We start from the raw sequence: 105,018 nt of genomic DNA on the forward strand, positions 1-105,018 counted from the left end.
TACATTTCATTTTTTTTGTAGTACAACTCAACTATTCCTTCAAACTATATTCGAACGTCTCCATTTTCCAGAACAGATGTAAGTCACAGGTGGCTTCTTTTTCTGTGACCTGGGTCCCTCTGTAACTCTCTCTCTAGCCTTAAGTTGGCTGTCTCCTCTCTCTCTTTCTCTCTCTCTTTCTCCCTCTCTATATACTCACACACACACACGCACACACACACATATACACACACATACTCTTTCTCTCTACAACATAGACAAATTAAAAACAATCAAAACATGAAAATTACTCTTAAGCCCAAACATAATAACATAAAATAAAAAGTCATAAGAAGTCCCTCATAGATCCTTTCTACTTCTTAGCTCAGTCTAATATTCTGTCTTCAGTTGTTCATAGTGTGAATCTGTACTCTCTTCTTTCTCATTAGGAAAACTTTATTTCCTAATCACAGGGACTGGGGACAACCCAATACCCACTCTTCCCCCTTTCCCTAAAGCAATCTACAGGACAAAGTGAAATAGCAACACATTCCCTAAAATTCAAATTATTTCATTTAAGATAATACCACCTGGGCTTTAGCAAAACATACAATAATGTGTCTTCCAGAATAGCAGCAAAAGAGCCAGGAAGTCAGTTTTGCAGTCTAAGCTAAGCTGAGGTAAAGCTCAGCTTTTGCATTTACCTGAGACCTTTGATCTGTCTTAGGAGGAAGACAAGCATCACAAACGTCTCCAAAGTACAGGCAAAATTCTCAGAAACATTCTATTTCAAATTTATATAGAGGAAAGGAAATTAGCAAAAGACAGCACAATCTGCCATTTTCTCTATCCACATCCACACAGAAGGAAGTGTTTTACTCAGTTTTGCATTTTCATCTTTCTAATTACTTTTCAGTACATAAAAAATAAAGACCATTGGAAAGACTAGCAACCTAACCCTTCATCTTCACCCTTAGTTCTGAAAAGCAGCATCCAAGCCTTGAGATTAGTTTGCTTGCTTTATTAGTCTTGGGTTAAGATCGAATTCTTATGGGTATTTCAAGGAACACTATTCAGAAATTGATCAATAGACATTTATTTTTGTTACATCCAAAAAAAGCTACAGAAACTTTGAGGAATGGGTTTTATTTTTAATTCTTAGCAAAGAAATTGGAAATGGTTCTTTTAAGTATGCATCATATTTTCTATAGAAATAAACACCACTTGCATTTCATTCTAGCCAACAAATCAATTTATAAAGCTCTGGGTGAGTTTTGTGGTTCTTTCTTCAGAAAATACCACTAGTTTCTCCGGGAAGATTGGTGCTTCAATGGACAAAAATATAACACAAAAATATTATTTTACTGCCATCAAATTCATTCACATTTAGGCTAGAAATTATAAGGAAGTTTAATTTCCTCATCTCAAAAATAAGCTCCATTGAAAGAATTTTAATTATTAACTTATTTACTTTAAACATTAAGTTTAGATGTACTAATTTCCTCATAGTTCCAAATATGTGCCAATATATTAAAAATGCATTAGATATATAATATATATTTGCATATATATAATATATATATATGCAAATATATATTAGAAGAGGAAATGCAATGGTTTGGCAGTCATGAAAAAGTGCTTGACATCATGACTAATCAAATAATTCAAACTATACCTATAATTTTTTGCTTATAAAAATAGGATATTTAAAATAATCCTTGCTAGGATATTTATTGTCACATTCATTATCAGTAAGAATGTACACTCGTACTCTGCTTTTGTGACTCAAATTAGCTTTATGTAATAAGAACCATTAAATCACTTATGTTTTGACCTAGAACTTCTACTTGTGGAACTTTACTTCAACATGTAGTCCTGAATTCAGGAAAAAGTTTATGTATCAAGATGATCACAATAATAAAAAATTGGGAAGAACTTACATGCTCAGTATTGGGAAGTGGTTAAATTATCGTGATGTATTTATTTGAAGGAATTTATTACAGTCACTAACATGGTATCTATATGGGGCTTGTTATCACATAGGACAAATACATGACATAGGACAGATTTCATATTATTACAGGGAAAAAGCATGCTACAAAATTACACTCATAGTGCAAGATAACAATGTAAAAATTCTATATGCAAAAACTAAACTGGAATGATATATACTGAAAATTACCTTTAGATCATGGGTGAATGTTTTTTCTTAATTTTTTTATCTTAACAAAGTTTAGGTAGTGTGTATATATTCTCATTTTTAAAAATCAACATTTATACCAGTTTACTCCAAGAGAAAAAAATAAAATAAAATAAAAATCAACATTTAATAATGTGATTTTTAATATATAAGATGAATATCCGACAGTAAGATTCCATCCACATTAAAAAAACACAAAAATGCTTTGCAAATATTTCACTCTGAAAGTCACCAAAGGAAATAATAATTGAAGGAAATAGCAGAAAACAAATAAAAAAAATCTAAAATATTTATTGCATTCTTTTCACCAGAATTTTTAATTCTGAGCATCACAGAAACTGTATTAGCTGATTTTCAAAACATATAGCAGATAGTAAGCTCCATGAGGGCAGAGTTCTTGTCCTTTTCAGCATGGATGGTACTTAGCATATAGAAAGTGTTAATAAGTAATTGATGGATAACTGGTATTATTAAAATGACAATAAAGAAAAGTCAGTTTAGTGGACATCTGTTGATTTTCCTGTCTAGTTATTATTCCTCCTTTTTCTGTCTGTAGCTAAGAGTTATCCTCGGGCAGTGACTTCTCTACCATGTTTTGCCCATGTGGTCTGGTCCACCCCTTGACTTTAGACTTACATATACTTACCTATAAGATTCAGGCCAGAGGGATTGTGTTTTGCTAAAATTATTGGGAACAAGACATGCTCTTTCAACAGTGAATTGCTGAACCAAGAGAATGCAATCTTCAAGTCTCTGGTGGCCATCTTTGCCTCCACACTGGGAAAACTGAACAATAGTGAAAACAAGACAAAGAAAAGTAGAGCTAAGAGATGGAAAGGATTTATGCCTGAATCTAGGATTATCCCTGGACTTCCCAGTTACATAAGCCAACAGATCCCTTTACCCCGAACAATTTCGTTTTGTTTTGTTACTCTTAAGCCACTTTGTGTTAGATGTGTGTGCTGAGTAGAGAGAGTTCTAAATTACTCAGAGATGTATGCTGACGTTTCTAGTCATAGGTCTGCAAATAGTTTTGATAATAACGGGGAGTGGTCATTTTATGTAAAGTTAATCATTATTCTATGCAAACAGCCTTAAGAAATTATTGGTAATGATTATTAGTGCACATGAGTTACTCCTAATTTTTAATAACACTTTACCCAGATACAAGTGTATGAGTGAAGTGAAATTGACTGCAGTACATTGAAGTTGTGGGACCCAATATGTTGGTATTTTATAGCTAATACTTCTTTTTCCTTTGTTCATGTACTTCTCCCATACCAAAATCACATGCCCTGTTTTTACTCCTATGGTTTCTGTTAACTTCATTCATATTTAACACAAAGTGCCTTGTTATGGCTTCATCAACACGTACAGTATTCTTATCAGTTTAGAGTATGAATGTATTGAGTCACCTGACAGAGATAATAGTTTTATCTGTAAATTGCTGTTCTGAGGCCTTGAATGTATTCATAATGAGCCCTTTTTTAAAGTTGGGCATGCATAAACATGACTTATGAAATTTGTTACTGTATTTCCATAAAATACACTCTTTAAATTCATTAGAAAAACATATATTCTTGATGTACCTTGAGCTAAAAAATAAAAAAAATGCAAGAGGCACGTGGATCTTTATATTTAAATCTTTCCCTGTATGATGATAAATCTGTGGTGGAAAACCGGTTATATAATATTTATATATTTAAAATAAATCCTTTTCTTTTATAGGAATCTTTCCACTAAGACTTTTATCACTGTCTGTTCTTAATTTATCTCTAAATTTCTAAGATATTTAATATTTGCTACAGTGCCTCCTTTTATTCTGTCTTTTGAACTGGAAAGAGAACCAGGTTTGTGTTCTCTACCATAAAGTGTGTCTTTTATTTAAACATCATAAAATTTCTGTCTTCTTTTTTCTTCCTATATGGTCCTCTTCTAGAAGAGGCCAGAGCCCAGTATATGGACTCTTAACTATTTGTTCAATGAATAAACCCGTTTATATATCTTTAGGTAGCTTCTACATAAGAGATCCTAGGTTTGTAGTAATTTTGTGTTTATTTTATTGGAAGTTCAGTCTCTAACTTTTTATTGTATCCCTAGGCAATTATATGGTGTAAAACATCAGTGCTTGCTCTGACCAGACACTGTTGGAAGTGTTTTCTTTGTAATAGCACATTTAATCTTCATAATAACCTATCAATTAGCAGCTATTATTGTCTCCATTTTATAGATAAAGAGACTCAGGCGGAGAAGAGTTAAGTAACTTGCCTATGGTTATATTGCTAATAAGTAATAAAGTTAGGATTTGAACCCAGGCAGTCTAGCTCCTAAGTCCAATTTCTTAACCACTGTACTACACTATGAATCTTTTAATTAAACCTATTAATTTAGACACAGGGTAAAATAAACAAACATACAGATAAAAGAAAAACAGAGCTTGCAACAGTTTGAATGTCCTCACCAAATTAAATTAAAAAAATAGAGCTGGCAATAGTTTGAATGTCGTCACCAAAACTCATCTTGAATTTGGTTGCCATTGTAACGGTGTTGAGAGGTGGGAGCTTTAAAAGGTCATTAGGCCATGAGGGCTCCACCCTCATGAATGGATTAATGCTGTTATCCTGGGAGTGGGTTAGTTATCATGGGAGTGGGCTCCTGAAAACATGATAAGCTCCGCCCACTTCCCTGTCTGTCTTATATACTCACTTCTGCCTTCTGCCTTTCACCATGGGATGATCCTCGCCAGATGCTGGCACCATGCTCTTGGGCTTCCCAGCTTCCATAACCATGAGCCAAATAAACTTCTGTTCTTTGTAAATTACTCAGTCTGTCGTATTTTGTTATAGCAACAAAAAATAGACTAGGACAGAGCTCTTACTGAATAATCTGATGGCAGGAAATTGGAAGAAATACCGTTTGTTTTCATTCATCTTAATTTTAAGACAGAACCAATTTTAAGGGAGAGTCATCAATTTATAATTATAATTTCTTTTCCAATAACTGGTTAAAAAACCTAAGTAAACCTTTGTGTGCAAGTAGCAAATATAGGAGAAACATTATTGATGTAACAAATTTTCAAACCAATGATTTGAGGTTAACATGTACAACTTTTTCCATTACTTTTGTGAAAGAAAGATAATAGGAGAAGAGAGCATGCAGAAGGTAGGCTAAAAGAAGTAGAATCAAGGAACCAGGAGCAGTGGCTCAGACCTGTAGTCCTACTTGGGAGGCTGACGCAGGAGGATCCCTTGAGCCCAGGAGTTCAAGGCTGCAGTGAGCCATGATTGCAACAGTGCCGGGGTGACAGTGCAGAGTGGGAGCTTGTCTCTTAGAAAAAAAAAAATAAAGAGAGAGAGAGAGAGAGAAGAAGTAGAATCAAGAATGTCAATTTTCCAGAACCACTGAAAGTATTTTGTATTTACTTGAACTTAGCCAGTGCCTGGCATCTCTTCAAACAGCCAATACAGGTGAATTTTTCCCAGTATCATCAATTTAATTTTTGTCATTCCATTCTTTCCCATTTCAGTGGAGAATATAATATTATAAAGAGAGATAATGATAATTTCATTAGCTGAGAAATGTATCTCCACTCCCCCACTCAGGGTTCGAGAACTTGGGTCTTAAATCCTTTAAGCTATAAGAATATCTATCTCTCTATCTATCCATCTATCTAATTAGATGTATATTTAATATTTATATAATTATGTTTAAATATACACAGAATTATACTTGGATCTACACATACTCATCTAGATTATTTTTCCTATTTCTATATTCCTAATCGTTTTTTTCTCAAAATATCAAATATAAAAACATTTAATTAAAGTGACTGTAATTTCCCAATTGAATCAAATTCCAATGCAGACACAAAATATATTTATTAGTGGGTATACCCTTGCCAGTAAAATACTACAGAATATCTTTTTGTTTTTTTCTTTAGGGTCATTTATTTTCCAAATCCTCCCAGCCTCTAATTCCAAAGAAGCAGTTACATTATTATTTCTACCTCTGCGTACAAGAAGGAATTGGTCCCACTGTCAGATAAGCGGAAGAAAATCTTTCACCCTTCCTTTCTCAGCAGCAGGGCTGTTGGGCTGTATCTTTACTTTTTAGTTGAACATGAGATAGAAACAAAAGTAGCAAGAGCAACAGGAGTAGTTTCATGTATAAAAATTTATAAAGTAAATAGCTTAACCACCATTTTATTTGACTATATAATGACTCTCACAAAAGAGACCGGAAAAGTCACAGTATTGCAGGATGATGGGCTATTATTAACAGTTGTAGGTTATAACTGCTTCTGAATACATTTTATTAGTCTCAAACTGCATTGTTGTTCAGCTATTCAGCATACTCATATAGCTGATCATCATTTTCTTCTCCTCTTCAATATATTGGTATGTATTTGTCATAAAATAGCATGACAGTGAAAAGAGTAGCAGTTAGTGGCAGATGGGGTTCACATGTCCATTTCTTCACTTGTTATGGGTCCACAGGCAAAGGGCAATTACTTACTCTCCTGTGGTTTCATCATCTCTTAAAAGAAGCCTTTGTTGAGCTGTTGGCAGGATTCACTCAAATGCCTGTCGTCGATCCTGATTTATATCAGTGTCTCAGTAAATACAAATTTTAGTTCTCTCTCTATAACCAAAATTGTGCAATGAAAATTTGAAAATATTTACCTTCCTTCCTCTAACTTCCATCACTACCATTGAGTGCTGTTGGTATCACTTAGCTCGCTAAGTTGGCACAGGAAAAATGATGCTAAAAGTTCTCACTGCAAGAGTTATTAGTGTTTAAAAAAACTAAACTTGATGGCATTATTGTACTACCAGGCTAGGATACGCTGCATGTCATGTACAATTAAAATGAATGGAGTGATTTTAAAGGGACTTGTTCTCACAGATCATAGCCGCCCTTGAAAAAAGATAAAGCTAAAAAATAATGGCTTCATGTATAACAAAAAGAAAGCAATAAGAAAATTACATGCCAGCTATTTCTTTATTTTCTTACTTTTACAAGGTCTATACCCTCGGGTAAGCTCCTTGTAACACCTAGAGGACCAAACCACAATGGACAGACGATGATAGGGAGTAGACACAATGCTTCTACGAAGTTGCTGCTTTAAACTGGAATGCCAGATCTCTGGCAGAACTACCACGCTGTGTGTGACAGACTACACCTAAACGCTTAGATGGGGAGATAACTTCGGATGCGTGTGATTACACACACGTATGTCCCCTGATTTGCCAATGGTGGCCGAGGAGGCATCACTTCCTTGCTTGGAGTTTGTGCACAGTTCACGTTTGTGCCCGGGGGCAAGACAGGTTAATAAGGCCAAGAAGGAGGGGAGGCTGTGGGAGTGGGTAATCACCGGGGAGGACTTCACAGCACCAACCCGGGGGGAAAGGGAGGAGGGCTGAGGATGGAGGGTGTTCCCTCCTGCTTCTGCCTATGTGTTAAGTGGCAGGAGAAATTTTGAAAGCTGCTGTGAGGAGGAGCTAGTGACTGGGTTTTGGGGTGTCTTGTACCCCACCCTCCTCACTCGTAGGAAAACCTCTTTGCATTCAGAGGTAATTGAACTGGAAGGAGGATACGGGCCAGGGAATAGGGGGGAAAGCAATTCCCTTGCTGCTCCTCCTCCCGTTTATCACTTGCCTCCTGACTCTCTTCCAAACCAAGCGCAGCTGCACCAAGGTGGCAGCAGCACATCCTGCCCAAGTGCCAGCATCTGCTTAGACGTCCCAGGCTGCCCTATTCTCTGGTCACCGTCCCTGGCCATTGGGACTGCTTCTGATGGCTGTGGCCTCCGCTGCCCCAGGGAGCATCTTCTGTAAGCAGCTCCTTTTCTCTCTCCTGGTGAGTAACAACCAAAGGATTAGGGAATTCAAGCATGTTGCTACCTGCTTCCTCCTTTTAGCTTGGGTCAGAAAGAGACTCAGGGTGGGGATGGGAGGCAGAGGAGACAAGACTGGGAAAATCAAAACAGGTCCAAGGACAGTTCAGGGAAGAGTTGAGAGATTTGGGGTCCGGCATGGGAAGTGTCTGGCTTACTTCTCAAGCACTCACTGCCAGGATGTTAAAGTTTTTCGAGGGAATCCCCTGTTGGATGCTGCTGCGGTGTTTTTCTAAGGAGTGGTGAAATGAATTCATTCCTTAGGCATTCAGCCCAGAGGTTCTGAGGTTTGCTTTTGCTACTAGTCTTTACATAAGCGCATGTGCATGTTATTTAACATAGTTCCACCAAGCTGCAAAACAAGGAAAAAGATTCTTGGTGAGTTTGCAAATTATCCAGGACTTTAAAAATTTTACCAAGAAGGGCCAAGAGAAAGGGCAAAACTCTTAGTTAAGCAAGTGTTTTAACTTAAGAAAAATAATAAAAGTGTGACAGTCACTGAAAATATCATTAACTTGGCTTCCACTTGGGTTTTTAATAGCTTTAGAAGTGTGTATAAGATGTTATATTTTCTTTGGTGGAGAGAGGGAAAGAGGGGAATTATCCCACATCTTCATTTGGCATTTCTGAGCTGTGAATTTTCTTTTTTTTTTTTTAGCAAAATATTTTAACTTCAAATTATATTTTCAGAATTTGAACGTTTTACTGCATGGGGAATGAACATTTTTGCATGTATATGATGCAGGTTGACTTCTTATCCTGTAACTGTTTGAGGAGGGAAGAAGTCAGACCATCTTGAGTTGGTATTAGTTAGGTCAAATGTGGTACCAATTTTGCAAGGGATTCTAGCCAGATTTATTTTGCTTTTGATCCTGGCTGTGTCCAGTATCCCTTGATCCATCATGCCTTACTCATTCATTCTTGCCCCCCATACTGATTAAAAGGGTGTCTGATCCCAGTTTCCTCCAAATCGCTTAGCGGCTGATTTCCTCTCAAGACTGGAATAGTGAGTGCTTAATGAGTGGAAACCTTCAGTGGCTCTGCCTGCACTGGGAGGATCATCCAGGTGGGGTCCAAGACAGAAAGAAAAGATGAGGGTGGGAGTGTGTATATATCCTATGAGAATGTCAAGAATGTCTCGTGTGTGTGTGTGTGTGTGTGTGTGTGTGTGTGTGTGTGTGTGTAGTCATGCACTGCATAACAACTTTTCAGTCGATTATGGACTGTGTATACAATGGTGGTCACATAAGATCATAATGGAGGTACCCTCTACAAGTGTACCATTTTTTATCTTTTATGACTGCATTTTTACTCTACCTTTTTTATGTTTGAATATGTTTAGATACACAAATTATTACTATTTATTCACACTACTAATTGTGTTACAATTGCCTGCAGTATTCAGTAAGTGACATGCTGTGCAGGTTTGTAGCCTAGGAGCAATAGGCTATCCCATATGGCCTAGGTGTGTAGTGGGCTATACCATCTAGGTTTGTGTGATGTTCACACAATGAGAAATTGCCTAACAAGGCGTTTCTCAGAACATATCCCCATTGTTAAGTGACACATGGCTGTATATATACAGCCTATACATATATACCTATATAGGTATATACCTATATACCATACATATATACCTATATAGGTATATATGTATGTATGTGATAAATGTATTCCTAATTACAAAATACTATTTCCACATTATATATTTAGACTATTACTAATGGAATGCTTTATGCTCAAAAAGTTCTTTATATATAATTTAGTGCATTTCCCGGCATTAGGGATGAATACATTTTAAAAAGTCTAATAAATGAGAATGTCTCATGTTTTAAAAGGTGGTTATTAAATTAAAACTGAACACAAGTCTGACTTTTAAAATTCTAGCTTTTCATATTGTCTTCCAGACAGAAATTTATAAAATTACAAACTATTTTAAAAGGCTATTACAATATATCCAATAGACTTGAGTTGGAAAAGAAGTTCATATCCTTCTCTTTCCTGCTAACAAATAATATGGATCCAATAATTCTAGAAATGTCTTCAGAGAGAAATTGATCACAAAACTGGCTGATATGTTTCTGGGAAATCTAGCTCTGCTCTACTTTATATTTAAATAATAAAAAAGCAGTAATTTTGATAAAGGGAATTAAAAGCAAATAAACAGAAAATGCCAGAAAAAGAAGTAAAATATGTTTTTCACTCATAGGTACCTTGGAAATACTAGCTTTTCTTTTATTTTTTAGATAGTATCTTTCTTCTTTGAACTACCTAGCTTTTAAAAACAATAGTTATACCATTAATTAAAAATCTTTACCCATTTGAAAACTACTCTCTATATTTTAAAATATATTTCTTGTTAGACTAGTTATGTAATTTGAGATCATTTCGACTTTGATGTTTTTGCCAAGTCAGTCTAAAAAAGTGATTTGAAAACTATGAATATTTATTGGCATTATTCTTTATGAATTTAAAAAAGAGCCTCAAATATTTTTTAGATTTCATCAACTATACCCTCAAATAGTGAAAATGATGGTTTGAGAATTATTATAGATATGGGATTATTATATTCTAGAGTTAAGTACTTTCTTCATGCTAAAAAATCAGAATGACATTTATTAATGGTCTTAGAGATATATAACCTACATATAAAGCCAATGGCTTGTAACATATTTTCTTACAATGATACAGTATGATTTAGGTCCTAAGAACTACTGTTCACTTAATTTTTTCCTACATACTAAATGGTAGTGATGTCCCTTATGCCATTGTCTTTGCTGGTTCCTTTGAAAATGAACATGAAAAAAATTAAGGGATTAAAAGATTAATTTGTTTTCAAAATTGACAATATTTTTATCAATAAGTCAAAATTGTATTTTGAGAATTTATGATCCAATATAATTCCTGGTATTTTTTTTCCTTTCTTTTGAGGTTCCAATACTATTTTGTGATGCTTGTCAGAAAATTTCTCTTCGAGTTCCTTCTCGTCTTCAGGCTGAAACACTTGTAGGCAGAGGTAAGAAACTACATTAAGAATTTTTAGTTGTAACTTGCTACGTTTAGCTTTAGGCTGCTCTTGTAAAGTTTGGGATAAAAGCCATATAGTAGCTACTTGGCATTAAAATTGGACATACAACAAAAGATAGGCTACTTGTTTTTTGGTAGTGGTTAGAAATAATTAAAATTCCAAAGTTAGTTGCATGCTTTTCTTGCCAGAAAAATTAGCAAACATCAGAGGGCTAAATCATCTTAGTTTAGTTCAAACAAAGCAAGACACCAACACTCGAAGCATATTTTAATTAATATAAACTAATCTGCTGCCAAAATTCCAAAGCCAAGATTGTTTAATTGATCAGACACAAAATGGATGTGTCAAAAGTTAAATGCCCCAAATAAAATTTGTACTTGAAGTTGTACAATGAAAAATTATCCACCAAGAATGGATGTGATATATTTCATAGAATAGCTTGTGAAAGCAAATAAAATTTCAGTGGGTCTTACTACCACAGCCATCCCTGAAGTATAGATTAGTTGTTCTGAGTCCAAAGGTAACATTCTTTTCATTAAAGCTTTTCATTGGCTTTGAATTCACATTTAGAAAAATGTACCTTGAATACAGAAGTAGTATCCTTTCTAAGAAAGACAATATTTTGCCCAGTACTCTAAGGTTTTCAATTAATATAAACAGTCCACATGCTAAAGGCACATAATAAATACACTAAATATGTTAAATCTGAATCTATAAAGGAAATATTTTGACAACAATCACAATGCATGTTAATCATTGGCTTTATTAAACCTCCAAAAGGTATTACAGAAAGATTATTTGCAATATTACTGAAAAATATTACTTAAAAATAGACTAGTTTTATTTGTGGCAAGATCATTTTAACTATCAAAAATCATTGCAAACAAGTTCAAAATCTACCGACATCATATGGTTATACTACTTATACACACACATAAACCCATAACTCAGAGTTAAAAGTAATGAGAATAAATCCAGTGGCACTAGGAAAATATTTTATTTCCTAAATTAATTTATGATAAAAGTAGTGGAAAATGTGATTCCATTAATTTATGTAATTTTCATGGCCCCTAAGTTTTAGAATATCGTGACATTCTGAGTGTAACTTCCCTCTTCTGTTTCTCCTGCACTGACTCCCAGTTGTCATTCCTGTAAAACTTGTTCTATTCTTGTTTCATCTGACAAATTGCTGTGCCATTTCTTCCCTGCAGTGAATCTGGAGGAGTGTCTCAAGTTGGCCAGCCTAATCCTGTCCAGTGACCCTGCCTTCAGAATTCTAGAAGATGGCTCAATTTACACAACACATGACCTCATTTTGTCTTCTGAAAGGAAGAGGTTTTCCATTTTTCTCTCAGACAGGCAGAGACAGGAACAAAAAGCGATAGAAGTTGTACTGTCAGCAAGAGATAACAAGGTATAGTAGGCAAGGACTTGAGTTGCCGAGTATATTAATCTGCTTCCAAAGAGTCTTTCATTTCATATACTTCCTTTCAGGGCAAAATCATTTTTCTTCGATGATCATTTGTTTGTCTTTTCCACTTGGAATTAATGTAAATAAAGACTACACTGTTAAGGAGTGGTAGAGCTATTAACTTAATTGTATAAAATGAACAACTCTGAAGCCAGGGAGCAAAGTAAGAATTTCAAAGGCTTGAAGAGAGTGTTTTTTAGGTGTGGCAATAGGAGCAACCAACCCCAGGAACCAGGACAAGACAGGGGCGGGTCTAAAACTCAGAGAAAAGTGATTGCGACTAGAGAAATGTCGCACCACCCTGTGGGTGGCCCTCTCTCAATGGACTGTAGGTTTGAGTGTCTCTTTAAGAAGGAGAAGAGATCATCTACAGCTTATTCCCATCTTAATCTAAAATCTCACTGAGTCCCTTTCTTCAAAGAGTGGAGGTGTGGCCAGTCCACAGGATTGTTTAAGTTTAGGCTCATTTTCCTGCAGTGAATGGTGGTTATTGGTTCAGGGAGCAGAAGAGAAAAGGTTGCTGAAATTCACATCTCACTTTAATCAAAATTCAGCCCAATGATTTGGTCTTATAAAATAATTTATTAATAAGCGATTCAATTTATAAGACCATTTGCCAGCTAAATTCCTTTCGATTACAAGGACTTCTCTTCACTGAATTTAGAATATGCCGAAGGCTTATAGAATATTTAAAATCCAAATTGTAAAGAGTCTCTACATGATATAAAATAAAGTATACTTGAACAAATGCTGACCTGTGTCTTTATATAGGTATATAAATGGTTGTACTGTAGCAAGTGTTTTAACACATTTTGGTTACACCATTCCTAGTGGAATCAATTCTTAAATATTTATTAATGGGTTATCTATTTTTAGGGGGAGTCCTATATCTTCTGAAGGTGGAATTTTTCCCAATGCCCTATACATTTCTTGTTGGTTAACTAATTAAAGCAGGAAATAGGTGGAATTGGGGGCTATAATGTAGTCTGAGGTTTTAGTGTGTGTGTGTGTGTGTGTGTGTGTGTGTGTGTGTGTGTGTGTGATAAATAGAAATGCTTTGGGGATTATCCATGATATTATGTATAAGCCTTACTTATTGTCTCCTTGTTGATGTATATGTGAAAAATTGCAGTTCCAAGAATGATAAGCTATGCTATGCTGTTTTATTTCTCATCAAATACAGGCTCCTAAGAAGAGACATACCAAAGACACATCCCTCAAGCGTAGCAAGAGGCGATGGGCTCCTATTCCATGTTCACTGATGGAGAACTCCCTAGGGCCATTCCCACAACACATTCAGCAGGTACATTTCATCTTATTTGATTTTGTATGTGTTAGAGATTTTTTGTTGCTAAAACTTCCCATTTGAATTGCACAGTATATTGAATCAGGGCTTTAAACTATTGGTACTTGGGGATCATCTGTTCACCAGAACTAGAGTCACATAGAAGTGATTCAGTATATTTTACCATTTTCTTCAAGAAATCATATTTAGGCATTTAGAAACAAGTTTTATACTTTGAGTTTCTGATGCCCTTAGGTCTACGTCCAAATTCACCTGAATATTATGCTAGACTTTTTAGCACTCATGTACAGAAGATGTGCCTGCAGATTTTGCATAATTCAACTCTCACTTAAATTAACATTTAAAATAAAAATAATAGCAAATATTTCTGTTTACCGAGCAAGATTGCCTTACTGCCACATTGCTGGAATGCAAACATAGGTCAGTTTTAAAATTATGCAATTCTTGAAGAATTAATTGTGGAAGGAAAGTTGTATTACTTCTATTATTTTTAATCACATGATTTTCAATTCCAAATAATTCCAAATCACTGAAACTGTTACTATATTATGTAAAAGTAAGACTAACTAAATAGGAATCGTAAGGTATATTACTCCACAAATTTTATAAATATGCAAATAACAAAAAAGTTGGGATGAAATAAATGACAGAATGTGTGGCTTTTCACATTGCAAAATACAAATAAGTATTTGGAAACATGGGAGATGGAGGATAGATAAGTAGAAGAAAGAATAGCTGAGTGGGAAAGAGAGCAAGTGATAAAAAATAAACTATCACAAGAGGTTAAATTGAAGATATTTATCATGACATATTTGTTCTTTTCCTAAATTGTTGCTATAGATCCAATCTGATGCTGCACAAAACTACACCATCTTTTACTCCTTAAGTGGACCTGGCGTGGACAAAGAGCCCTACAATTTGTTCTTCATAGAGAAAGACACTGGGGATATCTTTTGTACACGCAGCGTTGACCGTGAGCAGTATGATCACTTTTCGGTAGGATTACTGAAATATTAATTCAGAATTCTTTCTTTTTTTTTTTTTATTTCAGCATATTATGGGAGTACAGATTTTAAGGTTTCAATAAATGCCCTTTCCCCCCTTCTCCCCACAAGTCTGAGTCTCCAGCATGACCATCCCCCAGATGGTGCACATCTCACTCATTACAGAATTATTTCTTTATACTGGTTTATTAATATTTTCAATTCTTCTTGTTTGCATATTATAAGAATCAAATATTTGATATAATATTTACAATATTATTAGCATACAATATAAATTTCTAATTTTGATTGGTGCCATCGATAGAGAAAGACAGTATATAAAATAAGGGATGTAAAGGTGGACTGAAAGTGTAGAAAATATTAATATAACATAATTTTAAAGGACAGATTTTGATCTGTAGAATTCTGGGGAAACAACAAAGAATTTTATTGAGCTTTAAGTTCTTTTTTTTTTTTTTTTTTTTTTTTTTTGAGACAGAGTCTCGCTTTGTTGCCCAGGCTAGAGTGAGTGCCGTGGCGTCAGCCTAGCTCACAGCAACCTCAAACTCCTGGGCTCGGGTAGCTGGGACTACAGGCATGCGCCACCATGCCCGGCTAATTTTTTATATATATATCAGTTGGCCAATTAATTTCTTTCTATTTATAGTAGAGACGGGGTCTCGCTCTTGCTCAGGCTGGTTTCGAACTCCTGACCTTGAGCAATCCGCCCGCCTCGGCCTCCCAAGAGCTAGGATTACAGGCGTGAGCCACAGCGCCCGGCCGAGCTTTAAGTTCTTTATAATAAAATAGCTCAATTGTTCTTAACCATGGCTATATATTATAAATCACATGAGAACTTAAAAAAATTACTGATGCTTGGTCCCATGCCCAGAAATTCTAATTTAATTATTCTGGGATGGGGCCTAGTCATCCAAGGTCTAACTACAAGTGATCATATGGTGGGAAGCAGATGATCTTCATTTTCCCTGAAAAGAAAAACTAGCGAAGATGAGTGTAAATTACAGCAGAATGGACTTACGTTAGATAGGGAGACATTTTCATTCCATTGTGTTGAAGTAGAAGAATTTATTACAGGAGGTAAAATAGAATTATCATAATCATTTTTATATAAGGGTTGGATTCATTGCTTTAGACCCTTGCATAGCACTGTGCTGTTCTGTTCTTTTCTTTTCTTTTCTTTTTTCTTTTCTTTTCTTTTCTTTTTCTTTTCTTTTTCTCTTCTCTCCTCTCCTCTCCTCTCCTCTTCTCTTCTCTTCTCTTCTCTTCTTTTCTTCTCTCACTGTTCTTCAGCAACGAGATCCCTGGGTACCATTTTATTTCTTTAGTAATCCAAAACAAATTTACCAATTTATGTTATTCTATCTTATCCTACCCCATAGCAATTTTAACTCTTCTGTATAGCAAGTCCTTTTTTGTTTGTTTGTTTCAAATTTTACACATCTCTTTAGTGTTCTGATGTCTAATCTGATATGCAAAATATATTCACAATGCAAACACCCTTCTTTGAATACTGGGGAGAATCTGTAACTTCGGAAAGAAAAGTCAGTTTCACTCTGGTCCATTCTTATCTATTCAACCAGAACCTTACTATCTTGTAAGGTTCATTTTCTTTTCCAGGCACGCAAATCTATCCATTGTCTTCATATATGTGCTGCTAATTCACATTCTATACTGCTCATCTTTTCATGTTACTGCTTCCTCCTTCCTCTGTCCAGTCTGCATTGAATGCCTCTCACTGCAAGCTGTTTGCATTTTCCCAAAGATGACAACAATTTCAGCAAGATACAATGTGAAAGGGCTAAAAGACATAAGGTTCTACAAGCACAGAATAATTCAAAGGGGAAAGGATATCACAGTAACACACATGTGACATTCAATGACACTTTTCTAAGCCAGCTAAAAATATGACTAAGATTTTATGTTATTTTTAGTATAACATTTAAATATATATTATTATTGATTTTAATATAGAAAAATAGAAACTAGACTACAAAACCATTACTTTTGTTGACTTTTTTGAAACTTGCTTTCATGACTAAATAAGAAAATATTTATAATTAGCCTATTATATGAGCATAAGTAGATTCTTTTAGAGTTAAGTCATGTGTGAATGTTTAGTTATATTCCTAGTTTATATTTTTTTGTTTACAATAATGGTTCCAATTTTGACTCATTTTGGAGATACGTGGCTCATGATAGCAAAAACAAAAACAAAAACACAAAGAACAAAACAAAAATAAAACAAACAAACAAAAAACCCAGAATAGAGCCTGAAACAAAATTACCAAATCTGAATCAGTAGAATGTGAAATAATATTTACTTCTAGTCAAATAGCAAGCAATATTATTATTTCAAACTACAAGTGATCATATGGTGAGAAGCAGATGATCTTCATTTTCCCTGAAAAGAAAAACTAGCGAAGATGAGTGTAAATTACAGCAGAATGGACTTACGTTAGATAGGGAGACATTTTCATTCCATTGTGTTGAAGTAAAAGAATTTATTACAGGAGGTAAAATAGAATTATCATAATCATTTTTACAGAAGGCAAACTTAAGGGGCAGTTTGTCTTCCTAAAAGGGAAAGATGGATGGAATTGAATCCAAAAAACTATTTATTGAAGAGTTATCCAATGTTAGGCACTGTGTTACTGTGTTAGATGCTTCAGAAATATAAATATCAGTAAGTCTCAGGATTCATGCCTGAGGACAATTGTGATCTACTGGAGATATAAAACCATTTTATAGGTTTCTCTAGGCCCAAATCTAAAAATGGCAGCATTTAAAAAAAGAAAAATTGACATAATATATACAGGGAGAAAGGGAGGGATTATTAGGAAGAGTAAACAGTGTGACATCTGCATGTGCTGGTGGTGATGATGATGACAGGGACAGCGGTGGTGATGATAGTGCTGGTGCTGGTGGTGATGGTGGTGGTGGTGGCAGTAATGGTAATGGTGACATTGACAACAAAGGTAGGGGTGATGTTGGTGGTTGTGGTAGTGGTGATGAATGGTAATGATACACCCCTGTATTCCACTCCTGAGTTTGGAATTTATTGATAAATAAGATATAGAAATCAGACTGATGGAAATCAAATTTTGTTTTATTAATTGAAAACCCCACCTCGCAGTTATGAGGGGAAAAGTGAATAAGAGGGCAGAGAGAACATGGATGGCTATTTTAATACTTTCTCTCTCAAATGTTGGAGTGGAAATTCCTTCTTCTCCAGGTTAGCATGAACAGTGAAGACGAAATGTTGCATTTTAATACAATAGTGAGGATTTTGTGATTACTTTAGCAGATAATAAGTAGGTCAATGAACAGTTTGATTGGGAAGTATCAGGATTACAGTTGTGCTTTATGAAAATAAAATATGACTTTTGAGTACAACATAGATTGGAGAAGGGAAGGTCAGTTAGAACAAGTGCAGGAAAGTTGGTAAAACAACATGTAGGATACATTTGGAGTTACATGAGGATGATGGCAATGGGAATAGAAGAGAGAATTGGATGATAGAAACACAAAAATACCAAAGTCTCTAGAACTTGGTAACTGACTAATAAGGCTAAAGAGAGAGGAGGAATTTGATATCTGAGATTTTAATCCTAGTTCATTTTTAGAAATGGTTACAGTTGGAAAAGAAGAAGAGCTAGTTATGGCAAAGAATTGAGCCAATACAGAGTTCACTCTGGGCAGGTTTAATTAGTCCTGTCAGGGAAGAAAATCTGTTCAATGCCTATTTATTGAACATTTACTATGCACAAACCACATAAGGAGATTGCAGAAATAATTTGATGCAGTTTAAAGGGAAAAGACATTAAATCCTGGCAGTTGGGAATAAGAGATGTCATTTTGGAATGGAGCTTGTGAAATGTATATGCTTTTATTAGCATTTTTATTACAAAGAAATACATGCTTATGAAAGAAAAATGAGAAAATTCAGGTAAATAGAGAATAGATCCCATAGTTGAATCACCCAGAAATAATTGTGATGTATATTTATACAGATATAAATCTATAAATAAATAGTATTGTATTTTTTATGAACTATTACAAATGTTTGAGAGGGGACCGAAGCCATATGGCAGTGTAGATTGTGCCTATGTGTTATGTCTCTATTGCATCATTTCTTGGTTACAGATACCTTTCTGGATGATTTTCTAAATGTTACATTTTCCTCCACTTTTGTGCATAATTTGCTATTGGAGAACAAGTTGATTATGTTTTTTTTTTCCTTTCAGCTCTATGGCTATGCAACAACCGCAGATGGCTATGCACCAGAGTACCCACTCCCTTTTTTAATCAAAGTCGAAGACGATAATGATAATGCCCCATATTTTGAAAACAAACTGACCGTTTTTAATGTGCCTGAAAATTGCCGATCCGGTAAGTTCACATTTTATAATGGTACGATAGATAAGATTATTTGACAATAAGTATTATCATTAAGAATGTTTAATTTTATCATTGCATTTCGTGCTTTTCTTTGGTATTTCTGATAACATATATCTTTTTCCCCATTTTATATGACATCACTATGAAGGGTCTTAAATTCCCGAGCAAATTTTCTTAAATTTAAGCATACTCAAAAGATAAAATTTCACACAGTTTACCTTTTATATCATGACTTCATAATTCTGGCAATAGTTATTTGAGGTTGTTGTTGAGGTTTGTGCTTGGTTTACATGTGCATGCTTAGAAAGTCTGTAGCGAAGGGAGAGTTGCTCAGTTTTTTCATTGGGAGAAATTAGTTGTCCAGTATAGAAGGGACTAGCCAGGAATTTGTAGAGAACATAACAGGGAGTTATAAGTGGGCCAAAAACCATTTTATCTTCCAGCAAAATGAGAGATTTTTTTTATTATTCATTTACTCATTGTTTTTAAAATTATTTATCTAAGGATATGAGAAAGGCTACTTTTAGAAAAGCTTCAACCTTCCCTTCTAAGCAAGGAAAATACTCCAGAGAAGAGTGATATAATGAAAAATACCAGAATGTTCATTTTATGATGTCAAGGGATATTTTTCTAACAAACACTTGAAATTCAAAGGGTTTGACTTTTCTAGGCTATATATGTGAAGTACTAGTTTTTATTGACGTCTTATGATATTAGAGTTGCTTTTCTGAATTCTCTTAAATGGCTGTTGGATATTAACTTTCATTTTAGCCTAAGCTTGTGGAAACTCACAGTAGCCATCTAATTGAATTTCCCAAGTAAGGGGGCCTTGGAGAAGTTTAGAAGAACATTTACACGTTCCTCAACGTATCTGTAAAACTACTTAGCATTTTGGGGGGAATTCGCTACAGCAATGCCTTGATTTTATTTTTATTTATAATTAAACTATACATTTAAATGTTTTGACAATATTGGATTTATCTAAACAGGAACTTCAGTTGGACAAGTGACTGCCATAGACCTCGATGAACCTGACACTCTACATACTCGTCTGAAATATAAAATCTTGCAGCAAATCCCAGATCACCCAAAGCATTTCTCCATACATCCAGATACAGGAGTCATCACCACAACTACTCCTTTCCTGGATAGAGAAGTAATAAATTCATTAATTAATTTTCCAGTCTTTAAACTATTTTTAAACTGAAAATGAACTCCCAAGATAAGTTACAATACCGCCAGTGTGGCCTCTTCTGTAAGGATGCTTCTGTGTGCTGTGGTTATGGCTTCTCTGGAGACTTCCTTTGTCCCTACAGAGATGTTGGGGAAGTACAAGGTATTAGACAAGGTCACACTTGAGGTCAATGACCTCATTTGATCTGTGGATGCTGAAATTGCTTTACATTTATTTTATTTTTGTTTTATAAAAAATACATTTATTTGACTCCAATATGTGTAATTTTTTTTAAATTAATAAATTTTGCTAGAGCAGTTTTGGGTTCATGGCGAAATTGAATGGAAAGTACAGACAGTTCCCATATGCCCCCTGTCCCCCCAACACCCACAGCCTCCCTAACTAGCAACATCCTGCACCACAGTGGTACATTTGTTAGAATTGATGAACTTACATTGACACTTCATTATCACCCTGAATCTGTGGTTTGCGTATTTTATGTTAGAGTTCACTCTTGGTGCTATATATTCTATGGCTTTGAATAAATGTATAATGACATGTACCCACCATGATAGTATCATACAGAATAGTTTCACTGCCCTAAAAATCCTCTGTGCTCTACCTAACCATCACTTCCTCCTCCCTAACTCTCGGAAACTACTGATCTTTTTCCTGTCTCCATAGTTTTGCCTTTTCCAGAATGTCATATAGTTGGAATCATACAGTATGTAGCTTTTCCAGATTGGTTTCTTTCACTTAGCAATATGCATTTAAATTCCTTCCATGTCTTTCCATGGCTTGATAGCTCATTTCGTTTTAGCACTGAATAATATTTCGTTGTCTGGATTTACCAGATTATTTATCCATTTGCCTACTGAAGGGCATCTTGGTTGCGTTCAAGTTTGGGCATTTATAAATAAAGCAGTTTTAAATTTTGAAATGTTGTATTAGACATATCAGCTTCTCACTGTACTCATTAGCCAATCTCTTGTTCTGTATTTGTATTTATGGTTTTTAAATATATATATATATAATATGTATATACATATATGAATATTTATAAAATAATCACAGCCTAAACAGTGGCTATGAGAATTGCAAGTTATAGGAAACAGAAGTGTTCCTTAAATATACCTTTCCCTTTTTTTGCAGAAATGTGATACCTACCAGCTAATAATGGAAGTGCGAGACATGGGGGGCCAACCTTTTGGTTTATTTAATACAGGAACAATTACTATTTCACTTGCAGATGAAAACGACAATGCACCATATTTCACAGAGACTTCTGTGAGTATATTTCTGTACTCATTCATGTAGATTAATTTACCTTTTCAAAAACCAAATGTAGAATTTGATAATTTTGTGAGATCACGCATTTTTATTTAAATACAAATAATATGCCATAGGGAGAAAAATATGCCTTCTGTAAAAATAATTGAAGTGCCAGTTATTTCTGGATGCTAGGAAAAGAACCACGCTCTTGGTTACTGAAGGGCTTCTTAGCCCTTGACCCGGTTCATATGTTCAATGGTTTCTTGGTTGGTAAGCTCTATCCCTTGGATTTAAATTCCTTTTATGAGGTGAAGGAGAAGAGGCCTTCCCTCTGGTGCCCTTTACTTCTTAAGAGGAAAAAGGGACTAGCTTAATATCCTCTGCTCAACTCTCCTACTGTGGGATCAGTAGTACAGATTAGCCCTCCACCACCCCATAAGCCCTTCTTATATCATACATGAGAAAACTTTCCCCTAGGCAGTAAACAACATACATATTTATGATGATACCTCCAGGCAATGGTTCTCCTTTCCTGAACTTTTGATGAATAGCCTTCCATTTTTAAAAATCATTTATTTATTTATTTATTATTTAGCGTATTCTGGGGGTACAAGTGTTAAGGTTACATATATTGCCCATCCCCCCTCCCCCCTCGAGTAGGAGCTTCAAGCATGTCCATCCTCCAAATTAACCTTCCAATTTTTTTTTGTTTTAAAGAGATGGGGTCTCCCTCTTTCTCAGGCTGGTTTTGAACTCCTGACCTCGAACAATCTGCCTGCCTCGGCCTCCCAGAGTGGCTAGGATTACAGGCGTGAGCCACCGTGCCCGGCCTTAACCTTCCATTTTTTAATTAATCTACACCAGAGTACAAATCAAAGAAGGAAAACCCTGCAAGTACAGTGATAGGCATATTCGCGTAATTGTCTACATTAATCCTTACAATGTGTGAGGATCTGTTTTATAGCACCTTTCCTACGAGTTAGTGGAAGGTCTGTTAAGTAACTTGCTCAAGATCTCACAAATATAGACCATGTACAAGGAATAACCAGGATTTGAATCTAAATCCATTAGCTTCCAGTGTCTATCATTCTTCTATGAATTCACCTTACATCTCTAGCAAATTCTGATTTACCACTTTTAGTCTTTTAATATCTTATGCTTTTGTAACCATCTTTCTTTTTTGGAGGGGAAGATGTGATTTAATTTCTCAAAAAAGGGACAACCTTTTCCTTAAAGAGTTTGTCCATGAATCAGAAGTAAATTTCCAAACCTTGGTATGAAAGCCAGTCATCTAGAAACAAGAATTCAATGTATGCTATAATTATCTATAAATAATAAGTGTTTAATATATTAATATAAAGCATTTAAGTGCTTACTATGTCTAAAAACTGGAAATGGAGTGTAAATATTGTGCAGGTTCAGAGAAGAGACACATCTAATAGCTAGAATGATGAGGGAAATCACCTCAGAGAAGTACAGAAGTTAAGATATGGGGTAGCCTTTGAAGAATGGAAAAGATATGAAGAAGCAGTTTAGGAAAGAAGAAGCTATGCATTAAATTTGTAAAATCTTTCCCAATGAGTGCATATTTCCACATCACTTTATCTTCTTTAAATACAAGTTTTAAAGTAAAAAAAAACCCACCTTGTTAAAGCTATAAATTTATAATAATAAGAGGCATTTTTTTCCAGTATATTACAGAAGTAGAAGAAAACAGAATTGATGTTGAGATTTTGCGAATGAAGGTCCATGACCAAGACCTGCCAAACACTCCTTACTCAAAGGCTGTGTACAAGATCCTACAGGGAAATGAAAATGGACACTTCAAAATTAGCACAGATCCAAATACAAATGAAGCAGTGTTGTGTGTTGTCAAGGTAAACAAAGCAATCAAGCCATGTTTTAAAGCATTTTAACTTATGCATTGAATTAAAAGAATAATTCCTGTATGTATATGACTAGAATATTGCAATGTAAGGTTGAAATGATTTGATGAGTTTATATAAACTTTCTGTTTCCTATTATTCTATGCTCATTTTTTCTCTTAGAGGAAAGTCATGTCAGATACAAAACTCATTTTTCTCTATATAAGGAAAACTGAGGCAGAGAAATATTGACTATTGAATACTAAATCAGACATTAGCTTTAAACAGAGTCTTAAACAGTCACTTGTCCAAATCCCTATTTTATAAGAACACACAATAGAGAGAAATGGAAGAATCACTATTTGAAATCAAACCTTGACTTTTCAACTCCTTTCATGTTCATATTGTATTTTACTTTTATCTCTCTATAATGTATTTTATAAGGGAGATCTTTGTACTAAGATTCAGCAGCTATTCCTATTAATCCCCAATTATTCCAGGTGGCCAGTACTTTTGGATTTTTAAAATTTAATTGCAATTACTGGTTCCAAGGATGATTACTTTCACTGGACCTTATTCCTTTTGAGTCCTTCTATCCATAGCTATAACTGACTTCTTGCATATCTTCCCTCACTAAATTCTTGGAGACAATATATGATCTTAGAAATTTTATGCAAAAATTGTGTTTTCCTGATAAGATTTTTAGAAAATGTCCTTTATTTATTGTACTACCTTTCCCATCTCTTCCCTTCCCTCTTCCTTTCCCTTTCCTTCCCTTCTCTTCCCTTCCCTTAGCTTCCCTCTTGCCTTCCCTTCCCTTTCTTTTCTTTCCCTCACTTTCCCTTCTTTTCCCTTCCCTTCCCTCTTCCCTTTCCTCTTCTCTTCCTCCTTCCCTCTTCTCTTCCTCCTTCCCTTCCCTTCCCTTCCCTTCCCTTCCCTTCCCTTCCCTTCCCTTCCCTTCCCTTCCCTTCCGGTGGATGGGCCAGTAGTTTTACCACTTATCCAGATCCTTCTTTTTTTCTCTTTAATCTAAACTGTAGGTTCTAATTCAGGCACTACCATTTTTAAACTTCCTTGAACTTCACACAAAGAGACATGCCATAGATACATTTACCAATTGATTCTTGAGCTCCTGTGTTATGGAGCTTCCCTTTCCCCTTCCCTTCCCTTCCCTTCCCTTCCCTTCCCTTCCCTTCCCTTCCCTTCCCTTCCCTTCCCTTCCCTTCCCTTCCCTTCCCTTCCCTTCCCTTCCCTTCCCTTCCCTTCCCTTCCCTTCCCTTCCCTTCCCTTCCCTTCCCTTCCCTTCCCTTCCTTCCTTCCTTCCTTCCTTCCTTCCTTCCTTCCTTCCTTCCTTCCTTCCTTCCTTCCTTCCTCCCTTCCCTTCCCTTCCCTTCCCTTCCCTTCCCTTCCCTTCCCTTCCCTTCCCTTCCCTTCCCTTCCCTTCCCTTCCCTTCCCTTCCCTTCCCTTCCCTTCCCTTCCCTTCCCTTCCCTTCCCTTCCCTTCCCTTCCCTTCCCTTCCCTTGTCTGCTCAGTACCTTGACTATATTTTGAAACACCTCCTGTCAAGGGGTGGTACCTCTGTTCCCTACCTTTGGATCTGGGGGAATCACTTCTACTTTAATTATCTCTGTCCCTGACATTTGGATCTTGGGGGTAGATACTTGTCACTGTAATTCTATTGATCAGAGCAGCATCTGACCAATAGAATACAGTGGAAGTAATGTTGAGTCCATTTCTAAGCCCAGAATGTAAAAGACTGGCAGTCCCTTGGCAGTTGTTTGACACACCTCCTGTCAACAGGTGGGATCTCTCTGTCCCCTACCTACCCCTCCTTCCCTTCCCTTCCTTTCCCTCTTTCTCCCCTCTTCCCCCTCCTTGCTTCCCAGATTTATTTCCCATGATTTTCCTTCAGCATTTAAATGCTGTTTTAGGATTCTTTCTAATTACACAGTTTAGGATTGAGCAGTTTGATCATGTACTAAGCAGATCCTAATCTAACCATGCTTTGAAAAGGTGATGCTAAATAATATCATTATTTATTTTGAATCAGATACTTGGAATAACTGCTCTGTTATAGCCACATCTTTAAGTATTTTATACACTTGGAAGAGCTTTAGTTAGCACTGTTACTACCACTTATGATAACTAATAAAATAATTTGAATTTTTTTCAAACACTTATCCTGTATCTCTACTGATGTTTAAACTTGTAATGAAGAAAATGAAGTCAGGGTCTTCTGAAGGCAAAGTGAGAAGAAAAATTGGTTGAATTTTAAAATCAACAATTTTGCATTTGACAGTATTGTCATTTTAGGAAGCTTATTAATAGTCTTTATATTAGTTCCAAGTTTTGGTTACATTTTTAACATAAAAATGACATTCCCTTTGTATGAAAACTTGAAATCATAATCATAAGTCTTCTGTATGTTATATGTTGACTGATTAAAGTATGTTCATTGAACAGCCATTGAACTATGAAGTCAATCACCAAGTTGTTTTACAAATTGGCGTACTTAATGAAGCACAGTTCTCTAAAGGAGCAAACTCACAAACTCCTACAATGTGCACTACAACTGTCACTGTTAAAGTTAAAGACAGTGACGAGGGCCCTGAATGCAATCCACCAGTAAAAGTTATTCAGAGTAGAGATGGCATCCCGGCTGGCCAACAACTCCTTGGATACAAAGCTCTGGACCCAGAATCACGCAATGGGGAAGGCTTAAGGTAACTTACTTGTCAAAAAGCTTCTTAATTTTAATTGTGATATAAGTTGATTTTAAATTTAGGAAAGTTTCTATGTATTTTCAAATTGACAAATTTTAAGATTATGCTCCCTCTTCGATTTGATCATTTACATTTGATTTCTAAAAATTAGGTATCAGAAGTTCAATGATGTAGATAACTGGTTTGAAATTAACGAACACACTGGTGACTTGAGAACTCTAAAAGTATTGGACAGAGAATCAAAATTTGTAAAAAACAACCAATACAATGTTTCAGTCGTTGCAGTGGATGCAGGTGAGTGCCATTTTCTAGAAATAAAATATAACTATAGGATATGCTTAAGAAAGTTTGGGGTGAAATCTGTTTATTTTCAGATCAATATTTAATTCAAATAATATATGCATTATTATTGCTCATTTTCTTGGACACCACCCAATTTAAGCTTCAGTGCATCAGTAATGCAAAGCTATGAGCTTGGTGAATGGCTAAAGTCTAAGGTTTCGAAGACCTTATATGTTATTTAATTTTTGCTGAGGAAAAGGCGGTGTACTCGGGGATCTCCATGTTTTTCAGAATTACAGATTTAGATTATTATGATTTGAACCTGCTGAAAGAGTTCAACCTACCTAAAAAAGTTGAGTTCAAGATAGATGTGTTCTGAGCTCCTCTTAATGAAGAACAAATCATTTATTCTATTTCTTAAAGAAATGATCAAATAATGACTCAAGTCTTTTGCTGTGGTTTGCAATTTCTCTCCAGGGTTAATACTAGAACTTATTCTGTGAAGAATGTCATCCAAATATAGTAAAGTCATGATCTTGAAACCCTTTTAAACATATACTCCTATCAGTAAACTATTTTAATATATATTTAAATTTTAATGTATATATACATTTTAATATATTAATTTATAATTATAATATATAATTATTAATATATAATTAATACAGGCTAATTAATATAATTATAATTAATTTATAATTTAATATAATTTTTATATACAAATTTTAATATATATTAAAATATGTATTTATAAATATGTTTAAAAACATTTGCTAGTATGTTTATATACATGTACTTCTATGCTAATATATTGTATACATCATAAAAATACACAAAATAGATATTAAAAGAGAGTGATAAAAATGAAATTTACACTGTTTCATTTTATCATATCAATTACATACTTACACATTTGAGACAAATTGCCATAAATAATAATGATAAATGAACTTGGGCTCTTATAATACAATCTATTCTTTTGACTGTCTAATCCAAGAAAGTTTTCACTGTTTTTATCTACATATGCTGAATGTTCAGAACAAACTAGCTAACACAGCAATGCTATAGTTTTCTTCTGTAGAATCATTGAATTTCTTTAGAAGGAATAAGTAATGGTATGAATAAATACAAATCAAATCTTATGGAAATTAACACAAGTTGAAAGTAAGTAGTGATAATTTTCTTTTTCTTTTTTTTTTTTTTTTGAGACAGAGTCTCACTCTGTTGCCCAGGCTAGAGTGCCATGGCATCAGCCTAGGTCACAGCAACCTCAAACTCCTGGGCTCAAGCAATCCTCCTGCCTCAGCCTCCCGAGTAGCTGGGACTACAGGCATGCGCCACCATGCCTGGCTAATTTTTTCTATATATTTTTAGTTGGCCAATTAATTTGTTTCTATTTTTTTTTTTTTTTAGTAGAGACGGGGTCTTGCTCTTGCTCAGGCTAGTTTTTTTTTTTTTGTTTTTTGTTTTTTTTTTTTTTTTTGAGACAGAGTCTCGCTTTGTTGCCCAGGCTAGAGTGAGTGCCGTGGCGTCAGCCTAGCTCACAGCAACCTCAAACTCCTGGGCTCCAGTGATCCTTCTGCCTCAGCCTCCCGGGTAGCTGGGACTACAGGCATGCGCCACCATGCCCGGCTAATTTTTTTTTATATATATATATATCAGTTGGCCAATTAATTTCTTTTCTATTTATAGTAGAGACGGGGTCTCGCTCTTGCTCAGGCTGGTTTTGAACTCCTGACCTTGAGCAATCCGCCCGCCTCGGCCTCCCAAGAGCTAGGATTACAGGCGTGAGCCACAGCGCCCGGCCAGCTCAGGCTAGTTTTGAACTGCTGACCTTGAGCGATCCGCCTGCCTTGGCATCCCAGAGTGCTAGGATTACAGGCGTGAGCCACCACACCTGGCCTGATAATTTTCATGTTTATTCATTTTGTCCCTTGATATTTTGTAATAAAATACAGATGTTTTTCTCAGATATTATATTTCTACATTTTTCTATGTTTTAAAACGGAAGCCACATTTCCTAAAAGAGAGACAATTTATATGGGAAGGGCAAGCTGATTCATGCATGAATCTACCCCATTTAGGTTTTTTTTTTAATCTTCTCTCTCAGCCTTGATCCCTTCCTCTTGCCTTTGGAATGAAAATAATGTGTTGCACATCCTAATTAGTGAGGTGACCAGTTCTAAAAACTGTTCCCATGAGCCCCAAACATTCAGATTTTGAAAATCTGAAACTTCCTCTGTAAGAAAACCTACATGTGAATGTCGCTACTTAATCACCTACATGTGATCTTTCTTTTCTCTTGATAACTCTCACACATACTTTTGATGGAGTTCTTTCAATAGACAGGAAAAAAAAAAAACAACACAAAAAACCCTGCTAAACAACGGGGGAAAACATTAGCTGAGAAATGCAGTTAACTTGCAACTATTCTATAATCGGTGGTGATTTGCTGTTCTTTTATGACTAAAAATGAAATCTAAATGGTTCAAGAACACAATCGTGATGAAAATAATGCAATGCTATTTATATTAGTAGTTTATTCCTCAAATGTTGATTGTCTATTAAGTTCCATGTACTAGGCAAGTTACCATGGAAACCAGGAATCATAAGATAAGGTCAAGTCCTCACATGATATGAATTAAAAGATTATTATATTTTCATAAGAGATTCCATGGTATGAAAACCTTCCTCATACAAGGATGTATGGATATTGTCAGAGGTGGAGATCAGTTCAGAGTTGCTCAGATTAAAGGATGAAGACAGGAGAGTTCACAGGGATGCAGAGACTTGGTGAAAGGAAAATGAAATACTATTTGGAGGGAAGGAAATCACAAAGAACACGACATAAAAAGTTAGCTTTGCCTTGTGGTGCTAAGAGACAATGTCTGTACGCGCAGTGGGCGTGGTACAAGGAAATAAAAAACAAAGTTTGACTGTAGAAATCTATGTCTCAGGGTTATGGATAACCTACATGTACCTCAAGAAAAAATAAAAATAAGGATCTTGCAAATTTTAATGGAAAGCTGTATGGTGATATGAAGGATTTTGTTTCTTTGAACTTTAATCAATTAATATATACATGACCATTTTGTTTTGATGTCCATAAGTATTTTGGAATGATGATCTAGGTATTCTATCTAGCTTTCTTGGAATCCAACTTAACTGTTTTTGTGTTTCTTATGTCCATCCTCTTTGTCAATAAGGCTGTCAGTAAGCACTGCTTTATATACTGTGTTTCCCTGAAAGTAAGACAGGGTCTTATATGTATTTTTCCTCAAGAATTAACTCCCTAGGGCTTATTTTCAGGGGATGTGTTATTTTTCCCTCAAAACCTCAGCTTGTAGCATGCACAGGATGACCAGGAACTGACAGGGGGAGCCGACCTTGTTGGTGGGGCTGCCCACACCTTTCTGGTCACCTCTGGGATAGTAGCTGTCACGATGGGGCAAATGAGAAGGGCTGCTCATCTTCTTTACCACTCCGCAATGAAATGCATGGGTTGTGCAGATACCCTGTGTAGCCACGCCCATCACTAGGTCTTATTTTTGGGGTAGGGCTTATATTTCGCAAATGCTTAGAAATCCTGCTAGGGCTTTTTTCCTGGCTTATTCAATTAAATTTTTTCAAGTATAAAAATAGTAATAGCCGGGCACAGTGGCTCACGCCTGTAATCCTAGCACTCTGGGAGGCTAGGAGGGTGGATCATTTGAGCTCAGCAGTTCAAGACCAGCCTGAGCAAGAGGGAGACCTCGTCTCTACCAAAAATAGAAAAAATTAGCCGGGCATGGTGGCATGTGCCTGTATTCCTAGCTACTCGGGAGGCTGAGGCAAGAAGATCACTTGAGTCCAGGAGTTTGAGATTGCTGTGAGCTAGGCTGATGCCACAGCATGCTAGCCTGGGCAACAGAATAAGACTTTGTCTCAAAAAAACCACAAACAAACCATTAGTAACTATATTATGTTCAATGTGTTAAAATTAATTTATAGTCAGCCAAGAAACACTGGGCAGATAACTAAACTGTCAAGAGCAATACTTACGGTGTTATTATGTTACTATTGTGTTCACAGTTCAGTACGAGCCAAGGTATGGAGTAAAACATTCTGAGGAAACAGTAGAATATGCTACCATTGTCTGTATATGTCACAGTGTTTCATGAGGAGATGGTATATGAGTGCATTCTTGAAGATAATAGGATTTTATCTGACAAAGAAGAGGAGAAAAGTATTCCTGGCAGTGGCAACAGAATATACCAAAGCAGACAGGAAAGAGTGCACCTAGTGGGATTAATGAGAAGTTTTGTAAGGTTTGAGCAAAAAGTACACGAGTAAAAGGAGAAAAAGCTGAGAGGGTGGTTGAGGGCCAGATGTAAGGCTTTGTATTCTAAGGGTGAATATATGCTCTTCATAAAGAAAGATGTAAGAAACCAATTTTATTTTCAACAAGTTATTCTGAAGTGATATTCCTAATAAGCGCACACCTTTTAGTTTTGTGAAGCACCTGAAGAGATCGTCTGATCCTGCCCCCATCTTCAAGGAAGAATGGCATGTCACTGTTTTGTAGTAATGGTGTCTGAGATCCAGGAAGCATGTATGCAAATTCAAGTTCGGACTGCTAGTAGAAAGCAGGTGGCAACTGTGTGTTATATAAATTGTTGAATATAAACACATTTTTAGGTGAAGAAATAACCTATCTGTATTTTATCTTAGTTGGCCGATCTTGCACTGGAACGTTAGTAGTTCATTTGGAAGATAGTAATGATCACCCACCACAAATTGAAAAAGAAGTGACCATTTGTCGGCAAGATAAGGATTTTGCTATTCTGAAACCTATAGATGCAGATGGGCCTGAAAATGGCCCACCTTTTCAATTCCTTCTAGATAATTCTGCCAGGAAACTATGGACTCTGGAAGAAAAGGATGGTATGTAATTATGCTAAATTTTGTAATCAGTAGGGACTCAAGATGGGTGATAATCTTAACTTTCACTTTATCATAATAAATATATATTCATTTTAGGAAATTATTGACCCTAAGAAAAGAATAATCACTTGCTTTTAAAAAAATTAATATTATTATATTAAACTTAGACTCTTGTTCCGAATGTCTTTTAAGAAAACATATGTCCATTTTAAGTTAACCCTTGAGTAACCTCTAATGCATAAAGCATTATCAGTTATTTTTCCAGGTTTTCTGAGAAATCAAAATCATTTTTAAGAAAGAAATATGAACCATTAGAGCATTCTAAATTAATTTTTCCCAGAAGAATAGCAAGTAGGAATAATATTGCTGTTGAAAGGTCATATCAATATATATTCTCTCTCTTTTTTCCTTCTAGGAGGAAAAACTGCCATTCTTCGTCAACGGCAAGATCTTGATTATAATGATTATCATGTGCCTATCCAAATAAAAGACAGACATGGTTTAGCTGCAAAACATGAGTTAACAGTGAGAGTATGTGACTGTACAATTCCATCCGAGTGTAGAATGGGTGCTAAACTTGAGAGAGATGTTAAACTATCCAATGTAATACTTGGAAGATGGGCTATTCTTGCGATGGTGTTGGGTTCTGCATTGTTGTTATGTAAGTATATTAAGTATAATTATCTAGAATGTGTTAGATGAAGTTTTATCTAACATTTTTTAAATGACAGTTCTTTATAATCAGTGATATTTATAACGTTTGGCAAATGTGTCCTTTTTAAAAATTTTGGATTTACTTTATGACTTGGGGTCTTGAATCATAGAAGAAACTTATCAGTAATAGCAGATTAAATTTAAAGTAAGTTTCAGAGGTGGTAGCCTGAGTTCTTCCATAATTAGCTGTCAGACATTAGGTAAATCATTTCCTCTTCTTTGAATTCATTTTTCCATATGTAAAATGAAGAGGTTAGATAAAATTAAGATTTCCTCCCATATAAAGTATTATAGTTTTTCAACCAGCTAAGTTTATTTACAGAATATATAAATATAAAAAGAATTAGTGAAAATATGTTATTCTAAAATTTGCTCAGATATTTGTGTTTCATATTATTAATAAAGTGATTTACCATACAATGTAAGAAAAACTCCTCTAAGAGGAAAATGGCTATAGGAGCCACCCAGGAAAAGTAATCCATGCAAAGGATGCTAAGATTTTGCATTCTGCAAACTGTTACTTGAGGGTGCAAAAGTAACAGCAATATTGCCCACACTTAAGCCAGTCTCCTTCCTTGCTTTGTTCCTTTCTTCCTTCCTTTTTCATGCTTTCTTTTTCTTTTCTTTCTCTCTCCCTCCTTCCCCCTTCATTCTTCCCATCCTCTCTCTCAACTTTTCTCAGACTTCTTGATTGCAAAGATCACATTTGCATTTACAGACTTTTCCCGTAGTCTTTACTGTGTCCTAATTCACTGATTTGAGTTTCAGGTTAAACTGGATATTCTTCTTAGCACTATATTGCTTAATGGATACTTTCAAAATGAGACATGAATTTTGTGTAATTGCCTTTCTTGAATGAATTTATGCCTAATATTTGTTTTGTTGTTCTAAGCCTTTTAAGTGTGTACTGTATGATTTTAAATACCAATAATGCTATCTTAAATTTCAGTCAAATGAAATTACCATTTCAATGTAGAAGAAATAAAACACACATATAAGTTAATTCTGGACATGGAGCAAGAGCTATTATTTATCTCTCTAAGACAGAGATGGTTTATATACATTTTTTACCATCGTATTTTAAATTGTATGACCCAAAGACCTCTCAATTTTTGAAATAAATTTTAAAAAGTTTTGCAAACTTTTAAAATATCATTAAAAGTAATTTAGTGTACATCAGCATAAAAATACTGCTGTATTTACTTCAACCTTTTTTTTATTTTTTAGGTATTCTGTTTACATGTTTCTGTGTTACTGCTAAGAGAACGGTGAAGAAATGTTTTCCAGAAGATGTAGCCCAGCAAAATTTAATTGTATCAAACACCGAAGGACCTGGAGAAGAAGTGATGGTAAATCAAATTTCACTCCCCTTTCAACTGTATGGTGAACCAATAATGACAGTTTGATTATTCCATAATAATAGCAATAATAATAACAGCTAATGTTGATTGAGCGCTTACTATGCTAAGCAGAGTTTCCAATAGCCCTGATGTTTTAAATCATTTAAACATCACAATTCAATTGTAGGGCTAGAGCTGCCATAACCATGGTCCCTCTAAAGGAATTAGGGTAGGTTCTGTTCCAGAACTCTCTCCTAACCTTTGGCAGTATTAATCAGATCATCACATGCATTCTCCCTTTGTGCATGTCTGTGTCCAAATTTCCCTTTTTATAAGGACACTGATTATATTAGATTAGGGACCCACCCTAATCCAGTATGACCTCATCTTAACTGATCACATCTACAATGGCCCTAATTCCAAATAAGGTCGCATTCTGTGGTCCTCGGGGCTAGAGGACTTCAACATAGGAGTTTTTAGGGAACACAATTGAACCCATAACACTCATGGTACTATTATTCTGATTTGATATATAGGGAACTGAGAGGCATAGCAGACAAGTGATTTATCTAGGGTGGGGAAAAATGAAAGCAAATTGTTAGTGTCAATTTTATTTTACTCATTTTGTAATTCTAACTTCACTTTTAGGAAGCAAATATTAGACTCCCCATGCAGACGTCTAACATTTGTGATACCAGCATGTCTGTTGGCACCCTCGGTGGCCAGGGGATCAAGACACAGCAGAGTTTTGAGATGGTCAAAGGAGGTGGACATCAGACTTTGGAGTCCATCAAGGGAGCAGGGCAGGGAGTGACGGATACTGGCAGATTCACATACACGGACTGGCAGAGTTTCACTCAGCCGCGGCTTGGCGAAGTAAGTTCCATCGTATTCAAGCTCACATGACACGGAAGTTAAATGCTAGTTATAAAGGAGGATTTCCCAAAAGTTTTACTCTGTGTACACCTGGAACTCATCGTATTTTTAAATGTTGAGTTATCATAGATATGGATGTCAGATCTAAATTCAAAGAGGAAAATGATCTTTTCAAGTTCCACTTTTAAAATATGGTTTATAAAACTTTACCTAGGAGTGGCATATGTAGATGTATTTAGAAATGTTAAAAGACTGATAGCTTCTTCCCTAAAAATTATCAGGAAGACCATCTGGAATGAAATATTTATTATATTTCTTTAATACATAAATATTTAAATATATTTATATTTAAATATATTTATATTTAAATATTTATTATAAAGAAATGAATGGATCATAACTTATAAACATTTTTTCAGTGTACTTGAGTACTATGTGTGGTTTTGAAGTCCTGGCTCTCAAAATCAACTAGATAGCGATCGTTAAGCTTTTATTTTGTATTTTAGTTACTAGTTTTGTTTTATGTTCATATTAATCAGTATAGGTTGATATTAACCAGCTTAAGATATTATGCAATTATAGTTATTAATATATAATAGTGAATAAATATAAGAATCACAATCTATAGATTTTCCTCAAATATGTGAGGAAGCTGTAAAAATAAATTTCAACTCTGCATATCTTATGATCAAATGGGAAATCACAAGTTAGTTTTGTGCTATATGTGTAGCCTTAATTTTCATAAATGTGTTCACTAGGAGCATTTTGTTTATTTGCTATACTTTAAGAATGACTATAATACAGACCAATCATGTGCATTTTTTATATGTAGGAATCCATTAGAGGACACACTCTGGTTAAAAATTAAACAGTAAAAGGTAAATCAAAGACATCATTTTTATGCTAATATGGTTAGGTGTTTTTTAAAAAAATAATAAAATGTGCTCTCTTTTGATACAGAAGGTGTACCTGTGTGGACAAGATGAGGAGCATAAACATTCTGAAGACTACGTTCGTTCCTATAACTACGAAGGCAAAGGCTCTGCGGCCGGCTCGGTAGGCTGTTGCAGCGACCGGCAGGAAGAAGAGGGGCTGGAGTTTCTAGATCATCTGGAACCCAAATTTAGGACATTGGCGAAGACATGCGTAAAGAAATAAATGTGGCTTTTGATAGAGTAACATCTGCAAGGGCGTATGTAGAAGTCTATGGCATGTACAATGACAGCAGCATCTGCTAATATTTTTGTTGATTGGAGGTATCGATGAGGGTACTATGAGGCTCCCCTAAATTCTCCTTGTCTGATATAACTTCCATGTTCTCTAGAAATAAAGGTTTTGTTTGTTAATTTTCTTTCACAGGGATGTTATATATTGGTCTTTTCAGGACTGTGCTGTATGCTTTCTAGCACCTTCTAATTGAAAGCTAATTTTGTGTGTGTGTGTGCTGTGGAAGAGCATGCGGGAGATGGGCATTGCGGAGGCTAATGAAAGATGAATTTGCATTTCAGATGTACAAAATTAAATATTTTCTTCAAAACTGTGGGGAGAATTATGCTCTTAGAAACATTTCCTTTGGTGCCAGAGAATTGCATCCTCTCTACAAGAGCGGGCTTAAAAAGGATTTTTAAGTATTTTTAGGTGCAGTCTTTGGTTTGGTGAATAAGTTCATTTCTCACTACACTTTTCCCTCCCAACACTGTTTTCTCTCAGGAGCCTTCAGAGCTTGGTCCTTGGCTCTTTGCCCATGTGGGTGTGTTATCAGGTTTCTAGGATTCTAGGATTGTTGGAAAGACAAGGACCAGAACAGGCTCACAGCAACTTGAGCTGCAGAGATTATATAAGAGTATTTCCATGAAAGAATTGCAACCCTGAGGCGCATGGGCTGATTTAGGCTCATAGATATGTTTTGTTTGCTCCACATGATGTACTATTGTTTTTAAAATATAAACACAGGTGCCAAGAACATTCATTCTAGAGTTTGACAGAAGCCCACTATCTTTGTGGCTTTTGCCTGGCATCTCTAAGCATTTGGACCACTAACCCTGAGGGTGTTAGGCTGCAACCCTGAAACACAGACATTAGCACTTTGAATATGCTAAAAAATGAGTTACCATCCATATTGGAACTTAATACTCAGTCTACATTTGTAATTACTTTAAGAAAGTGGGAAATCAGAAATAGTGATGGAAATTAGAAATATATATGTTAAAAAATCACAACCTAGTAAACCAACAGTGACTAAACATTTGTTGAATGATGAATAAATGAATTTATTTACATTAGTAAATAAATCATTAGAAGGTATAACATTGTGGTAGGGTATTATATTTTACTAATCTAAAAAGAAACTAAACAGTATTTTAATAGTCATTTGTGGCAAAGTCTACAAATATATAAACAATAGTATATGTCACATGGAAATTTCTCATCTAGATAAAAATTGTTTTTTCAAAAAATCTATTAACTAGTTAACTTGAAAAAATGAGTGGTTTCTTTTAAATGTTGTGATGTCTTATTCTCAGTTATGTTTTCTCATTAAAGGTTCTTCTTGATATGAAGTGGGATATTAGAGCAAAAGAAAAAAGTTTCAATAAGTCAGATTTTATTTTATAATGTGTTCATAATGTATGATTTGTATAGCTGTTATAAGATAATTTGGGGAGGATAATGCAATTTCTGTCATCTGATGTACATGCTACTCTGACAATGATCCTAGTTCTAAAATTTTTAAAATGTAACATTATAAATTGGATATATATTATAATATCATAAGTTATATTTTTGAATGTAGGTACAGAATGTTCTTGGAGCAATTAAAAATCATTAGCCAAACATTAACGTATATGTGTTTGTTTGTCTTCATATTTCTCTTATACTTGTTTAGGTATGGAAGAGAAAATTTATATCTGAACAGAAAAGTACAATTAATGTTCAAAGGTAGATTTCTCAATCAGCAAGAAAAGACACTCTAAAAGTGTTAGAAGAATTATTCGAAAGTGTGGGAAATGAATTTGTATTAAGCAGTTTGGGCTATTTAAAATGTTTTTAAAGTATCAACATTTATCTCACAGAAAACCTTTTTATTTTATTTAGACAATTTAAAGTCATTCTCTATTTATACCCCAAATTAAATGTTAATTGTATGATTGATGAAATTTAGGAAACTCCACCAGACTGTTTACAAATTTAGTTTGTTAATAAAAGATATTTTGTGGATTTATTTGTCAGTTGTCAATAAGTCAATAGTTATGAATTATTATTTCTATAATTAAATATAGTGAGAAAAATATACAATTCAATTTACCTTTTCTTAATTCAAATCTCATATGTTAATATTTCATATGAAAATAATTTTATGGGAACACTGAGATAGATGAAAATCTATGTAATTTTATAACTGAGCTTCATTAAACACTTTGTAACCTTACTGAATTTCTAATTCTTCCTGAATGTATTAAAAGTATTTAATAAAATTTGATATCTATGCATATGTTTACTTGTAGAAAATGTCATGTGATATGTTATTTGGAAAGTACTCAAAATAGATGTTTTAGAGTTGAGGATTTTTATTTTTACAGCAAAGCTAACTCCTCTTTTTTAGTATATTAGTTATAAAAATCCTGTAATAATTGCAAATGCTAAATACAATTAGGGTGATGAAACAGTGTATATTGCAGTATTTTTCTAATCTCTTTTATCTTCTTTTGTAGTAAATCTGAAGGAACATTGTATTTGGCCAGACACTGCATTTGTCTATTATGTAAGGAGGAAAAAAAAAGTAGTATAGTATGAGAAAGCAGTACTAAGAACATACGGTAGACTCTTGCATATTTTGTAAAGCCCGATAAAATTAAGTGGACATATTTTTAAAAACTCTTCAAAAGGATAGTGTTTGCATAATAACTACACTTATATTACCTCAAATCTTTACTACCAACAATAAAATAATAACCATTTTCCAATATATAAACAGACTAATTTTATCTGGGCTCAGCTGGTGACCCAAATTCAAGAATGCCTCTTACCACCCACAATGTGGCAATACCTGACTATTTTTATGGACTTGGATAATTGACTGTCTATGAACTCTGTGCCGAGTAGTACCATATATTGGAGGGTAAACAATGACATATAATGTAACCACATTTAGATAAATGACATTGTCATTGCCACTTTACTTACTAAATTTACTTTGCTAACCGATAATGTGTAAAAAATCACATTTTGATAAAATAACATTAGTTTTGGTCAGCCCTATCCAAGAAACTTACCAAACTATGTTTGAAAGACAACTTGAATATACCTGATAGTTTAAGCAAATATCCTGAGGTCATTTTGGCAAATAGGTGTCTAGCTGTAACCTTTTCTTACTGAGTCAGTTTATCACCACATGTTTTAAAAGTTTTATTTTTGTGAGTATAGCTGACTTCAAATACCATAAGTGTGGCTAAGAAGCTATCAGAATCACTTGTTTGTAGCCATATTCTGTCATGATTTCGTTTTTTTGTTTGTTTCAGACTGGGAAATTCATATATAAGAAAATTAAGGCCGGGCGCAGTGGCTCACGCCTGTAATCCTAGCACTCTGGGAGGCCGAGGCGGGCGGATTGCTCAAGGTCAGGAGTTCAAAACCAGCCTGAGCAAGAGCAAGACCCCGTCTCTACTATAAATAGAAAGAAATTAATTGGCTAACTAATATATATAGAAAAAATTAGCCAGGCATGGTGGCACATGCCTGTAGTCCCAGCTACTCGGGAGGCTGAGGCAGTAGGATCACTTGAGCCCAGGAGTCTGAGGTTGCTGTGAGCTAGGCTGATGCCACGGCACTCACTCTAGCCTGGGCAACAAAGTGAGACTGTCTCAAACAAAAAAAAAAAAAAAGAAAATTAAGACAAAATTTTAGAGTTATTTTAATTTTAATATTTTAATACAATATTAACTTAGTATTAATATTAATTACTGTTAAAATAATAATTATTAAATATATATTAATTAGTAATAACTATTAAGTATAAATTTAATATTGATGTTTTAATATTAAACATATTTATAATTAAACATTAAGAGGACACTTGCCACTGACAAGCAAATGCCCCTTGGAATTTATGGAAGTTGTGGCAGAGACCCCTCTAGCTTTACCAACTATCCCCTAACCTTGCTCTTTCTTAGAGGTGGAGCTCTGATTTCATTTAAAGTGGCTATGTGCCTAGCTACAAGATCATTATTTCACAACCTCTTGAACTAAATGTGTTCTAAATTTTGGTCAATAAGAAGCAAGTGAGAATGCTCTGCATGAGATTTCAGGGCAGATGTCTCTAAGGATGCTGATTAAGCTGAAAGATGTATTTTTTTTTTTCTTTTCTACTACTCCCAATTTTATTTCATGATATGTAGGACATCAGTGTGATGCTCAGTGTTCAGGCAGCCATTTTGTGAGCTGCAGATTAGAAGCCATGTGCTGAGAATGCTGGAGCATAAAGATTGACAGAGGCTGGATCGCTGGTAACTTCGTGGAGCCTCCAGCCTGCCCTGAACTTCTTGCCTCTAAACCTGTTCACAGGAGTGAATTAACCTTTGTGTGTTTAAACCATAAAATTTTAGGTTTTTTGTTACATGTAGCTGAATCTAATCTGATATAGAAAGAAAACAGAGATTGAATGGAAATAATTGTTTTACCCAAGTCACAATTCAGTGAAGTTAATCTACCTTGGGAACTCATTTTCTTTTGGTTAAGAGTTCAAATATGGTGAGTTCTGAAGATATTCCAGGGTTCTTTGAGCAGCCTCAAAACAAAGGAGAGTATTAATTATTTCATAAAAATTAAAAATGGCATAAGAATGGGTCACTTGAAAATGCTCTCTTCCATTCTCGCTAAAGTCCAACTTTGTAAGAAGCCACTGTTCTAGGAATGAGGAGACCTGATTGTTCTATTGACTTGTTATGTGATCTTTAGCAAGTCATTGAACCTTGTTTACTTCAATCCTTCAACTCTAAAAAAGGATTTTATTTGTTGGTTTTATCAACCAAACTACAATGTTCTTTAATGCAGGGGTGATGTTGCATTCATCAATGTATTCTCCTCCATACCTATGCTTGACTGAGTTTTTTCTTTGTTTATATATATGGCATTTAATATTTAATTGTTGTATTAAAATTTTTTAGAAAAATCTTCTCTAAAAATCCATATTTTGAAATTGAGCACACTGTTTCCACCATGTTTGTCCTGTGTGCCTAGGAAGTGTGATCTCATGGACCTGTTTTCTGAAGTTTGAGAGATTCAATGCTTGGTTGCATTCTAATAACCTGAGCCATGTTCCCATTTATCAGCTGATCAATATAAAGGTAAATAAAATCAAAGAATAATTTTTTTCTTATTAATTAATCCAACTAATTTCTGTCACAATCTGAAACTTTTTTAAATGCCTACTTGGATGGATTTCAGAATGGGTAAACATTACACACACAGAATGCGTTAGCAACACACACAAAATGATGGAAGTTTCAGCATGTGACAAAGAAGACAATTTTATGGTTTTGCTGTATGACAGATGGCGATGCCATATTCTAATTGGCTCAGTTGGAATTCTGCTGTATGAATCAGCAGGGCTTGCATTAGGCAAAAATAACAGTGGCCTAAACAAGATAAAATTTTATTTTTCTCTAATGTAAAACAGGTTCAGAACCCTGGACTCAACTGAGGCTCCTCCCTCTTTTTTTAAATTTCAATAGATTTAGGGGGTATAAATATGGTGTTGTTACAAAGATATATTGTATAGTGTAAGTCTGGGCTTTCAGTATACCCATCTCCAAGACAGTGTACGTTGTACCCAATAGGTAATTTTTTATTCCACCCTTCTCCTCCTTCCCCCCTTTTGGACACTAATGTCCATTATTCCACTCTGTATAATCATGCACACCCATAGCTCAGCTCTCCCTTATAAGGGAGAATGCGTGTTATTTGATTTTCCGTTCCTGTGTTACTTCACTTAGGATAATGGCCTCTAGTTCCAGGAACCTTCTCTTTTTTTGCCCAATTACCTTTCGTACAAATGGCTTCATAGTTACAAGATAGCTAACATGACTCCAGCCATCAAATCTCTGTTTAAAGCAGAGAGAGAGAGAGAAAGAAAGGGGAAGCTCTTGTTTTTAGAGAGCTCTTTGGGAGGCTCCCTGAAATAACTTCTGCCTACTGTCCACCTTTGGGAAAACATAGTCACTTGTCCATCTCTTTGCAAAGTAGAGTGAGAAATATGGTTTTTCAACTGAGTACACCAGCTGAAAAAATCAGGATATTGTAACTATGGAAGATGTTTAATAATGATGTCAGGTAATCTGTGAGCAAATATGTAAATATTCTTAACCAGCATAACCTGCCCAGATCAATAAGCTTTGTAGAAAAATATTTATTCTTTATAAGAAATTGCATACTTAGAGTGGAAAAACAGGCATTTTCAGTTGCTAAGTTTTAGTAAATATAGCAGAGCAAAATCTTATTTAAAAAATCACATAAATAAAACCTCAGGTGTTTTCAGAAATTAAAACCTGATTACCAGAACAGATATAGCTTCAACTTTTGTTGGGGGGGGGCTTTCATAGTTGAAAAAATTATGAATAAGTTGCTACATTAAGAATCAGGACCCCAAATGCAAATTTGTGACTTCTCTTGAAAAATTGAAAGGTCTCATAACATTGAGTCCATGTTCCTAAGGCCACCAATTGTCTGAAGGTGACAAGAGGCTTTCCCTTTAGACAATGGCTTCTACACCTGGCCATTCATGTCACAGACCGGAAGGCTGTCAATTGTCATTTCATTGTGACACTTGTACGCCTTGGGTTTCTGAAGGTAGATTTAAGGGGGGAAAAAAAGAGATGTATTTTCAGTACTATTATCTTTCTCAGAAGTGGAATAATAAAAAAAGGGCTGCTCTTTTCAACCAATTTGATGTGTATTTGATTACTTTCCTGACCCTGAGGGCATTGAAACTTGTGACTACTTGGACCATGTGGGTTTTCAATGTAAAATGGGTTATGTTGCCATTTGGGATATGATATTTGCTTCTTTATTATGTTCATTGCTTGTTGTTTCCTCTCCCCTTGCCCCATTAGAGTATCAGTTCTATGACAGCAGGATCTTTGTCCCAGAACAGTGCCTGCCACATGGAAGGCACTCAATAAATGCTTATTAAAAACATTTACTAAGGCCGGGTGCGGTGGCTCACGCCTGTAATCCTAGCACTCTGGGAGGCCGAGGCGGGCGGATTGCTCGAGGTCAGGAGTTCGAGACCAGCCTGAGCAAGAGCGAGACCCCGTCCCTACTATAAATAGAAAGAAATTAATTGGCTAACTAATATATATAGAAAAAATTAGCCAGGCATGGTGGCGCATGCCTGTAGTCCCAGCTACTCGAGAGGCTGAGGCAGAAGGATCGCTTGAGCCCAGGAGCTTGAGGTTGCTGTGAGCTAGGCTGACGCCATGGCACTCACTCTAGCCTGGGCAACAAAGTGAGATGAGACTATGTCTCAAAAACAAACAAACAAACAAAAAAAAAACATTTACTGAGCACATCCCATGTGCAAGCATTATGCAATGTTTCACAAATGTTATCTCTTTTAAAATAGTAATAACATACTTCCAAATTTAGGTGTTATTAGTTCTATTACTATCAGGAAAACCGAGGCTGAGAGACATTGACTGACTTAAACAGGATCAGACTGCTAGATTTTCAAAGAGCCAGGATTTAAAAGCAAGTCTAACTAATAGTTACCATCTGAACATTTCTTTTGAATGACCTTCTCATATCCATAATAAAATGTAAGAAAATGTTTATAGCCTATTAATTATGAAAGAAAATATACTTCATATAAATTTGCATTAAATATGTCACATATTCACATCCTTCTACAGGCTGAATTTTCATCTTCAGCTGATAAATTTCTATGGGAAGAAGGAAGATACAACACAGTCTTCCTCCCATTCTCAGAGTTCTCCCTGAGAATGTAACCGGTATAGCCATTGTGGAAAACGATGTGATATGCCTCAAGATATTAAAAATAGAACTACCATGTGACCCAATAATTCCTATGCTGGATATATACTCAAAGGAAATTAAATCAGCACTTTATAGAGATGTCTTCACTCCCACATTCATGGCAGCATAATTCAGAATAGCCAAGATATGGAAACAACAAAAATAGCCATTGATGGATGAATGGATAAAGAAATTGTGGCATTTATATACGTATATATGGTATATATATATGCACACACATATATACATAAAATGGAATATCATTCAACCTTCACAAAGGAAGAAATATTGCCATTTGCCACATGTATGAATCTGGAGAACATTATGCTAAGTGAAGAAAGTCAGACACAGAAAGAAAAATACCACATGATCTCACCTATAGGTGAGATCTAAAAAAATTCAATCTAAAAAAAATTCAAACACATAGAAATAGGGAATAGAACATTGTTTACCAGGGCAAGAAAGAAGGAAGAAATGGGGAGAATTAGGATACAAATGTGCAGTTAGGTAGTTAAAATTGCGGTTAAGTAGATGAATAAATCTAGAGACCTGAGCTAGAGATGTACAGCATCATAACTATAGTTAATAGTAGAGTATTGCATGCTGAAAATTTGCAAAGAGTAAATTTCAGATGCTCTTACCACACACAGAAAACAAGATAATTATGGTTATTGCAGCATAATTCACAATTGCAAAGATATGGAATCAACCTAAGTACCTATCAATTCATGAGTGGATAAAGAAAATGTGACATATATATATATATATACCATGGAGTACTACTCAGCCATAACAAGGAATGAAATAATGTCTTTTATAGCAACTTGGATAGAACTGGAATTCATTATACTACAATGAAGTATTTCAGGAATGGGAAAACAAACACCACATGTTCTCACTAATAAGTGAGAACTAAACAATGGGCACATGCGGGCACAGAGGTAAAAGACATTAGAAACCAACAAGGGGGCAAGATGGAAGGGGGTGAGGGATAAAATCTTACCTATCAGGGATAATGAACACTGTCCAGGTGACAGGCACACTGAAAGCCCTAACTTTAGCATTACACTGTGTATCCATGTAACAATCCCAACAAAAACAAAAGCAACCAAAAGCAAAACAAGCAAACAAAAGAGAACTACTAGAATTCCCAAACATACAAGTAACAAAAGCATTTGTATTTTGAAATTTAAAAAAAGAAAAAAAAAGATAACTATGGAAGGTGATGAGTAAGTTAATTTACTTGACCACAGTGATCATTTTCCTATGTATATGTGTATCAAAACATGATGTTGCACACCTTAAATACATATGATAAACAAACAAGAGGAAACAATTAATGGGTTAACATCACAAAGAAATTATGTGAGGTGTATATTTTAATTGCATGGATATTTTATGGATATTTTGGATATTTTAATTTGCATGATTTAGTCATTCCACGATGTATACATGTATTATAACATCACATTATACCCCATAAATATACATGAATTGCTTTCATTTGCAGTTACCCTGTGTACTGATAGTAATCAATAACTTGATTACTGTATGTGCAGACTGAATGTCTCTCTTGAATTATGTGCCCATATTGCTTACTATTTCCAGTTTCATTGAAATCTCAAACTCAGTATTTTCAAAAGCAATTTATTTAACCCCCTCACAAACTAGAATTTTTCTGCTATCTCTATCTTTGTTGCTGACAGTATCATCTACCAATTGTCCAAACATATATCCATTTCAGAATTCTGCAATTATCTGAGCACATGGAGAATAAAAAATTGCTAATAATGCACTCTAGAAGACACAGATTTGTAAGTCAAATAGTTACAACACTTTGGTCAGGTGGAATGACAGAGGCACATATCAAAGACTGTGCACACGGAAGATTTACAAGCACATGGAAAAATCAGGTATAGTGCCCTAAGCAAGGCAGAAGGAAGCATTCTAGTTGAAATAAAAGGACTCTGAATCCTAATGACAACAAAAGCAACCAAAAGCAAAATCAAACAAGCAAACAAATGAGAACCACTAGAGTTCCCAAACACACAGTTTGAAAGCCAGTATTATAAAGGCTGCATTGGAGGAGGTATAGAGCTGCTGCTGGGAGACCAGTTGAGATGGTCCAGAAAGATGATGAATGGAAGAGAGCAATGAACCTGGAGACTGGCAAGGTGTGAGGGGGCAGCAAAGAGAGTGTCTTCTAGGGTGACTCCCTAGTTTCTTTCTTGAGGAAGTAGGAGGACCACGAACCCATTAACAACAACAATGTGGGCCGGGCTTGGTGGCTCACGCCTGTAATCCTAGCACTCTGGGAGGCCGTGGCAGGCGGATTGCTCGAGGTCAGGAGCTCGAAACCAGCCTGAGCAAGAGCAAGACTCCATCTCTACTGTAAATAAAAAAAGAAATTACTTGGCCAACTAATATATATATAAAATTAGCCGGGCATGGTCGCACATTCCTGTAGTCCCAGCTACTCGGGAGGCTGAGGCAGGAGGATTGCTTGAGCCCAGGAGTTTGAGGTTGCTGTGAGCTAGGCTGACGCCACGGCACTCACTCTAGCCTGGGCAAGAAAGTGAGACTCTGTCTCAAAAAAAAAAAAAAAAAAAAAAAAAAACAACGTGGAGACAAGCAAAGCCACTGCAAGTTAACATAAATGATACCAAATGCCAGTTGCATCTTTAACACTTCTTAGCAATTTGTTTATGGAGTATTTGTCATATCTACTTATAACTTTGATCAAAGCTATTCTAAATTTTTGACACACTTTTGAGCCTCCCCACTCGACCCTGCACACCTCTCTTTCATTGAACAGAAAACGTTCCTTCCTACTTTAAAAAGGAATATATAGGTTACAAGTGTGAACTATCTCCTCCCCCAGACTGAGTAACAGATTCACCAGAGTGCAAAATTCTAAAACCTATAAAGTTCTAGAAACTCAAAGCTGTTTTTCTCTCTGTAATTTATTTGATAGCAATATCAGACCTGTGCAGAACTTAACTGGTGGCAAAAATCCGAACTGAACTGAAAAATTATGTCTCGGGCTGAGAATTCACTTCTATCCACTTAGTTAACTGCCTAATCACCACATGATTAGACATCTTGAACTTAACACGCACCCTCTCACCCCCCAAATGAAGCCCTTGATCTTTCCATTCAAATCTTTTCTTCTTTCAGCTGAGGGTAAGTACCTCCAACTCATTACCCCAGGGTGGTAGCTTGCAGTGCTCACATTTTTCAGGTCCCTAAACTGCCATTCTCAAAACCATCCACCCCCAAGGATACCATTAAAAAGCATCCCAGTTACTGATCCAGACCAACTGTCTCCTTCTCTCCATGCAAATCCATGCCTTTAATATGATCTCCCAGCCCCTCTCTGACTAGATAAAATAAACAAAAGGCCACATTTTAATTGTCACCAGGATATCTATTTCTATACATCTATCTTTATATATATGTATGTATATATCTACCTATCCATCTCTATATCTATCCATATTTATTAGATGACTTCCCCAAAACTGATAAGTAAAAAAAAAAAACTAGCTAAGTAAATTAATCCCTACTGTTACTTTCTCTGAAACAAGCTACATACAATAAATAGTCTATTCTATATGAAATGTAGCTCACTTGTCAAATCAATGCCTACAATTATGAATTACAGAATTTGTTGTCTTTAGTTTGAGTCTCATGTTTATGATCACCATTTTATTAATGTTTTTCATATATTTCTTGCAACTGGAAATTACATAAAACTCTTATGTTTCATTTTCTTTTTCTTTTTTTTTTTTTGAGACAGAGTCTCACTTTGTTGCCCAGGCTAGAGTGAGTGCCGTGGCGTCAACCTAGCTCACAGTAACCTCAAACTCCTGGGCTCAAGCAATCCTTCTGTCTCAGCCTCCCGAGTAGCTGAGAAAATTAACCATGCCCGGCTAATTTTTTCCAAATATATTAGTTGGCCAATTAATTTCTTTCTATTTATAGTAGAGATGGGGTCTTGCTCTTGCTCAGGCTGGTTTCGAACTCCTGACCTCGAGCAATCCACCTGCCTCGGCCTGCCTAGGCCTCCCAGAGTGCTAGGATTACAGATGTGAGCCACCGCGCCCAGCCTTCATTTTCTAGTTGTTATGAGGGATAACAACCTTTATATGAGATTCCTTCTCAGATGCCCTAGTGTAAATTCCAGGCTTGCTTATGGCCAATATTTTACATATTAATATTATCTCAAAATAATATCACAATTCCTTAATAATTAGTCTATGGATTATAAGTAGTTGGATAGCATATACTATGTATGCACATATGTGTTTATTCAAGAAATATTTACTGAGGGCCCACACTGTGGCAGATATAGCTATAGGAGCTGAAAATAGAGACTGGTATAAGAAAAACGAGAACCACTAGAGTTCCCAAACACACAGCTATAGAAATTATATTCTAATACAGAGAGAGACCAAAAAACAAAAATATGAGGGAAGCAGTAGTTTATGCTAGACCACTGTTCCAACCAAGACCAACCAACAAGAAGACCTGGATAAAATATAAAATTTATCTGTTTAGAGTTATTAGAACATTTCAGAATTAAGAAAAATTAGAGAGACTAAAATTCCAAAAGGAAGAGTACCAGCTATAGCCACATTTTTCCCAGGCAGCATTTGAAGACACTAGGCACAGGCTAGATGCTTAGAATCCAGGCTTGGCCAAAGCAGAAAGCCAAGAGAGAAAGTGGCAGAGCTTCGAGCAATTGTGCGGGGCTGGAGTCACAGAATTAGAGATGTGAGGGATTTCATGTATTTCTGGTTTTTCCTTCAAAACATTTGTTGTATTCTAAAGATTTATAGAGCAAGAAGCTAATAACTAAGCCAAACTCCTCTGATAAACAGAAAGGGGTTTTGAGTCTCAGTGCAGGAAACAAAGACCCACTGGGGGGAAGGAGCTGCAGCAAACATACCAGGCTCTTAGTTAAAAGCCCTGGAAAGTAATCAGACGCTTGGAATTTTAATTAGGGGTTTAGGGAAGACCTCACTGAGAGGAAGGCTCTTTGATAGAAGGATCAAAACCTGAAGGAGGACAGGGAACAAACAATGTGGCTATTTGAGGGAAAAGCAATCCATATAGAAATGAAAAGCCCTGGAGGAGTGTGCCAACATCTTTAAGGGTCAGCAAAGTGTCCCACATGGCTGGAGCATAGTACCTGCAGGGAGGGTGGCCAGAGAGATCCATGGTGGAATGTGTGGGTCCTGTGGATCATTGGACATATTTTGAATTTGATCTAAATGAGATAAGAATCCTTGGGAATATTTTCTAAAAAAATCTTTTTATTTTGGAACAATTCTAGAAGAGTTTCAGTAGAGAATTGTCATGATCCAACTTATTTATTAATAGGAGCGATCCAGCTGCTGGGTTGAAAATAGAATAAAGTAAGGAGGCAGCAGAAAGACTAATTAGGAGGTTTTTGGAACAAGGCAGGTGAGAGACGACAGTGGTTTGGATCAGGATGGTATTGATGGTATTGATGGAGATGGTGATAATGGGATGGATTCCAGGTAGATTGGTAAGATTTGCTGGCAGATTGGATTCAGAATATATAAGAGAAAAAGAGGAGTCAAAGAAGTCTGCAAGACATTTTGTCCTAAACAACTGAAAGGATCGAGTTGCTGTTAATTGAAAGGGAAAAGACTCTTGGGTGGACATTTTTAATGGAGAAGATCAGGCACTCAGAATTAGAAAGATTGATTTTGCAATGCCTACTAGATTGCTTGTAGGCAGTTAGAACCTGAAGTTCAAGGCAGAGATCTGAAAGAGAGCTTTAGATTTGCAGTCATTAGCGTAGACACATAGCATTTAAAGTAAGAAGATTAAATGAGAACAACAAGGCAGTGAGAGTAGATAGAACCTTAATAAAGGTCTAACAACTAAGTCCTGGGGCACTGCAATATTAAGAAATTATGGAGAAGAAGAGGAATAAATTAATAAGGCAAAGAAAGAAAAACAGAAGCCAGATGAAGAATGAGTTTCAGTGCTGGGTGTACCAACTTTCTGCAATTGAGACAATGAGATGAAGCTAAAAAATAACCATTAGATTTTAAAAATGAAAGTCTCTGTAAGCTTTATAAGAACATTTTTGGTGAAGAGGTAGAGGAGAAAATCTGATTAGGAGGTGTTCAGAAGGTAATGAGAGGAAAGAAACTGAAGACAGTAAATATAGAACAGCTTTTCTAGGAATTTTTTCTGTAAAGGAGGGCAGGGAAATGGGATGTTATAGCTATAGGGAAACATAGGATATAGAAGAGGTAGGTATTTCTGCTGGTTTGGTTCATATACTGTTGGAAAAAATAGAAGTGGATTAAACTAATAATATAGGAAAGAAGGAGCAGATTGCTAGTTCAATGTCCTTGAGCAGGTGGGAACAGATGGGGATGAATACACAGGTGGAGAGATTAACCCTTGCCAAGGGCAGGGGTAGTTCTTCCGCTGAACAGCAAGGAAAAGTCATATAGACAGTACAGATGCAGGCAGGTGGGTAGATGTGAAAAAGCTTGTAGAAGTTCTTGATCATTTCCATGTTTTCGGCGAAATGGAAATCAGGGTCAGTAATGGGAGGTGAGAATGAAAAAGGATGTATAGGTGGTTTTAGGAAAGATAAGAAGGCTTGAAAATATTGCCAAGGAGAATGGGGGTGTGAATGAGCAAATAGAGTAAGACTGCAGGGCAGTATTAAGGCCCACCTGAGATACTGATCAGCTCACAGTTAAACTCCTGAGGCTAGATGTGAGTTTATCCCTAGCCACATTCAACTGTGGGAGTAACGTTGATAACGGAGAACAATGAAGCTATTAGGGACAGTAATAGAGTAGAGGTATATGCACACAGTGATTATAATTACTAGAATGATTATCAGGAAAATTAAGCTGGATGAGGAGGACACAGGGTCAAAAAAGGGATGAGAAGAAGTAAAAATGAGGTAGAAAGGACAGACCTAGATACTGGTGCCATCTAATACTTGTTGGAGTTGAGATAGTAGAGGGAGGAAGCTGTGAAGGTAGAAGATGGTGGTCATGGGGTAGAATTCCTGAGACTGAGATTTGTGGAGTAATTACAGGGCTTAGTAATGGTAAGGTCTGGAGTAGGACCCTGCAGTGAATAGCTAAAGTGGTGGTGGTGGTGGGGATAAGACATTGAATGGAAGGAACTCAAAGAATCAGCGGACTAGAGTTTTTAGAATGATCATCTATGTGTGTATTAGTTTTTCTATTGATGCTGTAACAAGTTATGACACATGTAGTGGCTTAAAACAACACAAATTTACTATCTTATAATTTGACAGGTCGGAAGTTTGATGAGGATCTAGTGAGGCTAAAATTGAGGTGTTGGCAGGGCTTGTTCCTTTCTGGAGGCTCTAGGAGAGAATCCTTTTTCTTTCCTTATTAGCTTCTAGAAGCTGCCCATGTTCCTTGGCTCATGGGGTCTCTCCATCTTTAAAGCCAGTAACGTGGGCCAGGTCTTTCTCACGTCCTGTCACTCTGACATTGCTCCCATCATCACATCTTCTTCTCTGGCTCTGATTCTTTTGCCTCCCTCTTCCACATTTAAGGACCCCGGTGATTACATTGGGCCACTCAGATAATCTGGAATCATTTTCTTTTTGGAAGGTCAGCTGATAAGCAACCTTAATCCATCTGCTACCTTTGTCATAGAATGTAATATGCCTTCCTCTGATTTCTTAAAATGTATTTGGTAGGTTTTTAGATTTCTCTATTGTAAAATGCCTGGTCATATTCTGTGCCTTTCTTTTTTTGTTTATTGAGGTTCTGTCATGTTCTTGTTAACATGTAGGAGTTTCTTATATATTCTAGATATTCTTCCCTTGTCTGTTTTACTCATATCAAATGCCTCCTCCCAATCTATCATCTGTATATTGACTTTATTTGTGGTGTCTTTTGTTAAACAGAAAGACTGAATTTTAATGCAATCAAACACATCTTTTTTATTCCTATAGGTATATGCATTTGGGGTTTTATTTCAAAAATATTTTCCTACCTCCAGGTAACATAGATGTTCTTCTATATTATCTTCCATTAACTTTATGTCTTTGCCACCACAGTATAGATCAATCCATTTGGAGGCCATTTTGTATGCAGTACTAAGCAGGGGACCGGTTTTATTTTTCTCTAATAGTGAGTCTGTTTTCCCAATGCCAACACTGAATAATTTCTCCTTTTCTTCATGGTGTCAGCTGCTATGAGAGTAAGTTTCCATTTATACACTGGTCTCTCATGAATTCTAAATTAAAATTCATTAGCGTATTTGTCTGTTCTTGTGTAAAAACCACACTAGATATTTTTGGTAGGCCCATCTCAAATTTTATCAAATATACTACTGTAATATATGTCCAGCATATTTGAGATTAGATTAGGAACTCTCACACTACAAATGTGAACTAAGACATCACTTTAATATGCCAATAGACACTAAAAAGAAAAGCAAAGAAAAAGAAAAGCAAAGAATTACTTGCTAACAATGCTCATAAGTCATTAATTTATTTATTCATTTGCTCACTCATTCAACAAATATTTATTGTCTACTATGAATCAGGATTATGATAATGTTGAGAATACAAGGATGAAGTGGAAAAAAGTACAGATTGCTCCAGCCATGAAAATGTTATCTTTGGTGAGAAACAAATATTAACCAAATAATTGCTCAAATAAACTTGACATTGTAACTGGGACAAGTGCTCTAAATGAGAGGCAGTGGCTGACCCAGGAAGATTTGACCTGGTAGGAAAGAAAATAAAAGTAGGATGGGTGGGAGTTAACCAAACCAGATGTATGGAAGAAGGTGCCAGGCAGAAGACAGAATAGGTACAAGATACTTGTAGCAGAAGGATGTACTTGTGTACAGCAATATTTAGAGGCCAAGTAATATTTAGAAGTCAAAAAGAGCAGAAAGAGCCAGCCAAAAAGAATGCATAAGCACAGCCAGCACAGGGAGGAAGAAAACCAGAGTGTTGCAGTCAAACAAGCCAAGAGCATATATATTCCAGATTATTTTATTTCACAAAATAGTGACTTTATTGTCTCTAGGTCCATTTAAGGAGAGAGTAACATTTCATAATCCATGAAAAGATATTAACAAATAATTTTTATATTGGCAATTTTTTATTCTTATAGGACACAATTCATATTTTATTATGCACTTACTTACTTTGAGATTTACCTTCTCTTTTCTTTCTCAAACAAATCACTGTGATGCAATCTCAGGTGGAGAGTACTTCTTGTCATTCCTAGTTATTTTATATTCCTTAAGTGCTTTTCTTGAGCAACATCCTTTCCATCTTATTCACCACCGCACTCCCAGTGCCCAGAACAACGCTTAAGACATAATAGGTGCTCAATAAATACTTGTTGAATTGTTCATTTGTAAAGAATGAAACTTTTGTTGTTTTAAGGATATATTCTTTTATATAGCACTCCTTGGGGGCTCATGTCAACAGCATCTATAAAAGGTAGATTAGGCATTGTGAACTGTCTCCAGTCATTTCCACCACAAGTGCCTTGGAATTCATTCACTGGTTTCTTTTTATTGAGGGTCTGCTAAATGAAAAGTACTGTAATAAGGCTTAATTTATAGTTTATTTCATACTCTACCCTGATTTAAAAAAATAATTTGAAATGTAATAGAAGGTAAATTTGATTAATACACTATGTTTCATTGAGGCCAATTTTGAAAAAGCAAGCTACAAAGAAATATATACAGCATTAAAAAAGTGAATATTTTATTTATTAGGAAATGTAAAATTATAAAAAATTTTCTCACATTGAGGATCCCTTTTTAAAAATTGGTCCAAATTTTCAGAAAGTACACAAGTGACACAAATTGCAGCATCTCATCTTAGTGTTGCATAATTAACTCACTTTGTGCCAGACAAAATCTGGGGTTGGTGTGGAAGGGAAGGAGGTTGAAGGATTTGGGAGTGGTGTGTGAATTGGCACTAGCATTCAGCCGTGGACCAGGACAGAGAGCCACCTGAGATGCTAGAGGAACAGGAAATAAGGAGCTGTCATAAGCATGAGGTGAATGTGTCACAGAGATGTGGTAGTACAGTGATGGGAAGAGAGATGACCATAATAGCTGACACTTAGGGAGCACTTGGAATGTGCCAGGCTTTGTTCTGAGTGTCTTTTATGCATCGCATCATTTAATCCTTGCAACAACTATAAGAGGTAAAGAATTGTGCTCGTTTTATTGTGACAAGCAGACATTTCCCTTTCTACTCCACCTATAAAGTCACTAGACAATGTCCTTTAATCTTGTCCCCCCGCCCCATTGGGTCTATGTTTCCTTTACTTTTGAGTTCCATTTGGTCATATGCCATGCCGAGATGGATTCACCCTAAAGATCACATCTGCCCATGTGTTTTATTCCTCCTTGGGCTCTGACAGTGGGGACTGGCAGGAAACCTGAAGCCCAGGGACAACTGTCTCTATATGCATGCCAGTGAGTAAGGGAGTTTTGTTTTTTTTTCCTTCTTCTTTTACTTAGTATCTTTAGTTTCTGGCCTCTGAAATTAGAAAACTGTGAAGTTAGCCTACATAGATTTGGGCCATGGACCTTTGGTTACAGATTGTTCATTTCTTTTTTTTTTTTTTTTTTTTTTTTTGAGACAGAGTCTCACTTTGTTGCCCGGGCTAGAGTGAGTGCCGTGGCGTCAGCCTAGCTCACAGCAACCTCAATCTCCTGGGCTCGAGTGATCCTTCTGCCTCAGCCTCCCGGGTAGCTGGGACTACAGGCATGCGCCACCATGCCCGGCTAATTTTTTTATATATATATCAGTTGGCCAATTAATTTCTTTCTATTTATAGTAGAGACGGGGTCTCGCTCTTGCTCAGGCTGGTTTTGAACTCCTGACCTTGAGCAATCCGCCCGCCTCGGCCTCCCAAGAGCTAGGATTACAGGCGTGAGCCACAGCGCCCAGCCCAGATTGTTCATTTCTTTAAGGACCACTCTGATTCTCACTCCCTATGTTGTGTCTGAAATGAAGACCCATTTCCAGTCATGGTTCTCAAAAATCTGTCACAAGCAGACTAAATAGTTTGATTTTAGATTGTGGAATGTACCACAGACAACAGTCAGTGTTACTTTGATCATCTTAACAAATGAGAATGTTGGGAGCTGACGGATGACTTGAGCAACATAAAGGAAGTTGCTCCTTGGCTCTTGGGCACTTCTTGCTATAGAGCAATGGAAAATCAGTTCATGTCAGCAGAATCACATCCATAGACAGAAGATATTCTTGAAAAACAATCACACCTACCCACATCTCATTGCCTCTTTAAATTTATGCCCCTTGTTTCAAACCTGTTTTATAGAGGAATCCATTTCAGCAACAATATTTAATCTAAATGCATTAAATAAGTTGGTCCACTTATTTAGAGTAAGTAGTTTATATTTTATTCCTTTGTTTAAAAATTTTTCATGATGAAATGAACAACAAAAATCATGGTTTTAATTGTCTCGATCAGTTACCTAGTGTGAAAGATGAAAATAAGTATCTAAGATGAATTCCTGTCAAATTGCTCTTCCCGCCCTTTTCCGGAATGAGGAAAAACACCAGCCACCCTCAAGGCATTAGAGGTTAAAGCGTAGACAAGAGTTTGGAAATGCCCTATTGTCAAAAGCTGTGACAATAGTCTGAGTAGATTTCTAGAACCTGAAACTAGTTTGCTTCTCCATCCTCTGAAAAACTTCACGCTAGAGATCATGATGTCATCATGAATACGATGAGGTGTGTTTATGAAATCATTGCTGGAAAAACATGAGTGTTTAAAAATATGGAAAAGGAAGGCTGTCAACTGTAGTCTCACGCTGATGACCCAGGCTTATTTTACTAGCCAAGGGTCAATTATAATTTTATGGACATGGAGGCAACAGAATTGTGTGAATACCACTGTGTGATATTCACTAATAAAAGAGAGCATAGGACTAACAGAGAATGTAAGGCATGAACTGTTTGACATTAATTTTGATTTCAATATACGCTCAATACGGCAATAACTCTGGCTCCGTATATAATGACATTAAGATGGTAAATGTTTTCAAGAATTAAAATGGTGTGAGTGCTGGGCGCCGTGGCTCATGCCTGTAATCCTAGCACTCTGGGAGGCCGAGGCGGGCGGATTGCTCAAGGTTGGGAGTTCGAAACCATCCTGAGCGAGACCCCGTCTCTACTAAAAATAGAAAGAAATTAATTGACCAACTAAAAAAATATATATATACAAAAAATTAGCTGGGCATGGTGGCGTATGCCTGTAGTCCCAGCTACTTGGGAGGCTGAGGCAGTAGGATTGCTTGAGCCCAGGAGTTTGAGGTTGCTGTGAGCTAGGCTGACGCCACAGCACTCACTCTAGCCAGGGCAACAAAAGTGAGACTCTGTCTCAAAAAAAATAAAATAAAATAAAATAAAATGGTGTGAGTGTCATGGTTGGCTTTTCACACAGGTTTCTCCCAACATTCTTGAGGAGACTTAAACAAGTTTCTCCTTTGTGGTCAGACTTAACCTGGTTTAAGCCAGTAATTGAACAAGAGGTACAAGAAGATGAGTCAGAATGACTTGTCATTGCTTTCTGAACTGAAAGCATACAGCTTTTATATTTTAATCTTCCAGGATAAGTGCAGGGATAATTCATCCAGTTTAAGTGCACTTCAAATAGAAGTGTAAATTACCCCAGTCTTTCTTTTCTCACCATGAGGTCTGGTTTTGATGGCTGTAAAGAAAGAGAACTCTCCACTAGGAGACGTTCAGGAGTCCAGTGTTGGAAATAAGTTAAAAAGAAAGCCTGCATTTAGTTTTATTTGTTGCAAGGGAGGTTTTTGGAGAAAGTCAGTAGACCACATTTAGCCAACGTCTAGGACCTCAATCGATGCATTTTGTATAGTAACTCACAATGGGGTTTGTTATTTTCCCGTAGCCTTGATTCCCTAACTGTATGGATGGATGGATGGATGGATTTTTGTTCCTAAATTGTGGTAATTTCCTTGTATCATTCTCATAGTAACCATCAAATCTCTAGGAACACGAGCCCCCGCAGAAGGGTGTTCTACAGATGGAAATCCTGTCTAAAGCGCATTTGGATGTCTGTAGGAAATTCACTCCAGTAAAGTGTGTAAAATAGTCTCCCTGGAGTCAGCCCTCTAACAGGTGGGCCTTAGGTAGCTGGGACGTAAACTGCAGCCTCTCCGGCTCATATCTAGGCGGTCTCTGTGGGACTGCAATTGACCCCAGGGCAGGGGCCACAGGGGGCGGCCAGGGCAGCGGCCAGGGCGGAGCCGGGCCGGGGAGCGCGCTCGGGAGTGAGTCTCTGTACAGTCAGGGCTTCTGCTGGGCAGGGCCGGCTGCTAATCTAGCCGGGCGGACACTGGGGCGGGGGTGGGGGGGGTGATGGGGCATATAGGTGGCGTCCGCTGGTGAGGAACACCTAGCGCAGGTAAAAGGGTGGCGGCGACAGGGAGTTCCCATTTGCAGCGTTCTGAAAGAAATGAAGGCTTAAGGAAACTGCAAGGAGGGGCCGATCCGTGATTTTCGGACGCGCCTGGAGCCCCACCCTCGGCCAGAGGAAAAGCCCCTGGAGTGAGAGGCCCGCGCCTCAGAGACACCGAGAAGAAAAGCGCCTCTCCGCGCGCTCCGCCTCCTCCGCCTCGCACTGCTCTGCGCGGCGGCCCAGCTGCGCCCGGCCGCGGCCCCGCGCCCCGCCGAGCCCGCCCGCCCGCCCGCCCGCCACCCGCCGGCGACCCGCCCCGAGCGCGCTCCATGGCGGCAGCGCGACCCACCGGCCCCCGGAGCGCGGCCTTCTGCCGGCAGCTCCTGCTGACCCTCGCGGTGAGTGTCACCCGGGCCGCCGGCTCCGACTAGTGGCCCGACCGCCTGGGAGGCGGGGGAACCTTGGGGAGCAGGGGTGGGTGGGGGCGGCGAGCGAAGCTGGGGGCCAGGGGCCTCGGGTGGCTGAAAAATGGGGTTGGTGGGGGCGGAGGGAGGGCCGACAGGGAGAGGATCGCGACCTTGCGCCCGGATCCCCAAGGGGAGGGAAGGGTGTCGCCGCAGATGTAATCAGCGCCGGCAGATTGGGGCAGAGGCGACAGCTGCCAGCGCCCAGGCAGAACCGTGGCCTCTGGGTACGCGCCGGGTCGCGGGGTGCGCCCGGCTGCTGCTCTGCGCCTGGCGCACGTGCCCCGGGAGTGTGCGGCCGCCTCGGCGTCCGGCTCTGGCCACGGAAAGGGACGGGACCTAAAGCGAGTGTCCTTGGGTCGAAGAGGAGACGACTCGCCACTCGCCTTCGGGGGATTGGGAGGAGTGGGGGAGGGGAGTCTCGACCTTCCGCTCCCGTAGATGGGCGGGACCCAGGTGACCATTTCCATAGTTTCTTAGTGTGCGAGGCTTCCGTCCCCTAATTCTTTGGGGAAATGATTGTCCTGATTTCTTGTCCCCAAAGGCGTCTACAATTTTCTGCTCACCCCTGGTTCCCCCCGCCCCCCGCCTTGCCCCAGCTTCGTTCCCACTTTAAAGACCACAACAGCCCTCGTGAACCGACCCTTTTCCAGAGCTGGAAGTCATAGGGGGTGGCCTTATTTATGGCGGGACAGCCCCCCTCCCAGGCCTAGAAGACGGGATCGGGGCCAGTTTGGGGCCAAAGGTGTTCCCTGCTGGACTTTTCCGCCCCTGGAAAAGGAGAAAAGTTAGTTCGACCCGGTGCAAAAAAAGTGTTCAACTCCGTAGGATCCTTTCATGCTGAGCCTCAGGCGTTGGGCGCGAGTCAGCTCTGAAGGACAAAGGGAGGGACCCGGAGGGATGATTTCTCCTAGGAGTGGTGGAACCGGGCGCTGAAATAGTTGGATAATTTCCCCTTTCTCTTCCGCCGTCATTTCACAATAGACTCCCAGATTTTTAAGTAATGAAATTGTAGTTGTTACTGTTATTAGAATGTCTTCCCCAAGGGACGGAATGGACTTCAAAGCCTTAACTAAATTCCTTGGGCATATTAATAACATACAAAGGGCCAAGTACACAGCAGTTAACATTTTACAATTGAGTAACCTGAGAATGGAATAAATAACGGTCACAAAATGTGTTGTTGATGACAAATGGATTTTGGTTAGAATCCTAATAAAGTTGCTATTTCGTTTTAAAAGAGTGGCCGTTATTCTTTGAAGGAAAAGGCACGCTCAGGCACTGGCAATACATAGATAGCATTGCTCTGCTTGTGTTCACACACAACTTTCTGCGTGGCATCTCAGATCCTTTTTAGAAGAGAGCAAGGTATTAAGTGAATAAACTGGAATTGAATCCCCATTCCCTGGCCTCCCTTAGCTTCAGAGTTTGATAGGCCAGGAGTAGGGTGAAGAGAAAAAGAGTGCTGGCCCTGGCTACACCCTCATTCTGGCACTTTCTAGCTGGAAAGCTTAGCGGGGGTCCCTTAAATTGCTCTGACACTCTGAACCCTATCTGTGCAAAGCCCTGCCAGGCACAGGTGCTTGTTGTGGTTGTGAGCCTCAAGCGTGAGAAATGTGTAGCGATTATTTAAATGTAAGATATTGTTAAATCAGAATGACTTTGGGGTGGGGGAGTGCCCTTTAAATTACCTCCTTCCCATACACCCAAGTAAGTAATCCTTCACCATTCCACAATCAGCTTCTCCTCCCTTCCTAATATTGCCTCATCTGTCACGTGTCTTGGCCATTTGAACTCTTGTCTTTTCTGTCTAGCCACCTCTAAGGTTGTCAGGGAGCTCCCTTGCTAAATCCAAGTGACACTTCATTCTTTATACAATTCTACCTTGTTGATTGTGCCTTTTTACTTGACATTTGCTTTTTTTTTTTTAACCTTTCTGACCACTCAGAATCTGATTCGATACCTAGTTTCTTTTTCTCCACTTTGTTATTGTGGTTAAAAAGATAAAACTTGAGATTTATCCTGTTAACAAATTTCTCAGTGTACAGTACGGTATTATTAACTGTAAGCACAATCTTGTATAGCAGGTCTTTAGAACTTTTTCATCTTGCATAACTGAACCTTTATACCCATTAAACAGCAACTCCCCATTTTCCTCAAGCCCCAGTCCCTGGCAACCACCATTCTATTTTCTGCTCTGAGTTTGACTACTTTTTCCTCCATTCTTAAATGTTGATGTTCTTTGTGGCTCTGTTCTAGGTCTTGTCCCTTGAAATTTACATCTTTTCACCAGGCCATTTCAACCACTTTTTTTAGCTTGAAATATTACATAGATGTCAGCATATCCTAAATTAATATTGCTAGTTCAGATTAATTAATATTGCTAGTCTATTAGCAGATTAATTAATATTGCTAGTCTCCACCAAATAATAGGCTTTTATATCTCTCTACCTACTGTGATGTGTGACACATTTGTTATCTTCCCAAACAATATTGTTTTTCTTTTGAGTGCCGTGTATTTCGATATATAGCACTATTATAGTGTGTTCCTCAAGACGGAAGTCTGGAAGCTGTTTGTTTTTCCTTCCTCACTGCTCCCCTTCCCTAATCCATCATTAAGCCCCATTAAATCTACATTCAAAGATATCTCATGGATCTGTTTCCTTGTACCTATCCCTTCTGCTGTTTCTTTTCTGTTACATATAATATCACAGTGAATAAACTTGGATATATACATTTCATATATGGGCAGGTGTATCAATAGAATAGATTACCAGTAATGGGATTGACAAAAGTGTAAATGACTCTATAATTTTGGTATATATTGCTCTTCTCTCCATAAAGGTTGTATAGGACTAGACAGAGAGCTATCATGACATGACATATCACATCATTGAGGATAAATATATTATTATAAGATAGTATTAAGTAAGAATGACTTTGAGACCAATTGAACTAGGCAGTAATTTGCCAAGGGATGAAGTTGAATAATGCTTCATAGAACACCACATAAAACTCCAAACAGATGAAAGATTTCAATGTAAAATATGATACCCGCTGGCATGGTGGCTCACACCTATAATCCCAGCATTTTGGGAGGCCAAGGTGGGAGGATCACTTCAGGCCAGGAATTTGACACCAGCCCAGACAACAGAGCAAGACACTATCTCAACAAAAAAATTCCAAAATTAGCCAGGTGTGGTGGCACACATCTGTAGTCCTAGCTACTTGGGAGGCTGAGGCAGAAGGATTGCTGAACTCAGGAGTTCAAAGTTACAGTGCTCTATGATCACGCCACTACACTCTAGCCTGGGGGTCAGAATGAGCAAGACCCTGTCTCTATTGTTTTAAAAAAAAAGATACCATATAGGTAATAGAAAAATGCATGATGAATTGCTGTACAGATCTGGAGTCAAGAAAGCCTATTAATGACTCAGATTTTAAAAGCCAATTTATTAAAATTGAGAAAATCAATTATATAAAAACACGTACACACATACTTCTCCATGGGGAAAAAAAAAACAACTAAGCCCAACGAAACACCATAAGCAAAGTCAAAAAAGGTGATTGGTAAACTGGAAAAATATATTTTCAGATCATATTTTAAAAGGCTAGTCTAATATATAAAGAACTCTTATAAATCAAGAAGAACAAGTCCAACATGAACATGGACATGAAAATTTTCCATAAAGTAATAAAATGGCCTTAAAATATAAAAATATGTCAACCTCACTCATAATAAGAAAAAATGAGTTAAAAATGACATCAAAATGTCATTTCACACATGGCAAATATCCAAAACTTTGACATGTTGTGTAGTGGCTAGAGTGTGGATAAATTATTGGTGGGTATAATAAAAAAGTTACCTCCTTTGTGGACTGTATGCAGTCATTTCAAATGCAAATGGAATTGTTTTACCTCTTCCTTTCCTTTTCATATGTATCTATTTGTCTATTCATATGCTGATACTACATTATTTTAATTATTGAAACTTTATAAAATCTTTTAATATCTGCTAGGACTAATATCCTCTCATTGCTTTTCTTTTTCATGATTTTCCTATCTATCCTTAATTTTCTGTTTTTCCTTATGACCTTTTGAATCAGCTTGTTTAGTTCCAGAAAAATTCTATCGGAATTTTTATTGGTATCATAAAATGTGTATTTTAACTTAGTAAGGATGGGTGTGTGTGAGTACATATATATACAGAGAGAGAGAGAGAGAGAGAGAGAGAGAGAGAAAGTTGATTTCTGTCTTTCTTTTTCTGCTTTTGTGTCCAGCAGAAAAGTTTGTAGGTTTCCCTCAAATAGGCTTTGCACGTATCTTGTTAAATTTACTCTTTGGCATTCTAACTTTTCCTTCCTTTTGAAATGATTTCTTCTATTATATTATCTAACTGGCTATATTTATGGGTATGAAAACACAAGATTTCTATATTTTTATGGTTATTTCTGTACCCTCACTGAAGTCTCTTATTGTTTCATAGTACTTTATTGGTTTGTTGCTTGGGTTTTCCAGATAACTAGTCATATAAAATGCAAATAGAGAATTTTTTTTACCTCTTCCTTTTCAATTCATATACCATCGAATGCATTCCTCTTTCAAATATACCTTCCATGTGATATAAACTCCCTATGATGACCTTGGAAAGCCTTTCTGGTCTCTTAGTGGGATTGCTTTTAGTGCTTTCCCTTTGGTGTTGTGATTATATCAAAATCGTACTGTAAAAGTACATATTAATTCTTAATTTTTGAGGCTTAAAAAAAATAAGAATGGTTATTGAATTTGGTTAAGTGCCTTTTAGTATCTTCGGTGGTGATTACATGCCAGGCCTTCTTTAAATTGATTCATGGCTTCAGGTTTCTACACCAAACAAATGATATGAATGAGGGTCACAAATCCATGCTAGGGCCAGTGTACTTTCTGGCTCAAACTTATAATGAGGGCTTAGCAGTTGGGGGGTCCCAGATGAATGTGGAGAGGATCTTCTCTTCCATCTTAGGTGGGCCCAATGCTTTCATGTCACTCTTCTTCTCTGTGGGGGCCAAAAAACCAGACTCAAATCTTTGCAGGTTAGAAGTCATTCCTGGCTTCCTCTCTTCCTCTTACCAGTTGTGTTCCAAGTTACCTTCAGCTCTTGCATAGCAATTCCTTGCCATTTTGTTAGCTTTCTGTGCTTTTAGGATATTTAAAAAATATATTATCCATCGTTTTTAGTTAGTTTTGGCATAGGGTTTTCTATTAACTAGCCTAACATTATTGGAAATGAAAGTGGTTCCCCCCCCCATCCATTCTCCACATTGGTAAGACTTATTTTATTTAAATATAAAGCTTCTTATGCAATTTATTTGCTTAAAATAAACCTTTGGTTTCTTACTATCTTTGGGGGAAAAGATCTGTATACTCTGTTATAGCTGTTCAGAGTCTGTCGCACACCTGCTTCTCTAAAGCCATTTTAAACCCCTGTTCTGTCCCCTTGTGCTATTCACATCAACCATGCCAGATTTCTCTTTTAGGTCTGTGTCATCTCTGAGCCTTCACTTATGCTGTTCCTTGGTTTGGAACATTTAAGCTCCACCCATTCTGAACGTGGCTGATTTGTAGCCACCTTGATCTCACCTGGCTCCTTAGGCAGGGTTAGTTCGCCTTGCTCTCCCATAGCACCCTGTACTCTCTGTCATTGCATTTATCCAACTTCATTGTAGTTACAAATGTGTCTTACTCTTGGCCAATGTTTATTGTTCTGTGTCTGGGACATAGTAGACATTCAATAAATATTTCTTGAATGCATGAATGAATGGATGTCCATAATACTGTTACCCAGAGAATTGTCTTAATCCAGCCACTTCTCACCTTCTCTACTATTGTTACCTTAGTCCTGGTCACCATCATCCCTTTGGTGGATTCCTGCTGTCGGCATCCAGTTGGTCTCAGGCTTCCACCCTTGCTTCTTGACAGCCTGTTCTCCACATAGCTAGCAGAGTGATTATGCCACTCTGCAGATTCTTAACTGTGCTGTTGCTTCTGTGTGTACTCGGAACAAAATCCGTGCTTCTTACCATGGCCTTTTAGGCCCTCCATGATATGCTCTTGGCTATCCTTTTGTTTTCATCTCCTGTCACTTTTCCCTTACTATGCTCCACAGCTATGACCTTGTTATTCCTGCAGTCCACCAGGTGAAGTTCCCTTCCAGGGCCTTTATTCTGGTTCATGCCCCACCTGGGAGACTCCTCCCCAATCAGATATTGGGTTTGCTTCCTCCTTTCATCTGGCTGTGATCTTGCTTTTGTCATCCTCTCCCTGCTTTATTATTATTTTTTTTTATAGCATTTACTTCTTTCTGCCTTGGCATTCTGTGACATATGTGCATTTGTTTATTTATTTTTTTATCCCTCATTATAATGTAATCTTCATGAAGGCAAGGACTTTGCTTTTGTTCACTGTGGTGGCCTTTGAATCTGCTTAGCACCTAGTGGATGTATTCTTTCAGTCGCCTTGATCTGGAATCCTAAGAATCATCTGGCTCTACTCCTATTCTCTCTTGACTATGCAGCCAGGAGAAATTCTTCTTATCCTTTAATTTCCAATTCAGGTACAGTCTCTTCAATGTGTCTGTCCCTAATTTCCAAATGCAACACAACCTCTGTCTTACCTGATCCTTCATATATCATTTAGATAATTAAAATTCTTTGATATATATTAAAGATGAAAATTTTCATCCAAGTTTTGATGACTTTAGTTTGTGTTTATAAACTTTGTAAATAACAGTGTAAATACTAGTTAGCTATCTTGCTTTTAGTTAAAGGTATTTGCAAACTATGGAAAAAAGAATGTGAATCTTTCAGAAGCATGTACTGTAAAGTTTCAGAGAGAACAGAATTAAATTTCAATGTGTTTAGATATGTGTTGTATTATATACAACATATTGATGCACCTTAAATTAGAATTGATTCACCTTAAATCACTTAGAATTGATTCACTTTAAATCACTAAATCATTTAAAAAAATTTTTTGAGTGAACTATTTTCTATATTGACCTTAAATTTCATTTATGATTAGATGCATCTTCAAAGTAAGTTCATATTTTAAAGTTATATATGTGCTTTTTTTGTGTGGAATAACACATAAATACTCTCCAAATCACTCCAGCATTGAGTTTTTGTTTAGGATATTACTGATTTGGTTCCATGGCTCACAGACAAGAAAAAATATATTGAAACAATTTGCTGCCTCAATATATTTGTTTTTGTTTCTCTTTCCTATTTACATACCTGTGCTGTCTTCCTAATAGTTTTCAGTGTCTTCTCACATAGATTGTTGTTGGATCCTCAGTATACCCACTAAGTTAGTCAATGAAGTTACTATGAAATCCATTTTACAGTATAGAAAACAAAGCCCAAGAAGGTACATAATTCTCTGAGTTTACATGCTTTTTGGAGGGAGCCATGACTCTAACTAAGTTTATTGTTTTATTGTTCCTCTTTCTATAGTTTTTTTCTGATTTCTTATTCCAGTATATTATAATTGTATTTTGCTATTATATAAATTGATTTATAATGAAAATTTATATAACTTTTATATACTAATAAATATAAATTTATTTGGTTAATATTTAATTAATAAAACATATGTAATTAATATATTTAATATAGACCATAATTGGTATATATAAATATAAAATAATATTTATATAAGCCATATACACATTAAAAGAATCTTTTTTTAATGCATGATGTTGATTTGGTTGTTTTTTTTTAATGTTTTAGATCTTAACATTTGCCAGTGATGCCTGTAAAAATGTGACACTACATGTTCCCTCCAAACTAGACGCTGAGAAATTTGTTGGGAGAGGTAAGAAACTGCCAAAATATGTAATAAATACTAATTTGGTATGATCTTTTAAAAGTTAGTGTAAGTTTTAGAATGATAACTGTGTTGAGACTAATAGTTAAAATTAATATAGTACATGATCATTTGTAATACATGTGGTATAGTATCATTCACATGAAAAGGACATTGTTCTTTATTGAAAAACATGACAATATTAGTCAATAAAAAGGTTTAGTTTGAGTAATAAATTCTTAATACTGACATTAGATGAAGGATAGAGAATATGTTTAACATGCTTCTAAAATATTGAGAAATAGTATTGAAACTATTTCTTGAGTTTAAAGGTATTGTTTTGAATTTTCATCTTAATCTTTTGACATCTTATTGCATTTGCTTCCACATATTGTTTCTTATCAATTAATTTTTTTCACATAGTCAACTTTGTGAAAGATCAAACCAATGAGAACACAAAATATGATGACTATTTAACAGATATAAAGAGTTCATAATATTTTAATTTAATAACTGCCGATTTTAATCTGCTAGATCGTGTATAACTTACTCAAGTATTCTTATGTATTATTCTATAGCTAATTTCAGTTAGTAAAGAAAAACTTTTTTTGGTGCTGGTTTAAATATTCAAACACGAATTCACATGCCTTTATGTCAGGGCAAATGTCTCTTCTTTAAGAGGGTATAAAGTAGTTATTAGAAGTGATGTATAAGCACAACTTAATCAATCATATAATGTCATACGTCCTTTTAAAAATGCTAAGTTTATAAGTCTCAATAATTAAGTTTTTACCTTCCCCCACATGCATAGATGACTATTAAAACTACATATTATTATGTTTTACCTTACAAATGATTGCTATGTATATTTTCTACAGTTAACCTGAAGGAGTGCTTTAAATCTGCAAATTTAATTCATTCAAGTGATCCTGATTTCCAAATTTTAGAAGATGGTTCAGTCTATACAACACATGCTATTCTTTTGTCCTCGGAGAAGAGAAGCTTTACCATATCACTTTCTAACACTGAGAAGCAGGAAGAGAAGAAAATATTTGTCCTTTTAGAACATCAAACAAAGGTATACAAGACTATATAAATAAGTATAATGATTTCTTTTCTTCAGGTGTAACTAACATTACCAGGGAAGATGTGGACTCAGAAAGGATACAGTTTAGTTTGTCTTGAAGAAGAATGAAAACCATGAGATGGCTTAACAGTGTTTAAAAGGAAAGAAAAGGGTTGTATAATATATTAATATGTTATTACAGGTCTTTCTCATTTGGTTCGTAAAAGGAGAGCTTGGGATAAATTATAGCATGAGAACTTGAGATCAGGCACAAAGAAGCTTATCTTGATCTTTACTATAGAATGGATTTCCAAAAAGAAGTTTTGGAACTCTATCTCTGGATAAAAAATTTTTTTTTCTCCTGTATCTTAGCATAATTTGTAGTCTTAGGAAATAGATGACAATTTTAGGAGGAGTTTGGACCACACGCATGCTTATTTTGTTGGGACACCCAAGATCAAAATGACTTTTATTCGACCACTGGCCATTCCTCACTGCAGTAGTTTGAGAGTTGTCACCATATTTTTCTCCTCATTCTGACACAGATCTCTCTGTTGGTCCCCTGGCTCTGCCTAGTTGCTGGTGAGTGGAAGATGATCATGCTAAATTTAGAAGGGCACATACTCACTTATTTTCTTTGCATATCTCTCCTCCCATGTGTTTGCATGGCAGTGTGGCAACAGTAATTTTTTTTTTTTTTTTCAGTTTTGCTTCTAGGCTTCCAATTCCATCTCTCTTTCCTCCATTTTCCATCAAATCATTTTCTCAAGAGGATTGCTGTGATAACAATTAGGGCAGTTACTTCTTCATAATTTTTTTTGCAATGTTGAACGTTTAGTTTGGTTTTCAAGCACTACTATGGTCTTATACCCTCCCCAGCTAACCCTCATGAGAGGAGAAAGATGTATCAGAGTTCTAATGTTTGACAAAAGTAGTCACTGACTTTATTTATTTATTTCTGTCTTCTAAATTGAGGTATTGAAGAAAAGGCATGCTAAAGAAAAAGTTCTAAGACGTGGCAAGAGAAGATGGGCTCCTATTCCTTGTTCAATGATGGAGAATTCCTTGGGTCCTTTCCCACTTTTCCTTCAACAGGTACAGTTTAATTTCTTTCTACTGTGGAGGTCTGTGGTTTCCATCTTTTAAACATTTTGACACCGACTATGCAGTTATTTAAAAATAGGTGTGTGTGAATATATGAGTGAATATGTGTATCGTATGTTTCGATACATGGGTATAAATATATCTTTCTATTACTATATACACTTTCTTGATGTTTTAGCCATGAAAAAGCCATTATAAAACTGGAAAATCCATCTAGCGTTCTCAAACACATGGTTCCTTAATGAATTTTCAAATCAGCAAGGGTATCACAGAGCCTGGGCATAGCCTAGAACAGCAGTCCTAACCTTTTTGGCACCAGGGATGGGTTTCATGGGAAACAGTTTTTCCATGGATGGGGTGTGGGTGTGCAAGGTGGTGGGAGGGTGTGGGGGTGGAGCTCAGGCGGTGATGCCCGTGATGGGGAGAGGCTGTAAATGCAGATGAAGCTTTGCTCCCTGGCCCACAGCTCCCCTCCTGCTGTGCCCGCCCCGCCATTTCCTGAGTTTCATGGAAGACAATTTTTCCACAGAGGTTGCCTGGGAAACTCTGCTACTTGCAACTCTGCCGCCCAGAACCTAATAGGCCACGAACCAGTAACCAGTCTGTAGCCTGCAGGTTGGGGTCCACAGGCCTAGAAAACCCCAAAATACCTTCCGTAATAAAGGATAAAATTGCTGATCAAAGACCAAATGCCATGAAGGAGAAAGACACTTTGGCTTTTCTATTGCTGTTCTCAAATCCACATCTGAAATCACACTGAATCCACATTTTTCCCTCTTTTTTAACTTTTAGTGGAAACCCCAATCTTCTTGCCTTCTTCTGCTATCAGTGGCTACTCCCATTCAGTCTATGAGTTAGGTTATTTTTTCCCCTCACTTCTGGAAATGGTGAGAGAGAATCCTTTTTTTATACCCCACCAACAAATATAATGTAGCTGAGGGAAGAGCTTATTAAAGATGAGTAAGAAGTTGTCAGAAAATAATTGTGTTAGTCATCCTGATGTAAAGATAGTCAAGATCTTACTGAGAGAATGAATACAGCTTGGGAGAAATTTGCTTTTTGAATCAAGGATCAGAATATCACACATGCCAGGATATTATTCTATTTCTATTCTCACTCGTATTTTTTTTTTTTTTTATCAATTCTTATAGTAAGGAAAATGCTGACAACAAAGACTCATTAAGGAAAGTATTTTTCAAGTTTTGACCTTCAGATAGTACACTTTAAACCCAATGTCTTAAATATTATTCACATATAATAAAAGCTCCAACAGAATAATTTTTCATGCTCAGAATACTTTGTTTTCTAACACAGGAAAAATCTTAAATGTCTGGTCGTCACCATTTAGCCGTTGGGAAACTAAGACGCTACATTAATTTACTCATGCCTTGCTCTTGAAATTTCTGTTTGGCTTCCTCATTCTATTGCTGTTTTCTTTATTTATACATAATAATAAATAAAAGAAAGCAATTATTTATTGTAATAAAATGGCAAAGTGCACAAATATACAGATGAAAGTTCTGCTGAAATAATAATTTGTCTCATGCATATAATATTTACTTTCTAGGTTCAATCTGACACAGCACAAAACTACACCATATACTATTCCATAAAAGGTCCTGGAGTTGACCAAGAACCTCGGAATTTATTTTATGTGGAGAGAGATACTGGCAACCTGTATTGTACTCAAGCAGTAGATCGTGAGGAGTACGACTCTTTTCAGGTAAAGTCTAAAGTATATCTACTATATTCGTAATTATTAAGCTTGGCCATTTTATCTCTCCTCAATTCATTTTTTTTTTTTTTTGAGTCAGAGTCTCACTCTCTTGCCTGGACTAGAGTTCCCTGGCGTCAACCTAGCTCACAGCAACCTCAAACTCCTGGGCTCAAGCTATCCTACTGTCTCAGCCTCCCAAGTAGCAGGGACTACAGGCATGCGCCATCATGCCTGGCTAATTTTTTCTATATATTTTTAGTTGGCCAATTAATTTCTTTCTATTTTCAGTAGAGACGGGGTCTCGCTCTTGCTCAGATTGGTTTTAAGCTCCTGACCTTGAGCGATCTGACCGCCTCGGCCTCCCAGAGTGCTAGGATTACAGGCGTGAGCCACCGCGCCCGGCCTCTCCTCAATTCATTTTTCCTTTTTCTGTTTTCTGAGTTTGTCACTGATGCTCTGGCTATCTGATAGCACAAAATTGACTTGATGCAAAAAGAATTTTCATAGACTAAATACCATTAGAGTCTATTAAATTGTTCCTGGTATTATAGTTTTATTGTTAGGTATTTTTTAAAGGAAAAAAAGAGCACCACTTTGGAGAGTAGTTATTTAGTTGGCAGAAAAGATCTGTGAACCTCTTTATGGTACAGAGACACTGTAAGAGATAAATGAGGTTCAGAAGTTAAATAAACCTCAGTACTTTTGCAGTGGGAGAAAGTTAACTTATGGCGAGCAGGTAAGGAGTGTGAATAGTGTATAAGTAAGCTTATTTTGTCCTTTAATCATCTGGTTAATTTACTATGGTGGAATGTGAATTGATATGTAAGAATTTAGCCTAATGCTGGTTTGATTTCTCAAGTGGACCTGGTCATTTTGCTTTAATCAGTTTTAATTTTAGTATAACTATTTTGGATGAATCACTTATTCATCGAAAGACCAGATTGATCAAAGAGACATGCAAGCTCCACATAAAGTATTTAGGTTTAGAATTGCTACAACATGGACTTCCGAGTACCTGTAAAGTTCTGCTCTTTCTGTGATAGTTGTTATGAGAAAAATTAGAGTTGAAATTTATATTCTAAAGTCAAAGGAAATAAATTATATTCCACACAGAATTTATAGCCATTCATTTATTCTGTTTCTGACTCCCTCTTTTTAAATTAAAAAACTCTTGTGAAAAGACTTATCTCAATATAACCATTGGTATGCCTAAAATCCTTTATTTTTTGAGACAGAGTCTGTCTCACTCTGTTGCCCCAGCTAGAGTGTCGTGGCGTCAGCCTAGCTCACAGCAACCTCAAACTCCTGGGCTCAAGCAATCCTTCAGTCTCCCAAGTAGCTGGGACTACAGGCATGCACCACCATGCCAGGCTAATTTTTTCTATATATTTTTAGTTGGCCAATTAATTTCTTTCTATTTTTAGTACAGACGGGGTCTCGCTCTTGCTCAGATTGGTTTCGAACTCCTGATCTTGAGCAAACCATCCGCCTCAGCCTCCCAGAGTGCTAGGATTACATGCGTGAGCCACCCTGTCCAGCCCTAAAATCTTAATTAGTAGAAAATAAGATAATGTCCCAGTTAACTGCTTCTGGAGAATTTGTAATTATAAAGAGTCCAAAGTTAAGAAAGATCAGAAAATACAGAAAATTGTATTTAAAATCCATGCACTTGAAACTTTTAAACAAAACAAAATAAGAAAGCCCTCAAGACTGTTTTGGGAAATAATAATAACAACCATTACACTCATGAGCAACAATACAGCAATTGTGAGGAAACTAAAATTATCTGTTACTGAATTAGATGAATTTAACCTTAGACTGCTGTACTGCACAATTAAATTAACCACTTCCCTCAGCATTAAAGTTACAGACGCATCCAAAAACAACAACAAATGGTGAGACTTAATGCCAGTCTCCAAACTAAAGTAAAGCCAAAGCAAGTCTGAACCCTTATCTTATTTTAAAAGATTATTTCCACTTTTCTCTTTATTTTACTCTCTTTGCAGATAGTTGCCTTAGCCACAACTCCAGATGGGTACTTCCAAGAAGCTCCACTGCCCTTGCTAATCAAAATAGAGGATGACAATGATAATGACCCAATTTTTACAGAAGCAACTTACATTTTTACAGTTTCTGAAAATTGCAGAGTAGGTGAGTACCTATTTTAACAAGGTATGGTAACTTAAATGTGTGTTATTCTATAAATTGAGTTTCATCCTGGCCATTGGGAAGCAGCATATCCTGGTAGCAAGAACAAGGGACTCTGGGTGGAATTTTATGCTGCCTTTTACTAGCTGTGGGACCCTGGGCAAGTTCCCTAACCTTGACAAACCTTCGTTTCTCCATCTGTAAAATGAGTTATCAATATACCAGATTGCGATGAAGATTAAATGAAGCATAATACATGAGGGATGTCAAACATAGTACCTGAAATATAGGTATTAATAGATGTTATGTTACCTTCTTGTGGGAGGTAAAATAATGCTTTTAAGAGAACATAGTCCAAAAAGAATAAGTCTGAGCAATTGGAGATTTAGTCTTGAAAATATCTATTGATGTTCTATAGTGAATAAATGATTGACAATATTCTGGGCATGATCATTAAAGTCATTGAGAAAAACACAAATGTTTTCTCAATCCTGTGAAAATGGTCTATTTTAGTTGGAAGTCAGAAGCAGTTTTTAAGACTTCCTCTACAAAGGTCTAAATGAACCAAAGATTTTTAGAGAAAATTGACTGATAGGGCCAAATTTAAGTAGAGGCTTACAAATAGAAAAAAAGGACAAAGAATGATTCAAATTCTGTAGAAATACAAAGGTCATGGAGGGATAATATCAACATTTATAAAAGCGTACATTATATATAATGAGTATGAGTATGATCGCCAAATTCCAAAATGTTAGAACATTATGATATTTAAAAGGAAGTGATGCTTTATGTAGAGATTGGCAAACTTATAAAAACCATGGCTGTGTTATATAACAGCGGGTACCCAACTTTTTTGAGGTGGGTGAAAAGGAGTGAAATAAATGGGAGGTTGAAAATGTGAAAGTTTTGGAAATCAAAGAGAATTTCTCCATGTGTAGGTTCTACTGTGGGACAGGTATGCGCAACTGACAGAGATGAGCCTGACACACTGCACACACTCCTGAGGTACTCTATCATCGAGCAGCTGCCAGCGTCACCCACACTGTTCTCTATGCATCCAAGGACAGGTGTGATCACCACCACATCCTCTCAGCTGGACAGAGAGGTAACATAAATATTTATAAGTCAAAATCGATATAACATGGCTATTTAATAGTACTTGTATATCTCCTATAGTTGTGTTTTTGAAAAGCATGTTATGAATCTAGTTTTAGAAAAATTATGATTTTAAGTGTGTTAATGGAGGTCATTAAATAACCTTGGAATGTCCTAACTTTGAACTATTAATTCATTCTTTCCTGAATTATATGTTTTATACAGTCAAATTTCCTAATATAAATATCTATTAGGTATTAAAAATAAGAAATATCAAATATGAAAAGTGAACATTTTGGAAATATGCAGAAATTTGTTACCCACAGAGAAAGAAATGCTTCTATTTCTGTCTGTCATCTTTTCAACAATCTCTTCTACATTCTCCCCGTTATGTAAATGAAAAGGAAATCTATAGCTCTCTAATCTCCAGTTTGCTATTTTTAATTGACTACTAGAAGTCTTAATTTGGATGTCTCACAGGTACTTAAGATGTATTAATAATACCTCCAAAATTTAACTTGTCATCTTTCCTGCCAAACATATTTTCCCATGCTTTCTAGTTAAAATAATAATACTACATTGTTTATTAATAACTTTATATTTTCACCATGGAGTCATGTTCTCTAAAATCTGTTTGATGTTGTTTTTATTTCCCTACATCAAGTCACTTTCCAAAGCATGTTGATAATACCTCTGAGATTATTTTATGATGTATCTATAGTCTGTCTGTTTCCATGGCAATATCCTAATTTAGTAATTCATTTACTTAGTTATTCAACTATTACCTCCTCTACTAACCATTATTCACCTGAATTCTTATAACAGTTTGATTTCTTTAATTCTTAAATCTTCATATCAGATTAATTTTCTCTCCCTTTTTCTACCCCTCTTGTATTAGAGAAGTGTTCCTCCAAATTTATGGTCTCAGTACTCCTTTACATTCTTAAATATTGGTGGGGAACCCAAAGATATTTTGCTTATGAGGATTCTATTTATCTATATTTACTATTAGTATTTAAAATGAGAAAAGTTCAAAATATGTACTAATTTACTTGTTTAAAATAATAAATGTATTACATGTTATCATAGATAAAATTTTTACAAAAAGTAAGTCCATTTTCCAAAACAATAAATAATTAATGAAAGAGTGGCATTATTATGCATTTTTTCAAATCTCTTTAATATCTGGCGTAATGTAAGACACATGGGTTCTCTTATCTCCTTCTGCATTTACTCTGAAAATCTGACATGATATGAAATTAGAAAATATACAAGTATTTTAATAGTAATTTCAGATCATTGTGGATATTCTTTTGATAGTACATACCACAGCTTGACAAGTGGCAATTTGCTAAAAGTTTTTTGCAATGTGGATTCAAGCCTTACCAGTGAACTTCGGTACTTTGTTACATTAAAGTCCATTGGTCTGGCTTGTATTGTGAGTGGATTTTTTTTTTTTTTTTTTTTTGAGACAAAGTCTCGCTTTGTTGCCCAGGCTAGAGTGAGTGCCGTGGCGTCAGCCTAGCTCACAGCAACCTCAAACTCCTGGCTCAAGCAATCCTCCTGCCTCAGCCTCCCAAGTAGCTGGGACTACAGGCATTCGCCACCATGCCCGGTTAATTTTTTGTATATATTAGTTGGCCAATTAATTTCTTTCTATTTATAGTAGAGACGGGGTCTCTTGCTCAGGCTGGTTTCGAACTCCTGACCTTGAGCAATCCGCCCGCCTCGGCCTCCCAGAGAGCTAGGATTACAGGCGTGAGCCACCGCGCCCGGCCTGAGTGGATATTTTACTGACATGATTTTGTAACATCATGGATTGGTCATTTGGAAAATGTTAGTTCACAGCTATGCAGATCCTCCAAATATTGACATATTTCATTAAACAATATAAAAAAATCACCTCTTCACCTCCACTGATATCACAATGGTTGGTACAAGTTATACACAATTCTCATTTTTTGCGTGAAAACTCCAATTTATCATTGGCAACAAAGAGTTGTTTTCCTTGAAGTGACAGCTTCACTTTGTGTTTGAGAACATGTCTTCCAAATACTCTAGTCTGAATAACCATAGCTGTCTTTCATGTAAAAATGGTGGTCTATGGGGAAAAAAAAAAAGAAAAAACCTCAAGAGTTTGTTTAGCTCACAAATCAGTCACACGAATACTTTTCCTTGGATAGATCCTTCTGATAGAATCATCTGAAAACATTTGACCTATGAAATTTACTCAATAGTGTTTTCTAGTAACATTTTGACCCCACTATTCCAGTTTTTGTATGTTTCATACAACCTATTAAGCCCTTCAAACATTAGAATTTCTCTCCCATCTGCAGATTTTACAAGTTAATATTTAGGATAATAAAACTTCGTTGTTTTGTTTTATCAGCCAATCACTTATTTCCAATAAATCTTAGTTCACTACAAGCAAAATACATATTCCCTTTTATAGGGAATAAAGTAGCATGGAGTTCTTAAAAGTTTCAATAAAAGTAAGGCCATTATTTTTCAGATCTACACATGCGGTGGGTGATGAGGGAGGAGTAAATCAAGAAAATTATATGTGTAAAAAAGCACAGAAATAGAAAGAAACTTGAGTTTTATTTTGAATAAAACTTGAGTTTTATTAATACATGATGACAAGAAAGTTTAAAAGGTGATGGAATCTGGGGAAGAAGGTGGCTTTGTAAGAAGGACAAATGTTTTAGGTAAAAAGGTTAGGATAGATTTTCACATAGTATTTTGTCTTATGAAAAGAGATGAGGAAAGTTAATCATCATCACCATTTTATAGAAGAGGAAACCTAGGAAAAGAGAATTTTGTAACTACCCAAGATTGCATTTGTTATTTTTAAAGTTGGGACTAGAACCCAAATCTCCTAATGCTTAGTCTGGAAGGCATTATTATGTTGTTTTTAATCCTTCCATATCTCAGTCACTTATAATAAATGAAACCATTATGATGTAAAACACGTTTAAAATAATGATGAGTGTTCTATAATATTTAATGAACAGGAAATCCAAAGAGCCAGATTCTATTTTCTAAAATGACATAGTCCTAGACCTTTATTTTCATGCAAAGTTAATGACCTTTTTATAAATGTAAAGAAAATCTTTAAAATCTATAGTTTTTCACAAGAGGATATTTCACTTTATTGTTTTAGTAAAATACTGCTATATATTTTTTTAAACATCAGAATGCACTTTGGATAGGAGATAAAGATTTTGATTCATTACCAGACAATTTTAAATGCACTTATGGCTATAGCTCTTCTCTTTCTGTTGAATAAGGATAAAACTAATTGAATCTATATTCTACGAATTTATAGTGCTTTAAATTTGAGAAACTACTCAATTTTCATAAATTAATTAAAAATTACAAGTGTGAGGAAGTTATTCTTCTGTACATGGACACCATGAAATTTAATAATGTATCCCTTAAACTATTAATGCAAAGAAAATTATAGAGTGTAAATTAAAATTTCATTTATAATGTTGCTGCTTTCACTGAATAATTAAATTCTTTCTTTGTTTTCAGTTTATTGATAAATACCAATTGAAAATAAAAGTACAAGACATGGACGGTCAAGCTTTTGGTCGGCAGACAACTTCAACTTGTATCATTAATATTGGGGATGTGAATGACAACTTGCCAACATTTACCCGTACTTCTGTAAGTATGTGATATTAATTAAAGGAAAATGTATAGCTCAATGTTAATTGTTCAATATGCATATCTCCATCCATATGTCATGAAGTACCCCCCCACCCAAAGACATAACAGTTCTTTGGTGTTAGGGTTTAAAATCATGTAAACATAATGCTTTGGAAATTAGAAGAATGGGACTTACTTCACACAGTGTTCTTCCTTTGTAAGAGTTAAAATGCTAATGGGACTTTCGTTTCTTTTTATTATTTTAGTATGTGACTTCAGTGGAAGAAAATACAGTCGATGTGGAAATCTTACGTGTCACTGTTGAGGATAAAGATTTAGTGAATACTGCTAACTGGAGAGCTAATTATACCATTTTAAAGGGCAATGAAAATGGGAATTTCAAAATTGTAACAGATCCCAAAACCAATGAAGGAGTTCTGTGTGTAGTTAAGGTAAGAATAAATTAGTAAATTAGTTATTTGCTATTTATAATATAATAGCATGCTAGAGTTTAATGTAAAGAAAGGTATTCTGGCAAATGTAGGAATAAAATAGATATGTAGGTAAATGTAAATGCCATGTTCATATATATAATGAAGAGAATATATTCATTTCTTGTAACCTTTTGTCAAGGCATGATTTTAAAATATATTATATATATAAGTGTGTGTGTGTTCAATTACCCAGTACCCTTAACAATTCAAAAACAAGCACAGCTTTGATGCCCATGGGATGGTGCCAAAACTTCCTGGCCAGTTCTTTCCGTGTCTGGGTCAAGGAGGATCCACTTATTTACTGAATTTCCAAATGATGAGTTACTTCTGGTCAGACCCACAGAGAGGCTATTTGTAGGTTTGCTCATTTATTTTCATTGTATATTACATTCTTAGTATCCACGTTCGGAATGAGAAACCTTAACCATTCAAAGATGTAAATACTTCTAAAACTTATTTCTAAAGCCATCGCAAAACATCTGAGAAGAACCCGCTGCTAATTCATAAGAAGCCAGAGTTAGCACATAATGCTGTTGTGAGCTCCTTTGGCCTTGGACAAAGTCACAGGCTTATATCTGCCATGTCTTTAGCTAGAACATGATTCTAGTTGTGGTTCTATACAGTTTTGTACATATTCAGAAGGAGCATGGATCAAAAATGATGAATCTTTTTTTCCTTGCAATGATGAAAACTAGCTGCAGTTTGTGGATTAATTTCTCTGTTTGAAAACAGCAAAGAAGTATCCTTTCAATCTTGTCTCTTTTTTCATCTGACCCCTGCCTCAGTCCTTGGTATTCTCGGAAGGAAATTTATCTTTATCAAGTCCAAGACCTGAAAACATTTCTGTCTTCTAGGATATGGCTTTACTAATTCTCATTACAACTGTATGTCAGGCAAATAAAATGAAACCTTTGTCAAACTTGGTACTTCTGGTTTTTAAGAAAAGAACTGGAATGGAAGAAACAAAAAAAAAAGAAAAAGAAAAAGAAAGAAAATGTAATGGCCATAAGCTTTCTCTTTTTTGTCCCTTCTCTCTTAAAAGCATTTAAAAAAATTTCGCCAACTTTTGCTACCTCAAACCAGATACAAATAATAATTTTATTCATCTCAGGAGGGTAAGACAAGCTGTCCTAAAACTTTTGGGGTAGTACATAACTATCCCCAAATTGGATATGTTATGAACCCCCTAAAAGAGAACCTCATGTATTAACATGCAGGCACCTTTATTGTTAATAAATACGTTCCAAAATCTTTATTGGTATCTATTCTACTACTTGTCTTAAATTTCGAGTTAGGGAACTGTATTTTATCTTTTTTGCCAGTTCCATCCAAATACTGAATCAGTGGAAGGATTCCCCTTCCCTTTCCTACTACCAGTTTCTGAGTGTATGTTTAATATTGTCATGACTATTTCCAGACAGCACTTGGTATTTCCAAATTTAACAAGTTATATATACTGTTTAGCATTGCCAAATATCAAATGAGTTGATCTGATTTTGAACACATTTGCTTTTGTAGCCATTGAATTATGAAGAAAGGAAACAAGTGATCCTACAAATTGGTGTAGTTAATGAAGCTCCGTTCTCCAGAGAGGCTAGTTCCAAATCAGCCATGAGCACAGCGACAGTCACTGTCAGTGTGAAAAATCAGGATGAGGGCCCTGAGTGTAGCCCTTCAGGACAAACTGTTCGAATTAATGAAAATGCACAAGTGGGAACAACAGTCAGTGGATATAAAGCATTTGACCCAGAAACCAGAAGTAGCAGTGGCATAAGGTATCTCTAATTCTGTTATAGTTAACTCTAAATTTACTATGTTTTTAAAATTTATAACTTATTTTGATACCAGTATAATAATTTGGCTTATGAGAATTTTTATTATTTTAATTCATCGTTACTTACAGGTATAAGAAATTGAATGATCCAAAAGGGTTGGTCACTGTTGATGAAAATACTGGATCAATCAAAGTTTTCAGAAGCCTAGATAGAGAGGCAGAGTTCATCACAAATGGCATATATAATATTACAATCGTTGCATCAGATGGAGGTAAGAACTTTGTTTTTAAGACAGCTACATACATCCTCAGCTACGTATATCCTCAGTGTTTAAACCAGCACCATGCATTTTTAAGCCAGGGGCTACATACACTCTCAGTTTTCATTTCCCTCCAGAATGATGTATAAACTAATTAAAAGATTTGCTGTAATTTATTAACTCATGTCTGTTTTCTAATAGCATCCTCAGTTTTAAATGTAATTATAAAATAATTTAGTCACAGAAATACTTGAAACCATAATTTATTAAAGTTAAATAATCATTAGAAGTTGATAAAATTACCTTAATATAATTAGTTTCAACTTATCTATTCATTTTTCTTAAAATATTCACTTTGCAGGAAAAAGAAGAACATACTTACTGCCACATAACGCACTTTCAGAAAACAGCTTTAACTTTTTATGGAAAACTAACAAAATACTTGGGGGCTAGAATTCTGATTAAAGACATTATAAAAATAAATCATAGTCACAATTAATAACATATTATAAAATTAGACACAATTACTATGAATTTGTATAATTATATAAAATGTAAAATTTTGTTCTGTGCATCCTATAAAATTGGGAGAAATAGGAATATAGTGATTATATATGAGACCCATTTAGTGCATGACATATAATTTTGTCATAACTTGAATTTGAACTTTGTGTCTTTGTAAAATAAACATTCTAACTATAATAAATATAAATTATTATGCTATAGCTTGAAAATTAGAATTTAGAAGTGATTTTGGAAGATGATTTAGGTATTCCATTTCTCTCTAAATTAATGAGAAATGACTCATATCTATTTATTGAATTGGTAAAGTTGTAATCATTACTGGTTTATCTTCAACCAGTTGAAGACTGTCCTTTAAGGCCTCAGCTGCTCATGTCCCTTTGCCAAGAAATACTTTTTGGTCAAAGGCAAATGAAAAGAAGAAAGATCATATGAAAATAATTCATTATTTTTACATTTTTAATAGCACTTGGAAACTGGTTTATTTGTAGATGAGACAAAAATTGCTGTCTGAAATTAGAGATTTTTGGCTGCAATTTTATTCTACATTCTCCTCTGTTGCAGAAGAGATAGAGTGATTGAGAGATCAATTATTTTTATGGGCCGGGCGCTGTGGCTCACGCCTGTAATCCTAGCTCTTGGGAGGCCGAGGCCGGCGGATTGCTCAAGGTCAGGAGTTCAAAACCAGCCTGAGCAAGAGCGAGACCCCGTCTCTACTATAAATAGAAAGAAATTAATTGGCCAACTGATATATATATATAAAAAAAAAAAATTAGCCGGGCATGGTGGCGCATGCCTGTAGTCCCAGCTACTCGGGAGGCTGAGGCAGGAGGATCGCTTGAGCCCAGGAGTTTGAGGTTGCTGTGAGCTAGGCTGACGCCACGGCACTCACTCTAGCCTGGACAACAAAGTAAGACTCTGTCTCAAAAAAAAAAAAAAAAAATTATTTTTATGGAGTTGAGATGAGGCACCGTCATCGTGGTATTGAATAAAGGTGTAACGAGGCCTTTCCCATTCATTTCTTTGGAAGAGGGTGGGAATCATTGTTACCTCCCAGTGAAAGAATTGTGAATCAATAATTCTACATTGTTTTATTTTTAAATGAAATGAACTGAGATCATACAAAAATATGCCATTTTTTAAAACCTTTTTCTAAAATCTGTACTAGCTGATTCATCAGGGCCCTTCCTGCTACTTCCCAATGAAAATGCTCTCTGCTCTCTCCTCCTGAGCACTGATGTCTTGGGCTGGCTGGTGCTCATACCTCACCTTCTGATGTCTCCATGACACTTGCTTCCTTTTTTTTAAAACTTTCTCTCTCAAGGTTTCCATGTCTAAATTTTCCCACACATTCCTGCATGCTTTCTGGTTTTACTGCCTTCCCCTCTTCTAAACACAGATTATTTCTTAAGTTGTAAGTTCCATTTCTCTTTTCTTCTCAATTTCTTCATAATCCAAATTCTGTTGAGAGTTTCACCCAAGTATCTCCTCTATATAGTTGAGTTTTAGATTTCTGTTTTCATTGCATTTTAGCTTTTAGGAGGGGGTTACTTTCAACTCATTTATAACATTTGAGTGAAGAGTGCCATGCACATAAAACACGAAACCATGGGTGGTATACCTTATGTGGCTTCATATTTGTACTTAGTAATTCTACCCATGTAGAATTATATTAATAATAGAAGATGAGCATTTTATGCCTACAATCCAATGAATAAGAGTATTTAATTCATCAACAGATGACAAACAGCTGTGAAACACTGTGAATTAGATGTCCGAGGTCTTAAATGTTCTTCTATACCAGTACTAATGACAGTGTGCAAAAAAAATGTAATTGGAGTTTAATGAGTGAGTAACTCTAAATGTCTGATGGAAGGGAAATTGAAACATTTATCACAGGAGTAGAACAGCAAACACTATAGAGCTCAATTTTTAAAGACAGCACAATTAGCCAGATCCAATGGGTAAGGCATGTGCTCTCAATTCTGTGTGTGGACTGAATGGGAAAGAAATGTTCAACATACCCAGCAGTCCTAGTTTTCAGAGAGGACAGGAAAGCACCACATAGCATGAGAACAAGAGAGGCTGAGAGACAGAAATTATTCTGCCCTAATAAATATGGAAAAGTATGCCAGGTAGATATATATTTCTGTGCTTTCTTTATCTAATATAAAAACTCTTTTTGAAGTTGTCCAAAATGGAAGGTGGTCACATTGTTTCTTGTTTCTCATTTTCTTTTCTTCTAGTCTCTTTTCTTTTGGTGGGAGCTAGTTTTTTCAAAACTAGTTTTTTTATAACAACTCAGTTGTGTTGTTCTAAAAAATATTCTAATTCTGGCTTCCTACTTAATTGATACTTTGACTTGGTTTAGAATTCTGAGTTAATAGTTTCTTTTCCTTGGGATTGTGCAGATATTACTCTGTCATCTTCTGGAATCTCTTCTTGCTGTTGCTTATTCTTCTGTCAATCTAGTTATTGTCCCTTTGTAGGTAATATGTCCAGGTAGCTTTTATAATTCCCTGAGTTGAGTTCTACAGTTTTAACTTACTGTATATACTGTGAATTTATTTTTATTTGTCTAGCACTGTAGTCAGAATATACTTTCAATCTAAAGAGCCATGCTTTGCTTTACTTCTGAAATAGTCTCAGCAATTAATCTCTTTTGAAATATTGCTCCCCTGCCCCCATTCTGTCTGTTCTCTTTTTTAAGAATTCCTATTACATGAATGTTGCTGTCTTATTTCTACTGGAATTTGAGCTATCATTTCATTCTTAATTGGTTACCCTCCTTTATGTCTTTGAAAATTCTAACTGTACCTGTTTCACAGATGTCTTAAATAGGATGAATTAATCTTTTGACTGGTGTTTTTGTTGTCTTTCCTTTTTAACATTAATCTTGCTCACTTGGGAATTTTAATTTGTAGGCTTATCTTAAATGGGAGATGTTTGGTTTACTCTCTGTTTGGAGTTTTTTCCTCTCTCCCACTCTACCCCATCTTGACTAGCAGTCTTGTAGTTGCCTCCACCTGCTTCTTATCAGTAACCCTAGTTTAGAACCAATCCTTAACTTGGTGGCCTTGTGCTCCTGACCCATGAAGACACAGCACTATCACAGGTCCAGTCACTGTGCCACAGGTACCTTGGTTGAGGTTGTGACTGCAGGGCTGTGCCTAGGTCTCCCAGCTTCTCTAGGTTGGCAGCTTCATATAAGACATAACTAGGCAGTGGGTAACACAGGTTTTTTCATCTTCTTCTCCACCTCTAATGTCCAAGCCTCCTTATTAAGCAGAACGAATAAATGATGTAGAGACGGAACTCCTGGATTTGTGTTTGGCTTTGGACTTCATAATTGCATCACTAATTTAAGGCATAGACCCATGACTGCTTCTTCTTTGAATCCCCAGATTTTCCAATGCAGTGCCTTGTCATCCAATAAGCCTTTACTGGATACATAGATAGATGAATTATTTCGGCTACACACCACAGTGATTATTTCAGTTTCAGTAATTTTCCACTTCTGGAGTCTTCCACCCTTTGAACATTTCCATGTATTATTTTTGTTGGAATCTTCCAAATATACATTTTCTATTCAATTTCTTTGCTCCAGAACCTCTGAGCTCCCTAGTCTGCCTTTCAAAGACCCCCAGCCTTTTCCTCCAGTGTCGGCTTCCAGCTGTCTACCTTCTCGTTCATTGTCTTCAGATCATGGGTGTGTGTAACATATTCTCCCATCTCCTTGAATTTCCTTGTGCTTTGAAATATACCATAAGTGCTCTTGTTTGTACTCCCTTTCTCCTCTTAAAAATCAGTGAAAACTTACCTCTGTGAAAATGTCTGTTTATTGCAGTGATCTAGCAAATGAATAAATTCATCTAAATAGCACTCACTGTCGGTACAACCCTTTCGAAAGTAGTAATATTATTTTCTTAACATTCCCCGAGGACATAGCCTGTGACTGCCTATCATTATTTTAATAACTTATAATGTATAGGTGCTTAATAAATATTGAAACATTTTTTTCATTGTATAATTTCCTTGTGAAAACATAAACCCTAAAAAAAAAGTGTTATTTTCATTTTTCTAGTCGGGCGATCATGTACTGGGACACTGGGAATTATCCTTGAAGATGTGAATGATAACGGCCCTTCCATACCTAAACCAACGGTGATCATCTGCAAAACCGTCATGTTAGCTGCAGAGATCGTTGCTATTGATCCTGATGAACCCAGGCATGGGCCACCCTTTGACTTCAGTTTGGAGACTTCTGACTCACAAGTACGGAGAATGTGGAGACTGACAAAAATTAATGGTGTGTGTTTTTAAACACTGCTTTGTCTTTTTCAACATCAAGATGTCTACAATATTTTTTTCCTAATGAAATAGAAGAATAATTCACTATATGGGAACCACCAATGAAAATTTCTCAGTTTTGGGGTGATGGGAGGTGGGTCTCTCCAATGTCTGTCCCTGATCCTATGCCTGGATTCCCTTAGGTGTGTGATGAATTCTCATTCCCACTCTAGATACACACACACATACACATACACACACACACACACACACACACACACACACATGTTCCCTTACTTAGACTAAGTCTAATGCAATCACTTTTTAACTTGTGTGCCTCCCACCTACATAGATTTTTTTTTTTTTACATAGTTTCTAGGTCATAAGGGAGCCCCCATCTCTTGCAGACTGAGTCCCAGAAGCAGACTATTGAGACTTCGAGGGTATCTCCCACAGAATGTTTATTAAGGAATTTGCTTGGGATCAATAGCTGTGAAAAGAAGGGAAGCAGGATTGGGCAAAAGGACAAGTGAAACTGCAGTGCAGGTCAAATGACAGCCTCAGCTAACCCCACAGGGACTCTGAGCTAAATGGCCTCTCAGGGGGTCCCCAGTCCATCCCCTGTTCTCTCTTATTGCTCAGTCAGTGCGTGTGGGCTGCCCAGAGGGACGTGAGCTTTGGCGAGAAGGCACAATCACTGAAGGTGCCAATGGCCTCCCAAGCAGCTGGGACAGAAGGTGCTTCATTGCAAGGGGAGCTGGTGAACACTACAGTGTCTGGCACACTGTCCTCCCCTCTGCCACCGTGCTCACTTCTGACCATTTTGTGTGTATTGTGTCCTCCTCGGGATTCTCCCCCAACCTGGTTCCCAGTCTACAGTTTTAACGTTAGCCCAGAAGGATCTATGGCGTAAGAAAGGCAAAAATGAAGGGACTTTCTCTGCATTACCACCATTGCCTCCCTCCCTGCATCAGCTCCTAACTCTTCAGCACGTTCTCCATTTCCTGCTCGCACTGCCCATGGTCCATGGGGTCATGGTCTACTGGCTACCATGACTCCAGCACTAGAGTGAGGTTTGCCTTTAGAATGCCCTTGAATGTTTTTCAACCCCACACTTGCAGTGACTGTGTCTCAATCTCCTATTATGACAAATTAGAAAGGTTGTAAGAGAATGCAAAAGGACAACAGGATGGGAAAAGATAAACAAGGATCTACAGAAATAAGGTACAATGTCTTGGATCCTGCTCTGTGAACTGATAAGATTTTTAGTTTTTGTTTTGTTTGGGGTTTTTTTGGTTATAATATTCTGGGGTGTGTGGGTATGAATGTGGTTATCAGATGATTTTTTCCTTGGGAATAATTAACCTTATTCTTAGAGTTTGCCCTTTCTACTTACTTGGTGTCATAGTATTATTTCTTTTTACATAGTATTGGTAAGGTGATAATTTTTTTATATTTATACTTAGCAAAATAAAACTTTGGCAGCAGTGTGTTGGCCAAAAACGTTGTTATTTTAAAGATTTACTGGTCTGTGTAGTCATGCAAAAGCCTGGAAAACACCGAGTTAAGAAGACCATACCCTAAAGAGGCTTTGAAGTAGACAGGCTTAGTGTCAAATGCTGGCTCCATCATCTGCTATTATAATTATGTCAATCTGAGCATGCTATTTATTTTTATTTTTTGAGCACCCATTTTCTCATGTGTAAGATAGGATTATTTGAGGGCGTAGATGAGATATTGAATGCAGCAGGCCATGACACATTATGAATCATAAGTTTTGGTTCTGTCAGTCTTGTTATATTGTGGTTTCTCTTAAAGTGGAGTTTTAATTCAATGATTTCTTTACCTGAGCATTTAAATTTACCTTTAAAGCTTCAAACACTACAAAAGGTGAGAATGTCACACTGGACAGTTAAGTGGGAGAGGGATTAATCTCTGGCATGTGGTAACTACATTTAGAGTAGTATTATATCTTTAGCTTTGAACGTAAGATTATATTGGCTTTTGGTCTGGATATTTTCTGTTCTCGATGTAAAAAACATTCATCAAAACTAGGAAAGGTGTATTTGGTCCTAGTGTCCTTTAGAACCAGGAAATGTAGTTCCAGTAGTGCAACTCAGGACCTGCTAATATGTTTATGGTCAGGTGTGTTCAAAGTTGTCACAATCCATCTATGACAATAAGTCACAAGTATTTATGTTTATTTGGCACAATTTATGAAAACAAAGTAAAAGGAAACATCCAGAATTTTAGACTATTACTCTGATGAATCGTGTACAAGGAAATATACACTGAATGGTTTAATTAAATATTTTAAAGATATGATAAAAAATGATCTCTTAAATCTATTAGTTATGATAGGAAGAATTTTTTTACAGACAAAATATATTATTATAAGAGCCAAAGACATTTATATAAGAGGCAGTATAGACAGACATTTATACGCAGTATATTTTCAATAGCTATAGATTAGAACTACTCAGTTCATTCACATTTAGAATCTTCTAGTAGTTGTGCCATCCCACCATCAGAAATGTTCCTTTGTAGGGAACTCTGATAACTCCCTGATAATTAGTTACGCTCAGAAGAAATTGATGACATTCTATAATGCTTGGTTTTACTTATTTATGTTTTTCAGATACAGCAGCGCGGCTTTCCTATCAGAATGATCCTCCATTTGGACAATATGTAGTTCCGGTCAAAGTTTCAGATAGACTTGGCCAGTCTAAGGTCACTTCATTGACTGTTACACTATGTGACTGTGTTACTGAAAATGACTGCACATACCGTGCAGGTCCAAGGGTTGGCGGAGCAGAAGTTAGACTTGGAACATGGGCTATCCTTGCAATATTGTTGGGCATAGCATTGCTATTTTGTAAGTCCTTTATTGAATTCAAATAATAACCTTTAGACTAACTTTCAAGAAACATTCTTAGAACCAACACTATTTCCTATAGCGGATCATTTGTGTATAGCTGTATTTCAATTTAGTGCGCACAGATATTTAATCTATATATTTTATGTGCATTTATATATAGTTCTAGGGTCTTCTAAATTAGCATGGACATGAAATTCAGTGTGGAAATACAGCATGTGACATGTACTGTAGCATATCTGTGTAGAGCAGACTTTGCTATCGTATACTGCTTTGACATAAGCAGTCATAGTTATGTGCTCTAGAAGACTTTTAATATACACCTTTAAATTTATGATTTATCTGTGTATTAATCATTATAAATTCATAACTTCACATTATTTTATGATAAACTCAAGTAATTTCTTCCTTCCTCCAGGTATCCTGTTTACGTTAATCTGTGGGGCTTCTCGGACAGCCACACAACCAAAAACGTTTCCTGATGACTTAGCCCAGCAGAACCTAATTGTATCAAACACAGAAGCGCCTGGAGATGACAGAGTGGTAAGAAGTCTATCTTTTAAAAATGAATGCAAAGGATGAATGTGCCTACAATGTATATTTCCCCTAAAATTATCTTTTCTGAGAAAAGTTCTTTTGATACCAGGTAACTTTACCATAAAATTTCATCTGTCCCATGGAACAGATAAAATGACTTTGATTTATTTACATGTGATATATGGTATTTCAATTTGGCCAGAGAGTGTTACTTAATAGTGAAAATCCTTTAGTGTGTCATTATTATTTTCTATTTCAGATGTTCCATGGTTTCAATGTTAGGCCTGGTCTTTCTTACATATTTAAATTGCTGTTTGTACTGTAAAAATGTTTCATTTTATTATTCACAGATCACTAGCATAATATTTTAAAATTTATTCACAGATCACTAGCATAATTTTAAAATATTATTCACAGATCACTAGCATAATTTTTTTTCTAGCAACAGCAATAAAATTAGTACAAGCTTTGATCATCGTGGGAAGAACTTTAATGAATTATTTCTGTCTCTAATATGGGGGTTAGGAAAGAGCTTGAGGCCAAATACATGACGTAGCAGTGCTAGCAAGTGGCCACATGGCTCCAACTTTGTTTACTAGCCCAACATTTGGAAGAGGAACATGGAAATTCCTTATAAAAAGTGTAATTGATGATGATGGCAGGAAAGATTTCTAAAACAAAAGCATGATGGCATCTAGGAAGGGACTGAAAAAAATAAAACAAATACTATTAGAGTTTCCAGAAATACAGCACAGATAGTGGCCAAAGCTTTGGTGTTCTTGTTATTTTCTCTGCCTGATTTATTTGTATTTATTTAGATATCAAGGATTTATTATTGCAGTTAAGATTTTTATGGCAACTTTATTTTCATTCTTTTTGTTTTATTTGAAGGGTAACTGAATTAGATGCTAAATAGAAATACTGATTATTATTTCTGTTTCTGTTCTAGTTAGGTAAAAAGGATTGAGCTTAAACTAAGCAAAGTAAACATATGTGAGATCATAGTGCTGATTTTGAGGTGTGCAGTGCTGGAAGGACTTAACAACTGAAGTTGTACACTGCTCTAAGAAGGTTTTAAAGAAGGAATACACATCAGGCTTTCTGATTTACCTCCAAATAGTAACTACTTGATATCTGTGATTTGCTTCTTTTTTTTTTTTTTTTTTTTTGAGACAGAGTCTAGCTTTGTTGCCCATGCTAGAGTGAGTGCCGTGGCATCAGCCTAGCTCACAGCAACCTCAAACTCCTGGGCTCAAGCAATCCTGCTGCCTCAGCCTCCCGAGTAGCTAGGACTACAGGCATGTGCCACCATGCCCGGCTAATTTTTTCTATATATATTAGTTGGCCAATTAATTTCTTTCTATTTATAGTAGAGACAGGGGTCTCACTCTTGCTCAGGCTGGTTTCGAACTCCTGACCTTGAGCAATCTACCCGCCTCAGCCTCCCAGAGTGCTAGGATTACAGGCATGAGCCACTGCGCCCGGCCTGTGATTTGCTTCTTATGTTAGATACTACATCAAATTCTGGGGTTTTAATAGTTAGGTACTCAGAATTAATATGACAGATTTAGTTCCTGCCCTCAGTGAGCTTCCCTTCTAGCACACACAAAAAAACATGGTGTTATCTGCGCGATGTTGTTGTTTTTCATTGTTCCTTTCTGTGTTTGCCAAATGCAAACTGTTTTCATTCCAGTGTTCCCCGAATGGCTTCACCACCCACACCGTGGGCGCTTCTGCTCAGGGAATTTGTGGTACTGTGGGATCAGGAGTCAGACCTGGAGGGCAGGAGACCATTGAGATGGTGAAAGGAGGGCAGCAGACCCTGGACACCTGCCAGGGAGCTGGGCACCTTCACACCCTGGACACCTGCCAGGGAGCTGGGCACCTTCACACCCTGGACTCCTGCAGGGGAGGACGCGTGGAGACGGACAACTGCAGATACAATTACTCAGAGTGGCACAGTTTCACTCAGCCCCGTCTTGGTGAAGTGAGTTTTCCCTACGTGTCCTACAGAGCTATTTTGATTTCCTTTGACACTTTAGCAATGATCTCAAGTTAGTGTTTATTTTGATTTTTATTTTCGGTTAATTATGGCTCTGCCAATTAGAAAGTTATTATTTTTCCTTAATTTTCCATTGAGTTATGTTCAGATTTAAGTAGTGATTTACTTTCTCTCATATTTTGTTTGGCTTTGAATGTTGTTCTTGCTGAAATAATGTGGGATGGTATTTAAATTACCCTCTCATGACTTTGTGCTGGTATTTCCCACCTGCCAACTCCTGTCTTAGAAACCAAAAGTGCGGTACAAGCCATGCCACTGTGCCTACCTGGGAAGATCTGAGCCCGCATCCATTTGGTTTCAGTTTAATGGATGCATTTCACTTTCAGCTTTAGTTTCGAAAGGGGAAGTAATGATTACATAAAACGGACACTCGTATACGTGCCACCACCTGTGTGACTTTTAGAGACATGCTATGTATACTGAATTGATAGTGTGATTTATGCCACACACCAATCATGTGCGTTTTTTATGTGTAGGAATCCATTAGAGGACACACTCTGATTAAAAATTAAACAATGAAAGGTAAATCCAAGCAATCATTTTTATGTTAGTAAGTTTTGGTGTTTAAAATAATAATAATAAAAAATGTTGTGTTTTTCCCCTTGGCAGAGGGTGCATCTGTGTAATCAGGATGACAGTCACAAGCATGCGCAAGACTATGTCCTGACATATAACTATGAAGGAAGAGGATCGGCGGCTGGGTCTGTAGGTTGTTGCAGCGAACGACAAGAAGAAGATGGACTTGAATTTTTGGATAATTTGGAACCCAAATTTAGGACACTAGCAGAAGCATGCATGAAGAGATGAGTATGTTCTAATAAGTCTACAAAGCCAGTGGCTTTATCATTTTTTTTTTTTTTTGTAATTACAAAGCAGGATTTTTTAAAAACAGAAGATGCTATGTTTGGGGCTTTTTTTCCCTTTGTTTTGGTGGAATCTCTTTGGCCAAATGTACATTTACAGAGAGACACTGTAAATAAGCACACAAATTTTCAATTTTTACATAGTTTTTAATTACTTGTCTTCCACCCAAGGAGATCTATAAATAGAAAATTTAAGAAAGTCTGCATTATTGGTTACATTTGGGTATAATAACAACAGCCAATTTATAGTGCAATAAAATGTAATTAATTCAAGTCTATGTTATAGACTACTTGAAGTACAAGCTGATAGAAAATTGTAGAGACCTAGCTTTAGCATTATCTCCAGTTAACGAATTAATTAATCATTTGTGTGGTGCTTCTTTTCTGCGATAGTCTGAAGTGTATATATTGCATTCTTGCTATTGTTTATTCTTATAGCACTACCTTCATAATGCAAAGGGAAATTTCTAACCAGACATTGAGTGTTATTACAATTCCATTTTGATGAAGTTGTAAAAAAAATAATTAAGCAATTTTAGGTTTTATTCTATATCAAATACTGCATTGAATTCACATTTCCTCTGTTACCTACTTTGTCGGTAAAATGTAAGTTTAAAAGTGCTTTCAGAATGTATTCTTATCCCTGCAAGTTTTTTCTTTGAGGTGCCAAATAGTCTCCCTCTCTCTCTTCCCTCTCTGTCTTTAAAATTTCTACTTGGGTTGGAGAATCCAAATATTTTTAAGAACTCCTCTTTTCTTCTCTCTTAAAGTGAATTATTCCTTTTTGGTTTTATGTAAATATATGTAATCTTGGTTTTTCCTAAAATCAATGTAATGTTAACTTTGTTATTTCAAATATCTTGGTGATTGCTGCAGTATCTCCTCAACAGAGAACCTTGAATTTTGCCATCGAAACTGTAGAACTATGTCATGATTTTATTAGAAACAGCATTCTATGTTAACAAAAGGAATGGTGCCATTAGAATTGGGATGTGGATGCTTAGTATGTGATTGCACATTTACAGTTCATATCTTTAATGCAAGGATACAGTATATAATTGCAAAATAACGATGGTTTTTGAAATAAGCTTTGAAATACAGGGATCTTGAAAGCTCTCTGGGACTATTTTATAAGTTTTTAGATGTGATGGTTAGTTATATCTATGTGTTTGTAAAGTTATTTTTTAATATTTTAAGATTACAGTTTTTAACAAATGTAGAAATGGGCCAAACTATTTAAATTTTAAAACAGTAAGACAAATTGAACTTAATAGCCCACTAAATTCCAGGACAAGTTTCATAGTTTATTTCAATCAATGAATTCTCATGTGTACTAAACATATGTACATTTTAAGGACATTTGGACTAAACATATGGACATTTTAAGTGTGTTTCTGATATTTGTTATTGTTAATACTGTGCCTGTCTTGAATGCACAATGTTGGGTTGTAACTATTATTTTTCAGGATTAACATTGGGTAATTATTTGATAACCAGCTTATCTTTTCAATAGTCCCATCACTGCTTAGTCCAAATAATAATTTCCCAAAATTATTTTTAATAAATTATGTATAAAATTTTTGTGTATTGCTAGTTATAATTAAGTAAATTAAGCAGTTTTTAAAAATTAGTATGAGTTTGTTAATCATGGTAGACGTCTAACATGAGTTTAAGGGCTTATACTTTTCTGACTTAGAGAAGTGAGTCCCTTCATTAGAATCCTGTTGTACATTTTTTAGAATTTAAAATTAGGTTTGGAGAGATGTTTGGTGCATTGTTACCACCACATTTATATAATATTACTATTCTAAAGACTGTGACGCTAGTGGGTATTCGTTTAGTTGCATATTTTCTCTGTGTCTGTTTTTGTCATCTTCAAATGGGGAATAATAACAGAATTCCTTTCCTAGGGTGGTTGTAAGATACTTGAATAAAAAATGGTTTTGAAGCATGAAAGGCATCCAGAGTGGTCCACCTAAAAGACAGGCCTAATAATAATAAAGGATTTTAAATAAGTCACATGTACAACCCATTTCATGTTGACTACAACAACAAAAATCAACTAAGAAAATAGAATAATGGAAAGATTTTTTTTTTTCACTTTAGAATATGTCTCTTCATGATATCACCCAATGACTTATATATGCAGTTGTTCATGATGTATTAGTGCAAATTGCTGAAGCATGCACTCAGGATTGCCTAGTCTGAAATGCTATGAAATTACTAGGTTCAAATTGGATAAGAAGCAGAACATGCACTTCTTATAATGAGTACTAATTCTAAAGCCCTATAAAAATTATACATGTTTCAGATTTCTCCTGTCAGGCCCCTTCCTTAGCTGTCCTCTTTACTGTCCTGCTAGACAGTAGCAGTTGCTTGCCTGGCAGCCTCTGTGGCAGTTGCCATCGTAACCCCACCTGAAAAGACTCCAGAGGAAGAGTGCCTTGATGCAAATCCCAGCTCTACCCGTATAAACTGTGGGATTTGAGAAGTCACTAGTTTCCTCCCTTGTAGGACCTGTACTGAGGAGGGTGAAGGAATCTGTTTGATAGGACTTTTGTTAGAGTCAAAAGAGTTAATTAATGAAAAGAGTTGGCACTGAGTTAGCACTCAGTCCTTAGCTACAGCTATTGTTTCATGAGAAGAGGATGCCTGAGTTGGGAATAATCGTAGCTTCAGTCTTCACTCTGCTTTACAGCTGACATCTTCCCATGATGCTCCTGTTCATCTTTCCCGGGAGCCTGACCAGTATTTCACCTGTGATGGCCTTTGGGAACTTAATGGCTCATAATAGTTTCCAGGTCTCTCATTCTTGGTATTCAGAAAGTTACATCTTACTCATCCTTAGTCTAGGAATCAGTGTGATAAATACTTTCAGACTTAATCAACCATATTTTGCCTCGTTGAGGATTTCCCCCTAAGAAATGGATGGTGCCTCTTTAGCAGGAGGAAGGCAGCAGACATCTGCTGTTAGTTCAGTGCAGTATGTATTCGAGGGCTCCCTGTAATCGTTTTCTGCCGTTTTTTAAATTTTTTTTATTTCCATCTTAAGACTGGTTTTGATCTTGGATCCCAATTCTGTTGTGCAAAATCTGATTTTGACTACAGGCTTCCCTTTTAGTTTCTGTTTCCATCCCTTTTCCTGGGGTTTAGATTGCAGTACAGACATCTGACTTTGCTCTGGTCAACCCCTACAGTGCCATCCCAAGAATAGATTGCTTTTCCTTCTATGTGCGTAGAATCGTATTTTCAACCTCCTTAAATACACAGAGCCCTAAGAGGTTACATGGTAACTATGTAGACCTACAGTTCTTAATTCAGCTTTTCTGTGAGACCCCTGTTAACTTTCTAGCACTTTGAACTCCTTATGCAAAAAGACAAACATATGCTACTACATCAATCAGATCTTCCCAAATTACCTGTGTAGAGTCCTCCTCTTAATTACTTCTGCTTGAAACGAGAGAATACTTGATTCCTCTCTTTTCTTTGCAAAGAACCCTATTTGCTGCCAAAAACTGCCAAACTTTTTGAGAATTTTAAACACAATTTCTTTCATTAAATAATTTATTTGTACTATAGTCACTTAATGCCTTCCCAGTGCAGTCACATATGGCCTTCTTATTATAGGCTATAAAGACTCTACTCCTATGAGAAAGTACACAGTGAGTCAGCCACTGTCCTCTCCCACATACTCCAATGCAGGACAAGTCATGGTGGATGTGAGTAAGGAGTGAGCTAATGCCTGTAAAACACGTCGGACATTGGCAGGCTCATAGTAAGTGCTTAATACATATAGAAGAAGTTCCAGATGATGAGAAAAAAACTGTAGGACTCTAGTGCATGGAATGTGTTTCCTCTATTCCCAAGCCAAATGTTTATGAAGACGAGGTGTAACCTACCTCTGCTGTTTACCACTCCCCTCCCTTTTCAACCCACCAATACCCAGATCAGTTTTACCCTCTCCCAGTCTCCCCACCAGTACCCAGGCCAAACCCTTACATCACTCAACCCCGGTGGTGTTTGTGCCTCCCACTTCTTCTCTCTTCCCTCCTCTCAACTGCTGTCAAAGAACAGGTAGGATCTTGGCATTTTCCTGCCTAAGTGTCTTCCTGCCTAAGTGGTTTTTTTAGAGGATAAATTCTAAACACAAAATCACAATCAAATGCAGATGCTCCTTGACGTATGACAGGATTATTTCCTGATAAATCCGTCATAAATTGAAAATATCGTTAAGTAGAAAGAGCATTTTCCACTTAACAATATTTTCAACTTGCAATGCGTTTATTAGGACTAGCCCCATCTTAAGTGGAGGAGCATACTGGATGCATATTGCTTTGGGACCATCATAAAGTCAAAAAATGATAAATAAACTATACTGAGTCAGGGACCTTCTGTACTGATCTGTTTCCCACACACATACTCTGTATGTGCCTTGCCCATCCATGATGAGTGCCCTTTTTGCAATGTCTTTGTTCATTTATTATCTGTTTCTTCCTTTGTAAAAATATTACTGTTTTGAAGATCAAGTTCAAATACTACCTCCTAGACATTTGTGTTTCTAGAGCACATTGCTGTAAAATTTTCACTTACGGGCTTGAATGTATGTATATGTACGTGTGTGTGAGTATATTTTCTCTCTTGTGGGATGCTCACTGAGGACAAAGAAGGGTGAACAATTGCATGCCCATCAAATTCTGGCCATTAATACAATTTGATTAATCAAAATGTATTGCTCAAGTCACAAAGAGAAAAAAAAGGGAAGATTACAAATAAGGTTTCTTGATTCCTAGCATACTACATTATTTTCTCTTGACATAAATTTCCCATTATAGACATGATGTATATTAGATTCTGCACTGAATTCTTTTTTCAATATAGAGAGGTTGAATGAATAGAACATCAAACATTTGCATTCACACTTAGTAGAAGAAAGTGAAGCATCGAAGTTTTGGAATCCCTTCCTTCTGCTTCTCTCCTGGGATAATGCTGGTGGTAGACAACAGATGTACTGTGAGTATTGTGGTTCAGGTCAGCTCAACTCCTCCTACCAGCAGTTATTGCACACACTTGCTTGTGACCACCAGTAATTGCACCACAGTGAAATATAACAAAGATTTTTGTCTGTTTTCTTCACCATCGTGTGCCCAGCATATAGAGCAGTAGACTCTCCATATGTTTGTTGTATGAATGAATGGATGAATGAATGAATTCATATACATATTAGGTACATGACCAAGACTAGACTGCAGCGTTGTCTAAAGAATCATTTTTTTTCTCAATGTGAAACTTACTGGCCAATGTGAAAATCATATTTGTAACTGTCAACTTGTGGTTACCGTATTCCAACACTATAATAAAAAGCCACTTTCTAAGCCTCAGAGGAAAAGCAACTAAGAACTTGTTTTAGGAATTCAGGAACTGATTCCTAGGAGTTTGCCAAAGCCCTGTTAACTATTTGTAAACTGTTCTTGAGTCAGGCCTCAACTTAAGGAGTATCTTGAGAAACCAGAAGGTAGGAAAGGTAGCAGAAATCTAAGAGCTTCCAAGTTAGCCTGGGAGAACATTCTGTGATGGGGACACCATAGTAATAAAAGAGAAGAAAGTCTCCAGACAAAGGCCAGAGGAAAGGAAAAGAAATGTGCAGCAGTGAGTCTCAGAGGCAATGACTATAGCGTACTGTGAGCTGATAATGTCACTTGGAAGGCAGCACGAAAAAGGTGGAGCCTGGTTCTGCTATTCTCTGACCAACATGTAAGGGAGTGGAGCTAATAGTGGCAAGGCTTAGTAAATAGCAAGACAGCCACATGTCTGGTTTTTTGGTGTTTTGCTTTTTTGTGGGAAGGGGGTCATTTGTTTGCTATCTCTATTATTTTCTATCCATTTTTGGTTTCTAGGTCTGAAGACTGAAATCCTAAAAAGTGGGATCTGATCTTCCTTCCAAAAATATCTTTTCTCTCCACCTGTCCCTCTGTCCTTTCCTCCAAGAATAGCTAAGGAACAATTTATATCACTTTTGCTCAATTTTAAACTTAAGACATGTTAAATTCTGGATGTGCGCTGTAGAGTCTTAAGTTAAAACAAAACAACATAATGCTAAAAAACAGGAAATAAAAAGAAAGCTAGTGCTTTGGTATAACTAGTTAGTGTGGATAAACAGAGCAATTTGATCTCATTTTATTTTTTAAAAAATTCCCAATCTAGGCCGGGCGCGGTGGCTCATGCCTGTAATCCTAGCTCTCTGGGAGGCCGAGGCGGGCGGATTGCTCGAGGTCAGGAGTTCGAAACCAGCCTGAGCAAGAGCGAGACCCCGTCTCTACTATAAATAGAAAGAAATTAATTGGCCAACTAATATATATATATACAAAAAATTAGCCGGGCATGGTGGCTACATGCCTGTAGTCCCAGCTACTTGGGAGGCTGAGGGAGGAGGGTTGCTTGAGCCAGGAGTTTGAGGTTGCTGTGAGCTAGACTGACGCCACAGCACTCACTCTAGCCTGGGCAATAAAGCGAGACTCTGTCTCAAAAAAAAAAAAAAAAAAATTCCCAATCTTGTTTTAGGGGAATTTTACTGTGTCATGGCTTTTGGGTATATTCTTTACTTTTAAAGCCATTTGATATGTCCTAAATTCAGATATGTGTGAGACTAAAAGAGAGGTTCTCATTGAGTCCCTCTGTTTGGAGTGATAGTTGGCCCATGGGAAATGGCAAGGGCTGTTTTGTGCCATTCTCTGTCCCTTTTGTGACTGTCCTCTCATGTACAGAAAATATGTTTTCTACTCACCACTTGGATATGAAGTGGAGGCATAGTTTAAGGTAGGCATACATACAGGACCAACCCACATAGTAAACATTCAATAAAAATTAACATTTTACCACATAAATGCTGGCAGCAAATAAGATGCATGCAAATTATGTAGCATATATTTTTAAAAAATCAAGATTGTCAAATCTCCAGAGACAGATAAGACTAGAAAGGTCAATACCTGGTGGAACAGGTGACTCTGATATCCTCCCAGTGCATTCTCCAATCCCTACCCCCAAGATAGCCAGGTTTGCTTTCTGTGGCTCAAATACAGAGACTTCCAGAAGCTTTGCTATGAGATAGGTATATTAACTCCTTTATGTTTTCCTGCTCAAGAAGAAATATAGTAACTTCATTCCTTTTTTAAAACATTAGAGTTTCTTTTAGAAATCACACCAAATCAAGACTGGCTCTCAAACTGGAAGTAAATCAGCCTGTTAGCTCCACTAAGCCTAAATCAACTATCCTTATCAAACCTTTATACAGAAAAAAAAGAGATATAGTGAGTAAAACTATACAGTTATGCTCCAGTATTACTAATACAATAAAGATGATTATTAGTGACCAGAGAAGAATGCCCAGAGCTTCCTCTCCCAGGTTTTCACTGTTAATCCTACTATTACTCTGACTCAAATGAAAGGGGCTGAATCTCATTCCCGACGTCAAGGGAGACTGAAGTACTTCCAAACTGTCTAGGTATTCTAGAAAGTTTATCGTATATTTTGAGTAACCTCAAGCTCTGACCTCTGTCTTCCCTTTTATTAGCTCAATTTTATTAATATTACATGTTCCGAAAGTGCTTACCCTATCCTATGCTGTACCATCCCAAATGTGAAACACACCCTCCATTTCTTTATTTCCACATTGTTTTGATGAGTACCATACTTATTGAAGTTTGGGGAGAAAAGAAAAGAAAGAAAAGAAAAGAAAAGAGAAAGAAAGACAGAAAGAAAGAGAGAGAGAGGAAGAGAAGAAAAAAGAATGAAAGAAAAAGAAAGAAAGAGAAAGAAAGAAAGAAAAAGAAAGAAAGAAAGAAAGAAAGAAAGAAAGAAAGAAAGAAAGAAAGAAAGAAAGAAAGAAAGAAAGAAAGAAAGAAAGAAAAAGAAAAGAGGGAGAGAGGGGGGAAGGAAGGGAGGGAGGGAGGGAGGAAGGGAGGGAGGGAGGGAGGAAGGGAGAAAGAAAGAAAATACCAGTTATATTTGTTCATGTTAATGTAGCTGTTATCTCACAAAAAATTTTTATATAATCAATAATTTAAATTCCTCTTTGTTGCATAACACATATAGAAATCATATGAGAATAAATACCATTATAAAACACTTATATATAACAAAAATATTTATAAAACTCATTATATGGTTCACTGATTGCCCACAAGCCCTCAAACAACAAGTTCCAGGACAGGGTAAGAATTTGGATGGTTTCCTAGAGACTAAAACAGGATTTAACTTGCAGATACAACTATGTTTTCTACAGTTATAATTAGGTGTACTATTTCTTCCAAGAATACCATTAATAATTGAAACCCTGCCAATATAGTTTGAGTTTAAGCAGAAAAAAAAGAGACCACTTTCAATTTCAACTATTTGGGTTTTAATTAAAGATTAATGTGTTTCTAAAACTTTTCTTTAAACGAAAGGAAAAAGTGTCTAATTCTGGGTTTTATGTCAGCCTTCTTAGAACTCTTCTCTGAATCGTAAGGTAAATCACATAAATCCCTTCTTTGAGTATATATTTCTTCAATAAAATGAGTTAGAGTAGACTATATACATATCTATCCAATTTTCTATATCCATGTTAATTAAATATGAGTGATATGGTGTTTAAGTATTAATATTAGTAAGATATTGATTTCCAAACTTTCTCCAAGTCAAAGATATTGTATTTCAAATGTGTGGGGTTGCATGTAGAGGGTTAGGGCTAGGGCAGTTGGGTTGGTTTGGTGATAACTTCCTGTCTGTGTGATGCTGGCTCTGGTGACACCTCTTTAACAGACAAATGCACAGGCCTCTTCCTCGAATCCAGGATTCTTCTCATGCTTCTACTCTATCATTTGCTATTCACTTGATATCAATTATTTAGGGAGTTCCGTTTTGCTTTTATACCTGAGTTCCTTTAGGAAAGCTGCCAGTAATATTTTTGCGGTGATTTTTAGCCTCTTGTAATTTGCACAAAGTTCCTTGATTGACCTTTATCATTTTTTCTGGGAAATTCAAACCATTGCAAACTATTGCAATGGTTTGAATGTGTCCCCCAAAGTTTATGTCTTGGAAACTTAATCCCCAATGCAACAGTGCGGAGAGGTAGGGCCTCCAAGAGGGCGTTATGTCATGAGGGCTAATGAGTGCATTCATTATTGTGAAAATGGCCCCCTCTTGCTCTCTCTTGTCCTTCCACCTCTCATCATAGTATGATGCAGCAAGAAGGCCCTGACCAGGTGCCAGCTCCTTGATCTTGGACCACCCAGCCTTCAAAACTCTAGAAAAAAATAAATCTCTGTTTTTCATAAATTACCCAGTCTGTGGTATTCTGTTACAGCAGCACAAAACGGATTAGGACAGCTATATATTATTATATGTTATTTAGGCATTTGATCATTTTTTTTCTTCAAAGAGAATATGAGAAATCAAGCCCTTTTACACTTTATAAACTTGACTCTGCTCACAAAGGAAGCAGAGCCACTAAATGGCCTCCCCAGCAGATCTCTTGATGTAACTTAGGGGCTCCCTGTACAAATGGATAATACTGTAGGGAAGGATGGTCCCACATTCAAAAATGATTTTACTTAGTGTAGAACAGAAAATAGGTACTTGTGCCTTCTGCATTTAAAAGATGTTTCATATCAGAACATCACATTTAAATGATATTCTAAAGCTTTTGAAAAAGCAGATTTGAAAACTAGGTTCATTATGTTGCACCTAAAGGTCCTCTTAGCATGCTTATACAATGCTAAAATGAAGTTTAACACTATAGGACTTTCATATTCTCTGTTATTGAACAGTGACAACTGTAAACTAAAAGTATGTTACTTTGCCTGAATATCCAGGAAACAATAAGTAAAAATCAGGACTCAGTGGTAGCCATTAATCTACCTCAGTTGCCTTACTGGTGCCTAATTATTCTTATCTACTTTATATTTTTTTATTTGGTAAGCCCTCTTTTTCAAAAGTAGATAAGACATAAACGTTCATTAAACACACAAGATGCTTATCTACTTTTATTATGTTAACATCAACAAGCAAAGACCAAGATCTGGGAAAACATACCTCCCCTCACCACTTCACAGCTGCCTACAAGGTCAGTCCCAAGAAGGAGATGGGATTGGAACACATGACCCACAAACTTTCTAAGAGACCTTTAGGATTTTTCATGTCATGACTTGTACCACCAAAAATTTAAACTTCTCAGGTTGGCTGATGGATTACTTCTGAAATTCTTACTGTCTTGTATAGAGTGATTATATAATTTATCTGCCAAAGTAGAACACTTTTGAGAATAAAAGGGAACACTATTAAGCAACAAATATCCTGGGAAGACATTAATAAACCAGGACTGTCCAGGACAAACTGAGACATACGATCTAATCTCTTGCCAATCTCTGTCTCCTCAAATGCTTCCATGTTGCCCTCTGGAATTCATAGTCTGAATCAAAAAAATCACCCTGGACCTTGAATCTCTTTTCTGACTACTTCCTTTCCCCATTTCTCTTACTCTAAATGTTCCCCTGCATCATCATTGTCACTAGCAGTGAAAACTATTCCTCCTCCTTGTTCAAAAAGAATGTCACATATTTTAGTGTGAGCGCCATTAGACTACAACACTCAGCATACCTTCTCGCAGGTTTCTATTGATTTCTAGACTTCATCATTTTAACAGCTAGTGTGCTATTTTTTATTTCATCCACCAGTCGCCTCTCTTTTTCTTCAAAATTTAACCATCCAAACCCTCTAGTAGCTCAACCCAAAGAGCTTTTGACACCCTCTTTTTTCATTTACCGGTTCTCATGGCTGTACATTTGATTTTGCAAGGACCTCTAACTATGTCCCACGTGTGATTTAAGTTTTAAGGATCATAATTTATGAGAACTTTCTCATATCTTTCTAGAGTTCCCTTACTCTAGCACTCCAATTCCAAATATTCAACAAAACTCAAAAATCCTACCACTTCATCATGAATTTCTTGATCTCATCATTTCCTTCCTTTCTGGGCTTAAATCTGTTGATTCATCACTTTAATCTATTGTCACAACTCTCAATTCCTTTCTCCTTTTTCTTCCTTTGTAATCATTTGGTGAAACCCTATTACTGGATAAAATCCAAGTTCTACTGACTTTGCAACTTTTACTTGAACCCTGGAACATGTATCCCTGGCACCCTCAGTCCTGACCCACAGTTCTATACTGTTGCCTAAGTTTTTGCAAAGAGTGAGACACAACTCGTTGGAGGGACACAAAATGAATTTGAGAGGTAGCAACCTGCATTATCAACGAATTAGAAGACAATAACAGAAATGGTCAGAGTGTATTAGACATAGGAATAGTAAATACTGTTCATGAAATGTTTGTTCCAGGTCGTATATATGACTTGCGTAACAGTTCACAACATTATAAGGATTTCTTATAGTGAATTAGAGTCAATAATTTAAAACACTAACCTAGTCAATTTTCTATTTTATGTTTATTCTTTCTTCAAGTCTCTAACCCGCCTTCCTCACTTCACATCTGATTTTAATTAGAAAATAAAAGCCAAAGAGAGCTCCCTCATCTTTCCACCACCAGCTATACCAGACAACCAGCTTCTGTACCATCCACTCTCATTTATATCCTTTTTATTGGATGAACTTTCTCTGTTCCTATTTAAGGAAGCCTCTCCATTACTTCATTGGTTCCCATGATCTTTTGCTTCCTCAAGACCTTTGTTCATGAAATTAAACCTTTGTCTCCTACATTATCAATTATCTCCTTTTTCCTGGATCATTCCCAATAATAAACAGAAGTGCCTAATAAATATAAGTCATTATATATAGAGTAGTTATTATGTGCCATATCCTGTTCTAAATACTTCACCTATGTTAATTCTTTTCATTCTCACTCAAATTGAGAATTAGTATTATTTTCGTTTTATGAATGAGGATGCTGAGGCACAGGGATGTTGAGTAACTAGTTCTTTGTGACAGTACTAGGATGTGGCAGAATCAGTATTTGAACTAGGCAGTCTGGCTCGCTCAGCACATTGGACTCTTAACCACTATGCAATTTGCTTCTTTCATGCGAATAAAACGTGTTGGCCTTAAGTTGTCCTTCAGCTGTCTTTTCATTTTCTTCAGTCCCCTTTATGGACACGCCTATGTAGCAGAGACCCAAGTGGTGCTGTAGCAGGTGCCTTTCGTGCCCCCCACCACAACCTGCTTCATCCAGTTGCAGCACGGCTAAGATTGACAGCTCTTTGCATGCAGCCAGTGCCACCTGTGCCAGCCACACCACCTGCTCAAGTGTCTCTGTGTGAGGCTGTGGCCCAGAAGGTCAGAGGAGTTATTATTTCTTAGGGCCAACCCTTACCTAAAATTGAGCAGGAGTTATTGGATTTGTGTTCTAGGGAGTTTGTTAAGTTGCTCCTCCATTGGTTTCCTGCCTTTTGGTATCTACACTTTTGTGCCATTTCCTTCCTCTGTAATGTAGGTGGGACTTGTGACTTGCTTCTCACCAACAGAATATGGCAAAGGTGATTCAATGTCACTCCTGTGACTGTGTTATATAAGACTCCATTTCAGCAGACTGAAAAAAGAAGTTCTCCTTGCTAGCTTGAAGTTAACAGCCATATTAAGGAAGTCCATGTGACAAGGAACTGGAGTAGCCTCTAGAAACTGCAGGTGGCCTGTAGGAACTAAAGGTGGCCTCCAGCCAACAGCCAGGAGGAAGCAGGCCCTTAGGTATGTGGCTGTAAGAAAATCTGCCAAGAACCTGACTGAGCTCAGAAGTGCATCGTCCTCTATTTGAGCCTCAGCCCAGCCAACACCTGGTGAGACTCTCAAGCAGAGCACCCAGATAAGCCAAGCCCAGACTTTTTTTTCAATCTTTGTTTATTTTTTGAAACAAGATTTTGCTCTGTCACCCAGACTGGAGTGCAGTGACATGATCATAGCTCACTGTAACCTTGAACTCCTAGGCTCAAGCAATTCTCCTGCCTCAGCCTCCTGAGTAGCTGGGACTACAGACATATGCCACCATGTCTGGCTAAATTCTTTTTTATTTTTCTTTTTGAAAAACTTTTTGTAGTGAGCGTCTTGCTTTGTTGCCCAGGTTGGTCTCGAACTCCTGGCCTCAAGCAATCCTCCTGCCTGTGCCTCCCCAAATTCTAGCATTACAGGTGTGAGCCACGGCCACAGGCAAGCCCAGACTTCTGACACACAAAAACTGTAGATGATAAATAAGTGTTGTTTTAAGTCCCTAAGTTTGTGGTAGCTTAGAGTTACTTAGTAATATGATTTATCTCCAGAATGCGACTCTGAGCTGCATTCTGCAGCATTTCTCAGAGGGCAGCCCACCAGGATTGACCCACTGCATGAATCAGTTCAATAAGACACCTTGTATCGACTTTTATATTTTCCCATTCTTACTTTTTACATCCTCTGCCTCTGCCCCCAGGTGTATGTGCCAATAGACTAGCTTCACTCACATCTGTGTTTCCGGGTCTGCCTTCAGAAGAACCAAAGTATGACAAGGTCAAGGGAGCCGCGATCCAGGAAAGAGCTGCCTTTGTCTCCGTTTCCTCATGCTCTCACCAAGTCTGTCTTTGGCCCTCTGCAAACATGTTTTCCTCACCACCGCTCCAGTGAAACTTACTTTCTTGTGATCACCCATGACTTATTCACGTCAAATCCAATGGTTGGTTTTTAAATGACTTCAAAAGCCAGTGCCACAGTTAATTACTTCCTTTTTGTTGACAAACTGTCCTCTCTGGCTTATGGAAAACCACATTCACAAGATGTTCTTCCCTAGTCACTGGCCACTCTTTCAGAAGTTGTTTCCTTTAGAAGCTGTTTCCTCTTTCCCTCCCGACTCTAGGAATGGGAGTACCCAAGGGCTCTCTCATCATTCCTTCCTTAGATTTTTCTTGCTCAATCCCAAAGTTTTAAATAATACATCTCAAGTTGGATATATATCTCAAATTTCACATGTCCAGATAAAACCCCTTGATATTTTAACCCATACTACATCCCTTTCCATCCTAATATTCCCCATTTATTCATTCTATTCACATTATTGCTTAGTCCAAAGCTCTGGGTAGAGGCAGCCTTGAGTCTTCTTGTTTTCTCATACCTCATCTTCAATCCATAAACCAATCCCATGGGGTCTACCTTCAAGTTATATCACAAAGCAAATATTACTACATCTGCCATTTATTGATCAGTACAATTGGTTTTCTTGCAGCAACCATAAGTGATTTTAAAAATGTTTAAATCGGATCACGCCCCGTCAAAGTCCTTCAGTGGCTTCTTATGAACAGAGGAGATTAAAACAAAATCTAAACTCTTTAACTAGGCTTATGAGCTGTTTTTTTACCTTTGCTATTTCTTTTTACTACTTCACTTCCTAGCATTGCTCCTTACCTCACTCTGCTCCAGCACCTGTCGGCTTCTCTCTGTTCTCTGAACACACTCAGCTTGTTTTGACTTCGGGCTTTGACACTTGCAGTTCTCCTAGGCTGGAAGGCTTTTTTCCCCCAGATCATTGGTCCCTTCTATAATTCGGGTCTCCAACCAAAGTTCATGTCTCAGTAAATCAGTCCTGGAAAATCTCTCTAAAATACTCATTTTCTCAGGCTATTGAAACTAGCTTCATGGCAGGACTGTTTGTTCCTCCTAAAGAGGTGTGGCAGAAGATTTTGGTTTCAGGCATCATGCCATCATCACTGTCAATTACCCATGGCCTGAGAACATTGTTATTGTTCCAGTTGAGAGTGTAGGATAGAAAGACAAAGAGGGTAAGATAGACAAAGCATGTAGGATAGAAAGTAGGAAAAACATGAGCTAAAGAAAGAGATGAAGAGAAAACAAAACCAAAACCAAAATCCATAACCTCCACACAGAGACGAATAGAACTATTTCAAAGGGAAGTAGGGTTTGGTTTCAAGACTAGCATAAACTCATGATTAATAAAGTTTGTACTGCAGCACTTAGTATGAAGGTAATGGAAATATCTATCTTGGTTCCATCTTTACTGTTCCATGATGATGAAAGCCTTACACGATAGCTTTGGTTAGTTATCCAAGTAGGAAAATAATACCAAAAATAATATGGTTATTATTATTTTTTTCTTCTTGCCAATGGCTGTGGACATCAAAGTAAAATGTGAGAATTGTGTCTATTGCAAGCAGAGGAAAATCTTAGTTGCATGTACAATTTATCTGGAAATCATGTAAAACATCAAGCCCCAAGAGTTAGAATAAATATTCTTTCCATTGGCATGGGAAAGCAAAACCACTGAAGTC

General features: G+C 36.6%; 2 protein-coding genes across 4 annotated transcripts; both read left to right on the plus strand.

Moving 5' to 3' along the window:
* Window positions 1–7,728: 7,728 nt before the first annotated feature.
* DSC1 (desmocollin 1) lies at window positions 7,729–37,915 on the plus strand. Of its 2 annotated transcripts, none has more exons than XM_075993576.1 (16): window positions 7,729–8,038; window positions 11,007–11,091; window positions 12,315–12,517; window positions 13,758–13,877; window positions 14,721–14,876; window positions 19,129–19,273; window positions 20,272–20,438; window positions 21,609–21,743; window positions 23,420–23,605; window positions 26,058–26,317; window positions 26,469–26,611; window positions 31,310–31,522; window positions 31,938–32,183; window positions 33,464–33,585; window positions 34,225–34,452; window positions 35,413–37,915. In XM_075993576.1, the coding sequence occupies exons 1-16, from the start codon at window positions 7,976–7,978 to the stop codon at window positions 35,608–35,610; spliced, it is 2,670 nt and encodes an 889-aa protein (XP_075849691.1). In that variant the 5' UTR covers window positions 7,729–7,975; the 3' UTR covers window positions 35,611–37,915. The 2 variants fall into 2 exon arrangements, with proteins under 2 accessions (XP_075849691.1, XP_075849692.1); XM_075993577.1 differs by lacking the exon at window positions 35,413–37,915 and adding an exon at window positions 35,285–35,330.
* A 19,143-nt stretch (window positions 37,916–57,058) lies between these two features.
* DSC2 (desmocollin 2) lies at window positions 57,059–91,742 on the plus strand. 2 transcript variants are annotated; one of them, XM_012737109.3, is made up of 17 exons: window positions 57,059–57,358; window positions 65,191–65,275; window positions 66,145–66,344; window positions 67,308–67,427; window positions 69,004–69,159; window positions 71,160–71,304; window positions 72,240–72,406; window positions 75,934–76,068; window positions 76,317–76,502; window positions 78,063–78,319; window positions 78,448–78,590; window positions 83,185–83,409; window positions 86,029–86,265; window positions 86,684–86,808; window positions 88,496–88,789; window positions 89,341–89,386; window positions 89,474–89,580. In XM_012737109.3, the coding sequence occupies exons 1-16, from the start codon at window positions 57,290–57,292 to the stop codon at window positions 89,374–89,376; spliced, it is 2,580 nt and encodes an 859-aa protein (XP_012592563.2). In that variant the 5' UTR covers window positions 57,059–57,289; the 3' UTR covers window positions 89,377–89,386; window positions 89,474–89,580. The 2 variants fall into 2 exon arrangements, with proteins under 2 accessions (XP_012592563.2, XP_012592562.2); XM_012737108.3 differs by lacking the exon at window positions 89,341–89,386 and having other exon boundaries at window positions 89,474–91,742.
* The last annotated feature ends 13,276 nt before the right edge of the window (window positions 91,743–105,018 follow it).

Source organism: Microcebus murinus, chromosome 17, assembly GCF_040939455.1.
Source record: "Microcebus murinus isolate Inina chromosome 17, M.murinus_Inina_mat1.0, whole genome shotgun sequence".
NCBI lineage: Eukaryota > Metazoa > Chordata > Mammalia > Primates > Cheirogaleidae > Microcebus > Microcebus murinus.

Bases quoted from the DNA above. Each gene is read 5' to 3' on its own strand.
- DSC1 (XM_075993576.1), top strand. From the start codon at position 7,976: ATGGCTGTGGCCTCCGCTGCCCCAGGGAGCATCTTCTGTAAGCAGCTC. The intron at 8,039-11,006 runs GTGAGTAACAAC...CTTTCTTTTGAG, and splicing joins AGCTCCTTTTCTCTCTCCTG to GTTCCAATACTATTTTGTGA. The intron at 13,878-14,720 runs GTACATTTCATC...TTGTTGCTATAG, and splicing joins TCCCACAACACATTCAGCAG to ATCCAATCTGATGCTGCACA.
- DSC2 (XM_012737108.3), top strand. From the start codon at position 57,290: ATGGCGGCAGCGCGACCCACCGGCCCCCGGAGCGCGGCCTTCTGCCGG. The intron at 72,407-75,933 runs GTAACATAAATA...CTTTGTTTTCAG, and splicing joins CCTCTCAGCTGGACAGAGAG to TTTATTGATAAATACCAATT. The intron at 78,320-78,447 runs GTATCTCTAATT...CGTTACTTACAG, and splicing joins AGAAGTAGCAGTGGCATAAG to GTATAAGAAATTGAATGATC.